The following is a 144,179-nucleotide window of genomic DNA, read 5'->3' as shown; positions in this document are numbered from 1 at the left end:
TTTAAGCAATATTTTACTTTGAAGTAGAAACTTTCTAAATTGTATTTATGTTATAAACATGTTTTATATGCATGTAAAAATTATAAAATTCATATGCATTGTATTTTAGCCACATGATTTAAGAGCGCTGTAGAAGCTCTACATTGTAATAAATTTCAGTTGATAGGAGTAACTAGATTACATTATTATAATTGCAAGTTAGTAAGAATGCTTAATCAGCTACCCTTAAACAAGAATTTTATTTTATTTTATTAAAATTCACTGTAAAATGGCAGTTGACAATTTTTTTAAAACAAGTTTTAGACAACCTTTGTCACAAGTACATGAAAGCAAATGCATACCATATTGTTCATCTCAATTTCCTTGTTGCCAATAAAACATTAACATAACTATTCATAGATAACACACTGAAGCATTGAAGTCAGTGTATTAATGAAATAAAACCTTTCTAACCAAATTGAAACAACCAACATGTGAGTGCATCTGTTTTTAGAAAGAGGGGATTAATGTAACCACTTACATTCTAGCTTCGTTACAACAGTCCATTGATGATATTACTAATTTATGGTTTTATTATTTGTCCACATATGTGTATTAATGTCAGGCATTGGTTAAAATAGTACTTGCTTTCACAGATTGTTTTTCCAGTATTTAAAAAAAATGAGTGGGAATGAAGTGAAACTCTTTTTTTGTTGGGCTTCTTTGGGCTGAATCAACATGTCTTTAAATATTTATCACTTGGTCCTTGTAGATTTTTACTACCGACTAATGTATCTTTGCCATTAAGATCCATCCAAATTGTTTTCAGTGATTCATATTTAATCAGAAGTCCACTTGCTGTTGCTTATTTTTTGGGGACATCATTTTGGTTTTTTTTCGTTAAGTTTTGTAGATAAACTACTGTAATTTTATGTATTAATCTAGATTTATTTGAACCAGACAGTCATCAGCAGTGATTTGGTAGGAAAAGAATTTTACAGCTGAGTGTCAACACACTCCAAGAACATTCAGTGATAACTGTACTTCATTGTTTGAAAAACCAAACATAAACTACATGTATTTTCTCTTTTTTCCCCTTTAATATTTAACAGTATACTGTCCCGTTCCGTCCTTCATTTGCTGTGGTGTAGTGAAGGCTTGAAGGATACTATACTACCAGATTTATCTAGGTCTTTCACTTAATGGCATTATGTGCGTGTGTGTATATATATATATATATATATATATATATATATATATATATATATACATACACATACACATGGAGAAACAACTGTTTTGATGGTGTTATGCACCTCCAACATGTACTATTATGAACAAAATCTTCTTCACTTGAAGTAAAATTTATTGATTGAATTAAAATTAATATCTGTGCAAAAACTAATTAGGCATATTCAATTTTTTTATTTGGTTTAAATGATAGCGTAACAGTTTTCTTTTAAGGTACCAGAGATTCAGATCAACCAGGTTCTCTGTTCAGTACGTCCAGTGTTGCAAATAATAGAGGTAATGGAACTGAGGCATCACCTCAAGGACAAGGCATTGTGCCTCAAGAGCCAGCTTATAACGCTTCCAGAGGTAGGTCAAATGTATAAATGCATCAAGAGGAAGATCTGGGTATAAAGTGACTTGTTTGTGTTGAGGTTTCATTCTTGTGTGACGATGGTGTTTCATTGCATAATACTTTTCCACATTCATTTAACAGCTAAACATCAAATACTAGTTATTTTGTATAATACTTAAAGAAAAGGGTGAAAAGTAATATTACTTTTGCAATATGACATTTACTATTGCAGCTGTTCCATGAATTCTGATAAAAATGTCTAATTTATAAGTTCAGATAAAATTTTGCTTTCACTTAACAATAAGATCCAGCAAATAAAATAAAGTAGTTTTCATTGTGCAAGCCTTGTCAAGGTTCTTTGTGTCAGAGATTAAAGATGACTTGAGAATGAAGAGAAACTAAAAATGGCCCTGTCCTAGTGATAAATCTAATCAATTCATCTTATTTTCACATTCATCTCCTTGCATATTAACATGAGTACCCATTGAACCTGATCTGTCGGAAATCTAAAATTAGGGAAAAGTGCATAAACTAGAACAGATCTGGCTTATGAGAAAATAAACTTCAAGGCGCCAACAGATGAATCAAGCCTGAAGTGGTGACTTTGTAAAACCCATTTTGGAAAAAAAAAGTTTAGACCCATTTCATGTTTAGTGCCATATCAATATTTCAAGCCAGGTAATTCACTTGTCTCATTTATACAGGAAGAGGAGTACCTGTAGACATAAAACAAGAAAATGAAGACCTTCGGAAGATGATCAACTGTATTGTATGTATTGATAAACGCAGATGTGTTGCCTTCTTGCCATGTGGCCACGTGATACTGTGCTCGGATTGTGCTGTCCATGTAGAGAAAGAATGTCCAGTTTGTCAAAGAGACATTTTGGACAGAAAAATTGCTTGGTTTTCTTAGGACTTATTTATCAGTTTATAATGTATTTAAATTAAGGTTGCAACATTTTCATGTGTAAATAGCTTAATTTCATTTACAAAATCAGTAAGTGTGTAAATGAACAAAACTACAAACTCCAATAAATTATATAGTTTCAGATCCCTGCTTCAGATCACTGTTTAGTAAGATTTTTCTATTCATTCTTTTTCTACAGTAATGATATTTTTTCAGATAAAATGTAGCATCACTAGGAAATCCGTGGTTGAGAAGAATTTGTTATACCACAACAACCATTATACATCAGGTTGATTTACTGATAACACTATTTAAATATATTTAAGTCACATCAGTTGACCTTCGAAAAACTTGCTGGAAAGCTAGTTTCGATTAAAGAGCAGCATTTGGGGTACTGCATACTGTGTAAATGTTATAGAAATGTTGGTAAATGTTGCAGCCTTAATTAAAATAGATATAACATTATATGCACAAAAAACAACTAAAAATAATTCTTAACACTTGTGTAAATAATATGAAATATTTCATCAATTGTATTTTATAGAATTGTGTTTTAGCTTTCTTTTAAAAATTCGTTTGTATAGTTTATTTAAAAAAATGAAAAGTAGTCATTTTGATTCTTAACTCTTGTTTTATATGAATAAGGCAGTGATGTATGATTCACTAAGGTGTTGCATTTTAAAAATATTTTGTGCTAAGCATATAGATATACCGGTAGACAATTAGATATACCTACCTACCTTCCTTCATGGGTCAGTAGCAGACAGTTTGGATAAATGGTGTTGTGTATGAAAAAATGTCAAAGTCGAGGACTAATCTGCAATCAATAAGTTTTGACTATAATGCAAATAACTCATTTCAGTGGTAACGGCCTTAAACAACCATTTTGTCAGCAGCATATTTCAAAAAGGTATTGGGCTGTGCAAGATTGTTGCTTCATCTAAAAGATGCAGAAGTCTCCAGTGGAAAAAATGCTCTAGATTAAAAATGGTATTCCATCATAGATCTATTTCTTGAGGAGGGGGAATGGGCTGGGTGGGGGGAGGGGAGGGGAGAAACTACCAGCTACACAGGTAAATTATATTATACTTCAAGATCATGTTGAAAACCCTGTAGTATAATTTATTTTTCATTTTTACCTGCATATTATTGGGTGGTAACTCCATTTTTAACCCCCAAAACTGGGCCCTTTCTTGATCACTCAAAAACCGTGCACATGTTTAGGTGCATCCTAGATCAAAATAAAATCAAGAGAGTAAACATCATTCAAACATTAAAAAATTTTCTATAAATCCAAATGTTTTCAAATTTTGTACACTGTACTTTAATTTCTTGGTAATTCATAATTAATCCTGATCCTTCACACACACACACACACACACACAAGAGCATGCATGCATACGCACATATTTGGTATGTCTTTTTTGTGTGCGTATGTTTGTATAGATAGATTAGATAGATAAAATAGATTGAGAGAGAGAGAGAGACAACATCCATATTTACAGTGATAGAGAAAGGAGAATGTTGAATATAAAAAGAAATGTGTCGTGAAATGTAAGCTATGCAATACAGTGGATATGTATTACCTCTGGAAAACACCTGTATGAATACACAGTTTCACTAACCGTGTGATGGAAGTTGATCAGAATCAGTAATTTTAGCTGTACATCAATTTGGTTGAAGACAAAGAATCGAAGTAGAATAAAGTTGAAAGGATCCTACACATAGATGTAACTAAATTTCTTGGGTAGTCATTATTTTCCAAAATTAGGGAATGTACAGCAAGGAAAGTTTACAAGGAAAAGAAGATTTAGAAAGTGTCTCTAATCAAGTCACTATTTTTATCATGCCGTAACTTATATCCACCTAAGCATGATAATTATGACATCATGTTAAATAATAACATTCAGAAACCTGATTATTTCATCATTTTTATTAAGTCAAAGGTCAGCAACAAAACTGAAGGAGCCAGATTTTGGTATTAAGATACAAACATTTTTCCAAGACTTATAATAATATACCTTTTAAAATAAGTGAAGTTCATTTGTTTCTATTTCTGTAAACATGTGATAGAAAGATGGCATGTTTCTCATCCACAATCTCATAATGAGAAATAGAATTAATATTCTTTTTATAAATAAATACACAGACCTTTGAGAGCACAAGAAAAGTTTTGAAAATACTACTGTTAATCACAGTTGGTGTCATTTTGGGGTGGACATGTACTAAGAGCTTTACAAAAATGACATACACCTATTTGTGTATATTTATCTTAATGTATATATATGTATTTATATTTTTTATATGTACATATGGAGTGGCTGAACCAGTGCACAATGTATACAAAATCATGGTATTGGAAACTTTTACCAAAGTTTAGTAATAGACAAAACTGGACTTTTGAAAATTAGTTGCAAATTCTCTTCTTTCCCATCAATGAATTTGTTGTTTCTTTACAATGACATTCAATTTAAAAGGGAGAGTTCTGCAAATGAGATAAAATGTGGTCATTGATGCCTTCAGTCATGTTTCAGATATCCTTATAATTTTTCAGAGAAATTATTGAGTAATTTTAACATGGTCAACTAGAATAGAGTACAAAGTTGTATTATATTTGTACCAGATAAATAATTTGGCCATCAACCGAATGTCTCATAAATTTCCAGTACCACAAGCAGTGAACAACTTTCTGCAGTTTTTTAAATAAAATTTAGCGTGGTGAAACAACTGGTTCTCAGCTTCCAGTCATGTGGCTACCAATGATGCAACTAATAATGATGGGATAAGGTTTTGTCAAGGAGGAATTATAATATATACTGTATTGTTTTAAGAAAATGAAATTAACGTATTTTATCTCAAAGACTGATACACCCGCTCTATATAACTACAAATGCTTGTATATCATTTTATATTTTGTGTATTTTATATTTTCTTTATATTCATACATATTAACCAAGAATAAGTTGTGTACTTATATTTTCTTTATATTCATACATATTAACCAAGAATATGTTATACACTTTCAAATGAATTTTGTGCTATTTTGAGTCTGATCAGTATCTTTAATATGCCGATTCAAATAGTGTTATTGTAGCTACAGTCATTCAGTCAGTCACCTGTCTCAAAGTTTCTTTGCACCATCTCAGAAGGCCTGATGCTTCTAAAGGCAATGCTGATGGTATGATAGAGGTTAGTCTAAGAGTGATGACAATTCTAGTCGTGTTTATAAGTTCATTGCAGTGTGACCTTTAGTCAGGAAGTTAAGTTCATTGTAGAAATCAGTCTCTGTAAATGGTTTTGTTTCTTTATTCAGGATAAACCTTAACACTATTTTATAACCATGTATGAATATAAATATTGTATGATATTTTAAAGAATGTCTTCAAAACATTTGTATTTTTACAAGACTGAGTTTATGAGAGTTGTGAACCACTAACTCATCGAACAATATACACAAGCTAAAGGATGAATATACCTTAAATTACGTTTTGTGTCAAAACTTTTACTTAGATTAATTGACAAAAATTAATGAAATAATTAATGAGCTGAATAATTAGTAGACAATTGCAAGGTTAATAAAACCCATCCAGAATTTTAAAATTGCTGTAATGCAATATCCAAAAATATTTGAATAATCTTACTTGGATATGGATTTGAGATACAATAAATAAAAATGTGTAATAATCTATCCCTAACAAAATACATCATTACAATTTTATTGGTGGTGTATATAGATTCTCTATAATTTTCCCTGATTGATCAAAGGTATTGATACAACTTTTGCTTGATATTTTGCAGCAGGACATAAAGAACAACTTTGCATTAATTATGATTCATGTAAAAAGTTTAAGGTCAGTGTGGAATTTTAGGATCAAATCCAGAAAAAGATATATTTTTATTTAAAACCCAGTAAAGCAAACCTGTCATATGATCTTATTCAGTTTGTGAAGAAAAAAAAAATGAAAGTAGTACATTCATCAGTATATCTATCATAAATGAAACCCTGATTATGATTTGCTTATTATTTGTTTCAGGTCTCCTTTTTTTTTTTACATATAATTTGCATTACTCGAAAATCCTGTTTCAACTTCTGCAGCTGGAAAGGAGATCGAATACCAGTCTTCATGAGACAGATGAGTGAGACTTTTATTCTTGTAATACACTTGAAATAATGCTCTGTCTTTTTTATATAGAAAAGGAACTTGTTCTTCACCCACCCACCCACCCCATGATGAATGCATTTTTTCCGATTCTGTTGTAAAATCATTTAATGGGAATATCTGGGAATCCAGGATGCATATACTTCAGAGCATTTAGACATTCTTTAAGTGTAAGATGACCCTCTAAAATATTGTCCTGTTCAGAAGAAGAGGTGTTTAAATAGAGATTCTATGTTTTGAAAAGAATTATTTTGTTAATTTGACAATTTTGTTTAAATTTTAAAGGCTTGAATGAAACCTTTCCTGTTCCTATAGTATATGCATCATACTAGTATCCTCTTTCAACACCATCCTAAAAGGTTGTCATGTTTGCCAAATAAAGTCTCTTCTCAAAGTTACAAAACTATTCTTTTTGGCTTCCATATTTAATATCATTGTTTATAAAAAAAATTAATCATTCCTTTTATCTTTTCTTCCCTAATTTCCTTAAATCTTGTCCTGTTTGACTTAACATATTTTTGTTCTCTAATCCTGGATTAGTAATTGTGTTAAGTTTGTCACAATATATTTTCTAGGACTGCTTCTATTCTTGCATTTTGTTTATTTCCTCTAATCTTCATAGGATTCTCCATTTCCCCAAATATCACAAACAGTTATAACTTTCATTTCATGTATTTAATCATCTCTAATGCTCGAGTTAATTCAGTAATTAAGGTACCAATAAAGTTATAAAAGTTACTCTCCCTCTCAAGGCATATGTGATTGCATCTAACTTTCATTACAGATCTCATTTGATCACTAATATGTACTTAATTACAGATCTCATTTGATCACTAATATGTACTTAATTACAGATCTCATTTGATCACTGATATGTACTTAAGTTTAAAAACTTTCATAATATGATTATAAAAACTAGTATCAACTTCAAGAATCGATACATTTTTGACATATTTTTGCTAGTATGCAAGCTAAGAAAGATTTTTAAAAAATTTCTTATATTTCTGACCTTTGTATTATATCAATCTTTTGAAGTCAAGGAATTTTATCATGCCTACTACATAATGTATTCAAGGTGTTCACGGTATTCAGTTTATTTTGACATTTGTTTCAAATAGTATACATGTTTTGTAGGAAAAAAGCTTACAAAAATCCAAACCTGTTATCAAGGTCAATCATTACAGGGCAGGGGGAACTAGGAGGAAACTCCAAAGGGCTGAGGCCAATATTTATAGATTTATAGGTAAAAGAAATTAGAAATGAGCAGGGCCTAATTTTGGTTCCGGTTTTGGATGACTGCTGTAAACCATTGACCACCTGAAAACAAAAGCAGTTTGTAGTTTTGTATTTTGTTTGCTGCTTATCCATGTTTTTTTTCTCTACTTTATGTAATATCATATAAATTTAGTTTTTAACATGAGCAATTTAGCAAGAGAAAATCACAGTTGATCTATGGTGCACATTTCCATTAATGAATGACACAAAATTATCCTAAAAATTTACAATTCAGAAAACATTATTTTGTCTCTTCTTACACTCAGATCACATAAATGTCTTGATGAGAAAAATTGTGATCATGATGTTTTTTATTTTTAAAAATTATTTTAAAGAAGCTGTACAGAACATTTATCATTTCCAATCATTTGTTAAATCTTAAATGCACCTATTCTCAAATTGTGTGCCCTGAGAAAATCCAAATGGAAATTTAGGAAAATAAGAAATGAAAGGATTAACATTGTTCTGAAAACCATTATTTTATGTTATAAAGGAGAGTACATTACTGTTTCAAAAACATAAATTTACCTGCTGAGGAATATGAATTTTAGAACCTGATATCTATGCTAATTTCTGAAGTACTCTTACCTGGAATTATTACATAGTAGTGGCACATTCAAAGTTAAAAATACTCTGTGAAAGAAACATTATTGAAGAAACAAAAAGTTAATGTTTATACTTGGTCTTTTTTTAAATATTAATTTTGTTTGCGTTTGCTTGTAGTTTTTATTTTCATGTACTTGATGCATATATTAGGTCTTGTAATCATTCTAAGTCTCTATGTGTGATTCCATTCAAATCTTTTTCTCTCTGAATGTAGATAATAAAAAATTATTTTAGAGAAATCTTGTGTTCATTTTTCCTTTTTCAAATATAAACACAGGTTTGCTGAAGAATATTAAATTATATTTATCACTGAGATCACCTTCACAGAAGTTCCCATATCATGGACAATTGACTGAATGGTTAGGCCTTACATTTGTCATACTATAAGCATTAATTGGTACAAGTTGATATTTGTCTGTAAACAGTCATGTCTCTTTGATTGTAGGTGTTAAATTTATTTGGGAAATATAATTTATATGGTCTCTCAAGTTATGCAGACTTTCTAAAGAAAGAGTATACATAACTGACTTTGCTAAGGGGCAAGGACAGACACGGGGTATAATCATGTGGAATTGCTTGAATAAGCACAAGTTGTTGTCTACTTATGCAGTATGCCTAAGATAAATCCAAAGACAGTGTATGCATTGTTGCAAAATGTATATCAAGTTCTCTCAAGTAACAAGCAGAATTTATTTTCTTTTTTGGGGTGGGAGCCTTTGATCGCTCTTCTCTGCGACAAGATTTACTATGATAAAGTATTTTTAAAAATATTGCCACTTCTGAAACATAAAAAACAATTAGTGTGCCAAGTTTTATCAAAATCCTTCTGGGAACTGTGGTGTTGAGGGGTTGCAAGAAAAACCTAAACTTCAGCACTAAATTGATGTTGCCACTGCTGATGGCTGACAATGCTCACTATGTCTCAGATTTGTCTCATAAAATAAAGTCCGGTAAAGAGTTAGTGTGCTGAAGTGACAACGGGAACATTGTACAATTACAGGACATGACTTCACCATGTCATGTAGAAAGCTGAAAAAGAACCCAAATGAGATCTCTTAAATATTAAGCTACAAAATATTTGATTGAAATCTGCTTATAATAACAAGAATTAGGAACCGAAGCATTTATTTTTCAGGGGGATGGGGGTAGAATGTTTTTGTTTTCTTTTTGCTTAATGTATTTTTGTTCTACTGATATAATAGATATAATAAAGTTCTTTTTTATGCACAAATCAGAGCATGAATTGTTTCAAGGTGTATAGGAAATTGAACAAAAGTCACTGCCTCCACACCGCATCCATATGAAATGGATGGTACCTTACTGTGAGGAAACAAAGAAGGATGCATTAAGCAAGGCAGGGTCATAACTCCATCAAATGCACACAGTGAATGCTTAAGATGTTTGAAAAACATTGTAAGAGATGTTTCCCTTTACCATTCCTATTACAATGTATATGATTTAATACTCTTAAAGCATCACAAATGACCCGTAGAAGGCATTCAGTTGGAAAAACATTGCTAAAAGCCAGTGAAATTTTTTACTTAAATGCCAATACATGTGTATAGGAATAAAATGGTGAAAAATGCCATCAGGTACCAGTAGCCATTATTTTTTATACAAGTTGATTTGCCCCAAAGTTACACAACCCAGACAAATAAATCCTGCAGATATAAATAAACCTCTCTGCCATCAACCCATAACAGATGCAAATTGTGTACAGGCAAGATGAGTGCACATTTTAGCGAACATACTCCCTCAGAGAGATACAATACAGATGTCAAAGGGTCATGCAACTAGAAGTGGCAGTTTGATTGGTCAGTAGCAACCACTTTCATTTCTTATAAATAACTACCGTATAAACAAAACCAAATGAGAGAGACTGATATCTGAATAATGACATGCTATGGATCCATTTCTTTATGCTTACAGATTTACTGATACAAGATTTAGATTTATCCTAACAAATCACTCAGGAAGTTTCTGATTTTTGTACATTATATTCACAAATCAATTTGCCACTGCATTGCTTGATCTTATGACCAGTAAGCTAATATTATCAAGAGTTGTAGCTGTTTTCATTATTGGCGGCGACTTTGCATTGAGGCAATCTGACATCTGATTGTTGTAGTTTTGTTGTCACTTTGAAGACCTTTTTACCACTTTAGAGGTTGTAATTTTAGTCATATTTTGATAAATTTGGTACATGTATACAGCCTGTACATGTGTATCATCAAGGTCTTGGTTTAATCCGATTACTGGCAGCATCTGCACAGTTATATTAGTTACTTCTCTTGTGAGATAGTTAGGGGTATGAGCCTCATCTGGGACTCTTGGTTCTTTTTATTTTTAATTTTTACAGTTGCAATCAAGGTGAGTAGAACCATTAAATGATACCTTAACACCTCTTTAAAGTGTAACTTTAGATTTTCTTTCTCAAATCATTTGTAATATCGAAGTGATCACTTGTGTGAAACAGTAAATTATACAGTATAACATTCTAAATGTCTGTAACAAAGTATTGCTCGAAGGAAAATGTTATAATTTGCTCAAATTTAAAGAATTCAGCATACTATCTTTCAAGACTAATATGACTCCCAAGCATAGTTTTGTTATTGAGCATGATAATGCAAAATTCCCACGCAAAGAAAATTGCTGAGAAATTTTGTGAAACTTTAGTCTAGCCATAAATTAATTCCCACTTTTAAACATCTAATTAACTTCTGTAGTAATTAAATTATTTTGAAAATGCAGGAGAAATGACAAAAGTGGTTGGGAAAAAACAAGCAAGCAATTAAAAATAAAATTATGAGGCATTTCACATATTTAATTTAGTCATGGTTTTTTAAAAATATGATTACTGGGTTCATGGCCACAGTGCATAAAATATACACTGTACTGAATTCTGGGAATAAATTGTGCTCTAGTTTGTAAAGGAAATCAATGACAGATTTAGCTATCATGATTTTGCAGTTCACATTTGCAGGGCATCGTGGTAAATATCCAAATATTGCTTATGGTCTTACTCACATTAGCATGGTAAGACAAGAATTATCATTTTCCACAATAATGTTGAGGTTTCTTCATTTGCAAGTCAGATATGGTATCATGGCGGATACCTCAACACATTATGCAGTGTTTTCTTAAAATATTTATATATCCTTTAGAAGCTTGAACAAGTATTCTGCTCAGTTTGGTGTCTCTTCTATGTCTATGTGCTGGTCTGTCACTGTATGTGTCTGACTTGCAAAAAACAAGTCTAAAACAATGATGCAGTTACCATCACCTCTGCTCCTATAGTAATCTGACTTGCAAAACTTGGACACCAAATGCCATTGGAAAAGAGACATATGTCTCAATATGCAAATGCAGGTATGTAAAAAAAATCAAAGTTGATTAAATCATTAAGATGAATTTTGATTTCCACTGATCAATGGCAACAACAGTATTGGTATATAAACCATGAAATAGCGTTTGGGAGTAGAGTGGGATAGAATAAAAAGCTGCTTAGCAAAATCTTCATTTCTTAACATGAAGTTTTTGAATCAAAGTTGATTGTGCATGATCGGTGCTTTACTATAATCATCTTATCACTTGGAGATCAATGAAAGCTTTATGGTCCTAACCATGTAATAGATAAAAAGGGCGATAATATCACTGTTTGAGCTTCATATTTTTTCCTCTTTATTGATATGGATATTTTTTTTTACAAGTGGAGAAAATGATGATAAAACTTTGGTGAATTTTTCATACTTCTAAACTCTGTGCATGTGAAATAACATCAAACTTTTAAACTCATATTATCACGAAAAATTATGATTATCAAACACATTATACAGCCTACTCTCATTCAGCTGACAATCACCAGTGCATTTAACTTTTTTTTTGATAAACCTGATTCTTGGATAAATATATACATGTAATGCCTACTGGTAAGAGCATTGTAGAATAGAATGCAAACATACACTTAAAACAATTGTACAAGTTCATTAGAGAGACTGCTATTTAGGTTTATTTACTGTTACAATAACCTCAAAACCTCATGAACTTGGCACTGGACACATATGAAGCTATCCATTTTCATGATTACACTACTTTTCCAGTATAAAACTACAAGACAGATAATAACACTGGACTAATTAATGGGTTATCTATATATTTCTAGTATTGTTATAGCAAAATGAAACTGGTGGAGTCTGTATACAAGACTATGAATTAAATTTGTAGTTTAGGTAAGTAAAGAAATGTTTACTAATATTTTGTTATACACATGTGACAGTTGGCGAACAAGACATAAGGGAAAGTCAAAAGACTTTATATCATTTAAATCATTACTATATGTATAGTGAAACTTCCCTAACTGGCCACTGGGACCAAATATTTCTGACATTTTACAAAGGTGGCAAGTTTGGTTAAAATTAAGGACCAAAAGATGTGATAAGTCTGAAAATAAGAGAGGAATAATGAACGGCTGGTTTAGGAAAGTTTCAATGGATTTACAAAAATCTCGTCATCTCGAGGTCACAGTGAAAGTTCTAATGGAATCAGTTTCATGCTAATAGGTCAAGTTTGGAGGAATGCAAAAAACTTGAAAAATAAAAGAAACAATATTTGTTTTGATAAAACATTTCACCACTGCAAACTAAAAAGTCTAACTTTAAAAAAATATGAAACAAAAAATTCGCAAATTTACAAATGAAATTCAGATATGGCCAACTGTGACTCGGGTGAAACTACCAGAAATATTCCAAAATAAATGATAAATTGTAAAGGTGATTGAAACAAGAGGTCTTGATTGCTTATAAAACTCAAAGTTTATGAACCATTAAATGGTAGCATCCCATACAAGATTGCAAGTATGTCCTTTATGAATAATCTTCCAACAGATTTACTCTCTTTTGCCCATACTAGGATACCACATAAACCTAGTGAAACGCATGTACCCACACAGATGAACAATGAAAACCTTTAACCTTAAAACCCTGTAAGATGAATAGGATGCAAACATTAAAACATTTCAAACCAAAACAAATGAGATAAAGATGAGGTACTTTCTTTCAAAGGACATAGTTCAATAAGGGCTCATTTTGGTCCCCAATCAGATTCCTATGAAACTCATGCATATAAAAGAGTCCCCTCTCTCTTCCTAAACTATGTTTTTCATTCTTATCCAGGGTTGCTTTTAATACAGAAAATAGACTGTTAAGAAGCCAGTTTTTTACCTCTGTTGTGGAAACTTTTCATGGATTACAGACAATATTGCTAACACACCCCTTTAAAGCTGACTGCCAAAAGAGAGATATCTAAAATTCTGCGTTTGCACACAGAATGCCTAATAGTCAATGATAGCATGAAGAAATGTCCTTTTTTTTAAAAAAAAATTTCTAAGTAATGAATATATTGATATTGAGTATAGTTGATTACCTCTGAAACCTATTTTCATTTTCGTTCAGTTATTTTTATGTTTATGTTTAACAATGATTAAGCATATCAAAATCTTGACTTGATAGCCACAGAATAACAATGTGTATTTCATTACCGTAAATAAATGCCCAAAAGCTGTGCAGATCTTTTATGTAGCAGCAATAGCCGTATGTTGCTATAGTGTATAATTAAGAATCAAAACCAAATACATTAGTGATCAAAGTAGTTTGGTGTATGTATCAGCGGGTTAAATCTTATATTATACTTTAGTTTATTACCAATTTGATAAAATTATTCCTTATATTGATCAATGATCACAAAATTAGACGTTATAATATTTTTTTTTAATGAGCGAGAGTATATTAGCTGTACGGATTTGTTACATATTCATTGCAAAGACGATGAGTTGACAGGCACCAGTTTCATATTTGATATGATCTGTGACTTGAAAGATGGGAAGGAAAATTAAAAAAAAAACATTACTCTAAATGTATTTGTTTTAGGTGTACCCCACCCACTCCTCATCCCGCCATTATTTCATCAAGGTCATTACTGTCATCTAACCAATTAGAAGTCATAAAAAAATATTCTTGCTCTGATGTGTAGAAGTAAAAATTACCTATTATATCAATTGCATTAGTGGAAAAAATATTCAGCTAAAAGAAAGAAGAATCTACAGGGTCAAAAGGAAATCCGAACATACCATACCCTCCGAGAACTAAGCATAAAATCAAGCCTTGAATACAAGTACACCAGTTGTTTAATGTTGAATTTGATGATGAAACAAGGAATAATGAAACTTTCAGGTCTGATAAATGTCAAAAAATGCTTTTCTTTATATCAAATGGGATTCTGTTCAAAAGAATTTTTTTAACACTTGAGCATGCATGGGCATACACACAGTCAGACATGATATAGAGCTGTTGAGCATTTGGTCTTTTTGTCAGTGGAGTAGCATACTTGAGGATAAATGTAATTTATACCTGATTTTAGGCTGGCAGTCTATTTATCATTTAAATATACATAATACAGGTCAAGTTGAAAAATAGAAATAAGCATAAACATTCAAAATACAGCAACACTGGCAAAGCACTAAAGATATACCCAAAATGCACCATCAATGCCATATTTTTCTAGTCAGGGTAATTCAAATCTCTCTTGTCATGGATGCTCTTAGTCAAATATCGATGGAAATATACGCGTGTATGATGCCTCAAATTCAGGTATAGCCATATCTCTGATGATATATAGACAGGCATACACGATAACATCATCTCCTCTTAATGGATACATCAGATAAGGTATTATGACCCAAAATTGATCCTCACAAGTCTCATGGGACAACTGACCTTGCATATTAAGTTTGTATAACCATATATTTTTTGCAGTTGAGCTGAGGCTTTATGAAAAGTACCAAAAATAATCTTTCTAAATTCAATTTACATGAGACGTGCCACCCTTCGTGACATAGGGACCCAAAATTTCATTTTTTATTGGGGGTTGGCTGGGAGGACATGTTTGCTTAGTTGGTAGAGTGTCAAATTTGTAATCTTAGGGTTGTGTGTATGATACCTTCCCAAGCCACAGCCTGGGCTGTCTCTCAGAGTGTCTTCTGGAAAGACACTTAGCTTCCACTTCCTTGGAATGGTATAGCCATCAATGTCTATAAACTGTTGTTAAAACCCAACCCACACCCATCCCAGCATTTTTTGACAACATTAATTTGTAAGCCACCAGTAAAAATTACAGTATTTTTAAGAGAAAAAAATACTTTCAGTGTTATTTTAAAACTCATAATTCAAACCTTTGGATAGATAACAATTTGTTTATTCATCAGAAACATGTAACAAATGGAACATAAGACAGAAATAAAGAAATCGTGTGAACAGAATATGAATTACAGAAAGCAAAACTAAACAGAAACTAATTTATATAAAGTAAAAGCAAAAAAAAAAAACCCCACAAAACCACAAAGAAGCAAACAATAAATAAAAATTAAAGTCTATGTTCAGGCTTGAACAGCTACTGTTTGATATTATTAGTAAAAAATATGAAGCACTATACCTTTACATCAGTCTTCATTACTGGAGTAGTGACAATATATATATATATATATATATATATATATATATATATATATATATACACACACATACATGCAATGATGTCGCCTGATGAGGTTCCAATAGATACAACCAAAGCTTCAGCTATCTGCTTTTTGTTTTCTTTTATGAAAAAAAACAACAGCAGATTGTATACATATTGTTGCACTAAAAGTAAACAAACTGCACAGTAATCATTTTCTTCATTATGTATTTCTTTGAAAACTGCTGCAATCAATGGTTTGTGTTATGATGTGACAGTAACCTAATGAGTATGCTAGATCTATTTTAAAGCATGTCTACAGATGATAATTTAAAGCTAGGAACTGTGTGTGTGTGTGATTTGGATTTTTAATGTAGCTTTTTAAAAAATTCAGACATTTCGCTACAATGTCTGCAGTGTGGCAGTTTATAGTGATGTCTAGCACTGGGTCATCATGTCACAGACATGTAGCATGATGTCCCACCCAATCACATTATCCTGACACCAGGCCGACCAGTCCTAACACTAACCTCTTAATGCTGAGCACCTAGCAAGGCAGCTGTTAGTACTATTTTTACAAGACTTTGGTATGACTTGGCCAGGGTTCGAACCCACAACTTCCTGCATCCGAGACAGATGCTCTAATCACATGGCCACAGAAGTGGTTAAGCTAGGTACAAAAATAATTCATGAAACTGAAGCAAATGAACAATGATATGAATGAATGTTGCATCTTTTACTGGATTCAGTGCGGATTTCAAAACCTTAATGCAAGGGTGTGCTTCACATTATTATTCATATGATCCTGAATGCCGATATTTTTTAAATCATAGAAGATTAGAAAATATAAAATAAATGCAACTAAGCATGATCAGGTAATAAAAAATACATGGAGATTTCTTTCCATTATTCCATTTTAGTCAAAAAGTACATCAGCTGCTTCGGTTGTTTTTTTATTGCCTTGAACATCATTCCTGAATGCACCTCTTCTACATTAAGCTGCTTCTTTCCCAAATATTGCGATTATTATTTTCACTAAAGAATGCATCACAATGTGACCTAAACAAAAATAAAAAAACAACATACTATCAGCCATACAAATAATAATTGACATTTGAACATTAATTTTGGTTAAAGAAACATAACATGGTGTTTTTACTGTGACATCACACCCTGATATTGTATGGCAACGAAAATGGCAGCTGGTCTAAGTTAAGTGTTTTGCCTTCATTTTTCTGCTAGTCAGTGGCGAACGCAAATGAGAAACTATATAAAATGTGTTCTTGAATGCACTGTTAGTTTTTTAGGACTTCAAAGAAGCAGAAATCTGGCAAAACTTGAGGTTTTGACTGAACCCAGGCCTACTTGGGAACAAAATATACTGTCAATTTCATGCTGTTTTATTATGTCTTATGTAGATATGTTGCAGCTGATATGTAGTAGATATGGAATAACCATAACAAATACTCTTATAAAAAATTTAGTTTTTTGCTTATTTGGGGGCCAATTGGCCCTTAATGTACCTCTGCCTTTGGTCAAATTCTTTTGAGAAAAATTCATCTAAAGGTTTTTCTACTTGGTTGTAATGCTAGCTGTATCTGATGATGGATCATCATCATTAGTAAACATCTGAAAGCAAATTATACCAGGATTCATCCTACGGAATCTGGCCGAGTTATACTTGTCATTATGGTGGCTATATTTGATGGCAGATCAGCAGTAAGTGTACAAACTTAAAAGTTCTTCATACCTAAATTCTTGCTGCTAAATTTAGTTAAAACTGATCCAATGACTTTTGAGAAGTTTAAAATAGCAAATGCTGATGGACAAATGGTATGTAACCTATAATAAAATTCATTGATTTATCATATAAACTGATTTGAAACGAAGAACATTATGGATTTTTATTTTGTACTACATGAAGGTGGACAAAATGCAAGTTGTCAATTTACTTATCACATATTCCACTCAATAATATATTATTTTACACGGGCTTTGTCTTTATTTTTCTTATTGATCTATCTATCCTGCTTGGCTTGTTTATTTTTCCAAAGGAGAGTCAAAAAGAAATTAGCCTTTTAGTCAGGAGAATGTTCAACTTAGAGTTCAGTCGACTTGTAAATGAGTATATATGGTACTTTGTGTTTTGGGATTACATATTGCCAAACTAAATTTTCAAATAAATCACTATTGTACACACATATCTGGAATGAACAAAAGAGATAAATATTGATACTGAATTTCGGAAAAGCAAAGAAAAAAATATTTCTCATCTCTTAGTTTCTTACAAATAATACAAAGTCTTTCATCTCTTGATATTTTTAAGACATTGTCCATTCTTTATTTTGTAGGTCATGAGTACTTGAAGGTACTCACATTTCTGATGTAATGTTTCATCGTTTTGGGAAATTCAAAGTTCAAATTTGTTAAAAGTAAATGAAGAATGACAACTTTTAATCTGACATATTTTCTTGATTTCTCAAGGCAATTATAAAAAAGAACATTTCATTATATTTTTCTGAGATTGTAATTTTTTTTAAAGTTTGTGGTTTAGTCTCTCTATTTGATCATGCATAGTCCTTCATTTTCCTAAGGCACTGATCAGGAGGTTTTGATGTTTTCTGCAATAAATACAATATTTTAGGGGAATAAAGCTTTGGTCTTGTTTAATTCTTTGACTTTGTCTATGTTCTTTTTATTTGCCTCTAACACAACAATAAAGATTTTTCTGTTTTTATATAACTGATCAGTGCTGATTGCAGCAACATGGGAATATCCAATAATCAAAACATAGTGTATGGTTCTGGTAGGTTCCTTTCTGGGGGGGTTAAGATTCTTGAATGTTACCATGGGATAACTCTTGTTTAGATCTTCCCAAGTCACTGTGACTTGAATCTGGGTTTTTTTTGCAACCTGTTTTCAGCTTCTTGCAACTAGCTTTATGTTCCATTATTCTCTTTATACTTTGTAACCCATTGATTTTGTTAATTACTTTTTCACTTCAGTTGACCAATTCCATCTCATTTCATGTCTCCGGTTCTCATTTTCTCTGGTCACCCGGTTTTCACAGGACTTATTCTTATATTTCTGTTTATGCATCCATCAAATTACGTTAATTTTTGGGGCCCCGAGTGGTCTAAAGCGCTCTCCGTCACCGTTCACTGCCATCTTACCTCTGTCTGCGTGGGTTTCAGTCTCAGATTTGGCCAATGAGAAAGCTTGCCAGTAGCTTCTCATGGGTCGGTGGTTCTTTCCAGGGTTTTCCCGGGTTCTTCCTCCACCACTAATATTGGCCGCCACGTATAGCCTATTGTGTGCTGAAAAATGGCGTTAAACCCTACAACAACAACAACAACATTAATTTTCTTTTTACATTTAAGTTTGTTTATTACATTAGACAGGACTAAAATAGTTTTGCAACTGGCTTCTGTTTGTTTTTGTTGTTTCTGTAACATTTCAGTGTTCTTTTCTGGTGTTATTGTTATCAACTTCCATTGATGTTATTCACTAGGAGGAAAACACTTTTCAGCTCTTTGAGGCTCATATTTGTTTAAACATTCAAGTGACTGCTGTTTGCATTGTCATAGTTTTATTCATTTGTATTCTTTATTTTGGGTATTTGTAGAGGTTAAACCAAGAAACTAAATACCTATTAATATGCAAAGTTTCACAGGCAAAACCACGAATTGAAGAACCGATGAAAATGTCTTCTATTTTGTTTTTAAACCACAAAAATTGAGCCTCACGAAATGAATGATACTACAATATTTCACTCATGTAACTCTTATCCATAAAATGTCTTCACTGTCCCTTTAATCAATGTCCTGCAGATTGGGCATTTCCTCATGGCTGGGGCACAGTCGGAACATGTCACAAGATGACCACAAGGAAGAAAAACCACACTGATGGTATTTTCTAAGCATATTTTACACAATGTTGCTTCACGCAATTCTCTGTGTTCTCTCACAATTTTTTCTGGATCTATATGCGATTCCTCTAACTGGGTATTTCTTGATGCTTCATGCCCTGCAAAAAAAAAGTATTATATATAGAAGTGGAATCTGGCTTATTCAGCTAGAAAGTTACGACAGGGTTCAGGCAACTTTGTAGATGGGAGTCCATTTATCTGGGCATATCACAAGCAGCACATAGTAGATGCAACAGTTAGGCACTGCTTCAACACAGGTTAACCAACACATGGTTTGAAAACATATTTACTTCCTGTTGATTCATAAATGCTATGGAGTCCAAAAAATGTTGTCGTGGGTTTAATGCCATTTTTCAGCACAAGATAGGCTATATATGGCAGCCAGTATAATAAGTGGAGGAAGAACCCAGGAAAATCCTGGTAAGAACCACAATCCACAGGAAGCTAATGGAAGCTTTCTCACATACCCACACTGGCCGAGTCTGAGACTTGAACCCATGCGGACAGAGGTGAAATGACAGTGATTGGTTAAGGTGAGTGCTTTAGATGACATGGCTATCCAGGGCCAGTCACAAAAATAAACTGCATTTACATGAAGACACTATAATTATAATGAGGTTTGCTACAAATAAATATTGGTGGGCTATACACACAATGCACAAAATGATATTTAATAATATCCAACATTATAACTGCTTTTCATTAGCTAAGAAATAAAATCGAGTGAAATGAAATAACTAGCTTAATTTATAGACTTAAATTTGGTGCAATTACACACACTTTATTAAAGGGCTACCTGATGATAAAGGTCATTATAGTGAAGGACCACTATATGGTATACAAGGTCTCAACATTGTCCAGAAAACTTTGGAAAGAATTGAAAGCAATAGGCCATGCTCTTTGGGATAAAACCATCCCTCTAGTTTTGACAAACACCTGAACATAGCAAGCTTGCCATTTATGATCTGTCTATCTGATAAAAGTATTCTGTTTTTTAAATGAAAATAAGAACTCAGAGATCATGTCAGGGAGATGGATATATTTAACAGACTTTAATTTTATTTATTATTTCTCTTATGAAACTTTGTATTCTTTTGTATATATATGCTAAAATTATGCCAATACATGTACATACAGTTCTTACCATGTTGTCCAACTTGTTCATTACTAGCTTGACTGCTCATATTAGCTGAAAAATTAACATCAACATACATTAACCCCAAATTTCTCCTTGAATGAAATCACCAAGTAGAGGAGCTAATGGGTAAGCAACAGGTGATCAGGAAACTGACAACAACTTACTGTTAATGGCATGGGTTTCATCACATTAATGCCAGTAACTGTCTTTTGTTCAATCTGAGGGCCTAGTTGATTAAGAATTTTCAAAACCACAGCAACTACTACTTAGAACCCTATGACACAACAGATTATATATTTTACAGAATGCAAATTGTCAAACCTGTGAATAATGTGATCATAATGTTAGCGAATTGTTAACTTAATCATAAGTGACAACATTTAAACAAACTACCAATGAGCAAAATTATATTTTGGCAGAAGTTGTACCCCACCTTACAAAAACAAAGATGAGAATGGACTTTGCTGAAAATCCTTGAAAAGTTAGCTTGGGGTTTGAGGGCTGCTTTAAGGCCCCAAATCAGGATCCAGAGGTGAAGCCCAGGTGGGGGCTCTGGGGGCTTTCCCTCTGAAGCTTATGTATTTTGAATACATGTAGCATGCTGAATTTCAAAATCCTGAACTCTGACCTCTCCAGATCATCTTACAAGCAAATAGGAGGAAAGTTTTATAACATCTGGGTGGGGGTGAGGGGTATCAAATAACACTACATTACATGTATATACAAATGGAGCATCTTATCAACAACAAAAGCAATATATCAAAACAAGACATTCTTATCATCTGAAACTATTTTGTCAATCTACATATTGTAATCACCAGCTTTGCAGTCAGTATCATCATAACAACAGTGAGTACAATGCCTTTCCAGTTCTGTTACAACTCCAACAATTTTAATAACTTCATTTTATGATTTATCAAATATATTAATCTAATGATCCAACCAAGCCCATGAAAACTTGTTTTTCACACTATCACCACTTCCTGAATCCGGTCATCATCTGATACATTTAGAGTTACATTCAACATTTTTCTGACAAATTGATGATAGTATAACAGAGAAAACAAAGTAATTCCAATTAATCTTCACTGACATTGAATACTGAACAGCGCTAAATGCATCAAACCATTCATGCAACTAATATGTCTAAACTGTTGAAGAAAACAATGATTCTGATTAGACTGGTCTCAGAACTTCATTATTAGGATATGTACAAGTGACAGTAATATAAAACTATGACTAGGCACAGAACAGTCCAGTAAATAAGCAACTGACCCTACCCCCACAATTTTCTGAATGAATTTACATGGTCCTGATAATAGTGATCCTGAAAATAGTGAAAAACCGCAAATTCACAGAAAATTTTCATTGCTGACGAAAAGCAATGTGCTTGCATACTATGCTTTGTTAAAAAAGACAAAATCAAGTGTTATTATCAAACTCCAATTGCATGTGACAAAAACTGCTGCCAATAATAAGATGTTCAAACAATCATGGTAGACACCTGCATTTCTATCATACATATTATTTCATGGCCTAAATTTATCAAGCATAAAATCTTAGTTAAAATTAGTTTTCTTGCTACATTCACGAAGACTGTAAGCTTGCTACAAAGGTAATGATTTATAGTAGTCCTTAAGTTTGAATGGATTACAGATACTGATAAAGAAAGTAAATGATCTTCAAAAGCTTTAATACATGATGTTAATAATGTTATAAGATTCCAGATGAAGTGAATACTTGCCACGTAAAGGTACATACGATCAAGTTCTAAAAAAAAGACACCCATTACTGAAATAGTCTTTATTGAATTCCTACATGACCAATGTGACTTGTACTATAGATAGGGTTATCGGAACCTTGGCTAGCAAAATACATGTTCATTGAAACGTATTAACACTGATGCATCCTGTTTTATAAATATGCTACTTTGTATTAGTGCCCTGAAAAATAAATTCACTGGAGCCAAGGGAGTGTGGTGGAGATGTGAGGGGTGCTTCACAATCTTAACATGTTGCTGGCCTATATTGGCACTGCATGAAATCTGTTAATAATACATCACAACAGCAATACATCATACCATTACTACAATGAAATCTCAATTGTTATTGTGTTATTTTAATCAGACGATTTAGAGCCTATAAAACCATCCAGCACACCAAATTGCAACTAAAATGGTTGGTCACATTTGTGACTAAATATCTGAAATGGTGACTGAAAATTGTCTGATGATCACCTCTCTGGTGACATTTGGTATTTACAGCAACCAGAAAATGATATCAACACTTTCTTTTTGCAAGTAAATACCATACTGTACAATAAATGCAAATGCAATTTAATCCCATTCTGATCATGAGACTGCTAGTTCCTATATAAATTTGCCATCTTTACATGTAATAGTCTGGCTTACAACCTCTAGGACTTATACATGGCATGTGCAATCAATCACGGCTAATGGCACAAGTCTGGAGAAATTTGGACATGGAGACAAATAAGCAAAATTTGATCAGCTGGAAGAAGTACTGTCTGTCAGTTGAACTTCCACAAGATATAGCCAAATTTGTATTCATATAAACAATGATCTTAAGAAAAGGAAGGTTACCTTTATTTATCAATGAATTTGAGGCCAGGAAATATTTAGTGTGATTGCTTAGAGAACTCCAATTATAGTGAATTTCATGGGCTGGCCTGATGCTGGAACTGTTGAGGACTATTGACAGTTCTGTTAGACAAATCTATTTATGCTATTAAAAATATGTTAATCCTTTTTATAATTACTTGTTAATTTGCCTTCTAAACCCTTTGGATTTTGTCCTCAACTACCATTAATACCTCATTCAATTGATTTTCTGTTCTTGATATCTAAGGCAGACAAACAGTTTTACAATTTGGTGACCTAAATTTTGAAATGTCTTCTTCTACCATTAACAGACCATTTTATTGGTTTCTATTCTCAATATCTAAAGTGTGCAAACAAATTATGTGACATAAATTTTGAAGCAGCCATTAAAAGTTTCAAATCTGAAAGGTACTAGGAGCATTACCATTAAGGATCATAACTCAATATTAAAACATTAAGTGTAACAATTATACTGTAGAACAATATCTATGACTGTTAAGTTTGCTTCTTCCCCTTTAGTCAAGATCTGGTCACATATAATAAACGGCAAAAGAAAATGCAGGTTTTCATGAACAGTATCAACATTTAAACAAAAACCATTTCATCGTACAGAAAACTATAAATATTACTGCTATTTCCATGACTTCCCATGGGAAATCCTCTTTTTTCTTATTGCAAACTATTCTGCTCCTTCCCTTGACATCTTCCAACTTTTCACCTAGGGTTCATGACCCAAATTCTGTGACATCTATTATGTGCGCTTGTGTTGTAACTGAACATGAAGTGATTGGCCAAAAAATATTCAAAAAGTCCCTGTAACTGCAATGTTTGTCTGTTTGACCTTTGATCATAGCCCAAACAACTGTAGCCATGTTGCAGATGGCAATAGTATGGGAAACTTACGGACAAAGTTTGGTGAATTTCCATCCTGACAAGTTACATCCAGATGGAGAGACAGAAATCAACAATATCCTCAGAAAAATGTGGGGATCCTAAATAGCACTTGTGCTTGTAACACTCCTAAGCCAATCAAATTTGTTGATCTATATATTTTAACATACTCATTTAGTAGCCATCATAACATGAACTACAATATGGCTTTAAGTAAACCAAACAAGAATTTATCTGATTGATTGTGTAACTTAGTTGTTTTGTATCCATCTTGTAGATCTCTATGACTGACTAAATTTTTTGTCACACAATGTTTCAAATAACAGCTACTATGTTCACAGCCTCTCTGAATTTTATTTTGGTTAGGTCTGTAGACACATGCAAACCTCATACAAAGGCAATAATTGCATAATGTACATGCAATTTCATTTTTATATCTACCAGATTTATATTGTTATTCTCCGCAAAGTGGTCATATTGAGAAAAAATAAGCCAAAGGTGTCTGCTTTGTAAATTTATTGAAAAGATGGGGATATGTTTATTAATTGACAAGGCTTATTTTTATCATACTTTTGCTAAACTTAAATAGAACTGGGGTAGGGGTTTATCGTCATATGTGGGTTTATAATTGGATAATAATGCTACTAACTCTCTTGCTGTCACAAATGGAAAAATTAAAAGTAAATTTGTTTCAAACAGTCACATATTACCTTTTTCACTGCTTTTATCTCCTTCAGCAGACTGCAAAGGTACTGGCTGAGTTTTATTCAGTAACTTGTCCTCTTCATCAATTTCAAACACAGCTTCCATTATAATTTGTCCAGTCAATTTTTCATTTCCTGGTCACAATTGAAAAAGCCACATTAAAACAAATTCTGAAATAAAGTCTTTTTGAATTAACTGACATTTTAAATAACCAGCATCAAAAACAAAGGTACTGGCTGAGTTTTATTCAGTGACTTGTCCTCTTCATCAATTTCAAACACAGCTTCCATTATAATTTGTCCAGTCAATTTTTCATTTCCTGGTCACAATTGAAAAAGCCACATTAAAACAAATTCTGAAATAAAGTCTTTTTGAATTAACTGACATTTTAAATAACCAGCATCAAAAACAAAATTACTAAAGACTGAAGAATTTGAATGGGTCCATTTTTTAATCTAAAGAGGCATATGAGGTATCAGACTGCCAAATTCATTTTTTAATCTAAAGAGGCATATGAAGTATCAGACTGCCAAATTCATTTTTTAATCTAAAGAGGCATATGAGGTATCAGGCTGCCAAATTTAAGACAAACTTAACCTCAGGATGAAAGTTTTTTTACAGTTTTAGCAAGTCATGAAGGCCAGTAAAAAGATAAATTCTACAAGACTGAACCAATGTTTCATAACCCATGCAGTAGATATCTATGTGGATTGCAAAGGTTTGCACAAGACTGGCAGACCTACAACCTTGAATATTTCAGTGGATTGATATTTTTAACTGGCTTCACTCAAAGGAACACCTGTATCTTTTATAACACAGGTGTATAAAGATTATGTCTATTCAGCTTATAGAGTATATGGCTTTATCACTAGTCAGGACATTTTTCATCACAGGGCACTGCCATGACATAAGAACAAAATACAGTGTATGTGTATCCACTGAATGACTTAATGTAGCTATAGGATTTATGAAATGCAACTCATCCTTACTGCTATCTAATATTATGGAGGCTGTGCACATATATTTAAGAATTAAGCTAATTACATCTCATGCAGATGCAAAATAAAACATAAATGGAAGAATGTTTCTAAAGAAGTTGATAATATCCATTCAAAATGAATTTTTCTTTAATGCCCTTTGATGATTTAACTGAAAATTCTAGGTTATACATGAGCAATTTATTTAAACACAAATATAAAATGACCACTTGAGTACTCTATAATAAATTGTGCTTCTTGTGAAGTAATTCTTATAATAATTTCATACCATTTAAACACCAACCCTTCTGTATCAGCACCCTTTCAATGGCATGCAGTACCAGCTTGGGTTGATAGCCCATTTCTAGTACACTCTGAGCTGCATCTGTCAGCAAGTATTTATGTATCTCTGAATTGCCAGGAGACGGAGTGGATGTTGCCCCCATAACATTGCCATCTGTGGCTCCTACACTGCCTGGCAAGTCTTTGGAAGATGTGGAATTAGTTGTACCACTGTTGTCTGGAGCTATGGAAATGAAGGAAATTATTTCACTTTCAGTACATTAAGTCGGTCAACAGGTGATGATATTCATTAAATACTTTATCACATGACTGCCGATTTATTTGGAATAATATATCCATTATCATAATTTTCTGTATGTAACAAATATAACACCTCAAGGTATCATTAATGGCATCATTATGTTGTGTATGGGAACTGTAAAAGTGTGCAAAGAGTTTTTTTATGATGAGCAGTGTAATTTTACAATCTATTAAAATGTCACCTTTATGAGAAGCTGTGGTAGTTTGTACTGAGTAAACTGTCACTGACACTTTTCTAAAAAAATACAATAAAATAGTTATCACCTCAAAAATAAGACAAAAAATATTTTGATAGCATATAATTATAAGTTTCTGTTGTGCCACACTTACAACTCTACAATACCATTATATTATACCAATAATATTATAACATCAATATGATGGGCTATATCTTTGTGTTTCCTCTAGTTTCATTTTCACAGTTTCCTTGTGGGTTATCCCCATATTACCTGAATCCTTTGCAGGAACTGCAGGGGCTGCTTCACTGCTATTGTGAAGTGCTTGGTTTCCTCCACCATTATTTCTTACGGTTTCTTCCTGATAATGAACAAAAAAGTGAACCAAGTCTTAATACTTTGGACTGAGTCTAACTTGGAAACTGTTGATACTCAAATGATATATCCTACTGTCCTAAACCATGCTTTTACTCTATTTCATATGCTTTAGAGATTGGAGTATAATATTACGAACAAGGGAGAGACAAGCAGACAGTTTCTATATAAAACTCATCTGTTAAATTTCTGATAAATCACCAGAAACAATCATATTTTTTCTCATTGGTGGTACTTTTAACTCATTACATCCTGGGATTCTTTCAGTTTTAACCTGAAATGGGGTAGGAAATGCATCTTCTGGTTACTTCTGAATACATTCAAAAATATGAGCAATTTTCATTTAGCCAGATGCCTAGATGAATAAAAAACACATTGCTTTTGATTTGCTGTTTAGCTTGCGCATGTGCTAAAGGGTAAAAATTTGACTGGCTTTGTTTTGATTAGGCATTATGGATCCACGATTTTTGTGTCCTGGCCACCTTTTACTCCAAATCTCAAACTTATCCTACTTTTTGCATAGGTTCACCTGTCCATTTGTAATTTAGATTAGTCTGCTTTCTATGTCAAGGCCAGAAAGTCTTAAATCTTGAAGACAAAACTCTGATTCAGATTTTCAACCTAATAAAACAGGGTCTTAAAAATTATGTTTTTCACACTGTAATTTGTAATGCAAGTAGAAAGTCTACATTATTTGGTATCACTGTAGAGCTACATTTGTCTACTTTTCTGTAATATGATCCAATTTGGTGTATCGTAAATGATGTTGATGGCTCAGAGCTCTGAAGTAAGGGATAACCTCATTATGTGTAAATGGGGCATGCAGGGTTAATGAATTAATATACTGATGTTAGAGATTCTTTAACTTTTAATAAAGCTAAAATTATGTGATTTACATTCTTAGTTGACATTAATGAATAAATGTGGAATCTATAAGAACTATACTACCAAAAACTTTGGTAATGTTAAAAGACAGGATAAAGAAAAGGGGTTGGTGATGACTAATACAAAATTGGAACAATACAATGGTCATCATGAAAAAAATTAATGAGCATATTTTACATTTTTAAAGGAATTTGTTTTTGTTTTTCGTAAATGTAATACACTAGCAATGCAGATTTAACTATCTTACCCTCTCAGCTATCTCTACTGCCATCTTTACCAGGGAGACAAATTCCTCCCCCTTCATCTTGCGCACATATATACATTCAGTTGACCATCTTGCATGTTCAATCCATGGATCATCTTCACTCATCCAATGTCGCAATCCAACACCACAATCAAAACAGCACACACAATCACTGAATCCTTCAAATTAAAAAAGTAAATCTTTTTTCAGTATTAGTATATTTTGCATTGAATTAAGAATTTTTCAGAATTATTGTGATGTCAGGGTCGACTAAAAATGTATTGCAATTCATTCTTTGTGTCATCAATAAACAAATGTAATTGGGAGATTTTGAATTTTTACCTGTGCTTATCCCCTCTTTCCTGATATAAATCCAAACAACTGTAGCAGGGCATAGGGTTCAAAATTGGCTAAAGCAACAAGTCTCCCATTATAAGTGTCATCGATGAGACCCGACATTATCTAGACTGAGGTTTAGGTTTCAAGACTCAAAATCTAACATTAAGTCAATTATAAAATTTATCATGATACACCTGAAAAACAAATTCCACGCTTCTAACTAATCACCTCCCTTCCCAAACAAACATGTACCTAAAACCAAATGCACAAACATATACATAAACACACCAAACATGTATTCATATGGGTTAATGAAACTACTGTAGTATCATTTCTATTGTGTTGTTTTGACAACAACAAAAAAGCATTTTCATGGGTACTTAAATTCATGCTTGTGAAAGTTAGCATATTTAAAGGCATTTAATTTAATGGATAAATTGAATAAATACCTCAACTAAAACATAAAAAAGAACAAAACTATGGTCACTACAAAAACGATAGCTGCTTCTATAGTTAAAACAATACAAACACCTGTACGAACACAAATCAAACAAATGTTAGGATAAATCATTTACACTTAACATTAAAAATGAACTGATACAAGTCAACAACACTAAACTAATGCTTATTAAAGCACATGTGTATGATCTCTTCCTAAAACACTGTCCATAAAGTTGCACTATTAATTACTTTCTGATGAAATGGTGGTTGAAGAGTGATAAAATTCCACCAAGTAGATCCCCGTTAGCTCAGATAATGCCATCATTCCATTTGTGAACGCAACACATGACCAATTGGCCCTCGCTCAATACTATTAGCAAGCAGTTCAAACATCCAATGTGCCTATGAGCCTGTCAATGTGTGAAGATGCTAACTAAATTGAAAAAAACATTGGAATCACTCCTTTGCTTGTGCCTGCCTCTACTTCATCAACTAGATTTTACTTAAACCTTGTCAATCAAGCCAATTCATGCTGAATGGGTAACTGCAGCTCATGCAAAAATGTGTCAAAGAATGGACATAATTATCTATGGGTTTCAGAATGCTGGACTTATTCAATTTAGCAATTTTAGCATTATTTACTCTGCAAATATTTGTGTGTACTATCTTACTTGTTTGATGAGATGTTGATTTAGTGGAAATGCTTGAAAACCAGTGAAGTGTGAGCTACAGTACTAAGAGCTAATTAGTGTAAATACTGTGTTTCATTAGTAATTGTGCCTCAAGGAATAGTTTCAGTATTTTTAGTCACAGGGATTAAGCATGCATGTATAAAATGAGACATGCTTCAGACCAACCAACCCTAACAAGATCATCTCAGTAAGGCAGTTGATTCATTAAGTTTGACCAGTTTTCAATAATGTGTAACAAAATATCATGTCCTGCTATTGTAAAGTTTTAAAACATGTAATTTAAATTGTTTGGTATTTGATACTGATGCAGCGATGATAAACATTATGTTCAACAGAAAACTTAGTTTGTAAATTAAACATACATGTAAATATTATTTACCTCTAGCATAAACTTCAGTTCCAAACACTATGCAGCTCAATGGCTCGTTACTATCTCTCACCATGACATAATTCTTGGAAGTTTTTTAATTTCACATGATGACAGTATTTATAACTTCTGCCATGAGAAATAAATTGACACATGATGTCTGATAAAATGTATTGTGTCCCTTCATGCTTTTATTCACAAGAATGTAAATATTCCTTTTTATTTTTCTGTATTTGATTATTAACACATTTTAAGGGGCTTATTTTCCCTTTCATCTTCAAGATATATCACTTGCTGGACACCATATTCAAACTTTCTATAATCAACAGTTTGATCATGAAGATTCTTGGCATGAAAAAATATGTGCAGTTTAAATTGTCTGAGGTAATACTGTAAAGCCAGTCTGTTTTCCCTGATTAACTCCACTAGATCTAATATGAAACCCAGACAAAAATCAAACAATGATGAGCCAATTATCTGGATTTTAGTGCAACAATCTTATTTCTGTAGGTTTTGCTATTATTGATAAAGTCAGTATTTGAAAGGTCATTTTTGTAAGGCTCATGACATGAAACACAGTGAAATAAATGGTGGGGATCTTCTTTATCATATGTGACTAATTTTTCATTGGGTTATCATATGTGACTAATTTATCATTGGGTTTTTAAATTCATAGTTCTAAGCAACAACAAAATCCATAAAAGTGATACCCCACAAAAAATAGTGATACTGTCAGTACATGAGATATATTTTCAAATATGGGCAAGTTAATATCCCTAAGTTTTAGGGACTTGGGTTAAATTGAAATTAGGGGTACAATTCATCAAATGCAATTTTGTCATTACATTTACTGCCCTGCACTTTATAAATTTTCCAAAGATATCTTTATGCTATGCATCAACAAAAGATGCTAAAGGAATTTTCATCATATGGATACCAGATGCATAATTTTCAAAGGATCTAATAATTGTCGGTTATCAGATACTGATGTCAAAAACTGAATGTACATGTACACAGACCTTCATCATGACCAGATGACTCTTCACCAAAAATGTGCCAAAATTTCAATCAAGCCAGTTTTTAATATTTAATCCACACATGTAGATAGTGGTTTACATAAAGCTGGAGAGTATATCAAAGCCTACTTTACCTGCATAGTAAAATCCGCATTCAGCCATTTCCTCTGGCTTCTGTCGATGTTCTGCTGGCCATCCCTGGAAGGAGTTAATCCTCATGTTCTTAACTGCATATTGTGGATACTTAGGTGGTGGCTCTTCCATGGAGTATGTGTCAGCTGACACTGTTTGCACATTGTCAAATACATTTTGTCTCCCTGAAACCATCAGCTGATTTGATGGTGAGCTTTTGTTAGTGACCAACATTTGGCGGGATGTATTCAAAATGCTGACCTGATTCTGCTCACTTGATGGAAGCATCAGAGATGACTCACCCTGAGCCATATCTGATTGATTTGAACTATCAGATCTTTGGATTGTGAGAAGACGAAAATCTGCAGATGATGGTGATTCAGTGGAATTTGCTTTTCTAATTGGAACATTGACTAAAGCATTATGTGTGAGAAAGCCACAATCTGGAGCCATGTTCTGGTGAATCAATAGTGGGATGTCTCTAAGAACCCAACTGTCCTTACGACTGCCACAGCAATAACATATAACCTGGTCTTGGTGTCCAGCATAATAAAATCCAGCTCCTACTATTCTCAAGGCAAATGGTCGATCCTGTCCTGGAAAGGTTTTCATTGTGGAAAGTCTGAGCATCTCATATTTCATAGTAATCTGTGGTCCAGGCACATTATCTAAAGCAAGTAGTCTTAACATTTCTCTCAGTTCTTCATGTCCATAAGGAGGCAAGGTAGACCCACCACGTCCATTACGGGTTTGTTCTTCAAAAAATCCAACAATTGCATCCCTGCCAAGTCTGGGCAGTGGAGTCCAATATCTTGGAAGCCATACAATTTGTCTAAGATTGTACTTTTGCTTCTCCTGCAGGTCAATGTCTCTAACAATTCTGTTATCAATGTCAACCTCACACTTCTTTTTCTGTACACTGACGTCCATGTCTGATAAGATTTGCTGTTCAGTTTCATTAGCATCTTTTGTCTGGTCACAACTCAAATCCTCTGCTGCAAAGAAAGCTCTCACTAAGAACCTTGTCTCTTGTCTTTTACAAGGGGACAATATTACCCCATTCAAATTAATTAAATCAACTGCATAATTTAATTTACTTTTATGGGAAACAGAACTTGAACCATTCCCTGTGGTCCTTAAATGTAATTTTGAACATAAAAATTTCTTTTTCTTTTTCTCACACTCAAGAGAAATAAAGTCAGAAGAATGGCCAGAATTTTCATCATTTATTTCCTTGTACTTCAGGGAAGAAGCATCAAAAGGTTCCTCTGTGCCAATTAATAGAGATTCTTCTGTGCTTGTTAATGGAGTAAACTCTTGTTGCACACCAATGACTGATGGCTGTGACTTTAGACATTTCCTATCTTCATGAAAACATGTTTCAATCTTATCTTTCTTCTCTGACAAGCTTGGGTCTCTGAATGACAGGCTGATATCAGAATCTGGATTTTTCTTTAACCATTCCTGACTTGTAGTTAAGGTGACAGTTCTATCTCTTGCATCACTTCCTGTAAACATTAATGACAGAGATACTAAATAGGAAATTCAAATAAATGTCTTCAGGTCCCAGTCATGAACTTCTTTAGCATAAATGCAGAAAATTTTATAAATTCTGAGCATTTCAAACTCTGCAATGGTCGAAATTACAACAGAAAATTTCAGGACTGACATACTGCATGTGTCACTGAATGCTTCCTAAATTTTCATGATGCTGAGAGAATTTGAGTTTGGTTTCAAATTCTGGATTTTATGATCCAAGCTGAAAAAGACTTCTTGGAGTTTTGTGACTATAGGAAAATATCTCTCAAACATACCAGGGCTCAAATTTAACACAAATTTCTTTGTAGCCAGAAGGACTAGTATATTGAGAAATTTACTAGCCCTGCCAAATCTTTACTAGTCCTGTTCACAAAACAATGTCACACAGCTTTCATGTACATTTACTGATTCAATTTTAAAGTTCAAACAACTCGCAACAAAACTGGATGTTTTCTCTGTGTTTGCTTTTGCAAATTGCGTACACCAGTTACACCACATAACGTTCCTTTCCTCATCATAATTCAGCCATTCCCTGTCTTTTGTCCATTTCTTCTGAAATTTGCCGTTAAATTATCCCTCATCATTCTCATTCAACTTTTGCTTTTTTCTGGTGGCTGAACACCTATCAAATGCCACATTTTGCCCGTCTTATAAGGATGGAATTGTACCTCGTTTTGAAATACGAGATGTTATAGTATAGCTGACGTGAATTATTTAAAGCAAGAAAAGGAATGGTACAGTGTCTTTTATATAAGAAAGTCAGAGCAAGAAACACTTTTCAAAACACGTGTCTTTGCCCCCTCCCACAATTAAATGGCCTCTTCCTAACAAAAACTTAACTTCAGCGGATGTTCTGCATGATCAAAGCAGTGGCTATTGTAAACACTGTTATAAAATATTAGCATCAGATGACAGTGTTAGTTTCAGCTTGGAAAATGTGTGTTCCCATCAAACGAAGCCATCTGACACTTGGCACATTGTATTTAACAGCTCCAATTATGGTATCATAAGTCATAAGTGTGGTAATTGTTCCTAATTAATCGAACCTCAACGTATCATTGAAATTAATAATAAGGTGGAACATTTTCAAATCTTAGATGCCCATGCTCAGAGATTTTAATTCCCAGCAAATTTACAGCATTCTGCTTGGATATCTCCATGTGTATTCAATTATTTGTTCATTCTTGGAAGGGAAAAATATAAAAACTAATCTTATCATCATAGAAAAAGTTGTTGTATGGAAAGATGTGTCGATAACATAATTGTAATAAACTGATCTAATTCTTATAATTATTTAGATGGAAATGTAAAATATGTAGTTTCCTGTTTGTGACTGTTGGAGCGTTTAGGTAGCAAGCAACAAAAAAAGAACCATAAACAAAAAACGTGCAAACTAATTTCTTTGAATAGTTTTTGCCATGTTCTTTTGTGTGGTATACCGTTTTGTAGTTTATTACTGTGGTCGAGTGAATAAAGTGTGATACCATGTCATTTTTTTCATTTAATTCATTATCAGATTAACTAGGATCATTACCAAACTTCCATTAATAATGACGGGACCATAATGTGCGCTGTTAAGTTAAATGCACAAAATCGGATGGATTCTTGTTATAGAAACGCACCTTTCCGAGGTAGAAATTGACTTCATCTTCTCATGCTATTATTTTATGACTGTGTTTACAATGGCCACTGCTTTGATTCTACAGAACATCTGCTATGTCAAGTCTTTATTAGGGAATGGCATAAACAAATGCTGACTACTGATATCCGAAACTTACCAGCCCATCGTACTCTTCACATAATGAAAGTCACTAGTCTGACAGAAAATCTGGTAGCCTCGGGCTAGCAAATTACCACTAATTTCAAGCCCTGCACACACACACATAATCTTCTTTCTTCCTGTGCATGACATGATGCAAGACTACTGATTAATTATTTTAAGGAGTGCAAGCAGGCCTAAGTTTAATGGAATTTCTCAAAATCTTAAAAGTTTCCTCAACTGGCCCTTGCCAATACAGTTAGTAAGCAGTGTAAACATTTGATATGCTTAAGATTCACCTATCAGAGTATGAAGATGCTGAAAAATAATGGAATTACTCTTATGTTTGAGCCTGCACCATGTACAAACCAACTTCATCCACCAGACTTTACTTAAACCAATGTCAAGCAAGCCAATTCATGCTGAATGGATAACTGCACCTCATGCAAAATTGTGTGAAAGATTAAACTTAATTATCCATGACTTTGAGAATGCTGGACTTATTCAATTTAGCAATTTTAGCATTATTTACTCGACAAATATTTATGTGTACCAACTTAATTTTTTGACAAGATGTTGATTTAGTGGTTTTGTCTGAAAATCAGTGAAGGGTGAGTTTCAATACATGGAGCCAATTAGTATAAATACACAGAGCCAATTAGTATAAATACAATGCTAAGTAACTGTGCCTCAAGTAATAGTTTAGTTATTTTTAGTCAATGGGAGTAAGCATTCATCAATAAAATAAGACATGGTTTCACGAGACTTCAACATTTTGAACAACAATTTCACTTCAATTGATTTGAATAAGTATTCAAACTAATTTTCATTTAAAGTATCATTTCTTATTTATTCATTTTCAGTAACAGTGTTTTAATACCTTATCTTTGTTCTACCAAAGAAGTGCTAACATTTCAATCAAGATAGTAATGTAATACTTAATCCATACATATAAACTGTGGTTTATGCAAAGCTGGAGAATATATCCAAACCTACTTTACCTGCATAGTAAAATCCACATTCAGCCATTTCCTCTGGCCTCTGTCGATGTTCTGCTAGGCATCCCTGGAAGGAGTTAATCCTCATGTTCTTAACTGCATATTGTGGATACTTGGGTGGTGGCTCTTCCATGGAGTATGTGTCAGCTGGAACAGCTTGCATACTGTCCAATACATTTTGTCTCCCTGAAGCCATCAGCTGATTTGATGGTGAGCTTTTGTTAGTGACTAAGATTTGGCAAGACATATTCAAAATGCTGACCTGATTCTGCTCACTTGATGGAAGCATCAAAGATGACTCACAATGCACTGTGTCTGACTGATTTGACCCATCGTATCTTTGGATTGTGAGAAGCCGAACTTCTGCAAGAGATGGTGATTCTGTGGAATTTGCTTTTCTAATTGGAACATTGACTACAGCATTATGTGTGAGAAAGCCATAATCTGGAGCTATGTTCTGGTGAATCAATAGTGGAATGTCTCCAAGAACCCAACTGTAAAATCCAGCTTGTGCTATTCTAATGGCAAATGGACGATCCTGTCCTGGAAAGGTTTTCATTGTGCAAAGTCGGAGCATCTCATATTTCATAGTAATCTGTGGTCCAGGTACATTATCTAAAGCAAGCTGTCTTAACATTTCTCTCAGTTCCTCATGTTCAGCAGGAGGCAAAGTAGACCCTCCATGTCCATCACTGGTCTGTTCTTCAACAAATCCAACTATTGCATCTCTGCCAAGTCTGGGCAGTAGAATCCAATTTCTTGGAAGCCGTACAATTTGTCTAAGGTCTCTGAGTGACAGGGTGATATCAGAATCTGGAGTCTTCTTTAACCGTTCTTGACTTGCAGTTGAGGTGACACTTCTATCTCTTACATCACTTTCTGTAAACATTAATGACAGAGATACTAAATAGGAAATTCAAATAAATATCTTCAGGTCACAATCATAAAGTTCTTTAGCATAAATACTGAAAATTTAATAAATTCTGATCATTTTGAACTCTGCAATGGTTGAAATTATAACAGAAAATTTCAGGACTGACATACTGTATGCGCCTCAGAATGCTTGCAGAGAGAATTTAAGTGTGGTTTCAAATTCTGGATTTTATGATCCAAGGTAAACAAATTTTCTTAAGAGTTTTGTGACTATAGGGAAATCTCTCTCTCCCTTTCTCTCTCTCTCTCTCTCTCTCACACACACACACACACACTTTCTTCTTTCCTCTTGTGCATGACATGCAAGACTACTGATTAATAATATTAGGTTTGGAAGCAGGTTCAAGTTTAATGGAATTTCTGCTCTTTTATACTGTTGCTATGATGACTGTTTAGAGAAAGTAGTAGAAATGTATTCATGTAATATTTACACCCTGTTGTGTTAAGTATATGATGAAAAAGTAGAAGTACAAAACAGTGAATAATATAATGCTACTGATGAACATCAGTACAGATAGAACATAATGATACAATGTGTTGTAATGGAGAACTTGCACCAATTTAAATTAATTCATAGGTGTATACTCGATAATATAACCAAATTCCTAACACCTGAGCAGGCTGTATTTGGCTATATTTTTTGCTATATTTGTTTCTTAATGTATGCTAGCAAACATATTGCTAGGATATGCTGAAATATGCATGATTTTATGGTTCTATCCTTGTTATGTGTATCCATGCATGCACCTATACATGAAGATTATGCAATTTGGTATGAATTCCTTGTTCTCGATCAATCTCGACTAACTTATGCTTAAAATGCATGTTATGTTGCACAAATAAATGAATCTATTTCCACAAAGTCTTCATATACTACTGCACAGTAGTCAATATTTTGAAATTTCAAATAAAACTGGGCAAATCAAATAAAAATTGAATTAAACAATAAATCATTGTGTGCACAAAGGCTTCACATTCTGCTGGATAGGAAATTTATTCAAAAATAATGAGCACAATTAAAAACTCTAGTGCAGAAAACTGATGAAATCTCAATGCCTTATTAGGATCATACGGACCTGACATCATCATAAACTGACATCAAATTCAATGAATGATACCGAAATGACAATGCCCTATTATAAAGAAAAATTAACAAAAGATAATACTGTTACAGAAACAAAATTTAACATAACAATATTAATATTAAATTCATCTAAAATTTCTTTATCATCTGACTCTAATCCATCATACCAACTTGGCTTCTCTATGGTAAAACAAAATCCATTCTTGTTTCAGTCAAATTTTGTGCAGTTTGTTTTTAACATTTTTCTTAGGGATGATTTCACACACAAAAGCATAGGTAATAGAAGGGAAAAAAATTATTTTCTACTCTTTGGGTACTGTTGCTATGGTGACTGTTTAGAGAAAGGAGCAGAAACGTATTGATATAATACTTAACACTCTGTATTGTGAAGGATATGATGAAAATGAAGAAATACAAAACATTATGATACTTTTGATTAATAGCAGTATTGATAGGAACATAATGATACAATGTCTTTTAGTGGAGAACTAATGCATTAACTTTACTTCATAGGTGTATCCTCTATAACAATAAACCAAAATCCAAACATTGAACGGGCTATGTATGGCTGTATGTCTTTCACTATATTTGCTTCCATGTATTATTACAGCAAACTTGTTCCTAGGATAAGTTGTACATCATACCATGAGCAATTACAGTTAATATTATATCGCTAGTGACAAGTCAAGTTCTTCTTTTTGATTATTATGACCAGAGGAAATGACAATCTTTTGAATGGTGTTGCTTTGCGCATGCCAAAAATAGTGCACTCACATTTCATGCCTTTGAATCAGGAACTATTAAATGCATCTTAACTTGAAATAAGCCTATTCTTCTGAGAAGAACTTTTCAATAATTAATGTTACTTTAAAATGAAGATATTAAATGCTTTGAAGTTATATGTAGCATCTTTCTACATACACATAAATATACTTCTCATAAATATATCCCCCCTCTGGAAAGGACACCCCTACTCTTGGTTCAGAATGGGTGGCTGTTGAAGCAGGGGAAAACTGTACTACATCATATTGGGGGTTTTTTGTGTTAAAATATTGAGGGAAGTTTTACAATACCATTTGCATTTTTGTTAATCATGACTTCCAAATGGCATGACCAAAGCAAATCATCTTCAACCCATGTTTTCGAAGTAGCTGCTACAACCTGAACCATACTGTCATCCACCACATCTGCAAGAAATTAAAATTTAATTGATAAGATTTCTAATTAAAAAAAAGAATTAAAACTTAGGGAATATGAATAAGCGATAAGCTTATGCTATAGGGTAACATTTATTTACAAATCACTCTACATTTATTACCTTCAGCCACATTAAAGGGCTGTTTTATGGTTACTGTGTGCCCAGTAGAATCAAGCACAAATTAATCAAGTTTATGAATTTATTTATTTTATGAATAGCATTTTTCGAAAGGAAAGGATCTGTATAGGTTCAAGGCTAATACAATTATTAATATCAATCAATGTAATTACTCATCAAGATAAACATTAGAACATTTGAAGTTTCTGCATTATGATCTAAATAGGGCTTTCTAGAATGAAATCATAAATATTTCCACATGACACAGATGTTCCCACAAATTTTTGTTTGTGTTCATGGTGGAAGTATAAAAGAGCAGAACGTTTGTTAGAATATATGCATGCATATGAACTCACCTAACAATATTCACAATGAATCACTGTAGCGTGACGTGTAAACAATATACATATGTTCACCTGATGCCAATATTGTCTGCCAAGATTCAGGGCAATTCAAAAAAACCTATCAAATTATATGCATTTACAAGGAATATTATGTGATAGACAGTATGGTACATGTATATACACATTCTGCACTGAAAAGGGGCATGATTGAAGATAAACTTACCCAAGTATGACAACAGAAAGATATGGAAATTTGCACATTATGTCAATAATTCTACTAAAGTTTAGTTAAATTCATCAAAAACTCTAGGACTAAGTTTCATACAAGAATTGTTATACTAATTATACAGTACACAGAACACCAAAGTGGGACATAATGGCCATTATCAAAAAATATGGTGATGCCATCATTCTCTATGTATAGGCATTTATTTTATGCTAAGCAGTGAATTACTTGATTTCTAATAAAAATAATATTGATATTTCACTGTAGTGAAAAAATAACTATTTTTCACTACAGGAACTACTTTTTTGGGTCAGAACATATTTACCTCCCTTTGATTTCTGTTTTTAATATAAAAAAAACACAATTATACATTGATGAATTACTTGTGGTTGTTTTCTTATTAATAATCCCTGTCTGTTATCCTTGAAACTTGTAGTTTGTTATTCTGGAAATATCAGTTAATTTTTATCAATCTTATGTAGAATTAATTTTGTGTGCGGTACACATAGCACAGCAGAACATGTATGGTAAACAGCTGACATTACCATAAGAAATTTGCTAATTCACTGTGTCACAAACTTTAGGTAGCCAATGTATGTGAGCATAAAATAAAAAGAATATTTGCTTTATATTGGCTTTGCCACTCGTGAAAATACTGAGTTTTTCATCCACTCAATGAAATATATCTGTTATTCACTCGTTTCAAGCAAATACCCTCTATGTAATGCCCATTAGAATGACAGCCTGATATGGCACTGATGGCAGTCATTGAGTATCAGCCAAATGAAAACAAATTATGAAAAAGGTTTTAGATGGAAAAGGGTGAAGACATAATGTAATCTCCATTAGCTGAAAATAATGATTTATTTAAGTTTGTAAAGCAAACAAACACAAAACCTGCCCAGCAGAGCCCAGATGTGCCCTGAGGAAATTAGTGCTTGCAACATCATTTTTTTTTTTGGTAAAGCTGAATACAGACAGCCTTCAGCTGCAATCACAGGTTGGCAAGCAAGGTTAAGGTAATTATAGAATATGAAACAAGAGTGTCCCCCCCCCCCCACAGGCTTAAATGAATCAGTCCATGGTTCGTGCTGATGTCACCTACTGCATATATAGGAAACACTTTAGTCCACTGTGTGGAAAGTTTGAAGGACCTAAGCATAAAAGAAAGGACTGACCATTGCTTTTGCTGCCTGGCGTTCACTTGGCCTGATGACAGCTTATGTGATAATTCCTTAACCATCATTGTGGGAGCAACAGAAGGCTGTGCTCCTATTCTTGTAAAGCCTTTTCAAACTTCAGTGAGTAACAATAATATGATTTTCAAGATGGCTGCTGTTAGTAGACATATTGGATGTCTAAGGATCACTGTTTTTATTTAGGACCAACTAGACCATGGGATGAATGTGTGTTTAAAGTTTTATGGCAATCCTAGAGGTAGTTTGTGAGGAGTAGGATAATAATAATAATAAGAATAATAATAATGACTTTATTTAAAGAGGGTAACACAATTAGCTAAGAACTAATCTACCTTGAGGCCTTCATACAAAGAAATTTATTTATTTTTGCTGCATCTCTGAAGCCACTGGATATATTGGGTTTGGAGGAAGAAAACAGAGTGGGCATGTCTAACCTCAACTGGAATACTATTCCAGAGCAAAGTTCCAGAGTACTGGAAACATTTTTTGAATAATTCCTTATTTGGTTTGGGAATTTTATAGTGTTTGGTAGACATGGATCTCAGGTGGGAAGTATTGCCAGGTAGCCTATAATTAAATAGTGATTGTAAATATTCAGGAGTGCTATTATTGGATATCCTGTACATTAATTTAGCTTTTCTCTAATGGATTCAGTCATTAATAGGTAATATTTTTAACTTACCAGCTAAATATTCCTTGCTTTCTTTTTTCTGGATCGATATTAGCCCAAATGCCATTTTTTGAAGATGTGCCAGCTTAGCTATGTTTCTATCATCTGAATTACCCCATACTGTATTACAGTACAAAGTCTAAATAGGGTTGTATGTAACTGTTTTAAAATAGTTTTCTGTGCCATAAACTTGAATTTACTTTTTTAATGATATGTTTTATATGTTCAGTCCATGATAGGTTATTATCTACCAAAACACCAAGTAGTCTATCATGACAGACCATTTGCAAATTTTGATCCTTTCATGTCAGACATAGTTCATCAATATCAAGATTTGTTCTTTTTTGCCATGTTGAGATAAGTAATATTTTAGTTTCACCAGTACAGTGTGACCCCACTTAAGCGCTCCATTATAACATGAATTCAGATATAACATGGTCGTGGCATGGCTCCCGAAATTTCATATACATGTATTTTTCTTGTGCACAAAAAAATTTGTTCTTAAAATGTACTAAGAAAAAAAAATGTTAAAAGTTTGTTATCATTTTGGGGAAGAGATCACATATGAATATTAAAAGACGATCATGGCTTAGCTCCTGAAATTTTATATGTATTTTTCTCATACACGGAAAAGTATTTTTTTCTTCTTAAAAGTAGGGAAAAAAATGCATTAAAAGTTTATTCTGGGATCGTGTAGGTCTTCGCCAATGTCGCAAACTTGGAATGTTTTTCCTTATTGGCTCCAAAACATACCAATGTGTATTTTTTATTGGTGACATTGTTGGCTGTTTAAACTTTTATATACAAACATTGGTTTAAGGTGCAGAAATTCAGAGGCCCCATGAAAGGAAGCCGCAAATTGGATATAAAATGCACTGAAATTTATCGATTGTTACATAAACAAATTCTTTGTCCACATTGACAAACCATCTAAACAGTGCATTGTTATATCATAATCCGCTTATCTTGACATCTAGCATGAGTTCTGTATGTTGTGAAATGTCCGCTTTTTTGTTGTTGACATTTCTGGTCATGGAAATCAAGCGGACGAGGCATTGTCTCATAATCTATCTTTCATCGGATTTTCGGCCACTCGCTAGTAATTAATATATTTACAAAGACTGACATTTGTATGTGGATGGTAAGTAAAATTCCTCTTCTTTTCTCTCAGAATTAAATCCGCCTGTAATAATTGCTGTCATCAGAACACCTGCATCTCTACTGTCCGTTGACCCTTTGTTAATTTTCAGACAATGCGTGGATGGCAGCATCATGCTGCTACCACAAATGTAAAAAAAAAAAAAATACATTTTACTTATTGGTTTATTCAATAGGCATGGAGGGACAGAAACTAGAATAGTCCAAATGACGGCCAATTCCTTTTTAAAAATGTACCCAAATAAAATAGTTTGCTGAAATTTCAAATGAAACAGATTACCTTTTGAAGCACTGACTGTTATGAAAACATACTCAGCAAATGGAAAAAATACCAGTGTCAATCATGCAATACAATTATTTGATGTTGCTGCCACAATAAGAATTGGGCATTTGTTTGATTCTCCAAAGCTGTCCTTTAGCGGTGACTTCAATAGCGCAAAAAACTGTACTATTCATGAAAGAAAGCCAACTACATTCTTTCAATAACAGCAAAGAACCTTTCTTCAGAGGAAGTCAGTACCAAGTTTAAATAAAAGTAATGGAATCTGATGGATCTTTGCATTTCCCAATGTGACTGCAACCTGTTAACTGTGCTGTGAAAGTTTCTGTAGGGAAAAAGTTTATGCTTACAAACGCTACCAATGACGACTTAAAACACAAACTAACTTTTACCGACTTGGAATGTATGGAAAAGTAAATGTGCTTCGTCATTCGTTACGTGATTGTACTATGTTGTTCCACTGAATGCAGACCAATATGACCTGTTACAAAATTATTGAATATTTTAAAGCTGTGTGTGTGCGTATTTTCGATGGAATCACTTGTATTGTGGATTATATGTATATGATGAGGTTCGCGGGTGAGTACACAGTATTGATACTCTATTCATGCTGTACATTAGGCATTTATATATAAACAGGATTCACGTATATGTACCAATTCATGGTTCTCTAAATAAAGTAAACTATTATATATGTCTTCTCTGTTTTCACCACAGGCGTATTTCTCATTTAATATGCATCAATTTAAGACGGTAACTGTGCCGATGAAGCACGTATTTTACCGCCCACATTTATTATACCTACAACCCCCACAATGTTGTTTGGGTCCATTTTCTTCAGCTAACTGACCTGGTTGCTTATAACATGGTTCGGTCTATAATGCGGTCGGGTTCTATGGCTCCCAACTACCATGTTATAGTGGGCTCACACTGTATTTATCAGTTGTCCAGTTTGTTTAGGGCATCCTGTAAAGAAATTTTGAGTTCATGCTTTGTGTCTTGGATGTCTGACAATGTTGTGTCATCTGCATAGAGACCTGCAGATGATAATGAGTCCCTTAGTAAAACTTGTAGGTCATTAAGTAATGGACCTAGAATTGAGCCTTGTGGTACGCCATATCTAATTGTTCCAGGTTCAGACAGAACATTATTTATATAAAAATGTTCACTTAAGTATGAAGTAAACCATCTAACTGTGCTTTCATCACACTGGTAGATTTTCAGTTTCTTCAAAGTTTTTCATGATCCACCATGTCATAAACTTTCCTGAAATCTACAAGTACAGATCCTATTATTCTACCTTGGTCAAGTGCTTGAAGCCATTTATCAGTTAGGGAATTCAATGCAGTCTCACATGAATGTTTCTGTCTAAAGCCTGATTGTTTTAGGGTGTAGCAGCAAGTGTTTAGTTAAAGATGACATGAATGAGTCATGGACATCTTTTTCAATCAATTTTGAAAAGTTTGGTGGTATTGAGATTGGCCAGTAGTTATCAGAATCATCCTTAGAACCAGATTTGTGAATAGAAGTTACTTTTGCAGTTTTCCATATTATGGGGACAGATGAGGTTGCAATACTTAAATTGATTATGAATGTTGTGCTTAATCTAAAATAACAGAGGCAGAGGATTTAATAGGTCTTAGACTAATCTGATCAAGTATACTAATGGATGTACAGATGTTCTTCTGGTCTATGAGTAGAGATAAAATCAACAAACAATGAACAAAATTGGGTTGGCTAATATGCATCCTAGCACAAGTTACAAGTGAGGGGATAATTATAAACAACTACCTCTTTGTTAGTGAGTGTACTATAAGCTACAAAATTAACAAAAAGGGACACAAATTATATGAGGACTAAGGAGAAAATATCAAATACAACACACAAAAATATGACTGAATGCAATTATGCCAAAGAATGTTTTGCATGCCTAGAGACTATATAACCACATGATGTCTAAGCTAAAGAAGAACGATATTCTGCATAATGAAATTAATAAATGCATCAGACTTGTACCAACTTCTTTTTCTTCTATGATCTCCAATTCTAATTGAAGGAGAGAATTCACCTTTAACTGGGGATTAGTTCTTGGAAAAGTTACAACAATGCAATATTAGCAGGTACTGCATCACTGCTATTAAACCTTAAGATTCAACATCCTCAAAATTCTACCTTGTTTAGTTACATACTGTAATAATTGTTCACAAGTCATTGCAGGCAGAAATCAGTCCATTTTTGGAATAATTTTCAATGCTTTACAATGCATCTTGATGTTGAAATAGGGATAGCATTAATGCATGCTTACTGTACAAGCTTGTGGCAAGCTTACAAGCAGCTAGCTGAGGTTGCACAAGCTCGTAAGGGTGCTTGCAAAATTTAAAGTTCAAGCTTGCAAAAGGAACTTTTCCAAGTCTGCAAGCTTGCAAAATCTAAACTATTTGATGCAAGCCCGCGCAAGCTTGCAATAATCAGTCGTGAAAGTTGAAAGCTGGCAGTTCTGCACGAGATCAGTACTTCCTGAAATGTTGAAGTATGTGTGTGTGACTTGGATTTTTAATGTAGCTTTAACATTTTTTCAGTCATATCGCTATGATGTCTGCAGTGTGGCAGTTTATAGTGATGTCTAGCACTGGGGCATCATGCCGCAGACATGTAGCATAATGTCCCACCCAGTCACATTATCCTGACACCAGGCCAACCAGTCCTAACATTAGCTTCCTAATGCTGAGTGTTAAGTGAGGCAGCTGTTAGTACCATTTTTTAAGTCTTTGGTATGACTCGGCCAGGGATCGAACCCATGACCTCCTGCATCCGAGGTGGATGCTCTAACCACCGTAGTAGGCCACTGGAGCAGTCGAAATGTTGAAGAATATATGTTGTGACTAGATCATGCTCAGTATAGGAAACTGCACTGTCAAATTAAAAGTTATTACTGGTAATCTAGTTTTTATTTGTAGCATCTGATAATGCACTTGAGTTAAATAATATATATTTTCAGTGTTGCAAAATGCTAAGAACTTGAATTACTTGTACTTAGCTGATACATAAAAAGAATATATTATTCTAACATTTCTCTATGTTTAAATTAACTATGAATATTATTAATATATTTCAAAATAAACTGAATTATTTCTTGACTAAGGCAAATATGAAATGTAACTTTTTCAACAAATGTGTTTTTTTATCATTTTCAGATTTTTTAAAATATTATCCATATTAGAGAAACAATTGAGCTTTTTTGCATAAAGGAAACTCTTTAAATGATTGTACACTCAATTAGCTATAAGGTCATTTTGTGTGGGAATGGAAGACTGGATAAAAAATTCCATTTAGTAAAATCCTGTAAAATAGAATGTAATTGTTGATTGGAAAGTTATTTACAGACTAACTTAATACAGCAAGATATTTGATGTCAATGCTATTTACTGATGATGTATGCACCATCAGATATAGTCTCAGTAATCTTGTAATATTAATTTCTGGCATTAAGTTTTTGAAAGAACTGTCATAAATTTGTTTCAATGATAATTGCCAGGAGAAGAAAAAAAATAATTGTCAGTTATTTACTTACTAAATAAATTTTTTAAAATGTAGACAAGTTTTGTTTTTCTTTGAGAGAGAGATATGCATCCCATTCTGCCAACATTCTATAAAAAAATTGAGCTTTGTGAATTTTGCTTGTTTAAAAAGTAATCAAATAAAAGTATGCAAGATGAAATGTGGTTTTCCACGACAGAGATTTAATTTGGTATTGAGTCATTAAAGGCAGTTACTTCCTCCTGTTTTTGACTCGGCAGACTGGTCTACGAACTCTAAATATACACACAACATATTAGAGTCCCAAAAACATAAAATGATCATTGTAGCCTCGTGTTAAAAAATTTGGCGCAATTTTCAAGGTTGAACCATCACAATTTAGCTCGTTAATTAGGTAGAGAAAAAAAATGACAAGGAGATCTAGTTTACAACCCATGCAGGGTATGTACCAGCCAGTGTGCAGGCTAGACCCCCTGAGTCCCAAATAAACTAATAAACAAGTCTTACGAAATTATACCAAAGAGGAGTGAGATGGGGGAGGCGGGCTTCAGTTCATCTTAATATTTGATATTACATACTTTTCGCACATCAAGAGCTAGAGAAATGGAAGTATGTGACCATGTGTAGAATAATTTAATCGATGCCATGTCAGTTCTTCAATGCAGCTAAGTCAGCTTTGTTTGCAACCTTGTGCAAGCTTGTAATTTTGGTAAGCTTGCGCAGTTTCAACTCTGAGCTTGCAGCAAGCTTACATAACAAGCTTGCCAACTGCAACCTTACTAATTACAAGCTTGTGCAATCTTCCCTATTACTAGTTTGTGCAGACTAGTAATAGGGAAGCTCACACAAACTTGCAATTTGACAAGCTTGCCGCATTTTCAAATCTAAGCTTGCCACAAGCTTGCCACAACCTTAAAAAATAAGATTGCAATTTTGGTTGGGATTTTCCTTTGTGCAAGGAAAACTGAAATTATACATTTTCCTTATCCAGCAGTTTGAAATTTAGATTCAACCAAGCTGGATTTTGATTTCCACAAATACCAATGGAAAATAACTGTGCATCTGAATAAATAATAAAAATAATAACAATAATAATAATAATGTGCCCTTAGTACTGCCCATAATCTTTAGAAGCTCTAAGCGCTTTACAATATTACAAAACACAAAAATATACACATCAAGGTTACAAAACAAGCAAGATGAAATTACAACGAAAAACATGCTGATAATAATCATGGAAGCAAACTTTACTAAATCTTTAAGTCTCTTCCTGTAATCAAAATATGCAAATTTTAAGAGCACTCTTGAATGAGATCAGAGTATTTTTTTGTCTAAGATCTATGGGCAATTTGTTCCATTTAGCTTGGCCCTGGTATGCTAAAGAATGTTGTCCATATTGCATCTTTTTAACTATAGCAACAATGAGAATGCGAGTGCCAGAAGAGGAGCTTGAGTTTCTAGATGTGGTGTACACCTGGGTGAGGTCAGCTAGGTATATTGGACTGGAGCTAAGTCAACCAAATAGTAGCATAGTGAACAGGTTTTGTGTTTGATTCTAGAATTAACGGGTAGCCAGTGAAGGTTACAGAGTGGGGGGAGGTGTGCTCAGTTTTTTGTACTGAAAGGATGATCGAAGCAGCCATGTTTTGCATCTTTTGTAGTTTCTGTAGTAGATACTGAGACAGACCAGACAGGAGTGAATATAGTCCAGTCTTTAAAGTACATATACTAAGGAAAACACAAGTGTTTTAGTGGCATCAGCTGAAACAAAATTGTGAATGGAACTGACGCATCTCAGCTCTTGCTTGTAAAAACTCTTTGCAGTTTGAATTTTCAGTGATCTTAGTACTGTTACAATATGTTGATCTTGATGCATGATGTGTTTGTAACATTCTTCTTTAGCAGACTGATATCTCTGCTAATAAACGATGTGGCTGGTGGAAAGCCAAATCCTCACAGCCTTATGGCATTCTGTTCTACTAGTGCAAAGCTGATCCCTAACACTGCAACACCATGGGGAACACTTTTGAACTGACACTCTACACTCAGTTGCTGGGGAATCGTTGTCAAGCAATAAATGCAAGCACTTGTCTAGTTGTACTGCTGTAGGAGGTAACAAAGTTTTTAGGATTGCTTCAATGTTGTGCATTAGTTGGGTTCTATTTATCATATGGAGGTTGTGCTTAGTAACATAGATGGATGGTTAGGGACTGCTATGTTAAGATGGCATATGGCACAGATCTGATGCAAGTTCATGGGACACCGAATAGTGGTGAAATTGTCTCCCTAAAATAAAACAGGCATATCAGCATGTAATGGTGAGATACATAAATCATGACCATCTTTATCCACAATATCAGTTTCTTTTTCAATTAATTCTGTTTTCAATGCGTTGCGTTTTGTTTTCATTAAAAATATTTTATATGTTGCGAACATTTGGCAGCAAACATATCTAGTAAATAAAACATAGTTCAACAATACCTTCTTACTCATCATATGCTAACATTATTCAAATAAATAAATGATTTGAATGATTAGTTTCTTTCTTTTTTGAAGCATAGTGGCTTATAGGTTAAAGTGCTGGACTCATGATTTGATTCACTCTAGTGTATCAGGCTGAGTTAGCTACAGTGATTTGACCTTGGCCAAGGTACCATCTAATTCTTCAGCACAATATAGCCTTGAAAATGTTGCTGTGCAAAAATGCACCAAATTAATAAAGAAAATGTTTTATTTAAAATTTGCCAGAATTGATATACAGAATTATGACTTATTTTTGAAAAGGGAGCCATGGTAGCTTGGTTGGTAGAATGTCATATTTGTAATTCAAGGGTCCCAGGTTTGGTACCTGACCCAGTCAGCAGCTTTAGTGCATCCTTGGGAAAGTACTTAGCCTCCATTTTCATGGTATGATATAGCAAATATCATGTTTGAAATCCCATTAAAACAAACAACAACAAAAACTTCAATGTCGATACTGTATACTTAGCAAAATGAAATTAAATGCATGAATTAAAAATCAATATTTATCCTTTCTTCATTAAATTAATTAATTGCATTCTCTTTTCACATGTATCTTTAATTCAGAATATGTGAATGCATGGTGTGTTAAATGTAGACTGCCAAATCCTTCAATGACAAATTTAAATGATGCAATCACTGAAAATGTGAGCTACTCAAGAAGAAAATTCTGACAAAACTTGAAGAGTGCAGAATTACAATGAAGTATAACTTTCTTCAGCAGACAAGGAATATCAGTGGTTCAACTGCTATCAATTACAGATTCTGCCAGCAAATACATTTATGTTATGTGTTATGGAGTCATTAAATCAAGTACACTATTCATCTTTTTTGTCTGTATTTATTGCTTTATGAGTAAATTTGTCAGTTGTATATTTTTCAAATAATGCACCGCTTCCATTATTATGCTAGTATTATGCCTGCATTTGAAATGTGTAAAATACATCTGTACTCAGGATCTGGTTTACACCAGCATTTTATACCTGTACTATATGCCTGTACTTAGTATGGTGTATGCCTGTACTATATGCCTGTACTTAGTATGGTGTATGCCTGTACTTTGGTATTGTGTATGCCTATAACATATACCTGTACTTTGGTATGGTTTACACCTGTAATATATGCCTGTACATTGGTAAGCTTTATGCTTGTGAGATACACCAGTACTTTAGTATGGTTTATGCCTTCCCTTTGGTACTGTTTACGCCTGTCATCAGTGCCTGCAATACACCTTATTACAATGATGCTCAATCTATTTGAATACAGTTGTACTAATTTAAATAATTTGCCTCTGTATATGCCCGAAGTATGCTGTGATGTGTGTGATGTGATTTGGATTTTTAGCGTAGCTTTAACAATTTTTCAGTCATATCGCTACGATGTCTGCAATGTGGCAGTTTATAGTGATGTCTAAGCACTGGGGAATCATGCCACAGACATGTAGCATGATGTCCCACCTAGTCACATTATCCTGACACCAGGCCGACCAGTCCTAACACTAACCTCTTAATGCTGAACGCCAAGCGAGGCAGCTGTTCGTACCATTTTTGTAAGTCTTTGGTATGACTCGGCCGGGGATCAAACCCATGACCTCCCGCATCCGAGGCGGACGCTCTAACCACTAGGCCACCGGAGCGGTCCGAAGTATGCAAGTATTACACCTGAAATATGCTAGTACTATGCTAATGTTTCTCATACTCTAGAGAAACCCAAGAACACCCTTTTTAAGCTGTAGAATACGCCTGTAATACACCTATGATATGGGAATATGATTTTGTACATGATGATCAAAACAAAAGATGATTGTATTGGTGAGGTAAAATGACTCAGAAAAAAGTCTAACAGTTTTCTTTCCCAAAACAAATAAACAAAGAGACACAGTTCAACAGAAAAGCAAATGCTTGATGAAATCACTAATGTTATGTAGATGTCATTAACAAACACATATGACATGAAAATGGCACAAAGTTTCAAGTCTGTTATGCAATGGTGTCCATTTTGGATTCATTCACATGTGTACAATGGACAGTTTGTCCTCTTCTCATGGGTGATTGCTATCAACAGGTCTGATTGTACTATACATGTATATGTATTTAGAAAGAAAGAAGGGGCCACTACTAAATAAGAAAACAGAAAAACTTATTTTTGCACGATGACAGAATAGTATGCATAATTTCCACTTAATGTCAATTGCAGAAGCCAAGCTTCAAGACCATCCACTGAAAAAATATGGTTGCTGTTGCATACAGAGTTTCAATACATACTTACTTACATACTGAACAGCTCCAAAGTAATCCCTTGAAAGGACCTGAATGTTCTGCCAACCAAAACAAATTTCCAGGAATTTAATATAAAACTATTTCTTCCTTTCAACTGCTGAGTCTTGATACTATTTCTGATTTTCTTCACCAGTAACAAGATTTTGAAATTAGCTGTTTTGGCACCACTTTCATTTTGACTAACAAGACATCACAAGATATCTGCTAGTGAAAACCCTATTGTGATATGACTCTCTATTATGGAAACGTAATGGTAACAAGAAGATTTTCAAGATAGTTCCTATTATAATGGTGGCCATATCAGATATTCAGTTGGCTCTACTTTGTTTGGGACAAACATAATAAGAAGTTGTATGGTGCTAGCACAATACTGAAATGAACAGCATGGGAAAAGTAGCAGAGATGCTGCCAGAATTTTCTCAAAAGGAGGGAGCTGACCCTGCTTGCCAGCAAAATAAGGAGTAGCAAAAAAGAGGGGGACGAGGAAATTACCATAGTTCAATATTTACTTAACACTCCAATATGCCACTCTCTGCCTGCCTGCTAAATCTTACTTACGATTTCAGGAGTCTTGAAATGCATGGAAACATCCTGACCTAATGAAAAAACTACACAAACTTCATTAGTAGCGAATCCACCAACCAACCGTCACTTTCCACTTGGGTACTGACTAGTCACTTATGTATCATCTCAAGTGAAATCAAATTATTCAAAGAGTTATCCTCTAATTCTATGAGCATTAATCTTTTGATGGCTTCCTGAGGTTAATCTTTTGTTGTTGTTGTTGTTTTTGCATAAATGCCATTTTCAGCACAAGATAGGCTATACATGGTGGCCAGTATAACTACTGAAGGACGAACCCAGAAAAACCCTGGTAAGACCCACCAACCCACAGGAACCTACTGGCAAGCTTTCTCATATACCCACATTGGCCGAGCCCAAGACTTGAACCCACATGGACAGTGGTGAGGTTGCAGTGATCGGTAAAGGACAGCACTTTAGACCACTCTGCCACCCCCCACCCCAAGTTCTGGTAAATCTTTTCCATATATGTGAAGGAGTAGTATTCTGTGTTGTCTGCTTCTGAAGCAGTATATGCATAGCTAGCTTAGGCAGCTTGAACAAGTTGGGAAACTCACCTTTATGGCTGTAATTGTCATGTAACCCCTTGTGCACAGGTGACTGATTCAGTAAGGATAAATCTTATCAGTTTTTGATTCACTTGAGAATATACTATCATATTCTAAGGGTATGGTCTTATTCTAAGGGTGCAATAAACAAAAAGAGGTGTCAAAAAAAGGTAACTGTATCAGAGATCTTGGAAACACTTGATCACATGTATCTGGATGCCAATTTTTTATTGGGGACACAGAAAATCAATTAGGTGGGAGTCCTCTGTACACATTTAATAGGTAAAGGCAAAGTTTAGAGGCTTGCCAGTCATGCTTGAGCCACATGCTGTATAGGAAAAGTGTTGATCAATTAGCTGTGCTGATATTTACAATGACAGAATTTAGTGGCTGAAAGCTCCCATCCCCCATGTACATCAAAAGAACATGCTGCAATACCTGGGTGGCAAGATTAAAGGCTTGGACTGGCAGCTGGGTGGGAAAATGTACTGATATTTACAGTGCTTGAATTCAGAGGCAGAATGACCCAGAGATGTACATGTGGTCATTGATAACGGTACCTCAAATAAACAGCTTTAGCTTTCACTATTGTGTTCATTTCTGAGTGTAGCGGTATAAGCAGTGCACGTGACCTTGAAATCATGACATGCTGACTGACAAAGATTGTAACGAGATTCAGGATAGTGCTAAAGTTGCTAGGACTAATAGTTTGGATGGGACATTAGCCAAGTGTAAGAAAGTGTGTGATGCCTAGCTTAGTGCTTTGAATAAAACCTTCCTTGGAGACTCACTCTGATGGACAAACAAGAGCTATGTCAGTGTTTATAATAAAGAATGTAGAAATTAAACTCAATGGCAACCAATAGTTCATATAATTTGCATAGTTTTCTGGGAGGGGACTGCAACCTTTGCTGGTGGGACTCATATTTTTACAAAAATGAGAGTCCTGAACACCTAGTTTTAAAATCCTAGTGAGACCTCTGAGTATTTAATAACAGAACAGATAAGCCAAACAAACTGAGGATGCAAATCACTCAATGTAGATCCCAGAGGGGATCGGCTTTAATGATTGAAGTACTCCAAAAACTGCCTTAACCAAAAAGAAAATGTCACCTATGATTTTGGCATGTCTTCCACTATAATTTCAAAGGGGAAACAAGCATGTCTGCCAACTCAGACAGGTTAGTTTAATTTGGCCATTATAATTAAACCAGGCATATCTTTGTCTGGCTCTACTTGTGCAAGTCAGGTGACCTATGACCAAAGTACCAATATGGCTACTCTAGACATAGAATTGACAGTACTATTTAGGCTGTGAGCGCAAAATGCAGATGTGGTGTTAAACATGCATGCACAATTGACCGCAATCCCCACCCCCCAAAAGAAAACAACACAAACGCACACAAACAACAAAACAAACAAGCACACAAACAAAAACAAGCATTGCTAGTAAGATGCAAATGCTGACCACATCAGCTGTGGATTCTGCAGGTACATAAACAGTTAACAGTTTCTGGTTTGGGTGCAACAAACATGTCTGGTTCACTGCTTCTATGATTTACCATCTTAGTGCAAAGTTTTGCTCAGAAGCAGAATACAAAGTTCTTTAATATGAATTTCACCAAAAAAATTGTGAATTGTACAAAAGGAATAAAGTATCAATGAAACTTTATGAATTTATAATCATGGTTAAATCAAAGGTGCAATGAATACAGAGTTGTTAGATGCAGACATAAACATCAAATTCTATTGTGTGTGTCTGTGATTTGGGTTGTTAATGTAGCTTTAACAATTTTGCAGTCATATCACTACAATATCTGCAGTGTGGCATTTTATAGTGATGTCTAGCACTGGGGCATCATGCCACAGACATGTAGCATCATGTCCCACCCAGTAATATTATTCTGACACCTGGAAGAACAATTTTAGGACTGGTTGGCCTGGCGTGAGGATATTGTGACTGGTGGGACATCATGCTACATGTTTGTGGCATGATGCCCCAGTGCTAGACATTACCATAAACTGAAATTCCCTAAAGAGGAGTCCAAAACAAGTATTTTACTAAACACAAAAAAAAAACTCTGCTAGTGTTATTTTGTGCAAGGAAATTAGTAAATTAATATTTGTGTTTATACCATCATCCACATCTGATTTCAATGTTGGTTGAACAATAGCATATCAAATTTGTACTTTGTGCCTTTAACAAAAACATGGGGAGTAGCAATGGTCACATAACTGATCTTACATTTTTGACATGTGCAACCATTAAGCCATGTACATTGAACAAAGGTCATGAATACTGACCTTGTTTTATATTATTATTATTAACCAATCAGAATTTAGCACCTGCAATCATCATGCAAGAAAAAGTATTTGACCAATCAAAATCAACCACCATTCTATGCTGAGGCTGACACAAACATATAAAGAATGAAGACAAAACAACATGAGAATTAACCCTGCAGATTTTCACACAAACGACTACATAAAAAATGCTAAATATAAAAGGCATCAAACATCTAAGATGTAAGTAGACAGGCCATGTGATAAAAATATCGGATAAGTTAAAAATACGTCTTATGGACAACACATCATAGTGGTAATACACAATATGTGCTCTGCATGAATGAATGTTCAAATCATATCTGCCAAAATAAGTCTACTTATTTGTGAATTAACATTGGACACTGAACCATAACAGTTATATGTAAGAAATACCTTCAAAAACCATCGTTTATAGTTGCATGAAGTACTGATAGCTCATGCCATTAACAACAATGCATGTTATGATGGTGCAGTGAATGAGAAATGTCATGCTGTAAACATGTTAATAAATAGCTGTGACCTAAGCCAGAGGAACTGGCATCAAATCGCGTACACATTCTCACAGCTCATGTGTATTCTCATGGATATATCTGCTCCAAAATAAGATTTTCTTACTAATATCAGCTCATTTGAATAAATAATTTGGTGACTACTATGTCAGCTAAGATTTCTTATCTGTTACATAATGCTGTATCAAGTCAATCATTGTCACAGTCTGCTTATACAGACAGGTACTTTCATAAAACGACTATCATGCTTATTAATTTCCTTTAAGATTTGTACATATTAATTGAAGCTTAACCCTAACAGTGCTAGATAGTTTTGTAACACAAGATCCCTCAGTACTGAACTGTCTGAGAAAAGAAATGAAAATTGCACTCAATTTTTAATTTGCTTTTATACTATTTAGGCTTGGTATTCTGTCTTTTCTACATTTAATTTCAAAACATATCAGACTTTTGTTGTTTCTTTTCACGTTCACTTTAATTTCTACTAACACTTTTCCAGCTCCAATAACCTGATATACTTCAAAACTTTAAAAAACTTTTGTAATTATCACTATCACAGGCGAGTATTTGCCAAATGAAATCACCATCTGAAGATGACCCATATTAGGAGTCAGCTATTTAGGGTTTTCTGGGTAGCCCACATTTCAAACATGCACTTGTAAAACTTCCATGATGAATGTGAGGCTAAAACTATGAAAGAATTCTTTTTCCAGGGTCCAATCTGCCAATCAAATTTTGCCAATCAAATTTTGTTTAAAAACCATTCATGTCATTAGCCAAAGAACCCAGAATACCTACCTTAAAACAGAAAGATGTCCTGACAAGCCTTACGATGCCTCTACCTGGGTGTGTTGCCACAATCACTTTAGAGTTAACAGTTAAATAAAAAATTGTATACTGCACAAAGTACATTTTTATCTGAGTGACCTTACACTAATTTGCAAGATATATCAAGCTGAAGTACACAGTTGTATAAACAGCTGCCTACCTGAATAAAGACACATGCCACTTTGAGACCTCTACCGGGACACGAGTTTTATGTATGTGCAACTCTGAACTGATTTGCAGTTGTCTTGCATCACTGCTCTCCAAGTACACAAATTTATACAAATTGTGCATGATTCATATCTTGCACACCATGGCAGAATCTCTGAAGTAATCATTATCGCAAAATTTCAAGACTGCCATTGTTCTGGCCGTATTAGAATTTAGAAAAGCACCATATTCTTTTACAACCAACTAGACGTCATATTAGTTAAACCCCTATGTTCATACAACCATCCATTCAGGAGGAGTAGTGATAAGATTTTCAAGATGACCACTACGGCAGCTATATTTACAAGCAGTAATCATATCAGTTAGGACCAACTACACATCATAGGAAGTCTGCTGGTGAAAATCCCATGCAATGTTACTCTTTGTTCATGGGAAGGAACAATATGATTTGCAAGATACTGGATATGATTAGCAACATTTTCGTTTAGGGCCAACAAGACATCATAGGAAGTCTTATGGAGGAAATCTCAGGTCAATATGACTTTCTGATTAGGAAAAGTAGCAACAACAAAAATAATCAAGTGGACATCATGAGAAGTCTTCTGATTAAAACTCAATGTCAATATAACTTTCTGTTCAGGAGGAGTAGTGACAACAATATTATTGTGATGTCTACCCTGGTGGCCATATTGAACATCAGAATGGCACCATTTTCAGTTAGAAAAAACAAACATTACAAGAAGTCTTTTAATGAATATCTCATCATTTATTCAGAAGGGGGGATTTTATCAAGATTTTGAATTTGCTATGGCTGCCATCAACTGGACACCTTAGAGGCACCATTTTCAGTTAGGACCAACAAGACCATCAAATGAGTTGATGGCAATCCTTCAGTTAGTTTGGAATGAGTAGTCATAAGAAACTTGTGATAATAGACAGATGATGGACAACAGACATGATCCCATGACTAGTGGAACTAATAAAAACAGATCCTTTTCCAACTATCAGTTTGTGGTTGCCAAATATTTAGTCATTCTGACACAATAAATTCAGAAATTAGTGACTCAACTTATACGTGTATCAATACTTTACAATGAATCTGTCTCAGAAATCAATAATTACTATCAAGAGGTGCATTAACAGAAGAAAGAGTCATACAAAAAAGTAACATTAACTAATATTCTTGCACTCAACAGTGTGAATAAGCAAGGTCAGAAAAATGATATTGGTTATCATATATCTGTCTCTTAGACAAGTCCGCTGCAAGCAAAAGACATGTATCGAAACATAACACTAACAGTATTACAAGCATCATACTTAAAGGTATAACTACCTGTGTCCCCCAGAAGTGGTGTCCTTGTCCCAACATAACAAAGTTTTGCTGCAAAAGCCTCATCTCCACTGCCTTTCAAAGCATCCACTAGAGCTATTAGTGCCTGATCACTTCTGGTATCCAATATTTTATTCAAGAATAGACATACCCGCTCTCTCCTTCGTAAATTTTTCAGCTCCTGGAAGAAACTTTCTGAGAGAATTCTTCTGTCAACGAATATCTTCTTTATATGTATTGGTTCAATTTCTTCCAATAGGCTACTGTACTGAAGAAGCAGGTTCATTTTAATCACCTGAGGGTCACTCACAACTTCAAAACTCTCAGGTATGATATCTCTCTGAGGTTCATATGCACCTAAATCTAAATAACAAAACAAACTTTTTTAAGAATTGAACAGATAATCAAAACAGTCCTCATCATTGGCAAAGTGAAAACAAATCATACTCTTAAGAATAATTTTGGCAACAATTTAATCAAATACAAAGAAGCTGATAAATTGAGAGGATGGAAAAACTAAAAATTCTTATCAAACTTGCATTGTATAGAGTAGATGCAAAATAATCCAACACATTAAGTTTTAAATAAAGCTCACCTTCACTGTAGCACCCTTCATTATTTCATGATTCTGGATATAACACATGGACTGAACATGTTTAAAAAATTTGAAACAACAGGCTTAAGTGACCCTGATATCCTTCATTTGATCAATAAATATGTGTGTGTGTGTGTGTGATTTGGATTTTTAATGTAGCTTTAACAATTTTTCTGCCATATCTCCATGATATCTGCAGTGTATTAATTTATAGTGATGTCTATCACTGGGGCATTATGCCACTGACACATACAATCATGACCCAACCAGTCACATTATTCTGACACCAGGCTGACCAGTCCTAACACTAACCTCTTAATGCTGAGCGTCAAGTGAGGCAGCTGCTAGTACCATTTTTATATGCCTTTAGTGTGACTCAGCCCGGGTTTGAACCTGTGACCTCCCACACCAGAGGTGGACCCTCTAACCACTTAGGTCACCACTGTGGTCAAGATTCATTAATATGTCAGCTTATGAATGAAAATGCATACAATATATTGAATAACAGAAGGAAAAGAAAAGCCTATAATCAGTAATCTCACCTATAATCTATCTCTTCTGGGATCCTGATCATATATGGTTACATAGCAAATAATATCAAAGAAATATGTCCTCAAAAGTGTTCACAATCTCAGCTAATCTGATGATATCATCACATTAATATGCATGGAGGTTATTCTTACCAGAACTCAACCAAGATCATTATGTCTTAAGTAAGCTTACATATAAAATCTGTTCAAAATCTAAATATAAATATGAACTCCAGAATGTTCACAAGCTCAACCAGTCAGATGCAACATCAAATAATTTATAAGCAAGGGTGTCACTCATTGAATTCAAATGAAGTTTTGATAATATAAGCTTACATACCAAGTCGGATCAAATTCTGATAAAACACAGACCTACAGAGTGCTCGCAAGTTCAAACAATCAGATGCAAGATCACTTCATTAATATGTGTGGATATTGCTAGTGTAACAGCTAGCTCTGAACCTGTCTGATACCATGATGAATAAATTTGTATACAAAATCTTATCAGAAATCAAGGGCATTGATAAGATCAATCAGATGCAAGATCGCTTCAGAAATATGCATGGATGTCACTCGTCAAAGGACCTGATTATATAAGCTTACATTGCAAATCTGACTTCAATCTGGTCACTAATAAAGCCTCTAGAATGTTCATGAACAAGAGATGACTGATGAATGTATGACAAACAATGGATACAGGGCCATACCAATAGCTGACTTGGCCATTGCCCTGGTGGGCTACAAATAAAAACAAAAAAAGTGTTGAAATATTAACACTCATCAACTCAAACATTTAGGTCACAACCATTGTACTTAAATTGATGCTGAAGGAACATGATTTTATGATCTGCATACGTCTAATTTACCACTTTTGAATTAAGTCAATGTCAGACACTATATTTCCCACTGGCCAAATACACATTTGAAATTACCTCTGTAGACTATCTGTGACACCTAATTTATTAATATACAGGAGAGACAAAGTTACATCTAGCACTGAAGCCAGTGCAGCAAATTTTACATAACGTACTCTTATACTAGATAATAATGTCCATTACAAAGTACATGTCACCTAAATGACCTGGAATCATTTAGATACAACAATCAATTCAGATACTGGAAACTCTGTTCTATGTTAACTATCAGCTATGAAAAGTATAGGCACATTAAGGAGGAGTATAAGTGATATAATACGCTCTATTTAAAGGCATAAAACATATTTAAAGGTGTATAAGAACAAATATGGGCATCCTCTGTCAAAGACTTTTGAAAATTACAGGTGTTTTTCAAAAACAATGCTGACATAATGGGCAAGAAAAGACGTATTTTGCATCTTAGCAAAATGGAATTCACTTGTTAAGGCATATATTGGTACTTTGAAAAATGCAGAGTGGTAGATGAGATGTACTTTTGAACTTTGAAAATCGGCATGCTGTAAATGAGCTAGACATAAATAGGACTTTGAAAGAAAATAAGAGGCGTATATCAGAACTTTGTGTTATATCAGTCTATTGAAAAAGTCTCAGTAAATTACACTCTTTCATAGCTAGTGTCTTGGTGTATAAAATCAAATCTAAACAATTAAAACTTAAGTGATCACTGGTTCTTTCATTCCTTTCCATTATTTGCTTAAAGCTGTGATTCTAAATTGTGTGACATAATAGAAAGGTCTCTGCTTTTAAATGAGTATTTAAAAAAAAGTATTTTAATTCACTAGGCCCTTCATGTGAATAAGCAAGGGCAAATATTATCAAATTTGGCACCATTTGTGAAAAATATAAGCATCTATCAATTTAATGACTTACAAAGACAACTGATTGCAAAAATGTATTGAAACCATTACATTTTGTTATATTCCTTTAACAGAAAAATCTGCACATGAGAACCTTGTTAGAAATGTATGCAGATAGGGTAGTTTTTGCAAGCTCATATGCAATTTGTTGTGCAGCAAAGAAAAACTCACCAAATTTTCACATGAGAATCTGAATGTTCACATAAGCAAGTAGAGCTTAGAGAACATTCTTTTCCAAACATCTATGTTTGAAAATAAGGCAGTTCTAATTTCTCATGTGAGTTATCAAGAGAGAAATTTGGACTTTGATTCCTATCAGACATATGTTAACTATGTTAAATTTGTTCTGAGTTGGATTTTCTTATGTGTGTGTTTCTCACAAACAACTTGGACTTTTCATAGCAAAATAAAAACTTTAAAATGTATATAAATTTTTTTGGAGAGAGATCCATCCAATTTTGCCAGCACTTTATAAAGAATTATGCTTCACAAAGTGTGCTTTCGAAAAAAGAAATAAAATAATAAAATTACACAAGATGAAATGTGGTTTTCTGCAGCAGAGACCTAATTCAGTATTGGGACCTAAGTAGCAATTATTTTCCTTGTTTACAGTCTGAAAACTGGTTTATGACCCTCCGAATATGCACACAACATATTTAAGGTATGTACACACATAACTACCATGGCAGCCTTGGCAGCCTTGGTACACACATAACTACCATGGCAGCCTTGTTTTCAAGTCTGCTCCATTTTTAAGAGAGAACCATCACAATTTATTTCATTAATTCAGGAAATTTCATTGCAAGCAGTACCAAGACATGTGCAGCACCTAATCATAAAACCCTAGAAAAACTTAAAATCATGGAGTTGTTATGTTGGTGAGAAAATTAAAACTGTTGCATTCTGTCGGTTTATGTGGACTGCAGTTTGGTAACTGCTTTATATTGCAGTAGAGCTGTTTTTCTTTATGATTTAATATATCAATTTAAGGCTCTGGAATCTTGCTTTAATGATACATAATCATTGAAACAATAATTTTACAGATTCGTTATTATTTACAGCCACTGCCCACCAACTGCTGAGTTCCTGATGCAATGTTGTCAGTTATCGACAACAGGTTGAAGAGATTAGCAAATTACAATCAAAGCTTCTTAATCTAATTTCTGTTTTCTTAGAGACTATTTTTTCTTTACATATATCAAAATCAGCAATTGTTCAGAGGTCATTACATATAAAAAAAATTCACTTTCAAATTGGCAGTCATTCTATTTCAAAGGTCTTAAGGTATCATGTGAGTATATTTATTTCTTATTTGTGTTTAAAGATTCAAAGTACCAATCATTTATGTTGTAGCCATTTCAAAATTGACAGTAAAACTGAAATGTGGGCTCTCTTTAAAATTAAGATAGTCATGAATAACACTTAACAGTTGTTTCCCAGATTTTGTGAAGGGATTTTTCAATGCTGAACTAAATAATGCAGTGCTTTTGCCAAATAGGTAAATAGCAAAATCTTTTGTCCTGGTTACATTATTGTACAAGTTGCTGTAATCTATTTCATTGGATGGTACCTAAATCATACAGACAGATATGAACTAAAGGAGAAGAAAGAAAAGGTGACACCATCAAAAACCAGTAAGGCCAGCTAAGAAATGCTCCACTGACTCATTAGCCAGTTTTCCAGCCTTGTCTCACATTATGCAGTGATTCGCAAAATGATAACCTTTCACAGACGGTAATACAACAGAACAGTGATAAAACTTCATATCCGAAGAGAAAAAAAGTTAATGGGTTAATCACACCCCTTTTATCTATTTAAAAGCATTTTTTAAAACAAAATCTATTAATTAAATCCATAATACAGCTAAAATCAACCCAATCATGTACATATTCTTAATTACTGCACCTATTTTCTGAAGGAACTGCACTGCAGAGGCATCTTGGAATATTTATAAAGCAGTGCAAAACAAGGCCCTATCATGAACTTTTACAAATTTTATTAATAACTCTTAAATGTAACCAACAAGTTCTAATCCTCTTAACTTTATGGAATGAAAGATTCATAACACAAAATCCTTAGTCACTATGACCTCTTTCTAACATTTTATTTTATTTAGTAAAGACTGCTTGAATATTTTTTTAATGTAAATATCTTGATAGTACTTGTCACCTAAATTATATTATCTCTAACATACATCTGACAGGCTGTAAAACAAAGCAACATATTTTTTTAAAATTATCAATTATTTCTGAAATTTTGTTCTATGTATTTTCATACAATTCTACATTTCTCCAGAAAACAAAACTCCTTGGTTCTTATGATGGCATGGTGGACAGCATCAAATTGAAGCATGCAAAGAACAATGCCAAGAAAGCCATCCATTTAGGGTATGCCCTCATGAGAAAGCTGCTACCTCTAGTCTTTACTGACAAGGAAATAGACCTTTTATGTGGTGAAGTTTTGCTCAAGTCTAAAGCAGGATCTCTAAGGTTTCCCTTAGGCAAAATATGCACATCAGCATGTCAAGGTGAGATACATAACTGATGACCATCTTTATCCACAATATTGAAAAGTTTCTTTTCAAGTTCTGTTTTCTAAAAATTGCTTTTGTTTTTATTAAAATAATTTTATATGTTGGGAATGATATTTGGCAGGAAATATATGTAATATATTAAACATATTTCAGCAAAATAAATTTTCTCTTCATTTGTTAATAATATTCATAGTAAAAAATTATTTCATTGATTAGTTTCCTTCTTTTTTGAAGCACAGTGGCTTATAGGTTAAGGTGCTGGACTCATGACGGGGTTTAATTCACTCTACTAGATCAGCCTGAATTTGGTACAGTGATATGTCCTTGGACAAGTTAATATCCAATCCTTCAGCACAATATAGCCTTGAAAATGTTGCTGTGCTGATAAAGCACCAAACCAAAATGAACTTTTTAATTGAAAAATTTTGCCAGAATTAATGTAAAGAAAAATGACTTAATTCTGAAAAGAGAGCCATGGTAGCTTGGTTGGTAGAGTGTCAAATTTGTAATTCAAGGGTCCCAGGTTTGGTACTTAGCTTCCATTTTTGTGGCATGATATAGCAAATATCATGTTTAAAATCTTGTTAAACCAAACAACAACAAAAACTTCAATTTTCATACTGTATACTAAGCAATATCCATGAATTAAAAATTAATATTTCTCCTTTCTTCATTAAATGAATTAATTTCACTTTCTTATCACATGTATCTTTATTTCAGAATATGTGAATGCATGGTGTGTTAAATGTGGAGTACCAAACCCTTCGATGACAAATTTAAATGATGCAATCACTGAAAATGTGAGCTATTCAAGAAGAAAATTTTGACAAAACTTGAAGAGTGCAGAATTGCAATAAAGTGTAATTTTCGTCAGCAGACAAGGAATATTAGTGGTTCAATTGCTATGAATTAAAGATTCTGCCAGCAAATACATTTATATGTTATGAAGTTATTAAAATCAATTACACTATTCATCTATTTTGTCTGTGTTCATTGCTTCATGAGTAAATTTGCCGGGTATATATATATATATATATATATATATATATATATATATATATATATATATATATAAAATTATGTTTGCATTTGAAATGTGTAAAATATGCATGTACTAATGGTTTGGTTTAAACCAAATTTTATGTTTGTAACATATGCCTGTACATAGTATGATGTATGCTTGTTTTATATGTGTGTACTTTGGTATTGCTTATGTGTCTTTAGTATTGTTTATGTCTGTAACATATACCTGTACTTTGGTATGATTTATGCCTGTACTCTCAGTCTGCTCTCACCAATGTATTATGCCTGAGATATGCTAGCACTATGCTTGATTCTCATACAGAAACCAAACAGCATCTGTATTTTAGCTCTAGAATATGACTGTAGTATGCCTATGATATGGGTGTTTGATTTCGTACTGAAAGTCATGTAGATTGATACATAATTTACAGTATGCAAACCAGAAATGAACAGCAATTATACTCTTTGACTGTGTATGTTTAAATGTCTTAATGTCAGTAAGATTCTCCACAATTGCATACATTATAACATCACCCAATGTGCTGATACTTTAGTCGTCATCATTATCATCGTTATCACCACTCATTAATAATATCAATAAAATCCAGAAAACAATTATCACTAACTAGTATTATAGATGAAGACAAAGATCTCATCATCCCAAGCAATATGGATTACAATACCAGTTTGTGACATCTACTTTATACTGGTTTACATTCACATTTACAAATAATTAAAACAATGTCAGTGGTGTTTATACAATACAAATTTATGCAACGTGGTCATTCAAAGTAGTATTGAATGCTTATTTTTGCCTAAAAATTGTGGCTGCTGGTCTTATTCTGCAGATGGTCACTCACAACAGTAGCCTTATATAATAAATTATCATTATTAAGATTATGATTTCTTATGAATAATAAAATAGTCACTATGTCAGTAGTTTATGTCCATTCACATGAGACCTTTTATGCAATTTTTTTAGTCGGGGAACATTATTTGGAGTAAATCTGAAAAATGATTGGATACCAGGAGATAACGTTCTGTTAAAAGTTGTCAAATAGTATCTTGGCATACATAACTTCATCCACATTTGATGCCAATTCTGCAAACATGGATTTCAGTGATGGCATATTTGTTGTCAATTTAACATGTGTTTATGTGATGGGGTTTCTGCATGACACATGATATTATACTTGCCACCATGATAACAGATTTAAATATCAGCTTTACAGGCAGAGCAGAATACATATTCATGTGCCTTTGAATCTGATTGCAACCAATGAAATTTCTTTTCCCATCAATCATTGAATTTTGTGTCATATTTCAGTTGCTTGGATTTTGGTGCTTTGGCATTGACACATTCATTGGCACACTCATTTTGACAAACTTCAAACACTGAGGCCAAACCAACCCAGTTTTATGCCACTTGAGCTGCTAAGTAATCCAATGATAATCAATTAATATGTTAATCCAGTCCAAATTCCTTCTGATCATACATAGTAAAGACTACAATCCATCTCAACAACTTTAAGCACTAAAGCAGAATGTACCATGTGAAGTGAATCAAAAGTTATGTTTATTGTTGTATGCTGATTGAGCTCTTTTGAAACCCAACATAATCAGTTAATGTCTTTGATCCTTACTATAAATCTGACTAGCATTTTGTTTCCTCAACCCACTAAAACACTAAAAAACAGACACACATATGTTGACACAGATACAGGCACTTGTATAATTTTTGTCATTTTTGCAATACAGTAGCTAAGTACTTAATGCAGTCAGCTGTTATGGACCCTAACTACCACATTATAATGAAGAGCTGTATTACGATAATTTTTGTTTCAATACAATTTCAATTTCTTGTAAAACATCTCACCTATTTAAAATATTAATTAGTTCATATTCCTACCAATGTTGAGTGACACTTTCACAAACATGTAAATTCTTCTAACATTCTGAACTTACCCTCAGAGTGGTCTTCTTTGTGACAACATACTTGGACATCTAAGCAGATTTTACCAGCAGGGAGAGTGGCAAATATATCCTTTTTTTTAATAGATCCAATCCAAAGGCTTTCATTCCAACATGTTTGCAAAATAATTTTAATGTCTCCAGTGCATGTTTGTTTAATGGCTGAAGATGTGTGATGACACTACCCCTTTTCACAGTAACAATGACTGAGCACAAATCACACTTAAGAACTCTTGAAGCATTTTCGAATAAGCCAGTGATAGTCTCCTCTGTTTTAAGAACTGGTTTTCCATCTTTTTCTACTGCCACTGTTACTGAAAAGCAAGTCATGTCTGGCACTGGTGCTGAAAATTTGTTAAAAATGTCATTAAACTAATTTGTTTTTAGCATAAATCAATTACTATCAAAGTCCTTTTCACAGAATATCTAGGAGAGATCAGATGTTGGCATATGTGTATAATGTTGGCATGCTTTTCAGTTGGCTGAAATGTGATGGCAGCCAAAGAATGCCAAAGTAGGTTGAAGTTGGGGTATGTTTATTTAATGAAACAAATAAAAAGATTCTAATGTTGATAATAGCTTTGTTTCATTAAGGAGACTAAACTCCCTTTTAACCAACTTCAGCATTTCTTGACCACCATCACATTTCAACTAAGTGAAAGTATGTCAAAGCAACTTGAAAACATGCCCACATGCTTTGTCAGAATTTGATTTCCAGCAGGAAAAAGACACCAGAATAAGTATAGTTAACTAAAGCAAGCAGACTTTAATTTGTGGCAATATGACAATATCAGCTGCCAAGTTTGTGTGATATTCCTGAAAACTTGGCCTCTAGTCAGCTGAATAGAGAACATGCTAGGCAATGTCATTTATTTTAGAAGTAAGACATCAACCAAAACAACATATCAGGGCTGGCGTGTTACACTGTAGGACTATCACAGGGAACTTAGTCTCTTTAAAAAAATAACTCACCCTTACTTAAAGAATACTTGCCCAAGAAGGATACATTCTTTACTATTATTCTATCATAAACCATAAATACTAAATGTTCAAACCCTTATACTTGTGATATTGGTCAATGAACCCTCATGAAATTCTGCTGAAGAGGCGCTCACAATCAAAAAGGTTTCCAATGATTTCACAATTTTGGCATACTAAGTGGTAAATTCTGAATAATTTTGGCATACAACTCTGCTCTTGCAATTTCTGACTGTATACCTTCAGGCTGATGCACAGTCTGTGTTTCGTTACAATCTGCACTGTATAAGTAATAAGGAGCCTTGCAATAATTTACTTTTCTGAATGCTGAAAAAAATCTCATGTTTCTAAATCAAAGTTGAAAATTAAACTGAAGTTGGAGATCTACTGATGCAGTAATTCACTTTTCTGAATGCTGAAAAAAATTTCATGTTTCTAAATCAAAGTTGAAAATTAAAATGAAGTTGGATATGTATTGATCTCTCTTTAATATCAATCAGTATAAACATCAGCTTCAAGTTCATAATTAGTTCATGTTAAAGTACTGAGGATATGTTACAATTACATAAACACTTCACATCAATAAAATCAGTGGCTTCTACTTAATGTAATCATCTGAGCAGTTCCTTATGGGTGAAAAAGCATTGTACTGTGGGCTTTAATAAGTCGTTAATCTGCATGGCATGCTTAGATTAAATGTAAACAATTGCATAGGTATTGCTTGATACATTACAAAGTCATCATGAGCAAGGAACAGTTTATTATTATCATTCATGCTCTACAAGTGAGCACTAACTATAGGTAAGCAATGAAATATGCCACTAATTACAGGTAAACAATGAAATATGGAAAGCAGAAATAGCACTTTACTCCATTCATAGGTTATCTGATTTGATTTGCATACACATTCATAGTTTATAGCTGCTGACACAATTAAGCAGGCAACCTTCATAAGATGGATTTACTGAGTAGGCCCTGAAGGAAGCTGAGTATTAATAATTCACAAGTGTATTTTAAGAGCTTCAAAAAATAAACAAATGCAGCATTCCGACAGCGGGTTCAAGATTTCATAAAGGAAAATTAGATAATACCTTTTTCAAACAGGCTCAACTGGCAACTCACTTATAATACAAGTGGGCCTGATCTAGATTTAGAGGGCACCATTCAATGGGCTATTAGATTTTATTTAGCTCTGGTGGCGTTCTTGAAGTCACTGAATGGTTGTATTGTTTGTCAGTAAATTAACATATATTTTACAGCAGATAATCACGATTTAAACCTTTATCGGTCTTTATGCTAGGATCCTGCTTATCAACTTGTGTATAGAACTATGGAGAAAAAAACTGTAAAGGGTTATTCTAGTTTTAGTAACAAAACAATGGTTAAAGCAATGGCATAATTTGCAATTACTTGAAAGTTTGGTTGGAAGGTCAGATGGTGTTTTAACAGCAATGAAGAATATCAATGACTGTTTGGTGCTGAGGGAATGTACAATACCCAGAGATACTGCACAGCAGCTAACTCAGGTTAGTCTAAGTAGGATACAAACGCAAAACTAATTTTCCAGCGATCTACCACTAAGTCAATGTGGCTCCAGAACTTCCAAGGTCTTGACAGTTTTAATACTGCAATGCTTTCTACCAACATGGCCAGATGAGGATCATTTTCATTCAGTACCAGCTTTGATACAATGTTTAAATGAAAACCCTATGAGGTGGAATACCCATGAAACAATTTCCAAGACTGCTATCAAGGCATTTGTTTACAAGGTTAAATCAGTATAATTTTAATACAAGTCTAAGTATGGACTGCAAGAAGTGTTTTAGTTAAAATACAATATTGATACACCATCCATTAGGAGAGTTAGTCATATCAAGATTTTCAAAATTGCTGCTGCAGCAAACTACTTAATGCAATAGTTTTTTTTTAGTGAAAACTACATGTGAACATGACTGTCCATAAAGGAGAGCCAAGAACAAGATTTTAAAGGTGAATGTCATGTCAGCTATTATGTGAGGTCAGATCAGCACCAGTTTCTCTACATACAGAATCTTAAGAAATGCTACAATGGATATGTTTTGTCAGTTAGGATAAAATTCAAGCTGCCTTCTGTTGCAGTCATTTTGTGAAATCAGATTGGTGCTACATTCCAGCAGGACTAAATACAGAGAGTCAGAAATATTTGATCAAAAACTACTTGACGATATGACCATCCATTCAAGACTATTTGCAAAAAAAAGGTTTCCAAGCTGACCAACATGTGAAAATTTGATCAAGGAGAGTACCAATTACAATATTTTCAAAACGGTCACCCAGGAAGCCATTATGGACAACATTTCAGCATCATTTTTATCTAAGAACAACTATGTATCATTTAAGTCTTTTAATGAAAGCCCATTACAATATGTCAGTGTGACCTTTCCTTAAGGGGGGGGGGGGGAAGCAATAAGATTTTCAACCTGGCTACCATGACAGCCATATTTAACATAAATGAGCATCAGTTTTGGGTCAAGAGGAATGGCAATATCAAGGTTTTCAAAATCACCACCATGGCAGTTCATTTAGAGACAACATTTTCAGTTTTCATTTGGAACCAATTAAATAACAAACAAGTAAGACAAGTTTCCACTTTACAGAAATGGAGTTCTAGAATAGTTTGTTCTAATGTTAACTTCTGACACATTATTGGCTATATCATACAGATGAAATGGGAGCTACAGCCCTTACCAGTGACACACTAAGGCAGCCAACCCAGGCTGGCTTAGGCAGGCACCTAATCTCAATTCTTGGGTTACAAGTCCATGCTCTGCCAACTAAACTTCCATGTATTCCAGGGTTCTATAATAGACACTGCATTTTCATCTTGATTATAAAATTATCATAAGTCTTTCCATGAAAACTCCTTGTTAATATGATCATTTCTGTGGACATCATGTTGTATTCTGAAGAGCACCATTTTCCTTGAAACCAAGTGAATACCATAATAAGTTTATCGATGAGAACCACATGTTTACATGATAATTCATGAAAGTGAACTAGTAACAGCACGATTTTAAATGTTGGAGGCCAGATAAGCATCATTGTCACCTATAAGAGGTAGATTAGTAAAAATCCCATACTGATATAACCATTTAGGTGTAGCAATAACAACAGTTTCAATATGGCTACCGTGGTGGCAATCATATGTCTGAACCATACCATTTTCAATTAAGATTAAACTGTGTGCCACTTTTTCATTACTTTTCCCTTGCAGTTTAGGAGTAGCAACAGTTGTTAACAAATGCTGCTCACACAGTGACATTTGCAGGACCATTACACAAACCAGTAGAACTACAAACAGACTTTGATATATAAAATCAAGAATTCAAACTATAATTAAGTTTGCAAATTAACATACCAGTGACTGCTTCAACATTTTTCCCATGAATGATTTCCATCAACCTCTGGACTACTTTGTGTTCACCATCTGTTTCCAGAGCTTTCAATAGAACAATAAAAGCATTTGGGAGATTGTCCTTTACTATTTGCAGCAGTCCTTTTGACATTTCTCTCCTTTCCTTTTCATGCAGGTCTCGGCGTTCATCAGCAGATAAAATGTGTTCCTTAGTGAAGAAATCTAGTATACGATATTTTGGGTGAACATGTTCTAGAACTACTTCTTCAATAGGCTGCCAAACCTTCGTAATGTCTTCAGGCTTAAAATTCAGTGTAAGTACCGATCCTAAAATATAAATATTTATGCTATCAGGCTTGAATAATATTAATACATGAAGTGTTTCAATTAAATTTATGTTGGTAGAAATAATTAGGATCTATAACATGTATTCTGTACTATAGTTCTACTTTAGAGAAAAGGATTATTATATAATAGGAAAAAATTTGTTCACCTGGAACAATATCCCTGTATAATGGCTGAAATATACCTATAATTGAAAAATAAATATGAAACATGATATAACAATTATATCAGTTAGCTATAACTCTAGTGAGGCCACAGAGTCTTGTGATGAGAAGGATGCACTTTTTGACACATGCATCTTGAATATATCCTTTATCTTGACTGGGCAGCTGAAGCAATGCTATTCTGACTGATAATCTAAATGGTAGGGCATCATATTGCATGTAAATATTTTGTTTTTTATTTAGATGAGAGGTAAACTAATTTTAATTATGTAATACTTACCTGCAACTATTCCATTTATTTTCTTTCTCCAATCAAAAAGCTGTCATCCAATCTAAAACATTTCCTCCTCCAGTTAAAGACTGAAGGTAAAATGATGAGAAGGTAGCATCAAACTGCCAGAACACAACTCTTATGGCATCATCAAAAGAGGAGTGATTCAAATATGCTCAAGATGAAGGAACTGACTTAACCTCATGGGACCTAATTCCCCCAAAAGGCTCCTCTTCGTAAAAGCACTTTGTATAGTAAGAACAGTCCACCTGTTAATAGTGGATATCACAACACCATCAGAGGAACCTTTAACAGGTAGAGAGAAACCCTTCCAATCCTTCCTTCACCTTTTAGAGGATGCCAAATATAACCTTAAAGCCTTAATTGAGTCAATGAACCTATCCCGGTCAACCCTGAAACTGATGAGTGAGAATGGGAATCTCAAAAACATTTGCGGCTACTAATGGTAAATGATTCTTAGCCAGAAAATCAGACTGGCAAAGAAAAGATACTGACTCATAATTACCACTGACCCATGAATAACTCTTTTCCACAATCAAGGCATGAAACTCTCTTCTTCTCACACATGCAAAGGACCTGAAAATTTTTTTAATGGTAATGGGCTCAAAGTAAGCTTCACTCAAATGCTCAAAGGGGGTTAAGACAATACTGAACAAATGCAAAAGACGTTCAATCATGACATTAACAAAATCTCTAATGAGATAAGATGGTCTGACAAAATGGCAGAGAACTTGAGTGTTTTAGAAATGGCTGACTAAAAAAAAAGTCTCTCTCCTCACAAAGAATAAAGTCTGCAGCTATGATCTAAAAGGGACAGCTATGAACAATGCATTTCCTACTGCACCAATCACAGAAGAGTCTTCAATTTGTGTCACAAAGACCTTGGAAATGGGCTGCCTTCTAATCTGGACAATATAGTCTGCAACCTTCCACACAAATGGTCCCAATGGATTGATCACTTGTGATAAGGCAAGCATGAATGTAGATAATCTCTGGGCTGTTGAGGCCTTTCCTCTGTGGTAATCTGCTGGACTCATCTACCAACAGGTCAATCAGGTCAATTAACCAATAATGTTGTGGCTGGGGGAGGAGGGTAATCAGATTGAGGCATGCAGTAGAGATCCTGACTTGGTGGAGCACATGCAGAATCATTCCTAAATTTGGGAAGGCACATGCGAATAGAAGATCCCACTTTAAAATGAAGGTGTCCACTACCCCAGGTCTTCTGATCTTAGACTGAGGAGGCATCAAAGAGGAGCTCATTGTTCAGACTCATAGAAAACAAGTCCATCAATTGTTTCCACCACCACATTTGGAAAACTACCTCTGCTACCCACAACTGCAGAGAACATAGCATAAGGACTGTCAGCCAAAATGTTCCTTTTAACCAAAATATGGTAGGCTCAGGGCATGATCTCCTTCAAGGCTGCCCATTGGAAGAGGTTATAGACTTCCACACCAGAAGAAGGAGCAGGCATACCTCCTTGCTGTTACTGTTGATGTTTTGCCTGAGGCATCCAAGATATGATGACTTAAGAGACAGACATCACCGTGTAGGTCTAAAAATCCTGTATGCATTTCCAAGATGTTTATATGAAGGGTCATATCTTCCAGGAACAGGATCCCTGAAGAACTATGCCTTCTGGCTCCAGATGAACACCCCATCCAACTCTAATGTGTCAGTGTACAGAGAGGAGTGTGGTTCAAATATGAATTGTGATTTCAATGTGAAGCAGGTCCGAATTTAGCAACCAACTCAGTTAGTGGTGGAAATTAGATCCCAATTCACTGAGAATTCAAATGAAGAATTGTAATAAAAATAATGGAAAACTTCCATTCATTTACAGATGCAGAATGCATGATCATATGTTTATACTCAATTAGCGCAGGAGAAAAACATCCACCAAAGGTTGATGAAAAATCAAACAATCTTAAATAAAAAAAAAATGTAGAATATTATAGTTGAATCATCTCTTATCTATGACCTTCATGAGGATATTCCAAAATAATCAGTTTCATTCCCAAAATTCTCAGACCACATATGAAAATTAATATATCTCTTTTACTCCATTCTTCTTCATTGTGACTTAGTTTAAGCTCTTCAAAGGAATGCTGGATATGCAAGTGTCATACTTGTAATGTGTCATAAATGTTCTTTGGAGCTTCATTACTCAACATCACATGCAGTTGCAACAGGCTGAGTAGGAAATAGGTATTTTGTCTTGCTTCTCAATCAATCAATTTTGATAATTCTAAAAAGATTCAATTTTATAGCTTTTGAATAGCAATTAAATCATCCAAATCAAGGATGTTTGTGTCAGAATGAAAAATGTGTGTAGGTACATGTTTTTGTCATGAAAATTGTATCTGTGACAAGAAAAAGAATGCAAAATCAATAGTAAGAGGCTTCTAAAGGTCAGTTTAACCTTGTTGAATTATGAAAAGGTATAAATCTGCAAAACAAAAGTATTGTTATACACCTGCCCTAAGTTTAATAGTCTCTATGCAGATCCCCCATATCTGTATGCTGGAACCACCTTTAACTTTCAGTCAGTGATCCTGACAATTGATCTGTTATCCCAACCATCAACAAAATTCCTTCTTACCCCAAAATTTAAACCAAGTTTGGTCCAGATCTGTGATGTAGACCTAATGTTGCTGTGTTGACCATTTTATTCTTTCACACAGTGTCCTTCAGTTTTGACCTCTTGACCTCAAAAACAATAGGCTTCTTCCTTACATCAATTGCATGTCATTAATGAAGCACAGTCCAGGTATGTTATTAGTAAAACAAAATGTTCTTGTGTGGAAACCATTTTTTATTTTTCCAGTCAAAGTAACCTTGACTTTTGACAATTTGATTTAAAATTAATATGATTCTTCCTATGGAACCACACTTGCAAAGCTCATTATGGATCAAGTATTGAATGGTGGTGGTGGTGGCAGTGGTCATGTGGGGCATTGGGGCAGTGATTTTTTTCAACCAGGACATATCTTTTTCTTTTTATCACAATATTTGTTTCAACTACTTTGATGAATAGTATTAGCTGAATTAGTTCTTTTTTTTGGTGGGGCCAGAGTGGCTGAGTGGTCTAAAGCGCTCACCATTACAGATCACTGCCATCTCACCTCTGTCTGCATGGGTTCAAGTACTGGGTTTGGTCAATGTGGGTATATGAGAAAGCTTGCCAGTAGCTTCTTGTGGGTCGGTGGTTCTTTCCAGTGTTTTTGCAGGTTCTTCCTCATTTATACTGGCTGCCATGTATAGTCTATCTTGTCCTGAAAAATGGCGTTAAACCCTACAACAACAATAACAACAAGTTCTTTCCTCCACAAAATCAAAGTGAAAATATTTCTTTCAATTTCTGACAACAGTAATTCTTTTTTAAATATTAATTCCACCACCAACACCCCACTAAATGGTCAGTCCTTTAGAGCATGGTTAATAGGGTATGATAATCCATCCCCAGTGCTCAAACTGAAGTCTTAAAAATGTTGAACACATCCTCTGACCATAATAATCCCAAGTATTTGAATTCTCCATGTAAAATTCTGTTGGAGATATTGCCTGACATTACACATATATAAACAAAGTAGAAGCATAGAAAAAATGTTGCCAGACAAATATTTTAGCATCATATGGATTATTTCCCTTCCTATCAAGGCATTAACTTTCCCCAGTGGGTATTTTCATAACAATGCATAGTGAAAACATTAACTCTTTATTCATTGTTTGATGATAATAGTTAAACTTTTTACAAAACAATGGCTAAAATATAGCTAGAACACCTATAAATATGACACCAGCTGAAGCAATAAAAGAGGAAAACTGATCAAAATTGATATCAGTTATCTGCCTGGATGTGTAACAACTGATATTTTTGCAACACCTAAATTCAAATTTGGACAGTGTTAGGATCCTGAGATATAAATGAAGAGTAAACTATTTACAGAAAATGTATTAGAGAGTAAATCAGTAAGTTCAAGAGACCCTACTACGTTTGAAAAGATAATCTAGATGGTAAAGAAATTAAGAGAACATTTTATGAAAAAGAGTTATCTCTTTACTCTAAAAATGTTTTATCAAGAAATGAACCAATGATAATGCAGAAATATTATACAGGAAAATAATAAGAAGACAGCTTAAGACCAAAGCAAAATATAGTTAACTACTCTTTTCAACACCAAGACATCTTGCATTATAACTAAAGTAAATATTAAATTGTATGCAGGTGTTGGAAAGAGTAGTTAAAAGTAATTTACTGTTGGCTTCTATTCTACTTGGCTTATCATTAATTCAAGTTTTAAAATACCCAACATAAAAATCCAAACAAACAAGAATGCAAATGATATCTTAATGCATACTGCAAATGTTTAAGGTAACTATTTTTCCACATTAAAATTAAAGCAACAAGCAATGGCAAGCCTGGGATGTGCTAAATTCAGTGTAAAATCTATTATCTTTTTTATTTATTTTGTCTAGTAATTTTTATCTGCCCTGTAAGCATTGTTGAGGGACCTTTTTGAGTGAAATATGAAAACTAAGGATCACTGGCAACAGGGTGTACTTTGAAAGAGTGCTACACATAAAGTGAATGTGGATATGTCCAGTTAATAGCTTTGGGGTAAATAAGAAGCAACATAAACAATGGAAACTCATCAAGGTGCCCTCCATGAAAGTTTAAAGTTAAACTCAAATGCTATCATACTCTCTAACCTATCATACATTATAATAAGCCATGAAAAAAATATTGTCATTCTTAACAAATATAAATTTTTTACAACACAAATTTTTATGTGTTATAATTGGTCAAAGTCAAAACATAAAAGCCGAGTTTTCACTTCAACAGTCTGAACTTTGAAGCATGCCTACTTAACTCACTGGTATGGAGTTTATATCCAACATGTTTTGCCAGCTTTTGATGATCATTCCCATTAGTCAGTTTAGGTTGCCTCTTTCAAGACATTCAATTAGGAACTAAAAATGTGCAATAACACAAGAACTTTAAATAATTTTTTTTAATATAAATTCATTGTGACTAATATTTCTATACATCAATTCATATAATGCAAATGTAGTATCATACTTTCATCCCCATAAAACAAATGGTTTGTACATGGACTGATAAAATCTAATATATGTCTGCATACGTGGGGAGGAGTCTGAGCTTGAGTTTAAGGTCTCATAGTCCCTCCTGGATACTTCATTGCTTTGTCAACAAACCAAGCATGGTTATTTCTAATACATCTTTTAGCACAACTGCAATGAGTTACTTTCAAAATTCTTACAAAATTGCTTATTAAACTGCAAAAGTTGACAATGTTGGATGAGGAAGAGCTGAAAGAATTAAAACAAAATATTCTTAATTACATGTATATACATGTAGTGTAAGTAGTAGTGTAATCCATAATACAGACTTAATAATAATTATAAAAAACACTTTAATTATTGACATTTTGTTATTTCAAAGGAGAAGAAACATCTTAGATTCTGGATGGGTAGAAATATAAAGTATTGTTTTCATCTATTTTCATTTCAACTGAGTAATTTACCTTGTTTGTCAGCTTCAGGATCATCATAGCACTCAACAATTTGTGATGCTTCCTTCTCAACACTCTGCTTCTGTTCTCCTACCTAGATCAAACATATCAGAAAAACATCTGTAGGAACCTTCTCATCTTCAAAAATGAGGATTTTTTCCCCCAGTAAAATGTGTTTCTTCAATACTCACCCATTCTTAATATCTAAATGAGGACAACAGCTACCTTGCAAATCCATACCCATCAACTTTTCAAAAACCAAGTAGGGAGACTGAATAAAAAAATAGTGAGATCAGGATTTTTTCACAGCATATTTTAAGCCTTATTTCCACTCAATATTGACCAATCTTCAAGGTCCAATACGCATGAAATTTTCAAATGATGCGCCATTTCTTCCTGTGACCTGCCTTATTTTCCCCCAGGGCATGCCCCATTTTCATACTCTGGTCAGTTGTGACTACACTGTACAATAGCTAAAGGTTATACTTAAGTAAACAGATATGAAAGCCAGTGTGACTAACTAACAGTTAATCCTTACTGATGCAATTCTCTTGTGAAAAGAGCTGGCCCTCTGACATAATTCAAAGAAACCATGTTCTACAGTGTGTTATGTAAGTACCAGCAACTGATTGGCAAATAAACGATGCCCTTTTTTGTTTCAACTGAAATAAAAAATTTCACTGTACCCTACATGTTGCAACTATTTTCAATTTATATCCCACCTTATTTACTTATTGTCAACTTATAAGGCATTTAACATTGTTTACTATAAAACATATTTATTCTGAGTTAATATTTTGAGGACACTTATGCTGCATGATATGTATTTTCATTACTTCTTTTAATTTAATGATGGTAACAAACGTTCATATATGTGGTACAGTAATGACAGTACTCTCAAAATGAACCAACATGTCATGAACATATGCAAGGCTGCATATCTTGAGCTGAGACGCATCAGCTCAATTCGCAAATATCTTTCAGTTGATGCCACTAAAACACTTGTGTGTTCATTAGTACTTTCAAGACTGGACTATTGTAACTCAATTCTGTCTGGTTCATCTCAATATCTGCTACAGAAACTTCAAAACGTTCAAAACACAGCTGCTTGGATCATACTCAGAGTACCACGATAAGAGCACACCTCCCCGCTGCTCTGTACCCTACACTGGCTATCCATTCGATCCAGAATCAAACACAAAATTTGTTCTCTGTGCTACATTTCACCGTCGGACTCTAGTCCAACATATCTATCCGACCTCACCCATGTGTACACACCAGCAAGATACTTATGCTCCTCTTCCAACAATCGCATACTCATTATCCCACTATGAAAACAAAGTCATATGGACAGCGTTCTTTTGCACACCAGCCAGGCCCAGCAACGTGGAATGAATTGCCCACTGAATTTAGATACAAAGACACAATTATCACATTCAAGAGGGCTCTCAAAATTACTCACTTATTTCAACTGCAAGACCAAACTTAAAGACCAAATAATGTTTCCTACCTTAAATATTCTCAGCATGTTTTTTAATGTTTTCTAATTTCATGGTGTTTGTTTTTGTAATCATAGCATTATATGTTTTTTTTATCTTATAGGTGTTGTCTAATGTTGTAAAGACCTTAGAGCTTCTAAAGATTAGGCACTATACAAAGTCCTCATTATTATTATTACTATCATTATTATTATTATCTCCCTATTTATGATAGTTTAAACGTAAGATGAATCATTTTTATTCCGAAGAGAAGTTACTGAGATGCTGCCAGGGTTTTATGTAAAGTGAGGAGCTCCCCTCTGGTCACAAAAATAAGATTAGGGAGTAAAAAAAAGAAAGAGGAAGAGGGGGGAACAATCAAAGTTCAGTATTAACATAACATCTCAATATCCACCTCTTTCTTCCTGCTCAATTCTGTTCAAGCTCTTCTGAAATCAAAATCCTTAAAGATGTTGCCTCTAGCTGTGGAGTTATTAATCTCTTGATTTGTTTCCAAGCTTAGTATGTACCTTTTCTGCGTACAATTATTGTTCTGTGTTGTGATCTCCCTTTCATAGTTTGCAGTCTAAAGGGACTTATACATATCCAGCTTGACCAGCTTGAACAAGTTGGGAAACTGTTCATTATGGTGGTTGTGTACAACCTTCCACAGCTCATAGGTATTGTCTTTTGGATACTTGTGCTCCATAATAAGATTTTTTGCCAATACAAGCTCTGCCAAAGTTTCACTTGCTTAAATCAGTGCTTTGGCAACTACTATGCCAGATTTCTTATATGCTCCATAATATTATATTAAGGTTTTTTAAGTTCATGAATGCCATAAAGTCCTTTTTCAGACACAGATATTTTGCTCAAATAAATATATATATTCACAGTACTTTTAAGTTTAGATTTGTATTTATTCAATTTATCATAAACCTAATATGAATATATAGTTTTGTAGCACAAGAAACTGCAAGGCTAACTGGTTTAGAAAAGAAATGAAATCCGCAGTTTACGTTTAAACTGTCTATATTTTAATCATGCTTGGTATTCTGCCGTATCGTCATATAATTTTGAAATACTACTGAAAGAAGGATACACCCGCATGCCATCTGTTTTTGTCCATCTAGTATGTGCATCAGGTTCATATTCAACATCATTTTTGAGTTCAAATTCATTCACTGGTATCTTCATTAGCAGTAATTAACCCATGGTGATGAGTTTAAGTGGCAGGAGATAAAAGTCTACTGACGAGGTCTGTAGCATTAAAGTCATGTAAGATACACTAAAGTGGGTGGTATTACACAAAGGTAGACAGAAGTAGCTTTACAATGATACCAAACAATTGGAATGAAGAGTGGCCTCGATATGAAAATATTTGCTCCATTAAGCAAAAAAATATATATATATATAAAAAAAGAAAAAAGAACTCCAACTTTTATGCATCTGCTCATGCAGGAGCCAAATAGCCAACGAAAAACGATGTTTCTAACACAACTAGACAGTATGTTATTGGAAGATCACCAGGAAGTTGGTGTTTTAGGATTTATTCAGAGACAGCTTTCAAAATGTGTTTATTACTCGAATTTCAGATGAAAATGACAAAAACCTCCAGTGGTTAATGTGTTAATTGGTGCATTTTGATGATGTCACCAAATCTGAATACTTCTTGCGTATTGAATCACTTGTGCATCGACATTGCACATAAATTACAAATTTAGTAATACCTTGACGATTTGAATAAGAAAAAAAAATTCCTTGTTAACACATTAACCCCAGCTGACGAGTTTAAGTAGCAGGAGGTAGTAGCCAAATGCCGAGCTCTGTAGAAAGGTAGACAGAAGTAGCTTTACAATGATACCAAAAAATTGGGAATTTCTACAAAATACAGAGGGAAAAACCTCATTTTTTGGACCTGATTTTTTTCTATCAAAAATTCGCCCGTGGTCGGAATCTGATTTTGTGTCCAGATTTTAGACTTTTGGGTCTCAGATCAAAGGCAGACTGGTATGAGCTGCAAACAGACAGATGAACCTTTGCAAAAAGTATGAAAAGATGATATTTGGAATAAAGAGTGGCCTCGATATGAAAATAATGGGTCCATTAAGCAAAACAAAAAACAAAACGAACTCCAACTTTTACCCTTCTGCTCATGCATGAGCTAAATAGCCAATGAAAAATGATGTTTCTAACACAACTAGGCAGTATGTTATTGGAAGATCACCTGGAAGTTGGTGTTTTAGGACTTATTCAGAAAAAGCTTTCAAAATGTGTTTCCTACTCGAATTTCAGATGAAGACAACAAAACCCTCCAGGGGTTAATGTGTTAACACTTTCCCAGATCCAATAATCTGATATAGTTCATAGCTTTAAAAATTATTGTCATTGTCTCTATCATCAGCTAGTATTTGCCAAAAGAAATCATCATCTGAAAAAGAACCACATCAGAAATAAACCAATGTGGTGCTCTCTGGTAGCTCTGTCGCAGAATAGAAACCGAGTGGGTTTTTGGACTAAATGAATAAGACAAACACAGTGTGAGAAGGATGGAAATTTATGAAATGAATTAATAAAGAAAAATATATGATGTAAACATATAATGATTCTCTCGCGCTCTCAACATACGATTGACTCAAATCACTCTACACAACATTCACACATTGAAAATAAATCAAAACTATGAAATCAATATGAAGTACAGATCTAAGAAACTTCATGGACTGCAAATACGTTTCAAACAGTATTATACCAACAAGAGAGATTCACATAATCTTAAATATGAACTCCAATTAAAATTCAAAATAATCTTATGAACTTAACTAAGATTCAAAACAATCTTTTGAACACAACTAAGATTCAAAATAATCTTATGAACACAACTAAGATTCAAAATAAACTTATGAATACAACTAAGATTCAAAATAATCTTATGAGCATAAATATGCAATTGGAACAATAATTGAACCAAACATATGCTTCTAGACCCCTTGTACAGTCGCATGATTCCTTGGGTTGGCCCACACTCTTATCAGCAGAATGTACCCTTTATGGATCCACCACATGTACAGTCATATATATACACACGTACAGACAGCATACAACACCCTTTTGAATTTGCTACATCTACGTCCGTGGCACAGACATACGTACATACATACATACGTATCAACAGCATGCAGCCTTAAATACTCTGGAAACTCCAGACAGCTCTAAACAACTTTAGACAGCTTCAGCCAGCTCTAGTCATATTTACAATCACAATCACAGTGACAGTCACAATCAGCTACAATAAAACCAAATTGGTCATAATAATAGTTTCTGTAAAATCTCTAGATATATGCTAATACATAAACCTCTAACAGTGACTTGTAATTCAAAGTTCAAATCTGTGTTGTAACAAATGCATTATTACATGATAAGACATTACAAACCGAATAAGCTTCGCATATCAAATGAAATGTAAATTTAACACTTACCCCTATGGCTGGAGAACAATGGAGTGCATACACTCCTTGACATGATCTAAAATGACCAGTGTCAGTTTAGAAATCGACCTTACTTAAATCCATAGGAGAGTGAGCAAAAGTCAGGGTAAAATACCTGTGCATATCATGTTATTAATATTCCTTCGTCACAAGTAATTTCTGGCGAGGTACATGTTAATACAGTCGCTTACCTGGAAAAACACATATTCACCCTAGATAACGTTGTACGCATGTACAACGAGAAATAGTCAAATAGTTCTAAGGCAAAACCAAGTTTGGGTTATTTTTGCCTAATTCTGTGACAAGCTCGTATTTTAAACATGCATTTGTGAAATTTCCTTGATGCAAGGTTAAAACTACAACAGAATGTTTTATTTTTCCAGGGCCCAATGTGCCAATCAAATTTAGTTTAACAGTCACTGATGTCAAGCTAAAGAACCCAGATGCATAAATAATCACCTACCTGAAAAGAAACCTGAAAACAGTTGCCTACCTAAAAAAAATTTTTAGTGTGCAGAGTACATTTTTATATGCATAACATCAAACTAATTTCACACAAATTTTGCATAATTCCAGCATTCACATGCCCTAGCAATATCTCTAAATTTGACACCGTTATTAAAATCAGATTCAAATATAGCTTCAAGAGTGGAAGTAGCTCAATGAGATGTCGTTAATATGAACAGATGCATGGATAATGCTCACTTTGTCCAGGATCTTCAATTTCTGACACTGAGACATACCCTAAAGACACTTGACCTTACGGTTAGGTGAGCAAAAAAATAGCTTGAGATCATTGTGAACACTTGCATAAAAAACTTTGGTTAACATTTTTGGATACTGATCACTTGTTTATCTTCCCTAGATTTTATAATTTTCATACATACTATAAAGTAAAATGATATCCTGGTCATTAAATTATGTTTTTGCAGATTTGTGCAATTTGGAAAATAATATTGTACATAATGGAATCAAAATCACCAAGAAAGATTTTCTCATATGTACCAAGTGAACAATCCTTTCACAGTACAGGAGAAGAAATGACTGTACAAAAGAATACATTTTTAATACAGGTGTGATACCGTTCATACATCTTCCAATATAATTTGTATTAATGTATCAACAATACAGATGTAAAAGTGTAATTCTCATGTGTCCATCTACTTGATCACCTTTATTCTACTTATTTGACTTCAAAACTTATTGCAAAACTTATCCAAGCAAATCACGTTTTAGAATATTTAAGAAAGGCTCCATGCATCATACTGAACAATGAAGATGTAAAGCAAGAAATCTGGGATAGAAAATAGATGTTGTAAATTTTATATTGATGCTTAGGACTGCCAAAATCACCAATGCCTATATAACAGTTTGACATTAATTAATTACAATTCAAATGCAAAAGGTGATCCAGAATATTTAGACTTTTGAAAGCATTTGCTTCTGATCTAAATATATGAACGTGTAAAATTTGTATGGTTTCAAATTTGTTAGCTGTACTGCAAATTCCATCCACAGTCCAGTAATGGCCGTCATATTTCACTACATATTCCTGCTAATATTTTCAGGAGTTTTGTAAGACAGCAACAATGTGAAGGTTATAAGATGCCCATCAAGTGCCCATGAACACGCCAGGGTAACTGATCTGTGCTGATCAGTAGTCATTCTTAATATACAAATAGTTTACTTACTCTTCCAATCAATTGTATAGGACGCTACATTCAGCTTTTTGTTTTAAAAGGAAAAAAACTAATATTTTTATCTTGCCCATGTGTCAATAATTTTATTTGGTAATAATTGAGCATACAACTAAAGGAAATATATGCCAACTTAACGATATAATAATTAGTGATTACCTGAGGTGACTGTGAAGGACTCGTCTCCAAACTGATGGCTTGGTTGCTTCCATCAATCATCAACTCAGACTTCAAATCTTCCACAAAGAAAAGCAGATCCGCATTAAAATAACTATTTTCTCAACATCTACCTGAAAAATATCTGTACTAAGTCTTCCAACATGATTCAATAATAGAATAAATATGTGACAATGGAGATCATCCAAACCTCCTATTCACCTCATTACTCTCTTCTGGTTTATCACTGACCCATCCTAACCCCAATCCAGACCCCCATGCTCAGTGACAATGTGCTTATTCTCTTTTCGCAAAATGGCCAATATAAAAAATGTACAAAATTATTATGTTATTTGCCCATTCGTGTTTTTCTATACTTAGCATAAAAATGATTTACAGCAATACTACATCATGTACTAACAAATGTACTATTTTTATTTATATTTATATTTATATTTTAAATATTATCTTTTAAATAATGTAAAAATGTTTTTCCACAGTTTTCATGTTGAACTGTATTGCTGTTTAGATTTTTTTACATTTAAAACAACGGTCACTTAAAGCAACTGACTTTCTACTGGGCGGCAAGAATTTCCAGAAATTCAAAACAAGACCATTTTTACTTTTTAACTGACAAGCCTTGAAACCATCTCTGATATTCTTCAGTAATGAAAGGATTTTCAAATAGACTGTGGTGGACATATTGGATGTCAGACTGGCACCATTTTCATTTATTTCAAGTAGACTTCATTACCAGTCTTTTGGTTAAAACCTTATGTCATACTGATCATCCATTCAAGGGAAGCAGTAACAGGAGGATTTTCACAACAGCCATCATGGCAGCCATATGGAATGCATATCAATTAGTGATAAGATTTTCAAGATGGCTTTTGTGGTAGCCATACAGGACTCCAGATGAGCACCATTTTCATTTAGGACTATCTAAACATCAGAAGTCATTTAATGAAAACCCCATGTTGATACGACCATTGATGTAGGAAAAGTTCTGACAACATTTTCAATAAGGCTGCTGTAGTGGCCATATTGGATGTGCAAGCAGCACCATTTTCATTTATGAAGTAGACCATGGGATCTAAAGTTTCATGGCAATCCTCCAAGTAGTTTAGTGGAAGTAGTTATAAGAAACATGAGCTAATGAACGGATGGATATCAAACATTGGATGATGGACATAAAAAAATATATGATTTATAGAAAATGGTGGACAGACAACAGACCATACAATAAGCTCTTCTGGTCTATGACCAGTAGAGTTTAAAAAAAGCAAGGTAGATGGCCCATAAGATTAAAAATAAATCTTTAAGTTACAATTTAAATAATAATGGATGCAAAAAGGCATGTAACTGACATTTTATTTGATAAAAAGAAACAAGTCATTACTCCCTTTTTCATAACTCATAGGGAATATGACAATTTATTTTGTGGTCAGTATCCATATATAAAGAATATTTATGTACTGGACAGAAACCAATATGTTTACTGATATAGACCACAATGAATTTGTAATATATTTAGGCAAACATTGTTTGAAAATACTTGTAATATGCAAATATGCTGCAGTAGTAGACAAACAAAATTACTTTTTCAACTACTTTTCTGTCCTTTATTGCTCAATTAAAACAGCGAATACCTTGTCCACCAACTCCGCCATTCTCGATGATGTCAGGAATCTTTTTAAGAGTTTCTTTGATTTCAGCAATGTCTGCATTAGTTTTGCACAAACAGTTCTTTATGTTTACTCCCTGCTCTGCAGTTTCTATCAACAAAAATGAGAATATATGCCGTTATTTTGGTAGATGGAATACTTTTACTTTACTTTGCAGAACAAAGGTTTGAAAATAGAAACATTCTGATGATATGCTGCTTAGATGTACCTGCTGAAAATGTTTAAAAAATTTTAAATTCTGAGGAATAACAAGATTCTTTGCTCAAAATTTCATATTTTCCACTGATTGTTTTAAAACAAAATGAGAAAATCAAATATCACCCAGTTTGTGCCTAATTATAACATGATTGAAAGGTGACCTATATCTATCTATGCTACTTATACGGATTTCATGGAAATATTTTATTCTTTAATGCTCATGTTGAAAAAAGGAATAAATGATAACAACACAAGGCTAATTTCTTTCTTTTTGTTATCAATTTAGCGTTTTATTTATCTATTTTATTGTGACGTGGAGGGGGGGACAAGCACTAATGCAATACAAATTTATGCAGTTTCTTAAGTCTTGGGACATATGACCAAAGTAAAAAAATGTTTCACTATAAGTTCTGGGACAGGAAAAAATATAACTATTTTATCGTGTCCCAACATATGCAGTAAATAGGGTAGTCATATGTCAAGTAACATACACACACATACACACACACATTTTGCAAATCAGTCAAATAGTGTATGTCCTATTATTCACATAAAGGACCCGTTTTGGAATACATGATGTCCTCTGATGTAGATCACTACCACCAGCTCTTCTTACTCTTTCCACAGAAAAATGAACATGGCTAATTATAATCACAAAACAAGGGAAATTATATTTATGGTTGACTATATACTGTATGAAAAAAAACACTTATTAACATAAAACTTAAAAAGTAAAATAAAGAAAATTATAATAAAGGTTTTGAAAAATGTATCACATTTACACTTACAAATATATATGAGTACACCCAGTTTTTCAGCTTTGAAACTGTCATAAAAGGAGGGTACATATACATAGCATGGGTTTCAAGAAGATGAATAAAACTTCAAATTTTTACTTTAAAAAAGACTAAAATTATTTATTTTAATATGCTGGATAAAGTTTGGTTAAATGCCTGTATTACAACTATAAATGATAGCACAATCATAAACTGGCTCCTGAAATTTTGCAATAATTTCATCTATTTCTCCAAGCTTTAGTGCCAAAAAGTCTTCCTGAAGAAAAAAATATCTTCTCAATATTTTAAAAAAGACATTAGCTCATTAGAAAGCGGACAAATGTTAATCTAATTACATGTACATGTATTATTGATGCAAACAGCAGCTCCAAATCACTCCCACATACACAACCCAATATAATGCCAAAATTATATGTATTACAGCAGTACTGTTGTGGACCAGTGGAACTATAAGTTGAAGGGTTGGACAGATTAGCTATTATAATTGAAACATACAATCTGAACTCTCTTTTTCTGATCTGCAGTAGTGCAAAGTCAACAGTTATAAAGAAAATTTTCAGTTAAATGTGGGTTTATTTGATATTATTATTCCTGTCTTTTAGAGAGATGTGATGTGATGTGATTTAACAATTTTTCAGTCATATCGCTACGATGTCTGCAATGTGGCAGTTTATAGTGATGTCTAGCACTGGGGCATCATGCCGCAGACATGTAGCATGATGTCCCACCCAGTCACATTATCCTGACACCAGGCCGACCAGTCCTAACACTAACCTCTTAAGGCTGAACGCCAAGCGAGGCAGCTGTTAGTACCATTTTTTAAGTCTCTGGTATGACTCGGCCGGGGATCGAACCCACGACCTCCTGCATCCGAGGCAGACGCTCTAACCACTAGGCCACCAGAGCGGTTGTCTTTTAGAGAATGACTCAACTGTTTTCATGGACATCACTTTTTACCCATGCAATATCAACTGGTTTACTCCTAAACTGGGTCCAGGCAGTTATATATACACTTGTTTTAGTGTTCATTGCAAGTACATTACAAGATCAATACCTTTTTCTCCTGTAAGATTTTCAGCTGAAGTATTTGTCAAGTCTAAATACAAGTTTTTTTCACCAATGTCTGATATACGTATTTTATTGTTGGTATTAAAAAAATCAGACCCTTTGGATATGCCTAGCAAATAAGAATGTTTCAGTAATACAGTGTCTGCCAAGTATGTGTGAGAGTATGAGCAAGAAATTAAGAGCAGCAGGGGGGGGGGGGCGAATCCGACATTTTGTCCAATCGTCATTTGGCTTAATTAATACTTTCTGCACTCAGCGGATCCGGTGTCGTCAGCGCCCGGTAAAAAAAAAAACGACGTCGTCGTCGGGGTCGTCCAATCGTCATTTGGTTTAATTAATACTTTCTGCGCGCCGATCCCAGCGTCGTCAGCGTCCGGTAAAAAAGCGCGACAACCGCGTCGATGTCATTGCCCCCCCTGCTGCTAAGAAGTTATTTACAACGAAAATTAGTTACAATTTAACCGAATATTTGGTCAAGTCCGATACGATATCGTGTCCGAGGATCATGTAAATTTATCGTTACAAATCCATGTGGGGTCGACTGAGCATGACTAAAAAAGTTTCGAAAACCATTAAAGTCCATGTCACCGCCGCACCATGTCTGCCAAATATTTCGTAGCGTGTGTGTATCAACGCCGTTGAATACAGCAAGAATATTACAGTTGTCTCTGATTACTTTTGGAATCTGAGTGTATCGTTGAGTGACACATATCACGTCGGTGTTTTTATGCCTGCCTCTGGAAAATATCCTAGCTGGGTTTTTTTGATTGTCTAACATAACATCATCGTACACGACTAGATTGTTAACGTCGCCATCAATATCATCAATACCTGGTGCATCACTGATATCTGTAATAAACTCAATAACATTTTTTTCAGCGATCGCTGATGCATTCTCGTTAAAATCTTTCAACACCTCGTAGCATCGTTGATCATCCACGCTAGGGGCGATTAAATACAACTTATCCCACTTCATCCATCTCATTATTAAATTGAGTAACAATTGCGTCTTGCCGGATCCAGATGGTCCGATGATAATCATCCGGATCGAGTTTGGTAACGCTGCAACATGCTTAACTGGTTCTCTCGTTTTAGTCGCCGAAAAATCAATTATATTCATATCTCTATACATAAATTATGGATCTATATTGTGTGAAGTGTAGAGTGCGTACTGGCACAAATGATATGACAACCGTTACAACAAGAAATAACAGATCGGCGCTTACTGGTAAGTGTGTCCAATGCGGTACAAAGAAATTTAGATTTATTTCTGCTAGACCCGGGGATGCTTTAAAAAAAAGCGAGGAGGTGATATTGCAGCCAAGTTATCAAAACTCCCCGGAACACCGTGGGCAAAGTATCCAGGAGAAAAGCACCTCCCAGGATATAGCTACTGTGGCCCCGGAACACGATTAGATATCAGACTCGATGATCAAAATCAGCCCAAACCCGGTGAGTATCCAATAAACGCTATCGATAAGGCGTGTCATGCTCATGATGTTGCTTACTACAAAAGTAGCGATCTGCAACAGCGTCATATTGCGGATGTAAAATTAATTCACGCGTTAAATGCTATTCCTGATAAATCATTCAAAGAAAAATTGGCTTCATGGTTGGTAAAATCGGCTATGAAAGGTAAATTAATGATTGGAAGCGGAGCTTCTCGCTCTGGTAATTGAAAACGCTAGCGTTTATAATAACAACATGGAATCCATCTATTATTCTCCGAGAGGATACTGGAAGGGGAAGGCCGCAATTGGTAAACTCGCAAGCGCTGCAAAGGTAACAAAGGCCGTTGCGGCTAATTGCTTATCCAAACAGGCTATATGGCAAATTTATCTACCACCGCCTAAACAAATCAACTTCTCGCGCTTTGATGTCAGCGTACCTAATGAAGTTCATCAGGCTGATATACTATTTCTGCCGCATGACAACGGTTACAAATACGCGCTAACCGTAGTTGATGTTGCGAGTTGATACAAACAAGCGGAGCCGTTAAAAACAAAGTCAGCAACTGAAGTAGCCGATGCGTTTGAGCGGATTTACCGAAGGGGTCCTCTGCGCTGGCCAAATCTATTACAAGTTGATCCTGGCAATGAATTTCGCGGCGCTGTTTTATCAACGCTGAAACATCATAGCGTCGCGATACGACGAGGTCATACTGCGCTACTTCGTGATCAGGCAATTGTTGAACGATTCAATCGGACTCTTGCTGAACGGTTATTTGGATATCAATACGCGAAAGAATTCATCCAGGAAAAACGATCTCGTGAATGGGTCAAAAGGTTGCCAGGCGTAATTGCAGCGTTAAATAACGAGATTACCCGAGCAATCAACATGAAGCCCAGCGACGCGATTAAATACGAGTACATACCCGGAAGATCAAAAATAGATAGCGTTTCCAAGCCGATTCTCGGCGATGTCACTGTTAGATATCTGTATGAACCAGGAGAACTTGAAGGCGGTAAAAAAAGAGCTACTGATCCTATTTGGAGTGTTACCACACATAACATATCAACGATAACACGATCAACTGGTAGACCACCGATCTATAGACTGGATTCAACTGCCCCACAGCGGGGGTTTACTCGCGAGCAACTACAAGTGATACCTGACGATACTCAATTGCCCCCGCGTGGTCTTAACTAGCGCCGTTGCGTCTATTGCACTCAAGACAAGTTAACCTTACATTGTTTTTGACATGACCGAGACTGTTATCGATCCTGTCCACGGTAAATTGGCGAGCGTCTTTATCCGAATAACGCCAGCGCATTACACAATTGCAACTCGCGCAGTGATTATTCTGTTGTTGTCGTAACGCAATTATTAATTCGGCATCAATATCAAAACGCCGCTGTTTTTTTTTTATCCTGTTGGCGGTAACCCGAGAGTTTTCTATCAATGACGCTAGCATCAATAATGTCATCGTTGTCACTGGCTTCGTCAATAACAATTCTTCGAAGCTGATTCATTCTCCGTACTCGGGACACTGCAAGATAGACTAGATTTGACCATTCGATGCGATTATCAACCATCCAAACAATTGTATCCGTGATGGTTAATCCCTGCTAGGAATGTATTGTCGTTGCGTATCCTAGCGTCCACGGGGATTTATCAGCACGTAGCGCGTCCTCGACGACGCTGATATCAACCAGCACAATATCATTCAGCACAAGAATTTGTTTTTTTGTCCCTGACGCTGTCGGGCCCGGGATTTCAACTTCAATATTCTGCCGCCGTGTGTCCTCGGGTCTATAACATAACGGCACTGGGCGCGTTGGAAACTTTTCCTTATGCAACGTAAACAACCTCCGCTGAAGTGTGTCTCTGACTATCTTTCTACTCGCTGCAATCAAATCGTTTGGTCTCCATGTTTCCCAGAATTCATTTAACGGCGTTTCCGGAATCACCTCGCGGATTATTTCACATTGAACTCTATCCGGCTGTAATCTGATTAATTTTTTAACCTCGCGCAGTTGTTCATCAAGTGCTCGGTAATCAGTATCGGTTTCTTCATAATAGTCCACAAAACCCTTTAACCAATCATGTGGACCCTCGCCGACAAATGGTGGTGGTTGGCCATGGTCGCCACACATGATTACCGCTGTATTCGCGCGCAGCAACCACTCAAGAAACATTTGTAAAACATCTAACGAAACAGTACATATCTCATCCCAGATGATAACCTCAGGAATAAATTTTTCCCCCATTCGATCAGGAGTCCACTCACCGCCGCTGTATCGAAAAAAGCTGTGATAAGTAACGGCGTCAACATTTCGTTGTTTTATCTCTCGCGCTAGTCTATGGGTCGGTGTAAGCACGATTATACTTGCCCGCGTTCGAAATAATTCAATTGCCCGAGTCGTCTTTCCTGACCCGCCACAGCCGCTTAAATAAACTGTTTTGTGTCTACAAATTGGATCAGAACACGGTGGTGCATTAGACCATTCTGACAATTTATCACCGCGTAAGTAATTATTTTCAACGGTGACATTTGCTGACGGGGAATAATCGCGTCGTATTTCATTTTTAATTCTCCATATACCCCAACTCTCGTCCGGACTAGTAAACTCGGCTAAGTTTCCCTTGTACTTTACGTCTATGTAAAATGAATCAACGGCTACTCTAACCGCGGTGTCGGGAAATCTATTTATCATCGAGAATAAATTGATAGCGGTGTAACCCAGCATAGACGCCCTCAAATGTGGATACGCGGGGCTGTCTCCATCGGCGTAAGTAACAACTGTACCCAACTTTGTTCCATTGGACAAGAAAGCTGTTTTGCAGTTCACGTAGCTATTTTTTGCCACTGCGTCCTTGATTACGAAATCATATTCTGCGTCATCTATAATCAGCCGTGAGCAATATCGTTTGTAGTCGCAGTTTTTTCCACCTTGAGTAAATTTACCAATTATTCTTCTACCGAGATCTTTTGCCTCGCGGTTTCGTTGGTTGAATATCTTTTTGGACCATTCGATGATATATTCCTCGTCGGCATCAATGTGTGCTCTGGACTCGTCAATTATGCTATCTAGACGCTCTGGTTCTGGTAACCAGACTTCAGTCTGCGCCCGGTATGATATAATCGCGTCACTGACAATCAACGATACAAGCATGCTACAATCAATCATATACCGTAACAGCGCTATTGGAAGCCATCTCTTTTCAGCCATTTGTCTACCGATCCAAATATAACAACAGCGATGAAGTCCTGCCGCGAATTCAAATGATACTATGCTAGCGAATCCGGTTAAATCAAAATCAGGCAGTGGTCCATTAATAGCAACACGAGTCATTTCATGTCTGGGGTGTCCAAATCGTTTGAAATACTCAGCGGCGGATCCATACCCGAGAAAACTCGCTGGATAACAGGCAACCATATCAACGGAAATCATAGCGTCGCGGTTGTATTCAGTGTTCCATAGTCCACCGTGATAATATTCCAAACAACTGGATTGTACATCCGGTAGAAATTCCTTGCGCGTTGGTCTCCACGCATTTTTCCTTGCTGCAACATGAGCCGCAACCGATGGAATCGTAAAACAATTTGTTAGCAGTTGTTCATCATGCTCTTCAAATTCCATGGCGGTTTTTTTAATCTTGTTGTGAAATGCTTCAGTGCGATATAATTCACCGTTTGGTCTTACAAACTGATCAAAGGTATCCATGTCGTTTTCAGCGCTGCGAAGTAACCACACTGATACAGGGTCGTTTTTACACAAGCAGGCAATAGCATCAAATAGTTTCCTCTCCGCGAGAAAACTATCCTCTCCCAGGAATTCCCCGGGGATATACTTTACTGTTCTATCCCGTGGAAATATTGTGACCGCGGGCGTCCACGCGTGTTCGTTATGATCAATAATTTTGATTGGGGCTCCATTTGATTTATACTTTGATTCATATAATACTTCACCGGTTATTGTTGTAACGGTTATTGGAAATCTCAGCGACGTTTCTAATCTCGCTATGTCGCTGATGGTTGCTCCTCGCTCGCGCACTGTCTCCTCCCACTGGTTTATTTTGCTACGTCGTAAATCGGTCAGTTTATTTCCTCGACACGCATTTGTAAAATGCTCTATTACTCGTTCTGCTACACAATTTATCCCCGTTGACTGTTTCATCGGCGCTAGTTTTCCGATATCAGGTTTCTTATTTAACGGGTATATTCCATAGACAACTGCTGTTTCAGGAGTCGCGGCTAACAGTGACTGTTTTCTTGTCGCTGAGAACTGGTTCAAATTTATCACGTATGATCCAATTGCCTGATTCCACCCGGACAATAAATTTTACTCTGAAGAAATACTTGCTGGAGCCAAGTTGTGATATTATCGTTGCCGCGCGGTTGTCGTTCATGGTAGCATCAACAACACCATCAATTCGAAATGTTGACCAACTATGAGATGCACCATCACGCTTGAATTCATTGATACAATCGCGTATTTTATTTAACAGGGTTCTATCGTTTATTGACGCTTTTGGTGCGTCCTTGAGGGCTCTATCGAGATTGAACTTAATATTTTTCCAGGGCTTAATTGCTGCTAATCTCTCGAACTCCTCCATATAATTAAAACAAGTATTTAAATGAAAGAATATAGTATAATGAATCACTGCAAATGGTTGATGATTGGGTCGATAACCCTGTGCAATAAATCATGTAGAGGTGAATTCTGCGGGTATCATTTACAAAGCGTTCGTAATGGTTCTCTTGGCCCCCTACCGTGCTTGGTTTGTCACGTTGGTGTAAGAGGAAAATCGCAATTATGTATCAATTGTGGCGGCAAACGATACAGGGAACTAAAACGCTATTATGACAAGCGAATAAAAAATGCCGTCATTGACCCCACCGCAGACTTCGTCATCAAAACTCCTCAGGACTACATTGCAAGGTTTATAATTAAACCAAATAATGACTTAGACAAGTAGTATTATTATACAAATGAACCAAGAATTTCAGCCGCATCCTGTGCTCGTTAATTACGAGACATCTCGCGACGGCGTTGTTAGAAATTGTAGACTGAAGAAGCCGATTGGTACCGTAAATAATCAGGGATACTTGCAATTTACTGCAGGAGGAAAAAGCTATTATGTTCACAGGATTGTATTTGAAGCATTCAACGGATTAATCGAAAATGGGCTTGTGATTGATCATATTAATAATAATAAGACTGATAATTCTCTTATAAACTTGCAAGCTATCTCGCAAAGTCAGAATACCAAAAAAGGCCAAACTGGTAAGTTTTCAAAGAAAGCAAAAAGCGTAAAGTCATTTGATACAACAACTCACGAGGAAAAAATATTTCAGTCGATGAATGAGGCAGGAAAATATTTTGACATTTATATCGCCTCAATACGATTTGTTGCAGAAGGAATACAGAATTCAGCGATCTCAAAAAAGACGGGTCACAGAATTCGATTTTCATATGTAACAGAAATCAGCGAGTGACAAGGTCACCGTGACGAAGTCACCGGCTCCTATGACGCTGACGAAGTCGCCATGACAGTGCGAACGCTACAATAAATTGTCTCTTCCGGAAGAAATACCGGAAGAAAACGAATTATCCTACGGTTTCATCGAATGTTAACACACCTCGGGATTGATGCGCGGGGTTCATTTTGTAAAACATTTTTTTTTTATTTAAAAATAAGATGTTTTATAAGAATATGAATATCGAAGACATCAATAATATATTAACCGAGATTTTAAAATTAAAAAATCAAGGAATTGAATTATCTGATAAGCTTGATAACCAAAAAATATTGTCCGATTATGAAAGTATTAACGAGCAATCAAAGAAAGGTCGATATACCTTGCCACGCGAGTATTCTTTTATAAAGCGATTACAATATACGATCAATGAAAACCTGTATGGCAATGACGTAAATGCATTTATTGGACTATTTACTGCCGTTGAGACAGTACGAAAAAAACTCGGACAGGCTTTTGAACGACGCCGGGAGATTTCTAGTAAGATCAAAAACATTAGAAGGATTATAGACGAAAACTCCGTGGAGTCCCTGGGACATATCCCCGCCACACTCGGCGGGAAATTAGAAATTACGGAGCAATTGCAATAATGGTAGGCGAATCACTTACTACTCGGCTAGCCAGAGAGCGGCTAGTAGCGCTTAAAAAGTTCATACCGTTACGAGACAGGGTCCAAAAACAACTTCAAACGCGGCAACAACTACAAACTGATTTTGCTGTTGGAAGCGAACAGCTCTTTGCTCCGGTAACTAAAGCGACCAAAGATGTTACGGCGGCAACTGTGCCCGTCCTCGGTGCGCTTGAAAAGATAGCGGCTCAGACCGAGCAAACAAAAAAGTCTCTGGAAACACTCCCTGCGAAAATAGCATTCGCTACAACACGGAGGCCGCCACCACTCGCTATAACGGACCCACAAGAACCTTATGTTACAATGGCCGACGAGGAAGAACTAGGCGCTACCGCAAGAGAACCAGAAGAAGAAATACCGGAAGAAATACCGGAAGAAATACGGAAAGAGGGGAATATACCCCGTAATGTTCTTAAAAAGAGCACAATAGATCAAATCAGAGCCTTCAGCGATGAAGAATTGATTGATTTTACTGCCGTAAATTTTGATAAGAATTCACGAGATGAGCATATCAATAGCGGCTACGAGAACAATATAAGGTCGTTAAAGGACTGGACAAGAATAGTGTATTTGGCAAATAAACATAAAAATGTATTATTACCGCGTGATAATAATTATATAATATTCCACAATAAAGTAAAAAGTGAAAGACCAAAACACGGAAAAGGATACTCTGTTGGTAAAGACGTTACTTGTCCTGGTAGTGTTCTCAGTGATATATCACGGCTAGAAATACTAATCGGAGGAAAACGAGCCGGAAATAACTCTCCGGAAATAATCAATGAGGCCGCTGATATTTGCAGGCGGTTATTTGCCGGTGGTATCATGGACATTAATATATATCGAACGCTCATAGACGAACTCGCGGACCACGGTCATTACAGCGATTGACCAACCACTAATTGGAAAACACTGGTGTTTTTTATAATAAAGATGATTATACACTACAACCATGATAAACCAGTCAGCGTCTACGTGGTAAACTCACGATTGCCTGTATACCGCGCGTGGTACGGAGACGGTCTCGGTAGCACCATTGCGGGGTTATTTACAAGAATGGCTCCAAAAGTGGCGCCGTTAGCCAAACAATTAGGAATGAAGGCTATTGATGTTATTCGTGATAGGGGTATTAGTGCTATTGGAGATGTTGCCGGAAGGGCGTTTTCTGCAGCACGAGATAAACTAATGTCGTTGGTAAAATCCAAAGGATTTTCACGAAAAAGAAAACAGAAACCACCGGTGATGCCATCAACGACAGTGATGCCTGCAAATGTCAGTAAAGTAATAAATAACGCCGAGGAAGAAAAACTAGCGTCGTTGGTAAACAATAATCAAGATGACATCGCAAACATAATAGCGGGAAGTGGTTTAAAACCACGACAAAATTCGAAGAATTTAAAACGACGAAGATGATTTAGATGCATCAGCGTATTATTAAATAAAATGTTTAAACGAACAGCTGACCCGGCGTTTGATATGGACGCACCAGTGCACAAGGATGATTCTGTCCGTAATTATCAATTTTATTCCTATCATGCAGTACAACCCAACATACGATCGCGAATTGAACTTCAAGTCCATGATACCAGTAAATATTTTTTGCCGTGTGAAGCGTTTATTGAAATCGAAGGAGAACTTGTAACAGAGGCCGATACTCCTGCTGTACCAGCACCGTATCCAGATGGTACCAAAGTTGGCTTAGTCAATAACGGCGTAATGGCGCTATTTGAGAGCGCAAAATATCTCATTGATGGAAGAGAGATCGAGTCTATAGAACGCGATGTTGATGTGGCTACAACAATAATCGGGTTAGCAAGATATTCCGACGATTATACAAGATCAGCGGGTCCATCTATGATGTTTGCAAAGGATACTAGAAACACTGCTGGAAACTCGCAATTTGTGGTAAGACGACCAAGAAATAATGCTAATAACGCTGATGCTGATGTTGAGAATATGATTATAAACAGCGATCCTAATTTTAACATCGGAGCTGCAACACGCATATCAATGTTAACAGGGCCGCGTAGATCTTTCTCATGCGCGATTCCACTGCATCATATATTTGGATTTTGTAGGAACGTGCGAAAAGTTATCTACGGAGCAAAGCATACCGTGGTGCTTGTGCGAAAAGGTGATGATAGAAATGCAATTTGGAGAATTCCAGCGGATCTTGCGAATCCAAATAGTGACTCTGGTAAAGTCGTTTTAACTAAAATATTATTGTGGATGCCAGTAATGACTCCATCCATTACCACAGAGGCACGATTGCTATCCTTTATGGAGCAGGGAGGAAAATCATTACTAAGTTGGCTAACAACAACAACAGATACTAAGCAATCAAATATCAATGGTATATTCACATGGAACCTGGCATCACAACAAGGCATTTCGGCTCCGCGTCATATATTTGTTGCGTTGCAGGATATGACGAGAGTTGATAATCAACTATCCAGCCATATGATATTTGATCGATTAGGCGTTACTGACGTCTTGCTGAGAATAAACGGCCAGCAGGAACCATCTGAGGATATACAACTTAATTACGGTCAAAACCATATTGCACGCGTGTACCATCGGTTGCTGTCGTATATGAGTCGTGATCAAAACGTCGACACTGGTTTGCAAATATCACAACATGATTTCAAAGAACTATATCCGATCTATTACTTTTCGCTGGAACATCTTGATTTAACAAGACAATCCGTCGTTGATATACACTTCCGAGCTAATGTAACTCGCGGCGTTATTGCCAATTATAGAGCGGTTGCTGTCATTCTCAGCGATAAATCAATGCTGCTAGAAGGCGTTGGTGGGCGAATGAGAATCGTTGATGCGCCAGTGGAAAACATGTAATTGAAAACATAAACGCGTTTACAATAAAAATGTCGTATAATGTTGTCGGCGTAGAGTTGACCGATGGTCAAGTCAAGAAATTACGATCAAAGTCGGCTAAACAATGTGGAACCACAATAACGTTAAAGCCGTCACAGATGGCAGGTGGTAATCATAAGATATCGTTGACGGCGCGTCAAATAAAACATTTCAATGATGCGATGAAGAATAAAAAGGGTGTTCAAATAGATTTTTCGGCCGCAGCGATTAAAAACATGGAAAAGACCGGCGGGATATTTCCGTTGTTAGCTGCGATTCCAGCGTTGATTGCCGCGGCGGCCCCAGCAGTGGCGAAGGCGGCGGCGTTAGGAGCCGTTGGTACCGCGGCGGGAATGGCATTGAAGAAGGCAACCGGGAAAGGCTATAAAAAAAAACGACCCTTAGCAGGAAAGGGTCTAAGACTACCGGGAACCCCGTATTCATGGTACTCGGGGAAGGGTCTAAGACTACCGGGAACCGTTTATTAACTCCTATGTCTAATTTTGATTTAATAGATGCCGCAAACGCGTTAGCGATAAAAAACTTCAGAGGTGTTTTTATGAGGGATCAATTACCGACAAAACCAAGGAATATTGAAACCGGTATAATTAACCTCGATAAATCCTCCGGAGCGGGAACTCATTGGGTTGCATACGCAATTGATCCGCGTGCGATCGTCTATTTTGATTCATACGGGCTAGCACCGCCAAACGAGTTCATGCGGTATATCCGGGCGTGTTCAGCCCCGGTTTTTTATTCCACGCTGCCAACACAACAATTAAGTGACCCACCGATATGCGGCCGTGACGTATTGAACGTACTCGCGGCGATTTCATCATCGCGGAAACCACCTCATGTGGTTGTAAACGAATACACTAGTGGGGTCGTAGAGGCCCGGCGGGTTAATTAAAAACACAGTTTTTTTTTTACAATAATAATGATTGATATCTGGGGACGACCGGTTTCGGCGATGAAAGAATCCACGGAAACGCTCGCCACCGATGACATAAAAAAACTAATCGAGGATGAAATCGCTGATACGTTAAATTTAACCAGTGTTGACCCGGGCGAAATAGTTGTATTTCAAGATCGTCAGGGTAAACTGAAATCCAGTAATGTGTCGCTGAATGACGTTTTAACACGAAATAATGATGCCACTGAAAACGCCATAGCATTGTATACCGATGACGGACGACTTAAATCAGGTGAATCCATCTTGACGATAAATGGAAAAATAAGTACACTTGGCGACAATTATATATCCGTGTCGGATTCGTTAAAAAATTTGTATGATAGACTTAACGCGCAAGCAAATCAGTTCGAGGGGATACAAAAGTCTGTCACCGATATACAACTCACTACTGCTAGTTTTTTTGGAACCCCGACGGTAACCGAACCGAATCTTGTGGGGATAAAAAATACTATTTCGGAGTTTACAACGCTGTCGGGCCAATTTTACATGTTACGAAAAAATTTTAACAGGGCTGATAACACCATTGATAAATTCTTTGGTAAAAAAAATACCAGACCGGAAGAAATTACAATAACTATAAATGATATCACTGCGTATGGACAGGAAATAGAAACAATCAAAACTGATGTTAAAACGATCAAAGCGGGTTTATACGTGAATGAACGGGAAATAGAAATAATCAAAAATGATGTTGAAGCGAACAAAAAGAGTGTAGACGCGACACAGGAAATAGGAACAATCAAAACTGATGTTGCAGCGAACAAAAAGAGTGTAGACGCGCATACACAGGAAATAAGAACAATCAAAACTGATGTTGGATCGATTAAAAACGGACTACCGGAAATGACAAAAATAAAAATCCCTCATGAAAAACCCATCAACACAGTATACACGATTAATCATAGAATATTCTATTGGACTCCTACACAAAATATATTAAATATCACCGCAACTGTTAAGGGCATTTATCGATTGACACTGGTTTCAATAATGCAATTTAATATAACATCGTCAAGTTCATTCGGGTTTAACAATACAATATTAACAATTATAGACAAGGACGCAATTGAACCGTTTACAATTAAAGCCGTTGATAGAAATTTAACCAGGGCAGACATTACATGGTGTGTGGAATTTGTAGCGGATCTAAGTAATTAAAAACACTAGCTCTTTTAAAATAAAAATGACCACCAAGGTAATTGAATCAGAGGTATCACCGACGTCACATCAATATCGATTCAATACCGTAAAAGAATTCTCCGCGAATTTGAAAACGCTTTCCGAACAATACCGTGTAAAAATAAAAAAATACCGCCGAAAAATAACCACCATCGACGCGGTCGTGTACTCGGTGTCGGGTATAGTAGCCGGTACCGGTGTTATTTTATCCACGGTGACCATGATAGCCCCGATCGCTGTTCCAATCGCTATCTCCGCGGCGACAACAATTGCTGGAGTCGCCAACGCAATCACTAGAAAGATATCATCGTGTTCTCAGAAAAAACTCAACGAGTATACAGTAAAACATCAAATAGTATCCGACGCGTACTCGAAATTATCCGGGTTGATCTCGTTGGCGATAGATAATTCGTTTATATCCGATGCTGAATTCTCCACGATGGTCCAGTTGTATGACTCCGCGATGTCAAAAATCGAGGATTTTCAACTGGAAGCTGGAAACCACGTGGCTGAAACAACTTCAATGGGCTTAAAACATTCTCCTGAAACAACTTCAATGGGCTTAAAACATTCTCCTGAAAACAAGAAGGTTGTTAATATTCGGTGTTGAAATTAAACACTAGAAACGACGAATAATAATAATGTCGCTGAACCCCGAAGGGTTTCAATTGCTTCAACGGATCGCGGAGAACACCACTCCGGTACAAACAAATATGATATCGATAACATCAACGAAGCCAGAATTCAGTGTAAACTTCCCCTCTCCGATTCCAGTGAAGGAAATAGCGCTGGCAAAATTGCGAATATATCACAGTTGGCCTAATATCCGAGCGGAAGCATTTAACGGACAACAACCTAATAACTCGCTGGTTTTTGCATGGACAAATAAACCCGATGGAACCCCAGACTGGAATGAGGTTACAATACCAACTGGGTCATACCAAGTAGAACAAATCAATAAAGAATTTCAACGCAGGATAAAATCGATCACAGGAAAAGAATCAAAAATCGCTATTACGGTTCATGAACCGACGTTATCGTCGACGATTGAAATAAGCACACCGGGGTATATGGTTGATATTTATAACAGTTCAATAAGAACCATACTAGGTTGGCCCATGAATCCACCTAATGAAATCTCCGCGGACTTGCACACAAATGCGCAATCGTATCATGAGATTACCCCCCGATATCGAGATGATTTGTCTATTATAAGAAACACGTTATTACCCAGCAGGTTTATATTTCAAGACAGGGATACCATGCAATGGTATTTTCCGTATAAGGAAACTCCTGAATCGTCCGCCGTGGTCACAGTTAGTTTAAGGGATATCACTGGTGCGTTTGCCGAGATTAATCGTGATTACCAATCACAACTAGAACAACTACGGAAAACAAAAGCACGAAAACACGTTGAGGTGTTAAATCAACTTATATCAGACATGGAATATATCAATGAGCGAATCGTTAAAACAATATCCGCTAACAGCGATGATAATAAACAAAAATTCCTAACCGAGTATAATATCACAGAAGCCGATTTACCCGATTTCAAGTTTCCAGGATACAACGCGCCAGAACTAAGAAAGTCTCTTAATGATTTTCTCGGTCCATCAATTATCCTCAGAGACGATAACGGAGATGGTGGTAGGCATATTGCTCCATACAACGTAAATATCGCATCGGTGATAGCAATCAATCTAGTGTGTGATGTTATCGAAGGGAGTTACCAGGTAGATACCAAGCAATCAAATCAAGCTCAACAGGGGTATATCCTTTATTCATTTTCGCCAACAGCCCCTCCCGGATTCTTAATCGTTGAGAGCCCAATTAATCCGGTCTATATGCGATGCCATAATCGGTTTTTAACGAGAATTAATTTTAGACTTACCGATCAGTCAAATAACCTAATTGATCTACAAGAGGAGGAGTTAGTGATCACACTGTTTGTAAGATGATTGTAAATAACTTCTTAGCAGCAGGGGGGGCAATGACATCGACGCGGTCGTCGCGCTTTTTTACCGGACGCTGACGACGCTGGGATCGGCGCGCAGAAAGTATTAATTAAACCAAATGACGATTGGACGACCCCCGACGACGACGTCGTTTTTTTTTTACCGGGCGCTGACGACACCGGATCCGCTGAGTGCAGAAAGTATTAATTAAGCCAAATGACGATTGGACAAAATGTCGGATTCGCCCCCCCCCCCCCCTGCTGCTTTAAGTATCTGGATTCCAATGGAATCTACTGAAAAATTCAATAAATTATGCTACTATGTATATATTTGAAATGGAATTATTATTATGGATACCATGAGATCAGCTGATGAGTACATTTAAGTTGCCAACTTTTTTATACACACTAACATATGTACCAAAGAATGGTTCTCTGCCAAAAATATAAACAATTAAATATATAACAACTGTTATTAGAATTTCTCATTTAATATGTATCATTTGGTAACTGCTCTAATGAAATCTGTAGTTTTTCACCTAACCCAATCCACCTGAACAGACACACGTGCAATGTTTTCTTCAGTTAACTGTAACATTCTGGAACATAGCATGAAGACACGTTGTGGACCATAACCATCATGTCATATCAGATCTGACTGTACACCTAATTAAAATCCCTTTTACTCCCACCCACCACCACATTTTAATATCAATATTATATAAGCTACTATTATTGCTTTACTGAATTTGCCAGCTCAGTGGTAGACATATGCCTTAGATAAGCTGTGAAGTGAACTTGGCATTGTTTTTAGTGGAGTGTTCTACTGCAAACTTAAGGATGACTTGTTGAACAAAGACAGCTGGACACAAAACATAAATACCCTTACTATCATGCACCAATGAATGAAGCTAAAATGACAAGAAGGTGGAGTGAGAAAGTTAGAAGATGGCTTCAACAGAATCATCAAAAAAGCCCAAGCTGTAGCGATAGCCCCGACCTCACGGGCTTTGACTTCCATGAAAATGAGATCTCTTTCAGAGTTACCAGTGAACTTTAAACAAACCCTTTTCCACTCTTAAAGCATGAATTTTACTTCTCCTTTTAGATGCTATGGTGAGGAGGAAGACTGTTTTAATGATTAGATTCTCAAAGAATGCTTCACTGAAAGGTTCATAAGGAGGTTTAGATAGCAACTGAAAACTACACAAAAGGTTTCATCTCCATATCAACAAGTGACAGACGGGTGTCTGGAACTCAAAGTACTTAATCAGTTCTGGAAGATTTGGGTCTGACCCTACAGTGGTGCCGAAAGACAAAATAGCAGTGTTGGAGAGGGGTGCTCTATTACCCTTATAGTCTGAGACTGAACAATCTTTTTTCAAAGAAAATAAAAAGAAACTCTGCAGCTGCAGAGAAAGAGATTGATATCCTGGATAGATGTACTTCCAAATGCACTAATTACTAAAATTCTCCACTTGACATTGTAAATTTTTGAGGCCAACTGCCTTCCACCCAGAACAATATATCTGGCAACCTTGCTTGAAAACTGGTTACTGCAGACAGATCATTTGAGCCAGGCATGAAGGAAGCAGATTTGAGGAATGCTGGGCAAGAGAAGCCCTCTGTGCAGCAATATGAGATGCCTCCACAGCAACAATCCTCTCAGATCATCAACCAGAAGATCATGGAAGTTAATAAACCACATTACATGGGAGCAAATCAGGATGTCACATGTCTCTTAATTTCTGCTTCAGTGAAGAACCTTATGAACTATTCTGAAAGGTGAGAATGCATAGGTATATAGCAACTTCAGATTGAAGGCATCCACCACTAATGTGCTCTGGTCTGGCATTGGATAGATAACAAAAAAGCTTGTTGTTCAGCTTTACTGCCAACAAGTCTACCACTGCCCTTTCCCCTAAAGGAAGAGATTCTCTGCTACTGACTGGTTTTGAGACCATTCCATGTGGACTGCTAACCCATCTGGACAAGCTGTCTGGTATTACATTCATATTACCTGGAATGTGACATGCTCTGAGAGTAACCTCTTCCAATGCTGTCCAGCAGAGGATGCTCCAAATCTTCAAACAGAGTATAGAGATATGTGTTGTTTGTAATGATCAATGGTGCAGCCCTCCACCCACCATAGCTTTAATATGAGGCACCAGTGTAAAGGAAGGAATGGGCTTCCAAAATGTGGAATGGTGCTCTTGTCAGAAACATGTCCTGATTTTTTCACAAAGACAAATGGTGATAAAACTTGGATCCTAAGGGGATCTGGATGAACAGAGGGTCCTTGTGGCAAGAAATAGAATGGCTGCATGTAGGGTTCCCATGAGATGCGCCAACAACAATGTATTCTCCTCCAGTCTTGCTAAGAGAGTAAGTATCTGTAAGCTTCTGTCTGGAGGAAAAGTCTTTCTTGAAGGTGAGAAAATTCATCCCATGTCAGTCAAATTCTAAGATGGGATACATTAAGAAAGGAAGAGACCCATATTGAAGGATATCCTGTCCCATCCAAAACTGCAGTAATGTCATGTGGTTTAGAAACATGAGGATGCAAAGATAAGCATTATGGAGATCTATGGAGACTGCGCTGCCATTTGGCCTGATGAGATTGAGCCAGTTGTCCATCTTGAATCATTTTTCCAAAAGGAATTTGTTCAAGGAGGAAAGATTGAAGATTCACTGAACCTTTCATTCTCTTTTTGGAAACAGTAAAATGTGGGAAAAAACCATGGACTTATTACATTCCTCTCTTTCTCATTTATGCCTTGGTAACAGGCCTCTATCCAGTAGACACACTAGATGAATCTGGTAAAATAAAATGGGGCTTCTGGAAAGAACTGGAGGGTTTCAGAAGCAAAGCCAGTAACCTTCCTTTATAGCTGAAAGAACCCATTCATTGTTTGAAAGATCCTACTAAGCTTCTGAAAAAGGTTTCATCTGGCATCACCTTGAAAATTGGGAAGATGCAGACTGCACAATAGATAGTGTGACTCTCTGTGAGTAATTGCCTTCCTGCCCTGCCAACCTGATGTGAGAATGACATCTGGTAAGGGGTTTTAAAATGGGAAATATTTCAATTTTGAATATTTCTCTTTAAATTCAATAATTTAAGGAAACCATGGATCTTACATAATATCAGTCTTTCTTCACCAGCTTAGCCAGACCAGAAAAAGTGGTCATGGACCATCACTGCTTATCCATTAATACTTATAGGCCACTGTAGAAAATATCCCTCTGAATAGCATTTCTGCATCCAGAGGGGTGACCCGTAAAAAGCTTATGCTGTGATCCAGCAAAACTTTGAATGTCTCCTCAGATAAAGAAGCTCCAATGAGAGCTTCATACACATCAAGAGTGCATGTCTCATCTTGGCCACAACCTCTAATAATTTTAGCAAGGCTAGTGGAGATGAAGATTCCTCCTTCAACAGACTGATGGAGGCTGCTGAGAAAGGCTGGGTTGGCATGTGAGGTTATGGTAAAAGCTCCTGTGCCTTCAGTTTAATAACTCAAGATGGGTGCTGGTCCCTGTTGAAATCTGCACCAGGAAGGCACCTGAATAAAAAATAGGGTATTGGATTGCTTATGGGGCCAATCAGGCCAATTAACTCTTTACTACTGGATAAGACCAGGGACAAAGAATATACAAGGGGATATACCACCCTTCTGCTGTCTAGCTCCTTCTTGGTCTTTAGATATTTTCTCAGCTAGCTCTCTCACCATTGTCGAGTGAGACTGCAACAGAAGGTCTGACTTCAGCTGTGCTCTAGAGTGTCTCTCCAAGCTGGAGGGGTTAATCTTTGCCTCTGAAGATGCTGCAGGCCTGGGACACAGTTCTGGAGGAAACAGGCAGTAAATTTTAATTACTGTCTTTGAAATGTCCATATATCTTCACCCTCCATTATCTGACTTGGTGAGTGGGCTGAAGGTGAACCCAAACGATGAGAAGGACCAGGTGTGATGGGTTCTTCCAGAAATTCATTAGTGTTCACAAAACTAGACAGTCTGCCTCCCCCACCTTTACTCATGGGGCAAGGCAGGACTATTTTGCCTCATCTACCTTCTGCGAGAAGTGGACTTTCTGGCCAGAGATTCATCATCCCATCTCAATAATTCAGTGCCTGCAGTTGGTTGTTTTTAGATCCCCCCACTTTCTCTTATGTCAAGTGCATAATGTCTGCTTTACTGTGTTTCTTTATCCATAGTCCTGATTGATCTAACTGCATCTGTACAACTGGTTTTTCCAAAAGACACATTTTTTATTATCAGATGTTGCTCTTCATTACACTCATATTTACATGAAGTCATCAGATTCTGCGGTAACAGATGTAGTTATTCAAATATGTACACATTTTACCTGTGCATTATTGACAGAACTAAAAAATGATGTTGCCACTTTCAAACTCTAAATGTTTGACTTTGATTATCCATTGCAAGTCCAAATGGGTCAGAAAGTTATGTTTTCACAAGGACAAGAATTATTTTTCATAAATTTGAACAGTGCTACTTAAAATGCTTTCTGTAAACCTACACATAAGTTTTAGGAATGACCTAGGTGTAACTCATTCAAAAAATCTACTTACAATTTTAGGAAGAACTTGGGTGTAACTCAGTGACAATAATTCTGCTTACAAGTTGAAAAGTTTTTCAAGTTCATAAATAAGTGTAAATATGTAAATGGAGTTTCATCTACAATTCCTGTTTTAAAATCAGGTCACAAACTAGATAAGCAAGATTGTTATAGTAGGGTACTGAAAACAACAGTAATAATAATAACAATAACAATAATGAAAATAAGATAATGCAATTTAATGGAAAACATCAAACAGTATGTGATTGAACAAAACTTCTAACAAAGTTTGCAGTGTATCACCTAGGGGTGCAAGACTGCAAGTCCAAAATCTCCTTGGTGTCAAAACTGGGGGTCAGACTGAGTAAAAAACAAACTTTGGTATCAAAACTGGGAGTCAAATTAAAAATGTGGGAGTCTGTGAAGCACAAATGAGGGTAAAAGAAAACACTGTACAAAGATCTGCACATGAGTCACAAACTAATGCCTGGTTGAAATATCCACAAGACTGCATAAGAATGGTTACATTTTCTTTGACACCAAATCTCTCACTTACAGAATTGAGTTACCTTAAGTTTTTTACATGTGCATCCTATATTGATCCATCCAGGTTAGACTCAGCATTTTGAATGTCCAGTGGAAATGTACCTGGTAGTCATTGGCAAGTGTAACTTAGATTTATTGCATATATGACTAATGTTGTTATTAGATCATTTTCTGAAGTCAACATTTTTTCCAATAGCACCAATTATGCATGTCAGTAGATACATTTTCAGGGTTCAACATTCTAACCTCTGATTATTAAGAAAACTTATTTGGTCTTGAGCATATTAGACCTACAAATAAGCAACATGCCTCAGCCAACACGCCAATGGCAACTCTACTGTGGAGGGTCTGGTCAACATTACTGACTGACATTTATCAGCCATTGAATGAACACACCCATGGAAGGATTGAGATGTCATTTGTGGTTTACAATCAGATACCATTACAATAATCAAGTTACCTTTATTTCAATCACACATTTGGGCCATAAAAAAAATACATTTTAAAAGTCTTGTATATTCAGTACAGTTAGAAAAGGGCGCTGATCGACTTCCTTTGCAATACATTTATGCTTTTACTTTATTCAAAGAAATCTTAACAAATTTATGCACTGAATGGATGTGAGGCACACCTTATTGAGCTTCTCTTGAACAGTGTAAATTTATCCAATTGTTTAAAAAGGAAAGCTAATTCTCTGAGTGACTATGAACAATTCAAATCCAGATGACAGCCACTTTTGTTTAAAACAAGCAAAAACAAAGAAAACAATGAATTTATACTTAAATGCAAACCAGGCAATGACCCAGTCATAAGGCTTAATATATATGTACACAGCTCTAGTTTAATTCTGACCATATGTGTACTGTTAGTGACTAGCAATTTAATTTATCAGCTAGACAGGTTCTTTCCAACTGGGTTATTTTGTATGGTTTCATTCATCACAAGATAAATTTGTTTTAATTATGAAAAGGAATGGTACAGTGTCCCTTTTGTACAAGAAATCAGAATAAGATAAATGTTTTTCAAGCATTTATCCCTAACTCAGAAAAATAAATGGCCTCTCCCTTATAAAAATTTGACTTCATCTGACATTCTGCAGAAATCAGAGCAGTCACCATAATTTCAACACTATCACAAATATTGGCATCAGAAGATAATGTCAATCTGAGTTTGGGAAAGATGAGTTTCTTTCACATTAAGCCATCTAATGGTGCACTGTACTTAATAGCTACAATTATAGCATTATATTGTAAGTTTGAGAATTGTTTCTAATTAATCTGACGTCAACCCATAGTCAGAATTGAACATGTTGCCAACTGAAATAAACAGTAACCCATCTATTCAAAAGATTTAAATTTACCTGAATTGGGGCAAACATAAACTCCTTCATATTTTTATATTGGTGATAAAGTTCAGCATACATGATTGAGAACTAAATACTTAGTAGCTTAAAAATTAATTTATTCCTAAATCATGTTTCTAACAATAGGTACTGCACATACAGACAAGTAGAATCAGCTGAACATTTTCTGTTAGAATGTCAAAATTATACAATTCTGAAACATTGTGCTCTCTTCACATCACTGACCCGCACACACTGAGGGAAAAAATGGAATCATTGGGCAAAATGTAGTATTAATATAGTCTGCCAGGCATTGTGTTCATATTTCTATTATCTGGTTTGTCATCTATTTCTTTCATTATCAGAAAGTAAGCAATTGCTTCTCCTCTCTCTCCACAAACCTCTTTAGAACATGCTTGCTAGGACCATACACAATAAACCATGACCATTTTATGGAGACCACATCCACTCCACAGTGGTCATCTACAATGACTGACTCTGTGAGAAAGTGTGGTATGTAGATCAAGCTATTCTCAGACAGCCACAGTGGCAACTAAAACAAGACACACACAGCGATGGTGGCTCAGGTTTGTTTCCTTAATCCCTTCCTTCTCCAACTCTAGCGTGATGTGTAGGGTTTCAAAAACTCAAGTGAGCTGTACTGTACTTAGATGATTAACATTGCTCCCAAATCATCTGTTTTAAGAGGATGCATTTGTTTGCTTTCATGCTTAATATATTAAGATGGCATTCCTACTGAGGGTCTTATTAGATAATTTTGGACTCGCACACACACACACACACACACACACACACACAATACTATATATTCCATATATATATATATATATATATATATATATATATATATATATATATATATATATATATATTGCAAGCATTTATTGTAACATGCAAAAGGACCAAGGCAAATGGGCCAAGTTCACTTTTAAAAGCATTATTGAAGTGTGCCATACATTTCAAAATGTGTATAATTATATCAAATAACAGGAATCTATCATCATGATGGAAGACATACATCATTACATTCTGCTAAAATCAATGCAAAATTTGAAAACTGAGAAATGAAAACAACAGATGGTGTCAATATCTAATCATGTATCAAAATTATAAGTTAATAAAAAAGACATGCAGGTTTTGTTTGCAACAATAAATTCTGTAAAATGTTAAGATTACCAGATGAAAATACTAAATGGTGAGTAGCTTCAGTAAACATCTTACCTTTGTTCACAACATCAACTTTACTTTGAAGAATTTCTACTTGCTGCTTTATATCACCAACTTGCTGATTTACAATGTCAACTTGCTGTTTTGTATCACCAACTTGATGATTTACAATGTCCACTTCCTGTTTTATATCACCAACTTGCTGACTTACAATGTCAACTTGCTGCTTTATATCACCAACTTGCTGATTTACAATGTCAACTTGCTGCTTTGTATCACCAACTTGATGATTTACAATGTCCACTTCCTGTTTTATATCACCAACTTGCTGACTTACAATGTCAACTTGCTGCTTTGTATCACCAACTTGCTGATTGACCATGTCAACTTGCTGCTTTATATCACCAACTTGCCAATTGACAATGTCAACTTGCTGTTTTGTATCACCAACTTGCTGATTTATAATGTCAACTTGCTGTTTTATATCACCAACTTGCTCATTTACAATGTCAACATGCCGCTTTACATAACCAACTTGCTGCTTTACATCACCAACATCATCTGAAGAAAATAACATTGTTTATGAACACTGAATAGTCTGAATCTTTAATATTTAATGTAAAAAGGTGACATGCGGCCCGTGGGCTGATTTTAAATGGCCCGCCAGAGCTCAAGCAGCTGTATAGTCATTGCTTTTCAGCTTTCTGCTGCGGCCCTCGGCTTCAAGAAAAACATTTTTCAGTGGCCCATGGTGTCAAAAAGGTTGGACAGCAAAGTCCAAGTGTTTTGAGTTAATATTATCATTTCATGGTTTTCTCAGTTTTTTAAAAAAAACTATCCGTTTCCATAAACCTTTCCTACAAAAGTACAGCAAAGGCTTAGGAATAACTAAATTGCATTAACTCCTGGAGATTTTTGACATTTTCACCTGAAATTGGAGTAGGAAACACATTTATCGGGTTACTTCTGAATACATCCAAATACATCTGCTTCCAAGAGATTTTTTTTATCCAGATGCCTAGTTGTGTTAATGAAATTGTTTGAGATTGACTATTAATTCACTCATGCATGTGCAGAAGGCTAAAAACTGGAGTTGTTTTCTTGTTGTTTTTGCTTATTGGATCCATTATTTTCCTGTTCTGGCACATTTTACTCCAACTCTCAAACTTATCATACGTTTTGCAAAGGCAGACCTTTCCATGTGCACTTAAGACTGGTCTGCTTTAGATCTCTTGAAAAAGTCTAAAACCAGGACATAAAATCTGAGTCCAAAAACATGCAAATTTTTGGTATTAAAAAAACAGGACTAAAAAATTAAGTTCTTCCCGCTGTATATTGTAAAGCGAGTAACAAGTTTAGATTATTTGGTATTACTGTAGAACTTACATCTGTCTACTTTTCTGTTATACCACCCACTTTGGAGTAACATAAATGATCTTGATAGTACAAAGCTCAGAATTAGGGTACCACCTCATGACACGTAAATGTGGCACATGGGGTTAATGAGTCAAACTGACTTAACAAGTAGATCAATACTTCCTGTAAGATATCTTCTAACCTATCAAGTCGATAAGTGTAACCAAGTAAATACTATTTCACCTATAACTGTCCTTTTAAATGATGTCAAAACTATGCAAGTATGTGGTGCTGAAAATTTGAATTAAAAAAACTGCATATTTGTAATCATGCCTGCCTTTAAGATTTCAGCAAGAAAAAGATAACAAAATACTGAATATAAAAGAAAATCAAATCAAGGCTACAAATTACAATTTCATTCATATGTTTTCTTGGAGGTTTTATTTTGAGGTTAATCTTCCCATACTTTTCCCTTAAATGCAACTAAAACCTATCACATACCCTATGAAAATTTATCTGATTCTAACTGAAAAGATTAAAATGACAGAATATCAGTAAATAATACATAAATAAAAGTAATGTTTGAATTTTTTTCAAGTAAATGCTTAAATTTGGACTCAAAACACTTGAAAATCCATAAAATAACTGTGTGATTACATTTCTGGATTAAAAGTTTAAGGATTAAGGCAAGTCATTTTTAACATGTAATTGACATAAAGCAGTTAGCAAATTAAGGAATATTATTTGTATTCAATTTTATATTTCATCCATTTATAAAAATAATAAAAATGTTCCATAAGAAGAACTGGATGGTTTCATATATGAACTCTGAAAATGCTAACCCTACACATCTCAAGAAATTTAAAACTACAGAAGACAATTTACACTTCCACTTTGAGGCTTCATGTTCTTTTTAAAAATTGGAAAATGTACAATCTGTGCAAAGTATTCATATTTTGCTGAAAAACTCCATTTAATTATGCATAAAAGTATACACTTACCTGATAAAATAGCAATTTCTTTCATTCTGTCAATGTAGGCATCCTCAAGTGTTTTGTCCATACTGCATGTAAGAATGGTATCAATCTCTCTTTCGAAGTTGCATTTCATGGCTTGACTAATGGAACTAAAGTACACGTCAAATCTGCTAACTACAGTTTTAATATCTGTGCATAGGTTTTTGAAATCTGCAATGTCGATTTTGGCCTGTGTTGCATGACCATAAACAGTGTTTCTGAACTCTCTTACTCTCTCTATGTCATCACCCAAAGTTGTTCCACCAGTGGGTGGAGTTTTCCCCCACTGTGTGCTTGGAGTTTGGACCTGACAACAAAGGTTCCTTATTAGAGTGTAAAGAGAGGAGACATCAAATTTTTCAGCTTTGGGAATCTCAAGGGAGGAATGAGAAATGCCACACAACCATGTATTTATCCTTACATCAAGTTTTCCCAATTTGTTTTGATTTGTCTGAACTTTGTTTGGTAGATCTGCTGGTGGAACTTCATGTGTAAGCACTTGCCAGAGAACGTCTCGTAACAGATCGATCACTATCCGACAAACTCGTCCAAAGTTTGTTGTCTCCTGGCTAGATACATAAGAACTAGCACAGGAACTTGCCATGATTGTTTTGCTGATCTGTCCTATATATGTCACATCTGATAAAGAGATATTGTATATATATATATATATATATATATATATATATATATATATATATATATATATATAAAATAAGTGAATGTATGTATTATCTATATTACTCTAAATGGATTCTTCATTGAAAATTGTACGTGAAGAGTAGCTTGTCATTAGAGTGTTATTAATGTAATTGACATAGAATACATCAAATGTGGTCCAATAAGTGCAATGATTTCATAAAAATAAGATTATTATGCCCATCACATTAAAACAGTGAAGAAAGATGAAGTAACTCAAATTTAAATTGAAAGTGTACTAAATAATACATCTGTGCCACATATAACTTATATGCTGAAAATAATATAACATATCTGCATTACAACAACAACAACAAAAAAATGAAAATATGAACAAGATTCCTTAGAGTGTTTAATCATTTATCCACTGTTATCAGTCTCAGTTCTTTACCTTAACCTGATTCTTGATCTGGATTGCATTTTTTAAAGCTCCTTGTCAATGAAATTCACATTTAAACAGCAACCTGATTATTCTCTGAGATTTCAACTTTCATTTTGACTGTCCTGGAAACAGATACACACCAAAACTCTTAAATTCTGTTAACATTTTCAGCATTTTCAACCTCATGGAGTCTGAGTTAACCAACCCACCCACAAAACAATGGTCACATTTCAGATTGGATTCTGATGATAATATTCTAGTCTTCATTGGTGTCCATTGAACAATTGGATCAGATCACCTCTGCATCATATGACATCAGTCCATAACCCACCATCTCTGTTTGCTACTAAGAGAAACCTCCGTATGATAAATAGAACCTATCTAATGCACGATATTCAAGCAAACCCAACAACTTCATTACCAGCTACAGCAGTACAACTTGAGAAGTGCTTGTGTTTATTGCTTGACAAACATGCCCCAGCAACGAAGTGCAGAATATCAATTCAAAAGTATTCTTCATGGTATAGTAGTGTTAGGGACCAGCTGCTCACTGCTAAATGAGAGTGCCATTCTTGACCATAATGATTTAAAGAACTACGGCCTTATTTCTATAACCTCTCATTCATTAAAAAAATCTTAGAAGAAGTTGTTCTTTCCCAACTTATATCTCATCTGAATTCAAACTGTTTTCTTAGCAATGTACAGCCTGCACATCTCCCTCACCATACTACTGAAACTGCCATTCCGTGAGTAGTTTAATAACAACCTTTTCTCTGCATTGGATACTGGAAAGATTACATCCCTCACCATCCTTGACTAATATGCAGCATTTGACACAACAGACAATGATATAACTGCCAGCATGTATACAATATTTATGATACAGCCTTACTATGGTTCAAATCCTACTTAGTCAACAGGACACAGATTGTGTCAGTAAATGGAAGATATTCCAGCCCAGTTGATCTATGTTTTGGTGTTCCACAAAGTTCTGTTCATGGCCCTGTTATCTTCATTCTATACACTCAGTCACTCTGAAGGGTCAGAGATTGACATCCGGTGTCTCACCAACTGTATGCTAATTATGACACTCAAATATACAAACCTAGATATCCAACTGAAGCTGAAACTTCCATCCAAGGTGTTGAGGTCCATTTCCGATGTGAAGTCATGGATGCGATATCAACATTAAATTCACACCATTGATCTTAGACACAAGGATACTGTAATTTCATTCAAGAATGCTAAGGACTTAAAATTGACAAGAACATACTTAAAAACATAATGTTTGTAATTCCTTTGTTGTTGTCAGCTTGTTTTTGTTTTGTGTATTTCATGGCGTTTGTTTTGTAGTCTTATTACTCTGTGTGTGTGTGTGTGTGTGCATTTTATGTGTTATCTAATATTGCAAGGTGCTTTCAGCTTCTTAAGACTAAGTGTTGTACTAAGTCCACATTTGATGTGGACTAAGTATTATTATTAGTATTGAAATGCCTCACAATTTGTAATAAAAACTTTAAATCAAGAAACAGTTGGCAGTAGAACACTTATAAAAGCAATGTTGATGAGAAAAATGATCGGCATGTTATCAATAAGTCTGAAATAATCTGATGGTGAATGGACATAACTTGATTCTTCATCTTGGTTCTTAAAATTAAAGTTTAATTTAATATGGATTGTTATAAAGACATTCGTTAACAAAATTTACTAAATAACATTTAATGGAAATACCATAGTATTTGTGTTCAAAAATCAACCTTTCAGTAAGAGATGGTAGTCAGCTGCTAACTTGATTTTTTAGTTTATGAAATTCCTGCAATATGTAGACTACTGCTATATATTGAATTCAGAACAGAATGACTAGATGTACAGTACTGCTATACTGGATAATGGGAATAGAATGACTAGATGTACAGTACTGCTATATTTGATAATGGGAATAGAATGACATGATGTACAGTACTGCTATATTGGATTGGGAATAGAATGACATGATGTACAGTACTGGAATATTGGATTGTGAACAGAATGACATGGTGTACAGTACTGCTATATTGGATTGGGAATAGAATGACTAGATGTACAGTACTGCTACATTGGATTGGGAATAGAATGACTAGATGCACAGTACTGCTATATTGGATTGGGAATAGAATGATATGATGTACAGTACTGGAATATTGGATTGGGAATAGAATGACATGATGTACAGTACTGCTATATTGGATTGGGAATAGTATGACTGGATGTACAGTACTGCTATATTGGATTGGGAATGACTAGATGTACAGTACTGCTATATTGGATTGGGAATAGAATGACTAGATGTACAGTACTGCTATATTGGATTGGGAATAGAATGACATGATGTACAGTGCTAGAATACTGAATGCAAAATAGAATGACTAGATGTGCCTTACTGGAATACTGAATTCAGAATAGAATGACTTAGATGTACAGTACTGGAATACTGAATTGGCAGTAGAATGACTATATGTACGGTACTGGAATGCTGAATTCAGAATAGAATGACTAGATGTACAGTACTGCTATTTTGAACTGGGAGCAGAATGACTGTAGAGATTACAAATGACCATATATAAATATCCCTTTCCCTTGACCACTTGTGCCCAGATAAATCGTGAACCCACTTATAATGCAGGGTCAGGCATGGATCATGTGATCAAAATTGGTAAATGAAACTCTTATTGACTGATGAGTACTCTGGTTCCTTGTTCCAATCAATATAAAGTATGATATCTGTTGCGTTAGGTAAACTTACAGGTCTTGTTCATGCATATTTGAACACAAAGTTCTAACATGGACTTGGGCTGCAAAGTCAATGAGAATCAATTTCCATTAGTAGTAACTCATAATGGAATGTCAGTGTGGACATCCATGCTGCTGTGACAGGAAACAGTTTATTTAGTCAATGGGTAAATAATGGTTGTCTTGACTTCGGCAGTTTGCAGGGTCAGGTAAACTATCCTTTGGCATAACAGCTGCTTCCTGTTTGATTGCATTATACACTAAAGCCAAATATCCATAGGTAACGACATGTACCAAGAAAATAAATATTTAATAATACCTGTAATCTGCTGTATCCAATATTTTGATACTGTATACACTTACTCATATAAAAATTTAATTTCTATAAGAACTTGTGATCATAGGCAGATTTAGGAGACTAGGTGAAGTTGTTTTTCAGGGTGTATTTCTTTAAACGAAAGTGACAAAAACTAAATATTTAATGTTTAAAGACAATAAATCTGTATTAAAATCTCTGTACTAAATTGTTGATGCTTTTTAATATAAAATGTTGGCTTTTGAAAGAAACTGAGATACAGATGGATTTAGGAAGGAGTATATGTAAAAATAGGTGTGTTTATTTACCCCAAGAAATTTCTGGGGGAGTACCTGCACCCTACCCCCAGCATTGTTACATAGATAATATTCATGATGACAAAGAAAAAGGACCTGAATCAATACATGTACTTGACAGTCATGTAAATCAGTATCCAAATCATGACTGTGAAATATAGAAAAGAAATTAGACAATTTCATATACCAATAAATATCTAGGTCTACTGTCATAAAATTAGATAGGATTACTGAAATGTAACCTATAATCTACAAAACTGTAGACAATTATGCATCCTTCCTGCAGTTATAACACAAAAAATACCTGTAGGCCAAAATATATACCACACATATTTCTTTTAATGTAAAAAAATTGAAATATAATAAAATAATTAATAATAATAGTGCAGCAGGGTAGGACTTGTTTCATCCTGAAGTCAAGCAGATAAAAGGAATTGGTCCTTCCAAAGTCTGAATGTCTGTTGGACTGAGGTTTTGACAATTATAATGGAACCATGATTTGTATCAGTACTTCATTCAATTGACTCAGAAAAGTAATGTCTGCAGCAGGCTTAAAAATACTGACCTTTTTGAATATGAAACTTATGTTAAGATACTATCAAAGTTATAGTAAATACAAGTAATTGTAGATAGTTATGATGTTGCAGAAAGACTGTCAGAGAATGGCTGCCATGGTGGCCATATTGGATGTCAGATGCACACCATTTCCATTAAGGACCAGCAAGATGTCACAAGAAGTTTTCTGGTGAAAGCACAATGTCAATATGACCAGAATCTTGAAGTAGCAATAGTAGTAACAAGATTTTCCAAATGGCCATTGTGGTGGCCACAGTGGCACCATTTTCATTTATGACAATCTAGACATCATAAGAAGTCTTTCTATGGAAACTCCATGCTGATATGACCAACCTGCAATAATCTGAAGGTGAACTGGTATAGCTTGATTCCTCTGAATCCCAAGTTGTTAATTTGTTGTCAAGTAAAACAGATAAAAGTAAATCTTCAGATTTGCAGTATGTTTAATTGTCCTCAGGATAACAGATAATCTGGGAGTGGTAGCAAAACCAAATAGCATTAACAAATAATTATGTTGTATGAGCAAGAAAAATTAAAATAATTTCATTTATCCTAAGAAAACTGAAAGATTCTCTACCTGGTATAGATCAAAGTAAATTTAAAAAATGCATATCTGAAATAGTAGACGTAGGTGTGTTTATCTCATTGCTAAGCATTTTAAATGAATTTCAAAGTTTGGTACGTAATGCATATTGTTTTGAAATACACATGCTTATTAGTCACAAATGAATTACATGTATGTATGTTAATGACTTACCTTTACAGCTATGCACAGAATCCACTGAGAAAAGTGAAGCCTGAATACTTCATAAACTGCTTTGCATGACTTATCATTATGGTTTACAAGAAAACAGACTTGGGTTATAGAATATATTGTATGAACAACAAAAACAAAAAATGAGTTGCATAGGAAACTGCAGGAATTGATCAAAGCTAATAAATATAAAATGTGTATATCAGTAGTTTTGTTTATCTAATTACTTAGCAAAGTAAATTAATTCCTGATATTTGTAGAATGCAACTTTAGATACACATACTTATCACAAACACATATTATTTTAATGGCCTATATAAATTTACTGAATCCACTGTGAGAGGTGACAGAGGAACACTTGATTTACCCCATAATTCCATACTGTATGCAACATTGACATTATCTTCACTGAGGCAAACTAGACAAGATTAGAAGACTTTAAGTGAAAAACCCATGCCAATATGACCATCCATTCTGGACAAGTAGCAATATTTTCAAGATGACCATAATGTCAGCCACATGTGATATAGGATTGACACTATTTGCATTCTGGACAAATCAGTTATTTGGTGAAAACCCTAAGTCAATATAACCATAAATTCTGCAGGAGAGGCAACAAGATTTTCCTAATGACCATATTGGGCATTATATACCAGCATCATTTTCATTCAAAATCGACCAAACACTTTATAAAGCAGATATGCTGCCAGGAACTTTTTTTTAAGATGATGAGGTCCCCCAAATCTACTTCAAAAGGAGGTGGATTAGGGGCAACAATGCCAAATGGGAGCTGATGAGTGACAACATTATTATAAGGTATCTGAATCCCTAATTTAAGAAAAGCATTCAATGACTTTATATCATGTCTCTCACAACAAATATATTAAGTATCAGCATACCCAGTTTAGTTTGCTGAGCTGGTAAATATTCTTCTCTGCTTTACCTCTCTCCTTTATCAAAGCATATGAAAAGGGGAAATGGTCTATATGACCCCCTTGTATCTGAATAGTCATCAGTTTATTCACTGTTTGTGATGTTAAGAGCAGTGTGAATTCTGTTTTGTGAACTAAATCCCCTCTCACAATCTGCTCTTTGTAATGAGAGAATCATGCAATATTGGCCAATTTAAACAAATTAGGAAACTGGTCTTCATGATATTTGAACATTTTCCACATGCCAAGGTTACAGACTTTGAAGAACACAGGTTAACCTTTGAAACCATTTTCAGTAGTGAAAGGATTATTTTTCTTATATTATCAACAGATATTAACACATAACAACCCTCCTTTTTGGTTCTTTCCTTAATCAATTGCAGGTAATCAACTACATATCTTGGAATTACAGTTAATTTTCCTTTCTTTATCTAAGCCTCTGCTTCCACATGCTGTGGATGAGGTGGCAACTATTTCCATGTCACTGATTTGTGCAACATATTCAGTTCACATTGCAACATGAGAGCTTTCTTCTTCTTAAATTAAGTATCATCCACAGCAGATGATATTACCATAAAACAAATTGGTTATCTTCTGTTTCATCCTTCATAAAACTTGCAGCTTGTTATGCTCTGCACAGTTCTGTTATGGCTGATCAATGGATCTGTTTGCTATACTGCTCTAGGAAACAGTTAAATCTGAATTCCTCAATATCAGTTTCTGCAAAAACCACAGCAGACCTCAATCATATAGATGCTTGTATTAAAACATTAAATCTACATTAGTATAGCTTTCATGAAATCAGCAGCAAAATTGATGAACAAGACTTAACTTGACAAACCAATTGCAGGAATTACAAATAATTGTAACTTTCCCCTGTTGATATTGGTAAGTTGTGTGACTAACAATTTTCTTGCAAGAAACCCACAATCCCATTGCCTGGCAGCATCTCTCTGCGGTGAAAACCATAAGTAGTAGCTATAACAAAATTTTCAAGATGGTTGCCACAGCTGAGGTCAGATCAGCATTATTTTCATTTACAAACAAGAAGTTATTATTATTATAATTAGTCTTATAAAATGCAATGTTGGAATAATTTTCCATTCCAAAGGAGTAACAGTAACAAGATTTTTAAGATCGCAGCGATGGTGGTCATACTGGATGTCAAATCAAAATCTTATTCATTCAAGACCAAAAAGACATCATAAGAAGTCTTTGAATGAAAACCTTATGCTGATATAGCCAATCATTCAAGAGTTTCAGCAAGTGAAATTATTGCAATTTCATCCAAATTTAAATAGATGATGTATTGTGCTTTGTTTCCATCACAAAGGAGTAGCAAAAAACAATACTCAACATGGCTTCCATGGTTACCATATCGGATGTCACATGGGCACCATTTTCAATTAAGGCCAACTTACATATCATAAGAACTCTTTTAGTGAAAACCCCATGTTGATAAGACCAATCATTCAAGAAGAATAACAATAACAAAATATTGCAAGATGGTCACTGCAGTGGCCAATCTACATATGAAAGCAGCTCCATTTTCATTAGGACCAGCTAGATATCATAAGAAAATCTTCTGGTGTGAGCCCTATGTCAATAAGACACTCAACTCAGAAGTAATGGCAATAATAAAATTTTCAAGATGCCTCCCACACCAAAACTGCCTACCCTTTTGCACATGAGATTCTCACGTGAGATCTAACTCAGGTTAGTCTCATGTGCAATTTAACATGCAAATTAGGTTAGAACTCACGTGAGCAAATAGATTCTAATAAGAAAATCACATGTGCAGGAATTGTTAACAAGAGCAATATCTTGCTCACGTGAGCCGCACCTTGCTCACATGAGTCACACCTCGCTCATGTGAGCAAGATCTGCTCACGTGAGCAACATCTTGCTCACGTGAGCCACACCTTGCTCACGTGAGCAAGATCTGCTCACGTGAGCAAGATTTTGCTCACATGAGCAAAAACAACAAAAAACAACTATAGTATTTAGTTTTTATTGAATACAAGAATTAAACAGAGTAAGATCAATATTCAAATCTAGTAATCATAAGCATATAATTTGAGTTCGATTAGTGATCTTTTAATAAGGTAAGACAACGAGAGTATGTATGTATGTATGTATGTATGTATGTACCTGTTATATTAATACATCACATTTATTCTAAAAACTTTAAGGTCATAATGAAAGATACTGCTGGAAATTTGCTTCACATGAAGACCATTCTTCACTGTTCCAGAAAATTCAAAGCAAACAAAACATGTAATTGACATTCCTGCTTCTGAATTTCATTATTTGCCAGTCTGCAACAATATTTTCACTTGGAGTTTGTTCTCTTTGAATCAATGCACTTCCTGTTGACCACTGAATTTAAGTTAGCAGGCTCAGTTTTGAACTGTTGAAAAACGAAACCTGAAATGGAAATGAAAAAGTTGGTAGGAGTTTTTTTTTTCTGATCACAGCATTTGAGACGTCCTGTAAGGTGGATTTTTGAAGATTTGTTTTACAAGGTAAAGGCAAAATACATAATTGTAGTTTGGATTAGATGGCACTTTATCACACTGTGAAAATAGGAGCCAACTGTTTTCCCAAGGACACACTTACGCAGCCAACCCAGTCTGAAAATTCATCCTTTGGACTATGAGTCAAATAGCTCTACCAATAGAATTACCATAGTTAAGTAGCAAACATATAAACTGCACTGTTGATGAGATACCTGCAAGTCACACTGCATATTCCAAATTTGACCACTACTGGATAAAGATGCCAATGTGTACCCGGGTATTCTCCCATTGATAATAACCTGGGTAATAAAACGAACAATTGGGTACCCGTTAAAATAAAAGTGTTCACAGGAGCTCATATGGTTGCTTACAATTTACTTGTCAATATAATCCTTTCTCAAGTGACCTATTTAAGAATCAACCCTGATATTTCAAGCCTAACCATCCTAAAATTCATGCCTGTCCATGGTTCATGTGCCAATTTTCTCATGACTTAAAACACTCTTGTTTTCAGAACCTGGTGACATTATCTGGGTCAAATAAAATTAAGCACAATATGAATGTCTGGTTTAACTTGGCTACTGTAACATGCACTTCTTATACCATGTTAGGACAAAAAATGAATGAAATGGACAACTATACAGACTGAAATATAAAGATCAAAAAAAGTTTGCTACTTAATAACAGTTTTGAAAAAACAGGTTCTTGAATGTGAAACCATTCATTCTATTATGATACTACACACATAGCAGTCCAGCTTAATGAGAAAATAAATGGCACCAGATATCATTTTTTTTTAAAAGAAGAAAAAACAACAAAAATAACCTGGGATGTATCAATGCAACTGCTGGATGTTATGTAACTGAAAAATGTTAGAGAAAAGATATTTTGTTAAACTTAAAAACAGGTTGCACTGGAACGTCGTATAGGGATGAACCATGGCAGGTTGAGGATAATACAACAATCAACATTTATGGACTTTATGACGATTCGCGAAAGTTACTGTAGACATGTACACTAGTCAAAATGACTGTTATGCACAAATAATTTATCAATTTCTTTTGTGTCTATTCTCATCTATACTAGTAATCCACACGAGTTCAGCTGATTTGTGACAAAAATTATAACTCCATATACATTTTTCATACAGTTTTCTGTAATAATGGCATGTAATTTATACTCTTGTTGTACTCAGATTATGATTTTTGCCACTTATATTAGTAATAATTATGCTTACAGCTCTTTTTGGGGTTGGAACATGTGAACCTATAATAAAGCAGTTCAGCTTCACATTTAATACAATTTCCTTTTGATTGTATACTCTGGTAACCAATCGTTAGGAATGATGGGTACACATTAGAAATTTGCAAAAAAATGACATCTCTACCTCTGGAGCAGTCCTCTGAAAGATATCTCCAAAACTTTGGGATACATTTTTCCAAAATATGTACATTTGCAATATATAAAGAAATTCAAAATCTGGTTTCCAACTTTTATATTTAAAAAAACAAATGTATTGGGGGTCAAATTTTAGAGTCTGAAATATATATGTTATCATGTGTATTACATCAAAAGTTTTGAAGCGTCTTGTACATACCCTTTACTGGAGTCGGAATTTCCTCTAGCATGGCAATGGGGTTTTGTCTGACTTCTACCTGTTGCTGTCAATGTTTTGCACTTCTTTCAAATGATTGCTAACTTTGTTGTGTTGATTGAATTTTGTGACCTTCATGAAGTTTAATCTGTAAAAAGATAAAAATTAGTATAATTGATCATTTTATTTATCTATGCATAACTGAAAGAATGCACTGAAATGAGAAAACGATTTGGTTGGCAAGAGTCCTAGTGTATATAAGCATTAAGAAAAGCTGTAATCCTTATCCAATTAAATCTCTATTTTAAATTTGCCAATCAAAATATTTGACAGACAGGGCAAATGTCTTTTAGGAATAAAATTATGAATTAAGCTACTGCATTTGGTTCTCAATCGTGTATGCTTATCTTGATCCACCCAATCAGCAATAAAATAATACGAAAAACAGTTATGTTTGTACAAATTGTTTCAATCGGTAACGCAAGTGCTCCTCACTGAGCGCCCGCATTATTACTGGGGGTGGGGGTAAGAGCCAGACATGGTTGCACAGTTTAATTGCGGAAGGCTTAAATATTCGATGATAGTGTGATGTAGATATCATTTTTAGAAACAGGAGGTTGAATTATTATCTTTAAGTAAAATCTGAAACAAACCCTTGGCTCAATTTTAAACGACCATGCGAATTTATGCTTATGCTTATAATGTCGATGATTTCAGGCTATCCACTTTGATCATTCTATATGCGAAATTGTAAAAAGAAATGAGTAAAAGTAACTTACCTCTTTCTCGGCAATTAACAAGTCTTTCATAATCCCTGAATCTTGCCTAACAGCACGTCGACGTCTTCTGTTTCGTACTGGACATTAACAACCGTACCGACGTGGGTATCTTAAAATGTTGGTGGTGGTTTCTATATTTTAATAATGTCCACACTCTTGCTGTCAGAATGTTTTAAGAGTAAACATGTTGCAGGAGAATATTAAATAACTTTCTCCATAAACAGCGTGGCCCTTGCTAAGAGAATATGGCCCGCGCGTAAATTTCCGTCTGTTCGGTTTAAAAGTGCTATTCTTCATGTACACTGTAGGTCAACATCCAGCAGCTTTTGAGTTCATCTGAGGCGCCATAAAGGGTAAATTATTAGTAAACATGTTGTTGTACGCATAGGTGCTTGTATCATTGATTACAATATAAAAATCAGTCATACATGTAGTATAAAAATAATACTTTTATTATTTTATACTACTGTATGACTGACATTTAAATTGTAAGCAATGATGCGAACCCTTCTGGTTTTACACTCCTTTGTACACATGTACTCGGGTATTTTTTAATGTTATTTTTATATATTAAATAAATGCTATTTTATTATCTGATGTTTCATAAAAACTGAGCTATAAGTGAATTCATATCATTAATAAGTTAATTAATATAGACCTAGTTAATTTTGATGTTTTTACACTAGCTTGTGCCGAGCCATGCCCCACAGGACACTCTAATGGTTCTAACAAGCCGATTCTTCCACCGTGTACTCTGATAACCTGGGTCACAGAAAAGTTAACGGAAACGTCAGTGATTTGTTTTGTGATTATTTCAATAGGAAACTTCTTTTATAAACTTTGAAATGACATGATTACAACATTTAAAAGGCTGCAAATAAGCAAAAGTTTCTATTGCCAAGAATATACACGTGTAAAACAGTGCGAAACAGCTACACAACCAAACACGACTGGATTAGGCAGTTAGCTTCTTACGGATTTATTAAATTTTATGTACAGTACATGTTTTTTTTTTTAATGATAATGTACACATGCATAGGAAACGGGGTTGGGTGAAACCTCGATAATAATTTGTCTAATACGTAACCTGTTCGACTGTTCAGTCGGCGTTTGAATTTTAGCGGACACTAGACAAAATGTTTAATGTTACCCCGCGTATTTCTTTGATGCCAGACATTCAACGTCGGTGGACAATGTTTTATTAAACACGTTAACATTATTAATCCTTTATGGTTTCTGCGTGGATTAAACATAGGCCGTTTTATAGAATATGGGAAAGGGGGGCGTCAAGCGTACGTACGCGGGAAGGGGGGGGGGGCGTAAAAAAAAAGTATGCATGCGTTCGTACGCGGGAGGGGGGGGGGGCGTAAAAAAAAGTATGCAAGCGTACGGGGGGTCAACCTTTCCCAGACTTTTGCGTACGTACTAAATGAAGACCCCTAAGCCGAATTACGCAATTCAGTAAGTATAAGATTGTATTGACTTTTGTGCGAACGTTAGGCATGGAAGAAAACGACGTAGTTTATGTAATTCTCCAATTTGTATGGAAAATAACTTGAGAGTTTATTAGGCCAAAAGGACTGTGCATCAGTGTTTATTTTTTTCCAGATATGAGGTTATGTATTTGTTTTACAATTGGATTGTGGGGTTTTAGAAGTTTGTGAATAAATGAGTTGCATCATATGTTTATGGTACATAGGATTCATTTTAGGGCAAAAGTTTTATTTCCTTTTTATATTTGTAAACTGTGAATTTTGGGGAGAGAAACATTTCACCTTTTTACGGATTATTAAACATCAACCACGATCAGTATGCAAGTTATTAACTCTATTCTTTGACAGCTGTTAAAGTTTAATGGGTAGTCTGGTTATACAAGACCTTAATTCTGAATTGTTTCGTTTTATAAACAGTGAAATGAACCTTAATATGTTCAAATACAAAAAACCTGTTGGGTCAAAATAAGATTAAAACTCACTGTGAGAAAATAAGTTGAAAATGTTTTAAAATTTAAAAATTACAACAAAGTAACAGCAAGTGCAAAATAGAAATGATGTCTATTTGACAATAATGGAGATGCTTGACATTCAACATACACAAAATATTTAAGTCCAAATTGCTCATGTGATAACTCACATGAGAAAATCCAACTTTGAATAAATTTGAAATAAGTGTTTAACCAGAATCAAAGTCCAAGTTTCTCACGTGATAACTCACGTGAGAAATTAGAACTCTGTCTTATTTTCAAACATGGTTGTATGTAATGGGAAAGAATGTTTTCTAAGTTCTACTTTCTCATGTGAAAATTTAGATTCTCACGTGAGCAAAATCTGCTCACGTGAGAATCAGGTTAGTTTTTCCTTGGCTCACAAGATCTAACAAACTGCACACATGAGCCTGCAAAATCTACCCTATTTGCATACATTTCTAACAAGGTTCTCATGTGCAGCTTATGAGCAGCTCATGTGAACTGGTGAGATTTTTCTGTACGGGCAGTGAGTGCTCTGGCAACCATGTTAGGAATCAGATCAGTACCATTTTCATTAAGGTCTAGTTAGACTGCTGACCACAATTAGCTCCCCTCAAGGTTGACCAAAATCAAGAAGATTGTTCAAAAGATGATTTAGTACCAAGTTCAATAGTGTGTTTCACATATGACTTGTTTTGAAATGTTACAATTTATGTTAATAATAAAAGAGTAAATGTCAAAGTTTACCAAACTTTATAGACTGTTAAATTTGCCTGCTCTGTAATGAAGACTGTGATATTAAAATGTCATCTAATTTCATATAAATTAAACATGTAAGATTTGAATTTCTAACATAGCTTGAACAATTTTCCAGTCATATTTAACTATGATGCCTGGAGTGTGGTAGTTTATAGTGATGTCTAGCACTGGGGTATCATGCCACTTAGGCCACTGGAGAAGTCAAATCAAACATCGTATATTTACTTCCCTTGATTCAGTCTGTTTAACTCCTGTTAACTCCTGTCTAGTATTCATTTCATATACTGGTACTCTAACAAAACGAGAACTGCAAAAAGTAAAATATCCTCACAAAAAATGGGTTAATATACTGCATTTTATAATTTCCAAACCTTAAAAAAATAAATCTGACTGACAGTCAAGAAAGTTTATTTCAAGTGCACAAACAGATGTTTTGGAAACTAAGGATATTTGGACAAACAGGGGTATTTGATTCAAAGCAGATGATTTAAATCACTGGCACCAAAAACTCATCTTGATGGTTTTTAAAAATATTTACATGTGATGATAAACTACACAGATTTCATGACCTAAATCACTTGTAAATAGCATTAGAATACCTTGCATTCAAAATGTAAGTCTAATCTATGTTGGATATGAAACTAAATGTAATTGTGTGTCTGAATATTAATCAAATCATCAAAACATTCATAATAAATCTAATTTAGAAATAAACACATGTAAGCTGATAGGATCTGATTAACTATTGTAATTGTCAATTGTGTATTTCAAGTTTGAACACTCCAGTATTAACTATAAAGCTGGCACAGTATATATACAAGTTTCAGGTTCACTTGGTCAGGTACATTAATAAGAAAAGCCTTGGCTGATCTCTTAAACATTGGAATCTGTGTATGACCGTCTGTGTCATTTAAAGAATACATGAGATCATGTCTGGCTCTACTTTGCCAAGAAAATTGTCACTCCTGGAAAAGCTGGGTGTCATGCTATATTTAAGACTTGTAATAAAGAACTGTTTGGAATAGTTATGTTAGGACACAGTACATGTACAATGAAGTCTGCAACCCGACACAGAAGCCCCACTGTGTGACTGACAAACACCAGCCATTCTGTCACTTATGTACCAAGAGTATCAAGAAAATATGTGGCTTCTCCAGTTCAGTCAACATCATAAAAGTGGCTTAAGCTAAGTCCTGGCATTGATAATTATGGGATGCAGACATTATCAAGCCTGAATTTAACCAGCAATAGATCTACAAGTGGCCTGCTTCATTTATTCTGCTAACACTGCCTTCTATGCTGTGGTACAGGCAGAGTCGTCAAACTTACCAACAATATTTTCTGCCATGGTTACCAGCCTCCAAATTCATGTTTTCACATAATATTAGTGATTGTTTTAATCTTCCTTTTTAATTACTTTAAAATTTTAAAATAAAACATTATAAATTATGTTTAGTCTGCGAAAAAAGTCAAAAATCCTAAATCAATTCTTGTAATTCACTAAATTTCATTAAAATAAAAATTCTGATTTAAATTTTTAAAAATCGAAGTATTAAAAAAAAAAATCTTGACTTTTAAAACCTGAGGCAAATTAATTATTTTGTTGTTAATTATGTCTACCAAGCTACTAAATAACATTTTAATCAAAATGTTTTTTTGCATTATATCATAATTTATACTAAAACTTAAGTGTGTGTTACTTTCTTCACATCTACTGCTCCGGTGGCCGACTGGTAGGAGCATCTGTCTTGGATGCAAGAGGTTGTGGGTTTGATCCCCGGCCGAGTCATACCAAAGACTTACAAAATTGGTACTAGCAGCTGCCTCGCTTGGCGCTCAACATTAAGAGGTTAGTGTTAGGACTGCTCTGCCTGGTGTCAGGATAATGTGACTGGGTGGGACATCATGCTAAATGTCTGCGGCATGATTCCCCAGTGCATGACATCACTATAAACTGCCACATTGCAGACATCATAGCGTTATGACCGGAAAATTGTTAAAGAACTATGTTAAAAATACAAATCACATCACATCACTTCTTCACATCTGTCCTAAATCTGATTTTGGACTTGATAGATGGTTCTTTGCAGCTTTTGGGTGAGTGGTCTTCATTCTTACAGCTATCTTAGAGTTGTCCTCTATTTAAATTCTGTGAAGAAAGGACCTTTCTCCTTTCATCGTAATGACATTGACCTTTGGATGCCCAAAATCAAAAGCCATCGAGTGTACCCCAAGTGAAAGCTGAAAGTTGGGTATAGGCCTGTGATGCTTAAGTAAATATATGATTCTGCTGAAACCATTTGTCTCTTTTTAGTCATGGTGATCTTGGCCTTTGAACTTTTAACCCCAAAATGGAAAGGATTCTTCCCTACCTCAAATACATGACACTAAAGTACATTTATGTGCTGTAGAACAATGCTGGTGTTGTGTGGAAATGATCTGAGTCCTTCATTCACTATGATCTTGTCCCTTGATTGTACTCTGGGAAGGACAGAAGAGTTCCTTACCCCTTGTGCAAGCCAGCAACAGTTTCATAACCACAAGTGGTTGAAAACCCAAGATCTTGTGCAGAAATCATTTTTCTTATAACAGTATTAGTGAATTTGACCTTTGAAATTTTTTACCCATGGTAGTGGTCTTTCTTACCAAAATGCAAGACATCCACAAAATCTGGTTTCCATCTCTGGTGGACAATCTGTGTTATTGTGAAAGAATTCTTCCTTCAGGCACAGTGACTATGACAATTCTAACCTTTACATTTCTATTTGACAAATGGAACCATATATCAAGATGGTTGAGAGCTGGTGATGAGAAGTATGCTAATTTGTTACAGTATTAGTGAACCTCAATCATGCATATGGCACATACTGATTATTTTAATCTTTGCTGTCAAAAATGAATGAATGCAAAAAGAGAGGTTGTTGGAAGTGTTGGTTCAGTATAAAGCTTGCAGTTGCATAAGAAATTAACCTGAACACAGTAAAACATGTCTTGAGACCACTGTTATGATGGACTACCTGTTTTGAGACACCAGGATCTCCACACACAGATTTATTGATTGTGCTGTGACCTGTCATGAGAGACCACCTGTTTTGACAGACCATTATTTCTGGGCATGAGGGGTTGGTCTTTCAAAACAGGCTCTAATGTATAGTTGACTTTGTCAAAATATTGACTACTTTACCTGCTAACAATGAAAGATCATGTATAAAGAAACAACTACATGTATTTTGTTCTTGTAAGGGATGTCATAAACCAGGATAGAGAACACTATGTACACTTCTAGATAGATCACTTGTATCATGTAGAATGTTCTGGTATGAGTAATTTTAGGTAATTTATTAAATATATGGAATTCTTTCCCACTTTGATTTTAATTGTCCTGCTCTGATTGTCCATTTCTGTACACTTTCCTGCCTTTATAGTGTTCATGCAGTTTATTAAATTAAGTTCTCAATGCATTCCCTTTTGTTGAAGTAGCAGAGAATACCAACAGACAAAAGCGGTTTCTTTAAGTCAGCATTTCCCACTGACACTTGTACAAGCCCAATTATAATCTGCTATTGACTTTAAATTAATTCTATTTATTTCTGTCCAACTGTTCTTGTGGAATTTCCATATCAGGTCAAACATTACTGAATGATAACCATTTTAGTCACATGTTGCATATTCCTTCCATTCAAGTCTACACTGTTCTTCAAAATTTGCATCCCATCACAAGAATCCAAACTGGCATGGGATCTTAACTGCATGGTTATGGAAGGCTGCACGCCACATGCCAACATTATCAAGAACATAAACTATGTGATATAAAGCAGCCGCAGCCCATATCAGAAGACAAAATTAATCACTCTTGAGGTCTCCACTACATATAGAAGTCTGAATGTTACGTTCTCACTTTATCAGTAACATATTTTCGGATAATTTAATTGCATTGAAGCTAATATATGTGTTCATGAACTCATCTATATTACATGGATAATATATTGGAGTAATCAAAACTACCACAACCTATGTATATCATTCAGTTATCTCCCTTACACCAGACATAACATTTCAAGAAAGAAAAACTCATATTTGCAGCAATCAGTCATGAAAATAGAGAGAAGATTTGTGAAATATTATAATAGCCCTCAATCTTGATGCAAATATAAGTAGAAGCAATTTAATAATTTCTCACAGTAAAGTTTACAAGTTTAAAAAATGATAAATTATGTTATGTTTGGTTTAGGTATTTCCAGCCTAACTTAAGCCCATTACTGTTAATTTCTTATGCAGAATAAATACACATTATATGTATCTATATTATCTAAATTATTCATCCTTTTATATTAGATGGGAATGAGCACCATTTCACCTGAAATTTGGGTGCCTGTAAGGGATGTTATAGCACAGTTGCCTTCCGACTGTCCTTGGACCTATGGGGCCCTGCCATCTATTTGTCCAAGGTAAGGTCATCAAACTTTCACTACTCATTTTTCTCATTGCTGCTTTTGTCTTCTTTAATTTCTTTATCATAAACTACAGCTCCCTTTTAGATACACACTTAGATGCACACTTTCCTCCTGTTTTAACTCCATTTGTCTCACTATACTTACTGTTTAAATTTGGCATTTTTCTGTATTTTATTCCCCAAATTTCACCCCCAATCCAAAATAACACTTAGAAGATGTTTACTACTATATATGGTGACTGACTGGCTTACTGCATCAATTTTATTCACAACACAAAGGAGAGAAGCTTTCTATTTGTTTTACAAAGAGGATGGGTAGGTAGACCTTTGTGTGAGGACTGGGGGTTAGTGACCTCATGTATCTGCAGACAGCGTAACGTGCTCAAAGTTTATATTTTATGATAAGATTGTGTCATGTCCACCTGTCTCTGATGTAAAGCTCTACATCTACTAGACAAATATAAACTCCTTTAGTTTAGATGAATTGTACATTTTCAAGTAGGAGCGGTACATACTATTTGGCACATTGACCTTTGACTTTGAGTTAATACATAATATGATATAATTTGATTTATCCCATATCACTCATGTGAAGTTCAATAAGTGCTGATATGAATAAAACACAACTTATAGTTAAAAAATTCAATTTATTCCTAATATGTAGTTAGGTAGTAAAGCAGAAATATGAAGTAACAGCAATACTTTTGACAGCTGAAATTGTTCAAAGATCATTACATACACATTAAGACGCAGCTTGGTACCTCATACAATTGTTTTTGACAAGCGAGACAATGTACACTTGTTACTTGTACAGTCCTGAGCTATATCACAGATTACTGAAAAATTTAAGGTTGGCTATAGGTATAACTTTTTCAATTGTACAACCCCAGGTGGGTGGAGCTTAAGGTGTTGGAACATGTTATTCAGAAATAAACAACAACATTAGCTGTGATTGGTGCATAAAAGTTGAGCCTCTTGGCAATATGTGAGATTATGTTAATTCATATCTAGATCATATTTTGTATTTTTTATTATTTTTTTAAAATGTGGTACACATGGCTGAAAATATGTCTTCTGTGACTAGATAACTCTTACCCCTGTCTAGTTCCAGCTGAGTTATCTCTCTTAAATGCAATGGAGTACCTGGTTTTGTCCTTGTCAAATTTACAATCTAACATTGTTCTCTATGACACTGTGTGACATGCATACTGAGGTAGGATAGAAAGTATATTTATTTCACAAAACATTAGCATTGAGGCCTATGGAAAAACAATTGGTACCGTGATACCATAGGTGTCTACCTGGGGATATCCGCTTAACACAAAGTTGCCGACATTGTTGTTAACGAATTTCAATTCAGCATAATGTGTCATAAAATTCTAAATTTAAAATAAAAACGCGACTATTGAATTACTTGGCATTTGGTATTCATCTATCCATAAGTAACAGAACAAGCTTATTCAGCACTTGGAATAAGATCCACGAACGATAACTCTTTCACATCTGAGCAAGAATGGGTCATCACCTTAAAAAAAAGCCTTGGATTTTGAATTTTAAATTTTGAGGTATTTAAGATTAAATTCAAACATTTATGTTCATTTTGAAAACAAAATTTCAACTGTGAAGCATAATTTAAGGTGTCTTGAGTTTTGTTTTCTTTTGTTTTTTCTTGGATTGATTACCGTCGTCTGTTCCCGTGACGAGAGCCAAATTGATTGATCAAGAAACTCAAAGGACACACGATATGACCAGTGACATTTATAAATCTTCAAAGAAATTATCAAAAAACCTACCTGTAATGCAACGTAGCGCACTCTCAGTAAGTATGGTCCAGGAAGTTTAAACGAGTCTCTAAATCTATTTATGTATCATTGGATCCCATAGTTCAAATCGATCGTACCGGATATTTTTCTCGTCTTGGTTACTAGACTGGTCCTGTATCGTAATTCTACTAATTATATGCTATTTTTTTTTCTTCTCCATTAACTTTTACATTGGCATTATATTTCAGTATTTTACGATATTGCACCCACGTTTACTTCATATTGCACTCACGTGTGCCCAATAGTGTATTAGGAAATACTTTGTACATAAATCATATCCACTCACATAGTTGGCGCTTTACGTTTTGATTGATTAAATTTGTTTCTTAATGAACTAAAGCAGATGTTTCGTGGACTGCCACATACCAGCTGCTTTGCCACATTCCGCCTTAACTTTTTTGATACAATGTTTCGTATTTAAGCGGGCGATAGACGCCAGATTTCATAAAATTGCTGGGTCCCTACAAATAAAATGCAAGTTACAAGGCATAAACTGTCTTCTTTAGCTGGTAATACTAATGGCAAAAAATATACTTACAGTTTTACATCCTGAATTTCCCCAAAATGTACTTTCTTAATTCTGCAAATCCGAATAACATGAGCCTTGTCATGGGTTCTCAAGCTTGATTACACATTTCGATATTGTACTGTAATTTCGACTATATTCCACGTGCAATTAAATCTTCCTTACTGTACTCAAAATGAAATAAACATTATATTCCATAGCGTCGTTTTGATAATTGCAATTGTAAGACTTCATATTTTCCCCACATTTTGATTTCAAACATTCAATGACAGAACAGAAACACTTGAAGCTGTCAACACGCTGCTGAAATCCGATGTACTACATGTAGAATTGGCACATATAAATCCAGTCCATAATCACGAAATTTCGTAGACAAAAATACCAAAATCTATTCATTCCAGATCAAATGGAAAAGTTGTGCATTCATAGACAATATGGCCCCGAATGTCAATTTTAAGGAGAAAAACCACCATTTTCTTTCAAAAGTTATGTCTAGCGCGCGACCAAGTTCAAATTTATCTGGGCGGAGTTATATGCGCATTAATAATGTTGTTGTTGTGTAATGATGAATCTGCGCTCGCGTATTTAGTTTTGAATACGGCATACATTCAGTTACTTTGTTTCTTGTAGTGTGTTTTTATTAATACAATTAAGCCTTAGGTTGAATAAGAAAATAAGAATATAATAAAAAGAAAAGGAATTTCCCCGGTTTCCTCTCTGTTATACTGGCTATTTAAAAAAAAACATAGTATATATCAGGTATTGTTCAAAAAACCTATAATTCCCTTTATTTTGGTGTATCTTTGATGGGTGTAATATGGGTTATAGAGTATACAGCTTGGCCTCACTTCAGTTGTGCATCTCCCAAAAAACTGCTAGCTCCACCTAGTTATTTTCACTTCTTGGACTTCAGAAGTAAATTGTATTTTAAAAAAAATTGAGCCGATAACTTTTTATTACATTTTGTATACTTGGTAAGTCATTCATTGCACATTCAGAAGCTGGTAGTCTGTCAAAATTCATGTTTACCTATTTTAAGAGCTGCTAAAAATAGTGTATTTTAGACTAATTCGGGCTGATTTGTTTTGTTGCACAAGGAGCAGTCATTTTCGTTAGCTGTGTGCTTAGATCATGTACAATTTCTACCAGTACAATATCCAAATAAATTTTAGCCACAGTAAAGTAATATAGTAATATACAGGAATACAAAGATTCTCTCAAATGTAAATAACTTCATCTTACACCCACCACTCTCGAAGAAGTTTATAATATATGTAGGGCGCCCCATTGAAGTTGAGCGGTAAACGTTGGAAAATCTCACTCAAAGTAATATGTCAAAGTTTAATACTTCGTGATTACGTGATTTTGCCATTTTCAAGAGTGACCGATGCTGGGCTCAAGAGAAACGTTTTGAAATGTTTCATGGATTCTTGAGATGACAATGTATTTAGGGCATGTTAATCCCGAATATTAAAGAAATATTTCAAAACAATGACAAAATGAAGAAATGTGTTATAACATAACACATTTATGTATTTCGCATAACTGGTCGATTCAATTATTGCTTGCTAATTGACGAATGAACCTAAACATTATAAATAGTTCAATATATATTACAGTATACCCTATATGTCATCTGTATAATTGTAAAATATGACAGATTTGTTTCAAAGAATTGTTATCACTTATACTTTATATGACCTCCGGAAGAAAAAAGAACAACCATATGAAAACTTTGGTTTCGTGAAATAGCGTACAGTGGCCAGAAGAGTTACGTAGGACACCAAAAAGAGCATTTGCAAAAGTTTTTTTTCGGTGACACTAACGGTAGAACTGCCAAAACAATTGTTTTGTTTTTACTTGGCTATCCCAGTGAGCCCAGCTCAAAACCATTTGTCGCTTGTACTCCACCATTTTTTCCCCTGAAACTAAATTTTTTGTTAGGAAAAATTTAAATATTAAAATACAAGATGATAAAATTAGCATGTTTATCTTTGATATTATATTCAGGACTTTTCCAATGGAAGTTTGTCGAAGCCCTTTGAATCCTAAAAATAATTAGAAGGTTTAATTAGGAAAAGAAGAAGAAACAGAAAGACGTAATTTCAAAGTGAATTTTGCAAAAGGAATCTTAATAACTTTGTAATGTAGTGCAAACTATTTCAGCAAGCTTATTATAAACATTTTGCCAGTTTGTTTCAAAGGATATTTTTAGCGGGAACATTTAGGTACAGTAGATACGTTAATCGGTATTATCTTTTTCATCTGATGAGAAACATTATCTGGCTATTTATATTAACAAGTTTTGTCTAGGCTGCTGAGAAAATGTAAACATACACAAATACCATGATTTTAAAACTTTGATAACTTTATATTTCTTAATGCTTATGATTAAACCTTATTTATCAGTATAGATACACCCTAGATGACAGCTTCTGTCAGAAGAAAAAACCCATACGAGCCGTTTTTCTGAATCTACATGTTTTTGAAACATGTGCTCTCAGTCCTACAAGAAAGAGTCACGTGCTAATTTCAGTAATGAGTTTTCGTAACTCAGGTATGTAAAAGTACTGAAATTGCATCTATAAAACAATATTTGTTGTTTTTCTCCGTTGTATCTAGGATAAGCGCTCAAATGATTCTCTAACTAAAGTCTTACTTTCTATATCAACCAAGTATATCCAAACACATACTCTATTTTATCAGCACCTGTTCTTCCTTATCATTAGTACTGGAGTCATACGTAAGGTCTAGTACGAGCTTCCTCTGACCCTTTGATATCTGGATATTTATGTTGGGATGTAGGGTCAGAGTCTATTCCCTTTCGACAAGTTGGAATTCGGCGACACCATTTGGTGTCAAAGTATATTTTGTTTCAAAGGTTATTTTTTTAGCGGTCACATTTAGGTAGAGTAGATATGTCAATCGGTATTATCATTTTCATCAATGAGAATTAGACAAAACATGATCTGACTATTTATATCAACAATTTGGTGTCGGCATGGGGTAGCCGCTTACTAGCCGGCCCAGCAAACTTGAACGACCTTTCATCGACATATATGACTGTCACGTTTGCTCAGCCCCAGTTCTTATGTTGTGTATAAACTAAGGTATTATTACAAGCCATGATTTGATGTCTAAACATTGCCACAAGCTAGAGCTACTCTCTTACGCAAGGTTACCGTGACCAGAGAGAAGACCTGACATCTTGAATCAGCATAGGCGTTAGATCGAGCGACTACCCACCTATGTATTAAAGCTTAATCCTAATATCAGAGGAACCCGCGAGGGAAACGGAGCGTGTTCTAAATCCGTCCCCACGTGGTCAGACAGCGAGAAGACATTGTCCGCTAAGTTTGATTGGTTCGGGTCAAAGAGACACCCAATCGGAATTGTGATAACAATTTCGATCCGAATTATAACTTCTAACTAGGAAGCGAAAATTTAGTCTCGCCTAGGAAGATTGCTGAGTAATATAGGGTTACTGCGAGGAAGCCACTCCTAACTTGGCGGTAAAACTTAGAGAAGATCTTCTAAGAAAAGACAAAGCTTCGTAAAGAAAGCGTTTTTGGGGACAGAACTTCCGGTTCAGTTAAGTCCCGAGTCTCTAAGAGCGGAGACAGAAATAAGACTAGCAGAGCAGTCGTAGTCGACAAGTCTAGTCGGTGGAGAAAGTCCAGACCAGGAGCAGGAGGAGGAAAAGGAGCCGAGGAGGAAAAAGTGGGGAAGGAAGAGGAATATAGAGAAGTCAAGGAGCAGAATGATTTTGGAGAAAGTCGGGAGGAAGAGGAGAAGGAATAGGAGGAATATGAGAGAAGAATACACAGATGAATAGAATACAAGGACAGGTGGAAAGCTATCTCACACTACTAATCAAATGATGCAATAGGCTATGACAGGGTCGAGCGGAACGAGAGTACTTGGTAAATTTTCAGCAATTGAATATTGAATTATTAAAAAAATTGTTATTCGTTGATTTTCACGTTTTTGAGGATTCATTCATTTAACCGTAGGCATTGTTGACTGGGGGCTCGGAGCTTTACATCTATCTTTCACTAATTTAACTTCATACCAAAATCGAGCCTGGTTGTTACTTCCATAATAATTTGAATAAAATTAAGGGAGCACCCCACCCCAATCATACATACTTACCACAGTGGCGGCATAACAACCCATCACTTCACAGTGGCGGCTTCGTCCAGGACCTGAATTAGACATATATTATCTTTACAACCCAAAGTTTTATTGGTTAAGAGGTATTAGTGAGCAGTTGTGAGATATTTTCATTCCTGTGTATTTTGAATTTTAATGACGTTTCAACTTGTGTATTCTTATATTTTGATATCTGCATGCTTGTTAGATTTCAGTTACTTGCAGTAATTGTAAAGCAAATATCGGGCAAAATATCTTACCTGAGTGAAGTTAGTTATTGTCAGCAGGAAAGTATTGGGTTAGGAGCGTGTAATATCTTTCAATTGTTTAGTAAGTCGAGACAAGGTATCAATTACTGTTAGTATCATTATAAAATGGCTACAGAAAGACAGATGATAAAAGAGTATCGCGCCATGGGCAAAGAAGATCTAGGGTACGAGGGAGATCGCCTAACAGCGTTCATAGAAGTGAGAATCAAGAATGGAGGTCCGAAAAAGCAGCCAACAGAGAGAAACAGAACGAGCTGGAGCTGACCAAGATAGCAGCTGACAGAGAGACACAGAGGGAGATGGAGCTGGCCAGGATAGCAGCGACCGCCAAAGAAAGAGAGCTCGCTCATGCTCTCGAAATGGAGAAATTAAAGGTAGAAGCTAGGACCACCGATAGGGACCACTTCAGTACGAGTTCTGGAGGGAACGTACGACCGATTATTGCTGCTCACCGAATCGTACATGTAAGTATGCCGCGGTTCAATGACAAAGAAGAGTCCATTGACTATTTCCTCGTGCAATTTGAGAAACTCGCGTGCGTTCATAAAATTCCCGAGTAACATGGGGCGATTAACGTCTCAGCCTTTTTGCAAGGTGAAGCTCGCGAAGTTTGCCATAACTCAGCCGCAGAAGAAGCTGACGACCACAAGGCGCTCAAAAAGACCCTTCTGGGCCATTAGGCCGCCGAAACATACCGTAAACTTTTTCGGGACTCGACGAAAGAGGCAACAGTAACCCACACTCAATTCCACACCCGTGTTCGAAGGTTATTTGAGAAGTGGATAAAGATGGCAGAAATTGAGCGATCGTACGACGGGCTACGCTAGGTATTACTCAAGGAGCATGTCCCGAGTACATACCGTCGCGAGTTGACAATATTCCTAGCGGAGAGAGAGCACCGGACATTTTTTATTTGGACATTTTGTGCGTGTAATTTGTCGCTGCCTCACGGTGGCTGAATTGGGTAGCCTTTTACAAGCAAGGTTTAAAGTCCTAATTTGTTTAGATATTCTCATTCACAATATTATTAATTTAGACCATGTTTATTATTGTATCGTAATGCAGTGCAAATTCTGCTTTTTGTATCAGTAAAGACCTCATAAGGTTTGAGCAAATTGCACCTCAAGGCCATACTTTTTCTTTCTAGTTTATTCACGAGAGAGAGAGAGAGAGAGAGAGCGTACACATTACAAAGATGAGGATTCTGTTTATTCTCACATCCCTATATATATATATATATATATATATATATATATATATATATATATATATATATATATATATATATATATAACAATAAGTATGGTAAATAGTCAAATCATACAGAATTCTTAAATGTGTAAGGTATGGATGATTATGCAATAGTCAGCAAGTATTGTCACTAGTTGTCTGTGACAAGTATCTCATACCTCCAATTTCATTTTAAATCTCCAATTCCAATACAAAAACAAGAGACAAATGATTTGAAATAAGGATACACTGTAGCAAAGTTTTATGCTACAAAAATTATGAACTTATTAATTATACGAGAAAATAAATTCTTATAGTATGAAAAATATTTTCTATATCTTAACATAAAGATCATTTCCATACAATTATGAGATGCTTTATTTCCACAGATATCAAACTGGAAACTACATTTTTATATTTAAAATCGTATTCATCCATATATGAAGCGATGTTTATAATACAGATAAGATAATTGATTGTAAGGTACTTTACTGATAAAACATCAGACTCCTTTGGTAGCAATTATGAAAACATAATATATTAAACATAAATAACGATGCTACCACTACCAGTAAACTGCTCAACTTGTTTCTATTATTACTGCAACAATACAGTATCAAACTTACTTCATACATCTGGATATGAAATTAATGTAGTAATTAAAAAGATTAATACAATTATTTACATGTATCTTCTACAGATGTGATTGGTTTCTGTTAGAAGAATAAGCCCACCGCCATATGTATAAAAAAACGTTTAAAGTTTTTAAAGCTACAATCAGCTCAAGCTCTTGTAGCATCATCCCCCCCTCATAAATATCTTGATTAGTCCGTGATTTTATCATTATTTTATCCTGTTTAAAATATAAGTTAATATTGTCATGACACAAACATATCAGTACAATACAACAATGCAATAAAGCAAAGTAAATACATAAAAACTATATACAGTCCTTTGTTTAACTTTTCATTGGAAATATTAGAGAAAAATAAATGTTTAATGTAAAGCGGCATTCATAAGAATAATATTGTTTGACGAATTATTCTTAAGCAAAATTTATCATATAGGTAGGCAATTATAAGGAACAAATACCTGGATTGTCTTTTACATTGTTCTTACAGATTTATTTGTCAATCCTTTTTAGTTTTCACTTTCATATGAATAAAACATGAATAATGACAAACTTTTCACACAATTTGGCTTTTGGATTGGACATAAACTCATAATTTCAAGTTCTGAGGAATTAAAACTGTACATTCTACATTATCTGGGACACATTTCCTTTTGTATACCACATACATTTGTAAATTATGCCTCAGGAACAGTCAGATTATATTCCCTAGTGACTGTTTCAAGAATTCATTCTAAACCCAATTCCATTTTCTGGATCTGTATTCAATATAAACACTGGACAAAAATGTTTACTTTTTGGTGAATATTGTTTGCAGAAATAAAATAAGTTGTTTGCACTTGCTATGAGCAAAAAACCATGAAAAGGATTACATTTTATTTGTTAATTTGTTATTTCGGATGCGTTGACTTTCAATTTTATGTTTGATTATTTCCAACAATTTATGCATGAATTAGACATCCAACAGTTTAATTTTTCTGCCTATCACCCTGAAAGTCATGAGGGTAGCACAAGACTGTCCGAAAACACTCTCACCTACCCAATATATATGTATACAATTATACAGAATCAAACCCTTCAAAAAGACACTGATTAGTAAAATCCTGCATTGTATAATTATCGAGTAAGATCAGGAGAGTTTTCTCCCCATGTTGGTAATTATCACCAAACGAAAGACCTCATGACAATCCTAAAACAGCAAAAGACTGTCCCAAAACACCTTCAACTACCCAGGATACATGAAGGCAATTAAATAAATTCAAACCAAATAAAAAGACAGTGATCAGTAAAATTCTACCCTGTATAATTATCGAGTAAGATCAGTAGAGTGTTTTTCCCTCTTGTTGATACTTGCTGAAGGAAAAACCCTTATACTGTCCCAAAACACACTCATCGATCCAGGATACATGTATGCAGTTACAATAACTTAATGAAATATGCAGTTTTGGTGCATTCTCTCTCTCTCTCTCTCTCTCTGATCATATATAATAAATAATTCACTAACTACTTTTATGTTGCAAAGAGCAGCACAATTAATAAATCGGAATCTTGCGTCACTACATTCATATTTAACAAATATTTTTTAAAGTTGTTTTTAAAAAAAAAATCTTTAATGTGACAAAGAACAGCTGAATAATTAGATCCTAACGGTGCTAAATTTTTTTAAAAATTCTTGAACCAATTTATTATTTTTAATTGGTTTGATAATGGTAAGAATGACAACAAAAAAAGTAAAATATTCTGAAACATTATGTATTTTGTCTCTGATTAGTTCCACTTTTAGAAGCCAAAGTTTAAAGGATGCAAACCAGTTTTAAAGCTGTTTATTTATAATTGTTAAAAAAAATACATTCAGAGGTTGAAGTTCTGTACATTAACAATGCAAATTAAGTATTGGAAAACAATCGTATACGAAATCTAAAACTTATAATCGCAAGTAAACATTTTTATCATGATACGAACATGATTTTCCACAATTTGATTATTTCGGCTTTTGCGACAAAATATGTTTCAAAATCAAGGGTGTGATAAGAATAAGAAAACCTTTATGAATGCTTCTTTTTTAATGTAATTTTACCTATGCTATTGACGTTGCTCTGAAATATATTATTTTCGCCGGAGCTTATGTACAATATTATCACAGAAGATAGACGTCTGTGAGTTGCGTCGAAATGGGTGAAGTACAATTCTATCCTTACAACCAGGGGTCGTCTGATGAAAGATCGTTAAGAAGAGTACGAGGGAATATACTATTGTCATTTCTGATCCTTTCTTTGCTAAAATAACGAATATTTCAAAAGTAATGAGAGATACCACTATGAAGCAGATTTCTTACACGGTGAAAGTAAATACTTAAGTGCATCAAAACTGGGGTTGAAGAAGAAAGACCACCCTGATATAGTGTATTCGTTTTTGTTTTTGTAAGGTGCTATAAATCACTTAGATCTTCGAGAAAACACATGGTTTTAGAGAACGATTAAAACTTCGTTGCTAACGTACACCTTAGAAAAGGGACTGAAATATTTACAATGTTTATTGACACAAAATGAATGCAATAAAGCTCCAATTATTTCTGGTAAAGGAAAAACAGAAATTTAGAGCGCCGTCTGTTGTCATAATGCCATGCTAATCTCTAGTGTGCCATTATGACAACAGATGACGATACGAGTTGGACAGCAAAGACGTTACTGATAAATCTGTATGAAAACAGCAGTTGGAATGATGTAATTGTAATAAGCAAGTTTATAAAAAAGAATATTCAAAACTTGTAATAACTGACGTAGCGTTTGCCATACGACAAACCACATAATCAGTTCAGTAGTTGGCAAATTGCAAAATACAATGGCCCAGAAGGAAAGTAAATCAATCAGAGCACTTGCAAGCAGCCATTTACAGCTTGCATCAATGAAGAATAGAAAATTCGTGACTAAAAGTATGAATGTAGCACTTGCAAGAAGCCATTGACAATAATGGAGAAGGAAAGTAGCACTTGCAAGTTGCCATTTACAATAATGCAGCAGGGAAAATTAGAAAATAGATGCATATAATTAGGACGTTAATCCCCTCCACAGAACCGCGTGTGTGTGCGTGTGTGTTTTAATTTGTAATGAGTCCAATGTTCAAAACACCCATACTATCAAAGTCAAATTTACACATTCTACACACTACACCCCTCCCCTTTCACGACAAAAGGTTGCCATATCTGAAAGTGTGTTTAATATCCAACTGAAAATCATTCTGAGGTATACAAAGGGTATTCATTTTGATTGTTATCCACAAAAGGAACCATGATTTTGTATTAATTTTAGTAAAATTATTTGTACGTGTATAGGTGGAATATCTGTAGGTCTTTCATTCTCTATGTAACTCACGGTACAAGTTCAGCTCCAATAGTAAACCTGTATTAACACCATGATATTAACAATTCAATAAACTTTAAACTTCTAAGTGCTCATGATCACTCTTAAATTTGTCAGTATCGACACATCCCTGATGACAACTGCTGTGTAGAGAAAACCATAAGAGCTGCAGCAATTTATTTAGACAAATGGTTTCATAAAATACGGGACAAAGAAGTAATTTTTAATAAATAAAATTGTTCACTTGACAAACAATGGAGTCAAAATAGACTAAACGAATAAACGATGATCTTGAACACATTCAAGAGAACATGAAACAATAGAAAACAGTGAAAAGAACACGATGAGCTTCAATAGTGTCTTTTTCATATCGGGTGAAACAACTTTAACCTGGTGTACTGTTTGTCGCAAATGCATTCGTCACTGTTTTGCCATTTTCTTCCATTAAAAGATAATTCTTGAATTTGATAGCGGAATAAAGAAAATACACACTCATTTTTTTCCTTCTGCTAAAATAAGATTTCTTCGCACTTAAGTACTATTGCGTGAAAAAAGAGTATGCAATGTTTCGCAAATTCATTAAAAATGATCCCAAATTACAGTCAACGAGCGAACACGAACGGCAAAACAGATTGGCTCTGACACAGACAAGTGCACTGATACAGACGAAGAATTAGAAACTAAAAGTGGTTACTAAATTTCAACGTAAAATGCTGTTTCCATATGACACCTATAATAGCCTAGTAACTTTTAATCCTTCATATTTCATCATTTTCTGTAATGTATCTACAGTTCATTGATATTAATTTGTGTTGTTTTGCCTGTCTTATATAATGACATGGTGAACAATAATAAACGAATCGGATCATGTTATAAGACCACACACACACATTAGAACTTCGATTTTCCGTCAGGGTTCAGGAGCGAGACCATGATGGATCTGAGAATAGATGGATAACAGAATATGTACATTAAAAGTATTATAACATAGACCGGGTCATCAAAAATCATAATATCTACATAAGTACATGTACCTATTTTTATTATTTTGATGTACAATGCCCTGACAGTTAACAGAGACTGACGGTTTATCGGGTGCCGGATACTCGAAGTTCTACTGTATATTTAATTTGTTCCTGTAATTCCTGTATTGTCATTTTTGTTCGGTATTCTCGTTTGTTCTCTTATTACATCGAAAAATAAAAAAAGAGTAAAATAACCAATGCCAGCATAATATTAATTGAAATTGATGGAATTAAAGGTATAACTAGTTATATTAGTGAGTAGAATTCGTCTTTTAATCTTTGTTCTGGTATTTATTTATTTTTTTGTTCTGGTATCGCTCGCCAGTTTCGTATTTTGCATACAGG

The 144,179-nt window shown here is 34.9% G+C and overlaps 3 protein-coding genes and 2 long non-coding RNA genes across 5 annotated transcripts in view; 2 read left to right on the top strand and 3 right to left on the bottom strand.

Annotated features, from left to right (window-relative positions):
- The window catches only part of LOC149796505 (uncharacterized), a 19,393-nt gene extending 10,642 nt beyond the window's left edge, over positions 1-8,751 (top strand). The window contains exons 4-5 of the mRNA XM_089961219.1: positions 1,444-1,578; positions 2,269-8,751. Coding sequence (XP_089817345.1) covers positions 1,444-1,578; positions 2,269-2,477 — 344 coding nt within the window. The 3' untranslated portion in view covers positions 2,478-8,751. The remainder of the gene's footprint in view (positions 1-1,443; positions 1,579-2,268) is intronic.
- Positions 8,752-15,794: 7,043 nt separating this feature from the next.
- On the bottom strand, positions 15,795-49,489 carry LOC149796504 (uncharacterized). Its single transcript, XM_089960619.1, has 11 exons — positions 49,438-49,489; positions 38,934-39,047; positions 35,847-36,722; positions 31,550-33,055; positions 28,564-28,739; positions 27,330-27,417; positions 26,567-26,803; positions 25,530-25,619; positions 25,306-25,434; positions 21,091-21,135; positions 15,795-20,044 (listed from the first exon to the last, which is right to left on the bottom strand). Exons 1-11 carry the CDS (start codon positions 49,487-49,489, stop codon positions 19,803-19,805), a joined length of 3,555 nt encoding a protein of 1,184 aa, XP_089816745.1. The 3' UTR covers positions 15,795-19,802.
- A 5,445-nt stretch (positions 49,490-54,934) lies between these two features.
- Positions 54,935-64,100, top strand: LOC149796503 (uncharacterized). The gene is made up of 3 exons (XR_016421438.1): positions 54,935-55,044; positions 62,891-63,122; positions 63,849-64,100. It is a non-coding gene; the product is annotated as an uncharacterized LOC149796503 (long non-coding RNA).
- On the bottom strand, positions 57,913-132,677 carry LOC149796501 (uncharacterized). Its single transcript, XM_089960234.1, has 9 exons — positions 132,613-132,677; positions 112,011-112,664; positions 109,708-110,214; positions 85,305-85,430; positions 83,659-83,735; positions 76,849-76,930; positions 70,498-70,821; positions 66,117-66,466; positions 57,913-58,041 (listed from the first exon to the last, which is right to left on the bottom strand). Exons 2-8 carry the CDS (start codon positions 112,627-112,629, stop codon positions 66,156-66,158), a joined length of 2,046 nt encoding a protein of 681 aa, XP_089816360.1. The 5' UTR covers positions 112,630-112,664; positions 132,613-132,677; the 3' UTR covers positions 57,913-58,041; positions 66,117-66,155.
- LOC149796502 (uncharacterized) lies at positions 120,758-123,730 on the bottom strand. The gene is made up of 3 exons (XR_016421437.1): positions 123,642-123,730; positions 122,866-123,010; positions 120,758-121,176 (listed from the first exon to the last, which is right to left on the bottom strand). It is a non-coding gene; the product is annotated as an uncharacterized LOC149796502 (long non-coding RNA).
- Positions 132,678-144,179: the final 11,502 nt, after the last annotated feature.

This window comes from Sinohyriopsis cumingii, chromosome 6 (genome assembly GCF_028554795.1).
Source record: "Sinohyriopsis cumingii isolate HCF-2022 chromosome 6, ASM2855479v2, whole genome shotgun sequence".
NCBI classification, from domain to species: Eukaryota; Metazoa; Mollusca; class Bivalvia; order Unionida; family Unionidae; genus Sinohyriopsis; species Sinohyriopsis cumingii.
Note: the sequence above shows the minus strand (reverse complement) of the source record. Positions and strands in the feature narration are given on the sequence as shown.

Coding starts and splice junctions, on each gene's coding strand:
- LOC149796504 (XM_089960619.1), bottom strand. CDS start 49,489: ATGGAGGCTAAGTACTTTCCCAAGGATGCACTAAAGCTGCTGACTGGG. Junction 33,056..35,846: donor ATGTGGATTTTACTATGCAG/GTAAAGTAGGTT, acceptor TAATGTTTACAG/GAAGTGATGCAAGAGATAGA. Junction 20,045..21,090: donor TGAACAAGTTGGACAACATG/GTAAGAACTGTA, acceptor TTTTTTTTGCAG/GGCATGAAGCATCAAGAAAT.
- LOC149796501 (XM_089960234.1), bottom strand. CDS start 112,629: ATGGCAAGTTCCTGTGCTAGTTCTTATGTATCTAGCCAGGAGACAACA. Junction 110,215..112,010: donor AGAAATTGCTATTTTATCAG/GTAAGTGTATAC, acceptor TATTTTCTTCAG/ATGATGTTGGTGATGTAAAG. Junction 66,467..70,497: donor AAATGTTGAAGCAGTCACTG/GTATGTTAATTT, acceptor ACAAATTTTCAG/CACCAGTGCCAGACATGACT.